Source organism: Lynx rufus, unplaced genomic scaffold (genome assembly GCF_022079265.1).
Source record: "Lynx rufus isolate CCGP_SWC_20201006 ecotype Redwood Valley unplaced genomic scaffold, mLynRuf1.p SCAF_6, whole genome shotgun sequence".
Classification (NCBI taxonomy): Eukaryota; Metazoa; Chordata; class Mammalia; order Carnivora; family Felidae; genus Lynx; species Lynx rufus.
In genome coordinates this window covers 69,219,384-69,363,562 of record NW_025814878.1, presented here as the reverse complement: position 1 = coordinate 69,363,562, position 144,179 = coordinate 69,219,384, and the positions used below count along the sequence as shown (strand labels likewise).

At 39.0% G+C, this 144,179-nt stretch overlaps 2 protein-coding genes across 10 annotated transcripts; one reads left to right on the top strand and one right to left on the bottom strand.

Annotated features, from left to right (window-relative positions):
- The first annotated feature begins 3,619 nt into the window (after nucleotides 1-3,619).
- On the top strand, nucleotides 3,620-51,245 carry NT5E (5'-nucleotidase ecto). 2 transcript variants are annotated; one of them, XM_047103255.1, is made up of 9 exons: nucleotides 3,620-3,958; nucleotides 23,964-24,186; nucleotides 29,300-29,488; nucleotides 40,817-41,014; nucleotides 41,952-42,106; nucleotides 45,619-45,724; nucleotides 46,620-46,769; nucleotides 48,143-48,343; nucleotides 51,082-51,245. In XM_047103255.1, the coding sequence occupies exons 1-9, from the start codon at nucleotides 3,620-3,622 to the stop codon at nucleotides 51,243-51,245; spliced, it is 1,725 nt and encodes a 574-aa protein (XP_046959211.1). The 2 variants fall into 2 exon arrangements, with proteins under 2 accessions (XP_046959211.1, XP_046959212.1); XM_047103256.1 differs by lacking the exon at nucleotides 46,620-46,769.
- A 3,529-nt stretch (nucleotides 51,246-54,774) lies between these two features.
- SNX14 (sorting nexin 14) lies at nucleotides 54,775-136,467 on the bottom strand. 8 transcript variants are annotated; one of them, XM_047103254.1, is made up of 29 exons: nucleotides 136,197-136,467; nucleotides 117,570-117,690; nucleotides 115,911-115,987; nucleotides 115,751-115,829; nucleotides 111,375-111,418; nucleotides 109,495-109,582; nucleotides 104,530-104,614; nucleotides 97,318-97,474; nucleotides 95,713-95,788; nucleotides 94,660-94,704; nucleotides 94,475-94,555; nucleotides 94,261-94,375; nucleotides 90,407-90,562; nucleotides 89,976-90,100; nucleotides 89,415-89,473; nucleotides 87,113-87,139; nucleotides 83,828-83,960; nucleotides 76,114-76,315; nucleotides 73,993-74,076; nucleotides 71,781-71,881; nucleotides 69,649-69,760; nucleotides 66,913-66,953; nucleotides 66,650-66,769; nucleotides 63,720-63,843; nucleotides 63,284-63,448; nucleotides 63,058-63,153; nucleotides 60,679-60,770; nucleotides 59,825-59,881; nucleotides 54,775-56,906 (listed from the first exon to the last, which is right to left on the bottom strand). In XM_047103254.1, the coding sequence occupies exons 1-29, from the start codon at nucleotides 136,394-136,396 to the stop codon at nucleotides 56,796-56,798; spliced, it is 2,973 nt and encodes a 990-aa protein (XP_046959210.1). In that variant the 5' UTR covers nucleotides 136,397-136,467; the 3' UTR covers nucleotides 54,775-56,795. The 8 variants fall into 8 exon arrangements, with proteins under 8 accessions (XP_046959210.1, XP_046959203.1, XP_046959204.1 ...); XM_047103247.1 differs by lacking the exon at nucleotides 54,775-56,906 and adding an exon at nucleotides 59,039-59,266; XM_047103248.1 differs by lacking the exon at nucleotides 54,775-56,906 and adding an exon at nucleotides 59,039-59,266 and having other exon boundaries at nucleotides 115,911-115,984.
- Nucleotides 136,468-144,179: the final 7,712 nt, after the last annotated feature.

Here is a 144,179-nt window from a genome sequence, read left to right as displayed (position 1 = left end):
CAGGGCTTGATTCTACGAACTTGGGATCATGATCTGAGCAGAAATCAAGAGCTGGATGCTCAACTGATTGAGCCACCTAAGGCACCCCTTAGATTCTTATTTTATGTGCAGATACACATAGCGTAGAACTGCAAGTTCTCAGAAATCATGGGATAAATGCAAATATCTACTACTTTAATATAATAAAAAGTCAGATTCCCCCCAGCCAACCTAAAATATTATAATATATAACGAGAGCACATGAAAGGGGAAAAAAGCCATTGATTGGAAACTGAATCTTATTCAGAATATTCAAGAGGGAACTTTTTATACTTTCATATTACTCCAGATTAACTGAGTCCTGCCAGAACTATTTCCTGAAACATTCCATTTTTCCCATTATAATACATTTTAATTGCAATTGAAATCCTATGCTTTATCATATTTTCATAGACTTAGCTTTTTTTGGTTTTAATGCAGAAATCCAAACTCTTGCCATGCCCCAAATTCCGAATTTTGCACTGTGTACTAACTGCATGTATCTGTACAGAATGAAACACAAAATTATATTCTTTAATACCAAGGTAAATTCATTGGCTCTCTGGCATTCAGGCCTTCAAACTACACTACCAGGCTTCAGGAGTCTCCAATGCAGACAGCGTCTTGTGAGACTTCTCAACATTCATAATCAAGTGAGCCAATATCTTATGATAAATCTCTCTCTATCCCTCGCCCTCTCTCCACATATATATTATACATTGGATATAAAACGGAGCAAAGACCTAAACCTAAAAACTAAAACAATAGGGGTGCCTGGGTGGCTCAGTTGGTTGAGCGTCCGACTTCAGCTCAGGTCATGATCTCGCGGTTTGTGAGTTTGGGCCCCATGTCAGGCTCTGTGCTGACAGCTCGGAGCCTGGGGCCTGCTTCAGATTCTGTGTCTCTCTCTCTGCCCCTCCCTCACTCACACTCTCTCTCTTCTTCAAAATAAATAAACATTGAAAAAAATTTTTTAATTAAAAAAAACTAAAACAATAAAACTCTTAGGAAAAAAACATAGGGGAAAAGCTTCATGACATCAGATATAGCAGTGTTTTTTCAGATATGCCACTAAAAGCATAGATAACAAAAGAAAAAGTAAATAAATCAGACTTTGTCAAAATATACAAGTTTGTGTCTCAAGGGGCACTATCAACAGAATGAAAAGGCATCCTATGGAATGGGAGAAAACAATTGCAAAACATATATATCTGATAAGGGATTATTATCCAGAATATATAGACTCCTCAACAACACTAACAAAAAACACACAAATAACCCTATTAAAACATGGGTAAACCATAGGACTTGAATAGACATTTCTCCAACTAAGATACACAAATGGCCAATAAGCACATGAAAAAATGCTCAACATCATTAAAGATTAGGGAAATGTAAATCAAAACACAGTGAAGTACTACTTCAAATCCCTTAGGATAGCTATTATCAAAAACAGAAAACACGTGTTAATAAGGATGTGGAGCAATCAGAACTCTTTTTTAAAATATTTATTTATTTTGAGAGAGAGAGAGCACGCACATGCATGGGGGGGGGCAGGTAGGAAGAGATGGGAGGCGGGGGGAGGGGAGAGAGAGAATCCCAGACAAGCTGTGTGCTCCGAGTTTGATCTCACAAACCGTGAGATTATGACCTGAGCCAAGATCAAGAGTCCAGACTTAACTCACTGAGCAAACCAGGTGCCCTGAAACTGAAGTCTTGAGCATTGCTGGTGGGAATATAAAATGATGCAGCCATTAAAGTATGGCATTTCCTCAAAAATTGAACATAGAAATACCATATGATCCAGCAATTCCACTTCCCAAAAAAACTGAAAGCAGAGATTTAAACAGATATTTGTATATCGTGTTCATAGCAGCATTATTCACAATAGCCAAAAGGCAGAAACAACCCAAGTGTCTCCATGGATGGATGGATAGACAAACAAGATATGGTATACACGTACAAACGATGGAACATTATTCAGCCTTAAAAGGGAAGGAAATTCTAACACATGCAACAACATGGACGAACCGTTAAGAGGACAAGTATGCTAAGTGAGATAAGGCAGCCACAAAAAGACAAATATTGTCTTATTGCACTTCTATGAGGTACCTAGAGTCTGCAAATTCATGAAGACGGAGCAGAATGATGGTTGCCAAGGGCTGGGGGGAGAGGACAGTTAGCAAGTTATTGTTTAATGGCTGCAAGAGTTTCCGTTTGGGAAGATGAAAAAGTCCTGCAGGTGGATGGTGGTGGTGATGGTTGCACAACAATGTGAGTGCAACTAATGCTACTAAACTGTACTCTTAAAAGTGGTTAGGATGGTCATTTTGACGTTATATATGTATTATCCCAAAAAGCTTAAAACAAAAACAAAAACAAGCCAACAGTGCTGACTTGATGCATTCCAGGAAGTGTGAGGACTACATATGCTGTTTAGTAAAGCATAAATCATAGGACACCTCATAGGGCCTCCAAACGAATTCCCTTCTTTCCTTCCCAAGGCGGCTAGATAATTGATTGCAGTCAGTAATCGGCTGGCTAAACAAAGGGAAATTCCCTATAAGGATGATTTATTGAATGCATTCCTATTATTGTTTTCCTTGCCCAAAGCTTTGCCTTTACACAAACACGCACGTGCGCGCGCACCCTCCCACACACACACACACACACACACACACACACACACACGCCACATCCTTAAAACATTAACACCTAAAAAACCAAGAAGTCCATAAAACATTACCATGTGAAACAACAAAAGTGCCTAAAAAAGCAACGGAAGGCAGCATCACGTCCACGTAGCTGCTGATTTTACTCCTATGGTCTGTTTTCGCTTCCAAGACCAGTTCCGGCACCAATGCCTTTTCGTCGCTAAGGCTTTAATTGTGAACAAACGTTGGACTGGATTGGGATGGTCTTCAATTGTCAGGTTCTACGTCTAAACTACATGCACTTGGTGCGTCCTCCAGCTGCAAAGAGAGCGGGCAGCCAAGTCTCACAGTCCGTTTTTGGCTTCCACAGCACAAAGGGCAAGCGCTCTGCTCTCCTGCCTCTCTGCACTCCTCTCCCCCTGTCCCCCAGGTACGTCATCTCGCCCATTTTTTTCTTCCTCCCTTTTCCCACTTTCGCTCTTTCAAGTGATGAGCTCGCGCAACCACAAGCCCAACACAAACCATGCTTTCCTCTTGAGAAAAACTCGTGCCTCAAATGAGGCTGGAAACTGCGAGGACCTAGACGCGGGGTGGCCCCTCCGGTTCCTCCCTCGCACCCCGGAAAGGCAGCACACCAGCTGTGGGGCTGCGGGCACCCCGGCATCGGGGCCGGCGGCCCGCTCCCCGCCGGGAACAACCTCCCTACTGTTCCTGCCGGCAGCGGGTGCCAGCCGCCAGCCCGGGCGCGCCCGGCCTCCCCGGGTGCCAGGGTCGGATCGGGTGACCGCGCGGGCGTGCGCCCGGCGGTGGGGCCGGCCTCCGGGCCGAGGGAAGCCCGCCCCCGCCCCGCCCAGCCCCGCCGGCAAGGGCGCCCAGCTCCAGCTCCCGCCGCCACTCGCCGCCGCTCGCCCGGCCAGTCCGCACTCCCCGCTCCCCGCGCCGCAGCCATGGGCCCCGGAGCCTCGCGGGCGCCGGCGCTGCGGCTCCTCGCGCTGGGCGCGCTGCTGTGGCCGGCGGCCGGCGCCTGGGAACTCACCATCCTGCACACCAACGACGTGCACAGCCGGCTGGAGCAGACGAGCGAGGACTCCAGCAAGTGCGTCAACGCCAGCCGCTGCGTGGGCGGCGTGGCGCGCCTCTTCACCAAGGTGCAGCAGATCCGGCGCGCCGAGCCGCACGTGCTGCTGCTCGACGCCGGCGACCAGTACCAGGGCACCATCTGGTTCACCGTGTACAAGGGCGCCGAGGTGGCGCACTTCATGAACGCCCTGCGCTACGACGCCATGGTAAGAGGGCGCCTTGTTAGCGGGGAGGCTGGGGAGCCCTGGGGTGGGAGTCCCGAACCGAGAGGGAACCCAGCGCGGAGGAGCAGCGGACGGCGGGGCATCGAGTGGCCGGCCCGGAACAGGACGCAGAGCGCTGTGGGGAGAAAGCGACGCTCCCGCGGGCGTGCCGGGTAGATACAGACATAAAAGTCCTTTGGAGGATTCTTTTTAAATGGATTGATGCGTTTGATTCCCCCGCCCCCCCCCCGCTGGGGGGGGGGCATTTAGAGGAGAGGGACACAGCCGTACCTCCCAGGAGAGTCAGCTGGGGTACATGGGAGCAGTGGCAGTTATCCAAAGCCAGGGTCAGGAGTAGAATGTTTTATTTCGTTTTTATTGGAAGGAAAACTCAACTCAAAGAGGTTGGGTACAGTGCCCTGGTCATGGGCTCCAAAAGGGAGACAAGATAAGAATGGATTGCAGATCCCTTTGATGTTGGAGCTTGAACCCGATTAAGCTCACAAGCTTGGGGTAGAGTCCTGGTGCAACTACCTTCTGTGTGCGAGTTATTTGCTGTCTCTCTGTGCCTCAGTTCCAGCCTTTATAAAATGGGGAGAATAATTGTATCTGCCTCAGAGGGTTGACTGGCACATAGTGTGGCCTCTGTAAATGTTACTTTTATTACCAGATACTACTCTATATTTTTTTTAACAAAAGAAAGAAACTTCCAGAGAGACCCAAAATGCTGGAACACTGGGGTTTCAGAGGATTTCAATAAAATCGTTTTGGCGGCAGAGATATAGGAAGGGAATCCAACTTAAGAGATGAGGCATTCTTAAAACATGTGCAAGAGTTTTAAATCCAAGCTCCCAAATGCTCTGTTAAAGGCAATGCCTTACTTCTTGGACTCAATTCTAGAAAATGAGCAGGGAGGGGTTTCACAGTAATAAATATGCCCAAAACATATATCTGGTTTATTTTTTTAATCAAACCACCACCCAACTTTAACCCTGTGTAAAATCCTAGACTAAAGGGATTCTGTGGAGTAACTGGTGATAAGAAATCTTAAGAGCTTTATAAGAGGAAGAACAAAGCAGGGAAATCTGTGGAGCCCACGTACAGGGAAAGGAAGGAGAGGTGTGGTCCAGGCTGGGATACAGAGGGCTAACAATACACTTGGTATGAGAAGAGCACAGAAGTTATTTTTTCCCTGGAAACGTGGAGAGAGGAAGATGGGAAAAGATGATAAGGTGGAGCTGTTTGGCTTTTTTCTGCCAAAAAGAAAGCTCATTTCAGAGAGGTGAGAGATGGACAGAGAGCTCCTCTCCATTCTGATTGTTGGTCATAAGGTTATCAGGGTCACTGAAAGCACAACAATTCAAACAGATCCCTAAACCCCGCAAGTCCACAGATGGAGTGGGGGCAGCTCACCAGCATCTGTCTGGACTCCACAGAAGAATGATGGGTCTCAAGAACCCTGTATGGTCTCTTAGCGTTGGTATTTCCACAGCCCAACCTACCTGGTGTTTTGTGTGCGATGCTGACAGAATAAATATTTATTGAATTGAATTGTTAACTAGTCTACGTCTTCATTTCCTCCCAGAAGTGAAAATAAACATGTGAGTTTGTTTTGATATCATGTGAACCACAACTCTCAACTTTTTTTCTTGTGGCATCCTTTTCTCCATGGCTATGTAAACTCCTTTAGGTGGAAAAAAAAAATGGAGAATTCCTAGTTTTCCCTAATACTAATGTTTTCCTCTTTAAGTCAAATTGATCCCATGATATTAATCACCATATCAAGTATTTATGATAGAACTCTGGCTGAGGCTGGAACCATTTTCTGCAAGTTACAGCAGTTCACCACTGGAAATTATTTAGAATGCTTTTTGTTGGATGCAATAATTTTAAGTTTTACTCAAAATCATTGGACTGAAGCCTGAGGAAAAATAAGCTACTATATGTTAACAGGAGATAAAATGGGGGAAGGCTAATGGCCATGTTCCTGATAGTATCTCATCAGGACTTACTCTGCAGTTGTGGGGTTTGACAAACATGATTTGACCTGCATAAAATTCTAGTCTTGTTATGCTTTAGTGTGTGATAAGGATATTTTTCACTGTCATTTTTTGTTTATATTATTCTACTCTCAGGGAATTTATTGCTGTTCTGTTATAAATGTTCCCTCACTCCACCCACTCACCCTCCACATGTTAAATCCCAGGAAGCTGGAGATTTAGGGTAGGATGGAAAAGAGTTGTTCAGGGGCATTTCCAGTTCTCTAGAAACTGGACTTGGTTAGAGGAGCCACGTCTAAGGACTCAAGAGTATAGAGGGCAAAGAGGAAGCTACTAGAATCTAGCTCAACCCCAGGAGTTCCCTAGAGCAGGAGCCTCTGAAGAGGTGTTGACTTTCTAGACCTGTGTGTCCCAGCCAGAGCTGCTGGAACAGTTTTCATACCTCTGGAGGGCCTGGGGCAAGCCTGGAAACCTCCTAAACCCAGCTGCTGGGCAGAAAGTTCTAGAGGGAGAATGTCAGAAGCCACTAGTTGGCTAGCTGTCTCCATGGAAGGATTAGTGCCCCTGAAGGCATGAGGAAGACCAAGTGGATGCAGTCACAGTGTGAGCTTGGCTGGGGTACTTTCTCTGAGCCCCCTGTTCCCTGACTGTAAAACAAGAGGGATAACTCCCACCCCCGTGTCGGATTTCTGTGAACAGTATGTAAGACAAGTGTAAAAATCCCTAGCACCCTGTTGGGTCATAGTAAGTCCTCAGTAAAGGTTACTTCTGGATGTGCTGCCAGGAAGCAAACAAAACAATGGAAGGTTTGGGTTTACAGTGTTAGTTTATCCGATTCCGACTGCCTGGCACACTCTACCATCCCTCCTCTGCCCCCTCCACTGTCTTTCCTAAGCCCCATTTTCTAAACTATTTTACTCGTCGAGTGGACTTTGAACCACCTCCCCCCAAAGCACACAATCTGAGGGGTTCATGCCCTGAGGTGGGCTTCCCGCCTTCAGAGTGGGCTGTGAGGAAATAGCTTCAGTGGAGAAGGGCAGCCTCCTTTGTAGCCGGCCTGCTTCTGAGGTGCTTGCCCCTGCATCCAACTTTCTGTCTGAAAGACTGCAGCTGAAGCCTTAGCAAACGGTCCCTTGGTGCCTGAGCCAGCAGGCAGGGTGGGGACTGGGGCCCCTGCTTTTAACTCTCCCAGCAGACCTCTAATCAAATCACTTCTCATCAACATTCCCCACCTCCTACATGGGCAGCCATTCTGTTTGATGTTCATGTTTTGTTCCTGTGTGTACTTCCAGAACCTTTATTATAGTTAAGGTTCTTTTCTTTTTTCAAGTATTTATTTGTTTTAGAGAGAGTACATGCGGGAGAGGGGCAGAGAGAGGGGGGACAGAGAGAGGATCTGAAGTGGGCTCTGTGCTGACAGGCTGACAGCAGAGATGCAGATGTGGGGCTCGACCTCACCAACCAGAGATCATGACCTGAGCCGATGTTGGACATTCAACCTACTGAGCCACCCATGTGCCCATATATATAGTTAGGGTTCTTAGTTTTAAATATATAACTATGTGTTATATATATAGTTTATATATAAATATGTAATTTATATAACTCCTCCTGTTGCTCAGCTCATTCTGTTTCTTGCTTTTGCCCTAAACTGGTTGTGTGGGTTTTTGTTTTAGTTTTATCTGAGTATCCTTGACACACAATGTTACATTAGTTTCAAGTTACAAGTTTATGCCATTCTGCTGTACTCACGAATGTAGCTACCATCTGTCATCATACAACCACGCAACACTGTTACAGTATCATTGACTGTAGCCCTTATGCTGTGCCTTGTATTCCTGTAACTTCATTCCATAACTGGAAGCCTGTTTTCCCACTCCCCCTTGCCCATTTTGCCCAACCCCATACTCCTTTCCTCTGGCAACCAATGGTTTGTTCTCTGTACTTATAGGTCTGATTTTGCTTTTTTAAACTGGTTGTTTTCACTTTGTTCATGTCATCCTGTGTCTGCTGTGTACTGTGCTCCACAGAGATCTCTGTACATTTTACTATCTGCTCTTTGGTGACGGTTTTGGAGATGGCACCAGTTATGCTGCAGTTACACAAATAGGCTGCTCTGAATAGCTTCCTCCACTTCCTGCCTAGGAGGATTTCTTTGGGATCCATACCCCACGGCAGAATTGCTGGTCCCAGGGATGTGTATCCTTACATCTAAAGACTGCCAGATTGCTTTCCTGTGGGACTGGCATGCTCTACTCTCCCTGACCTCTACACCCACACAGATGTGAATCCCCAAATCCTTACTCCTATCTTGCAGCATTATCCAGCTTTCCAGTAGGTATGAAATGTCATCTCATTATTCGATCTTGTATTTTTCCAATAACTGCGGACTTTGGTATATTCACTTTTGAGGTTTTCTCCTCCCTAATTGCATGTTCACTTCATTTGCTCTTTTTTAAACATTAGGTTTACTCTATTCTTCCTGATTTTCAGGAGTTCTAGGTATTGATCTGTGACCAATTTTATCTTCTGATTATGTGTGTTAACTCAATCCTTCATTGAACAGAAATCCTTCATTTGGTATAATCAAATTAATCTCTGTCTCTCTTTTTTTTTTTTTTTTGCCTTGTGATTTGTGCTTTTGAAAGTTTACATAAGAGTTTATTAATTTGGTGAGGCGCCTGGGTGGGTGGCTCAGAAGGTTAAGCGTCCAACTCTTGATCTCAGCTCAGGTCATGATCTCATGGTTCATGAGTTTGAGACCTGCATCAGGCTCTGCGCTGGCAATGCAGAGCCTGCTTGGGACTCTTTCTCTTTCTCCCTGTCTCTTTGCCCCTCCCCTGCTCATGTGCATACTCTCTCTCAAAAGAAATAAATAAACATTTTTTAAAAGAGTTTATTAATTTTATTAATTTTAAGCTTATCATCTCCAGCACTCATCACCAGAAATTCAGACATTGGTACTGTTCTCTCTACCTTTTAAGCAATAATAAATTTGTGACCTGGGGCTATGCCATTCACCTGTCCGGATCACCACTTCCTCATCTATAAAATAAGAGGTTTGATCCACCTCATCTCTGAGGTTCCACACAATTCTAAACACATTGATTCAATTTCAGTTCAGTGAAATGTTTTGATTCAATGAAGGGGCAGGCAGATGGGACAGAGGTGCAGAGGCAGGAATCGCAGGAATCTGCAAGATTCTGGACCAGAACTGAGGAGGCAGGAGTCATGGGAGATGAGCTTTTATACAGCTTAATGGCCATCTGAAAAGTTTGGGCTCTCCTCTTTTGTCACAGCTGGGTGGGGGCTGGGGGCATTGGAGGTTTCTGAGTAGAAGGCAACTGTGGTATAAAAAAAAAAAAAAAAAACCCAGATATTTCATCTTTATTCCAGTTCCTGGCATACAGCTCCCAAAACCTTTGGAATCCCCTGAGTGAGGAGAGCCTTTTGTATGCTAATGAGATGACTGATGGCTGGGGACTACTAGATAGCTTCAGAAAAAGCACTGGCAGTCAGAAAATCCAAGGCATGAATAGAGAATTGGAACTTTCAGTCTCCCCTCAACCTCGTGGGAGGGGAGACGGGTGAGAGGTTGAGTTAATCAGCAATGGCCAATAATTTAATCAATCACGCCTATGTGACAAACCCCCCTAAATGCTGGGGTTCAGAGAGCTCCTAGTTTGGTGAACACACTGAGGTACTGGGAGGGAGGTGTGCCCAGAGAGGGCATGGAAGCTCTACACACCCCCTGGCCCCCTGCATGCCTTGCCCTATGCATGTTGTCTGCTTGGCTGTCCCTCGGTTGTATCCTTTATAATATACCAGTAATAGTAACTAAAGCACTTCTCTGACTTCTTTGAGTTTTATCCAACCCGTGGAGGAGGTCTGTCAAATCCCCAGTTTATAGCTGGTTGGTCAGAAGTAGAGGTGCCCAGGACTGGCAGCTGGCACCTGAAGTGAGGGCCGTCCTGTAGCACTGAGCCCTTTTACTGGTGAGGTCTGGTGCTCATTCTAGGTAGATAGTGGCAGACTTGAACCGAATTGTTGGGCACCCAGTTTGTAAGCCCAGAGAACTGGAGAATTGGTTGATGTGAGGGAAAAAAACTGTCAGTGAGGGGCGCCTGGGTGGCGCAGTCGGTTAAGCGTCCGACTTCAGCCAGGTCACGATCTCGCGGTCCGTGAGTTCGAGCCCCGCGTCGGGCTCTGGGCTGATGGCTCAGAGCCTGGTGCCTGTTTCCGATTCTGTGTCTCCCTCTCTCTCTGCCCCTCTCCCATTCATGCTCTGTCTCTCTCTGTCCCAAAAATAAATAAACGTTGAAAAAAAAAATTAAAAAAAAAAACAAAACTGTCAGTGACATAGGGAAGTCACAGTTTTGGAAGATGAGCAGAAATGGATGGGAGACAGAAGACCCCCCCCCCCCAGGAAGAGGATGGAGAAGAGCCTGGGCAGCAGTCTAGGGTGAGGTGGTCACTAAACTGTGATGGGGGGAGAAAGGCTGAGTCCATGGGAAGGCTTCAGCGGGCAGGCAGGATGGCATGGGGCCAAGAGAGTAAACTCTGGGGTGACCACCTGGGATCAAGTCCCCTCTCTGTGGACTGACAGCAGGTTATTTCATCTCTTGAAGCCTCCATTTCCACATGCTTAAGATGGGTGTGATGATAGTCTTCACCACATGGGTTGTTGTGGGGTTGAAAGGACATGGTGGCACACGGGAGGCGCTTAGCACGACGTCGGCTCTCGGTAAGGTGTTAGGAAGTGCTGGTGGTGCTCACCTTCTGTTGGCAGGGGTGACTCAGGAGAGGGTGTAATCAAAAGATGACTAAGAGGGTTCAGGCCAGGGGCACCGGGAGTCAGCAGTTTGACACTACCATACGGGAGCACGGACTCTTCTACTGAACCTTACCCCCTGACAGCTGAAGCCTGCTATTTACCGCACAGAATTGCAGTCTAAAGGCTTCTCCTGAGCTGATTGGACAGGACTGGGCCCTGTGGCCTGTGGCAGACAGAGGCCGTGGAAAGAGATTTGGACGAGACATCACCACACCCAGGTTTTACTGCTTGTCTCTTCCCACTCATTAGCTATGTGAGTTTGGCCGCTGGATTCTTCATCTGTAGGATGGGGGACTGGAGGGGGTGGTCTGTTGCATGTCACTCCTCAGCAGCTCAGGCCCCGCCCAGACCTCCATCTTGCTTCAAATCTGCTAGTGTAACTTGGTTTGTCCCAGAACTTAATTTTACATACAAGTCTCAGTTTGAGTGACAACTCTCTTAGGTCTCTGTCACAGTTGCTGTTACGACAGCTATTTCCTTGTGGAGAGATGGATTGGGTCTTCTCCCAGGTACCTTGAGTTGGCCACTGTTTCCAGATAGAGGTTCACAGGATCTGGATGGAGCATTACTCTATATGTAATAGAAGGTGATGGCCTAAGGAATGGTAGGGTGATGAGCCCAGTTTCAAGCCTGTTGTCTTTGAGGCTCATTTATTCATTGACTCCACAAATACTCACTAAGAACTGCATGCGCCAGGCTTTCTGCTAAGTGCCAAGGACAGCAGATCAGACCTGCTAGGGAGAAACCTGCTATTCAGTGGATAGAGGGGCAGTGCCCTTTTGAGCCCTTGTTGACCACATAGGCTGAGCAAGACCTATGAAGGTGGGGCATAAGCAAAGCAAAGCAAAAATGACTGAAATTCTAACACCTGAGCATGGGAGTTCAGGAACCAAAATCTGGTCTGCAGAAGACACAACGTCAAGCCTTAATTTATGTGTCACAGATGCCCAAATGGATGATTGCCATGTTTCCTCTTCTCCACAGAAAACTAATCCCTAAGCAAGGGGAAGTCACCTTATATTCAGGTGCTTACAAAGTCTCTCACATCAAAGAAACTCTCATAATTACTTTATCTTCTATACCAAATCCATGTCCAGGAAAGACAAATTAACAATGCTAATTTGGAAAGTTTGAAAGAGGTATATTGATGACAATGGTTTTGTTGTTGTTGTTGTTGTTGTTTTTTAAGGCAAAGTAAGTTAGTAGCTATTCATAGAGCTCAGACCTCAGAAGTTTTGAGAGTCTGGGTGGTTGTTGATCCCCAAGCCTCAGTGATGTCAGTGGCCCCCACTCCATCCTGTGGCTGTGGTCATGGCCTTTCTACTTCCTCTCTTCCAGAGTGAGTTCTACACCAGAGCTAGGCGGGGTGAGACTGGCCTCAAACACAGAGGGAGGAAGCAAAGGCGGTTTCTTTGCTCATCTTGTCCTTGTTCTGGCCTCTGTGTTTACCCAACTGAAAATTGGAAAACAAACAAAAAGAAACAAATCACACAGTGAGCTGGAAGCTTTCTGCTCTTCAGTTACAGATACGTCTGAATACTGTGTGAACTCCTTCAGTGTCTTTTCTTCAACCACATAACTAGAATTTGAAAATTCTCTGACACCTCTTTTCCTTCACCTGAATAATCGATTCCATATATAATCCACACATTAGCTAGAGCCCTCTAGCCCCTCAGAGATATAGTTAAACCTGCATGGAAGTCCATCAGTCGAATAGATAATTCTAAATGTAATGCTGATATATGTATTTTGCACATAGAGAGTTTGTAAATTTTTCCATCTGATGTGGGAAATGGGAAATGGTGTCTGTTCAGTACCTGTTCATTCATTCGGTCAACAAACATTGAAGTGCACGTGAGCTGGGCTGTGCCCCAGGATCTTTTCTGTCATTTAGTCAGAGGCCACATTCACCTGCCAGGACCACCATGACCCGGCCCATGGCTAAGGGGCCAGGGAGAGCACAACCCAACACCAGAAATGGTCCACAACTCCAGAAATGTATCAACTAAACCAAACCGAATTTGTAGTCCTCTCCTCTTAAAGTCCTTGTTGAGTTTCCCTGAGTGATCGGCAACTGAGCCCCATTGTGTAATAGGTCAGGCTCTCCCCTCAATCCTTAGATGAGAGGGTGTGCTGCTGCCTCCAGTCCTTAATGAGATGAGCTAGTGTGTCAATGACTAGCTGAATACAGATGTTGTGGATTTCTGACAAATGGCTTTTTGACATTATTACAATTGATTTCTGTGGATTAAAACAATTTATTTTCTTCTGTGTCATGCATACTGCGCTGCCCTTAAATCAATTATTTCCTTCCTTTTTCTTCTAACATCATGTTTAAGCCTCTTGTCTTCACTTAGAAGATTTGACTACCTCAGCCCTCATGTTTTCATTGCCTCACTTGTGTATACAGTTGCAGCCACTTGCCTGTGAGCTTCCCCTAACTGGTGCCAGAGAGGTAAAGCTCCCACTCTGAGTGCCTTTGGTCCTGAGCGAGCAGCCTGTGCCCATGTCTTTGCTGGGCTGTTTCACAAACACCCCTGTCTGTGGTTCCCATATGTCTTATGTATGCACGGATGGATGCGTGGATGCATGCACTCATGTCTTGCCCTCTCCCTGTCTGTCTCTCAGCTTCCTGAGGACAAGGACTTCCTGGGGCCTTGTTACTTGACACTCTAGAACCCTGTAAGAAACCAGTTGAATGATACCCATCCCTTCCAGGTATTTACATTAGTGGCAGTTTGACAGAATGGTTAAGGCCCTGGATGCTTAAGCCTCGCTACCTTTGTTCATACCTCAGCTCTGTCACTTGCTAGTTGTGAGAGCCCTGTGCCTCCATTTCCCCATCTAGGAAAAGGGCAAATAATAGCACCTACCTAATAACATTATAAGAATTAAATAAGTTAATATGTGAATAGGGCTGGGCTACGTAGCATGAAGATCTTAACTATTAACATTTCTTTTTGTCGTATTTTTTGTGTTTAAAAAAAACTTTCTTGAAATTTCCCTTATGTCAAATCATTAGTAATTTTTACAGTCCTCTGTGAACAAAGCTGAGGCTCTGAAATGTCCCCTTACTAATTCAGACATAGGCATCCTTTGATAGTTGGGTATCCTCAGCAGATTTCCAATATAAAGAGACTCTAAAAAGTTCCATTTTCTCCCTAACTGCCATCATGAAATCTAAATAATGTTCTCATGTACATACATAAGACACAGAACAGTTCAACCAACTTTAAAAAAAAAAAAATCTTCATTCACAAAGGTCAGTAAGATATTAGTGGAAATCTAAATTTAAAATAGAAAATGAGGGGCGCTTGGGTGGCTCAGTCGGATGAGTGACCAGCTCAGGTCACGATCTTACGGTTTGTGAGTTAGAGCCCCATATTGGGCTCTGCGCTGACAGTGCGCAGAGATTCTGCCCTCTCTCTCTACCCCTCACCTGCTCGCTCTCTCTCTCTCTCCCAAAAATAAGTAAAAACAAACTAAAACACACACACACACACACACACACACACACACACACACACACACAGAATGAAAACAAGGGAACCAGGCTAATTGCCCTGAGAGGGTCAGCCAGGAATGGTAATGCAGTTGGCTAAGCTTCCAAGCAACTTGATTTCTCTCATTTCACAAAATATTGTGTAATAACTATTAACCGAGTTGTAAAAAATAAAATCCTGCCTTGCTCTGAAAAGTTTTAATGGCTCACTTACCAAATCAGAGAGTAAGGTGGAGCCCATTTAAATGGACAGGTGGAGTGGGTGGTTTTATCATTCATTCAGTAAACATCTGCTGGGCACTGATGCCAGGCATTCACCCGGTGTCACCAAGGATGCAGGGATAGTCAATGCCACTCTTGTCTGTGGGAGAAAGATGTGTGAGCAGACAGCCACAGCAAGGTCATGTATTGTCAGAGCTGTGCATGCAAGGTATGTCAGAGTGTGGTATCTACAGTGGAGGTGCCACGGAAGTCTTCACAGGGAGATCACACTTGAGCAGCATCTAAGGCATCTCATTGAGTGTGGGTGGTTTAGTGTTCCTGGAACTGAGCACATCTGAAGTTTGGCAGAAGAAATGAACCAGCTCAGGGAGATCAGGATTTCAGTGGGAGGTAGGAGGCCTTGGAGGGACCTTGGAGGGACTCAAAGCAGGGGCTAGAAGCAGTTGCACACGCGTTTTCAGAAATGCATTCTGATGGCCTGAGGTGGCAGGAGGTTTGTGAGCCTGGTGGCCAGGAGGCTGACTTGAAGACTCCAGAAAGGTGTGGGTGAGAAGTGAGGAGGCAGAGGGGGCAGTGGGAATGTGGTAGAGAAGACCACCTGAGAGAGGATGGTGTAGGAGCAGAAGCAACAGTCCTTCCTGGCTGGTTGGCCATGAGTGGGAAGCCAGGGGGACAAGGGGAGGGCTGCCCAGGCATCTCCCTGATTCTCTGGGTGTTCTTAGGAGTTGTAAAGGCTCTCTCCTAACCCTGGGACCATGTGCATCCTCACAGGTGTCTTACAGCCTAATGGCAAGAAGTGTCCTTCTCTGCTGGCCGTCCACCTGGAGGGGACTCCTCAATGGCCAGCAGACAGGCAGGAGTGGGGAAGCATGGGGAGGGTGAAGGAGAAAGGACAGTGACCACCAGACCACTGCCAGACAGTTCCATACAATGTCCCCTGAAATAAGAAACAGGAAAGGGGAACAGGCCTCTGGGCCACTGGCCCTGTCCCAGTGGGCACGTTTTCAGTGTCTGTTGCCCACCTTGCCTTGCTTCAAGCCAGGCAAGCCTGAAATGGAGAGGGGGAGGGGTCATTTCAAATCTTGGGAAAAATCTATATTTTCTTGTAGCGCTTGGAATAAAAACTCTGCTTCAGGTAGAGTCCGACCAAGGATGCTACACCAGGAGCTCGTCAGAACTGGGCCGCTGTGGCCTCTTCACAGCTTGATTTTGGGACATGCTGCCCAGTTGAGAATGCAGGCTTTGTGTGAGGTGACGCCTAACAGGTTCCTGGCCTGTGAGGCTTTCTCAACAACCAGGCATTTGCACCTTCCTTGCCTTCTATGGCCAAGTTTCCTGCTAAAATTACCACTCTGTGCCTGCTGTGACCATTCATCAGAGGCTTTCAAAACAGAACTCTTTGCCAGTTTGGTACTAGATGTCAGAGAGACTGCAGTTTCTCATTGCAGCACACACAAGACATGATGATGCTAGTACAGAATTCTAGGTTATGTGGAGGAGGCTGCTGGTGGCAACCAGCAACAAGTCCAGCCTTGGAAATTAGTTCTCTGTCACTTTCCTCCTCTCCTACCAGTTATTTATTTACTTGTTCATTTATTCAGTAAATATTTACCAAATATTACCCTGTGTTAGGGACATTAAAAAAAATTTTTTTAACGTTTATTTTTGAGACAGAGAGAGACAGAGCATGAACGGGGGAGGGTCAGAGAGGGGGAGACACACAATCTGAAACAGGCTCCAGGCTCCAAGCTGTCAGCACAGACCCCGACGCGGGGCTTGAACTCACGGACCGTGAGATCATGACCTGAGCCGAAGTCGGCCGCTTAACTGACTGAGCCACCCAGGCGCCCCTGGGGACATTTTAAATAAATTATGGGAGTCAATGCATATTGTTTAATAATGCATATTGTTTATCGCTTTGATCAATCAACTGTAAATGGACAGATCAGAAAGGGAAAATTTCTATCAAGACAGTATGGTATTGGTACATAGACAAATGTAATAGAATAGAGAACCCAGAATTGGACCCACAAATATATAGCCAACTAATCTTTGATGAAGCAGGAAAGAGTATCCAATGGAAAAAAGTCTCTTTACCAAATGGTGCTGGGAGACTGGACAGCAACATGCAGAAGAATGAAACTAGACCACTCTCTTACACCACACACAAAAATAAACTCAAAATGGATGAAAGACCTGAATGTGAGACAGGAAACCATCAAAATCCTAGAGGAGAAAACAGGCAACAACCTCTCTGACCTCGGCCGCAGCAACTTCTTACTCAACACGTCTCCAAAGGCAAGGGAAACAAAAGCAAAAATGAACTATTGGGACCTCATCAAGATAAAAATCTTCTGCACTGCAAAGGAAATAATCAAAACTAAAAGGCAACCGACAGAACAGGAAAGGATATTTGCAAGTGATATATCAGACAAAGAGTTAGTATCCAAAATCTGTAAAGAACTTACCAAACTCTACACCTGAAAAACAAATAATCCAGTGAAGAAAAGGGCAGAAGACATGAATAGACACTTTTCCAGAGAAGATGTCCAGATGGCCCACAGTCACATGAAAAGATGCTCAATATTACTCATCATCAGGGAAATACAAATCAAAACCACATTAAGATACCACCTCACACTGGTCAGAGTGGCTAAAATGAACAACTCAGGAAACAACAGATGTTGGCAAGGATGTGGAGAAACGGAAACCCTCTTGCACTGTTGGTGGGAATGCAAACTGGTGCAGCCACTCTGGAAAACAGAATGGAGGTTCCTCAAAAAATTAAAAATAGATCTACCCTATGACCCCGCAATAGCACTGCTAGGAATTTACCCAAGGGGTACAGGAGTGCTGATGCATAGGGGCATTTGTACCCCAAAGTTTATAGCAGTGTATCAACAATAGCCAAATTATGGAAAGAGTCTAAATGTCCATCAACTGATGAACGGATAAAGAAGATGTGGTTTATATATACTATGGAATACTGCTTGGCAATGAGAAAGAATGAAATCTTGCCATTTGCAACAATGTGGATGGAACTAGAGGGTATTATGCTAGGTGAAATAAGTCAGAGAAAGATATATGTTTTCGCTCATAAGTGGATCTTGAGAAACTTAACAGAAGACCATGGGGGAAGGGAAGGGAAGGGGAAAAAAGTTTCAAACAGAGAGGGAGGGAGGGAAACTACAAGAGACTCTTAAATACAGAGAGCAAACTGAGGGTTGATGGGGGAGGGTGGGGAAGCGGGGAAACTGGGTGATGGGCATTGAGGAGAGCACTTGGGATGAGCACTGGGTGTTGTATGTAAGCGATGAATCATGGGAATCTACTCCCAAAGCCAAGAACACACTAGCCAACTTGACAATAAATTATATTTTTTAAAAAAAGGGAAGATTCTCCATAAAAGTAAAATATTCCAGAATAATGAAACACCTTCATAGAAATCTGTCGGATGGCCACTGACTTCTGTGTCTCCTGCAGACGCTGAAGAAATCCTGGCATCAAGGCTCAGGCTGACACACTCCTACACCAAGGGCTTTCTTTCTCTCAATTTCACCCTGAGGAGTGTCCTCATTGTTTCTTCTGTTCATCCACTTACTCATACCAGTGCCTCAGTACCAATGGGCACATTTGTTTATGGGTGAAAGGAGGCAATGAATAAATAGCAGCACCTCCTAAGAAGAGCCTTAGGAAAGAAAAAACATGAAAGTTGGCACAGAGGACAGTGTGGTCAGGCAGCAGAGCATCAACGCTGAATTCAGTAGCAGATTCCAGCCACAATATACATGGAACAAACATGGGAAATAAAAGTCAGAAAGGATTCTTCCTTCTTTCTTTGAAAGCATTGCGTCTAACGTTTGTTACTCACTGAGGATATATTTTATTGTTGTTAGAAGTCAATAAATCAATTCTGCACATAATCATTAGGGCAAGCATGAAAAACAATTTCATCTCCAGTGCCAGCTGTAGTTGATTGACAGTAACTCCCTGTAGGGCTAAGGTAAGAAGGATTCTGAGGCTCAGTCCAAACCGAGTGGGAAAGATCAATTAATTAGCTGGCATCTTTCATGGACAGAGGAAGAGGTAGGGAAGAAGGGGAGAATGGTATTATGATATCATGCATTTGTTTGCAGTGTATCCAAGAGACAGTGATTGAATGTTAGCTTAAATTCTGTTTAGCACACAGTGCATTTGGAAATAAAATGATAAGAGATGTAGTCACCTCATAATCACCTGAAAATAAGGAAATTGTTTACCCACAAAGGGAAGGTAGATTTTGGCCTGTATTCAGAATTCATAAGAATGATAACCGAAGTGTAGACACAAGCTTTCCCTCGGTCCTCACTGCAGGGTATTTTTAATAATCCAGGGAGAAACTTGGAGTCAGAAGTCTTAGAATATCTTCATTCTTCCAGTACTGCTTCATATGACCTGAAAATCTCTCTGGGCTTTATCTTTAGTCAACAGAGTTTCTCCAAAGCCACTAGACTTTGACAAACTATCCACATCAAATGTAAATATTAACATACCCCTAAAGAAGATGTTAAACAAATCAGACTCTGTCCCTCAGAGTTAATTTAATAAGAGGATTTTGAATCAGATCTCTCTCTTCCTGTCCTTACATTTTCATTTGTTTTTAGCTTTAAATGGCAGCAGCATTTCAGGTGTTCAGGTGGTTGAACATGCTGGGCTGGGCTAGATGGAAAGTGAGGAAAGTTTTTTTCATAGAATAGTAATAGTTTTTTTTTTCTTTTTTGTCTTTTTAAATAGTGTTTTAGGCTTCTTCTGCATGAAGAGAGCAGTGAGGGTGGGGAGCCAGGGCTAAACCAGGTGCACGCATTAAATTTCTCTGATTTCAATGGTGGAGGTCATTTTGTTTGGTTCAGCTCTCTTAAGTTACAGAAAAGTGCATTTGGTGAAATTTAGTGTTTATGGTAAAAATATACAAGGTTGTCAGATCTAGAATCAGTGAATGAATAGGGCTTGTAGACAAAGGAACCCAATATTAGAAATGCAGTGTTTGGAAAGCAAAAATAAAAGAGAGAAGGAGAAAGCATAAGAATATGATTTAGGTCAGGGGCACCTGGGTGGCTTAGTCGGTTGAGCATCCGACTTCGCCTTAGGTCATGATCTCATGGTTCATGAGTTTGAGCCCCACATCAGGCTCTCTGCTGTCATTGCAGAGCCCACTTCAGATCCTCTGTACCACCCCCCCACCCCCACTCCTGCTGTCTGTCTCTGTCCCTCTCAAAAATAAACAAACATTAAAACACTTAAAAAAATATGATTTGGGTCAGAAAAAACACTTGCCTGATGTGAGGATTATAGCAATAAGAGCCGGTAACAGTTTAGCTCAGATCAGGATCTGTTGTTAAAGTCATGGGGGAGGCTGTGGACAGAACAGCAAAAAAAATGACAACCGCACTTAAGGAGAGGGGTGGGAATATTTAGATAGGACCCAGAAAAGTGGAACAACACTGCAGTATGAATTTGCATAAATTCTCTTATGTGTGTGTTACAAATGCTCTGTAAGATGTAAAGGGACATGGATGTCTTTCATTGCTCTGAGTGCTCTTGGGCAGACTCTTCCTAAGGTATTTTCATGTTAATAAAAATTATAGAAATGAATAAGAATTTTTTTCTGTATGGTTCATCTGTATTGTACTATAACATTGTGTGTTAGCTAACTGGAGTTAAAATTAAAACTTTAAAAAATCAGTTTATTTAACACATTTCTTGAGCACCTGCTGTTTGCCTGCAGGGAGCGTGGTGTTCTCAAGCAAGTGGTATGATATTCCTTCTGAAGAGCTTATGAATGATGAACTTGTAGTGAATGCAATGGAGGAGAAATGGGTCGGAGAAAGTCATGGTGGGGAAATGAAAATATGAGTTTATAGGAAAGTAAGTATTTACAAAGGCAGTTTTCTGCAAAGGAATACATTTTTGTAGGAAAAGTTAGCTGTGTATAGAAGAAAGAAATTTGTTAGAGATTCTTCTGCTCATTCATGTATTCATTCAGCGGTGCCTCCCTGCTCTTCTCCACAGTCTGTGCTAGGCGCTAGAGGGGTTCAGAAGGCAGGTGCAGGCGCTGCACAGAGGTGAGCAGTAGAGCAGAGAATGTGCACCTAACTCAGAGAGGGAGCTCAATGAAGGGTCCACGGGAAGTATCGCTTCTAGAAGGATCATCACACTTCAGGAGCTAAAGCCATTGATTGAATAAAGTAGTAAAGGCATGGTGTAAAAAAGAAATTTCTATTCTAGTCTATCCTATTCTATTCTATCGTTTCTACTCATCTACCTATCTATATTTAGATCTACCAATCATCATTTATCTGTTATATACAAAGGGACAAAGATAAGTCCAAGCATGGAAAACTGCAGGTACTTAGGATTTTATTTTGAGTAATCCCTATATATACCAGGCCTTATGCAGAGCTCTTTATATATAAGCATAGTGGTTAAGAAGGTTGCAGTCAAACATAAGTGGTTCTGATCCCAGCTCTACCACTCACTAATTGTGTGACCTTGAACAATTCATTATGTCTCTAGATCTCAGTTTTCCTCATCTGTAAAATGATAATAGTAATAATACCAATCTCACAGCACAAAATCAGTCTTTCTTAACAAAATCACTTTGCACGATGCTGGCGTGTGGCAAGTGCTTGGTAAATGCTGACTCATTTTCATTACAACCTTTGCTTTGTTCATTCGCTGCCCTTCCAGAGGAAGCTGTGATTTAGAAGTGTGCTCAGGTCAAGCTCATGATTGGTAGTGCTAACCTCGCATGGTAGTGCTAACCTCTATGTCCAACTGCCACATGGCCACTTCCCTCCAAGGACTCACAAGAACCGACATTTACTGTGTTCAAAGCCCCTTCCCCCAGAAATCCTCATGTTGGCCCAAGCTGCCATCACCATCCTGTCAATAAAGCCAGAAATCCCTGGGCAGCTGAATGCCCCCCACTCGCTCTTCCTTACCAACCACTGCCCCCCCCACCCCACCACAACCAGTATCCCACCTTTGCCTCAATGTTTTGGTTCCATCCATTCCCCGGCATGCAGTCCTCACTGTTCCCTCTTGGATCACTGCATCAGCTCCCACACTGGCTTTCCGCTGGTGCCATTCCCTTCTCTAAACCATTCAACATAGTGCTGCCAGAATAATCTTTCTAAAATGCAAAGCTTATCTTGTCAATCTCGACTTTAAGGTCCTACAGGGACTCTTCGCTGCTCTTGTGATAAAACTCAACATTCCTGAGCTCTTTGAGCCATAAGGTTCTCTGAGACCTGGTCTTGTCTTCAAGACTTTATTTCTGACACCCACCACCTGTTAAAGTGGGAGACAACCACGCGAGGTTGACAACCATGCAAGGAGACAACCACAAATAAATGAAAAAGGTAACTCCAACCATTGCCAAATGGTACCAATATATTGCTGTTGGTAAATTGCAAGGTGACTGACACATTGGATAATCCTCCATGAAGAATGATAGAAATATTCACTTTTTAAGACTTTACAATTAAGCAAGATAGTTAATTGTAATCTCATAAGAGAGACTGATTTCACCACAGGAAGAAATCATGGTGTTCTAAAGAGAAGATAAAAAGGGGGCACCTGGGTGGCTCGGTTGGTTAAGCATCTGACTTCGGCTCAGGTCATGATCTCGTGGTGGTTCGTGGGTTTGGGCCCCGCATCGACTCTGTGCTGACAGCTGAGAGTCTGGAGCCTACTTCAGATTCTGTGTGTCCCTCTCTCTGCCCCTCCCCTGCTCGCACTCTGTCTCTCTCTCAAAAATAAACAAACACTAAAAATAATAATCAGTAACAAAGAGATGATAAAAAGATGATTACCCAAGGCTGGGAAGTCCTTTAAGACTTAGGTCAGCCTTTAAGAGAGAAATCATTAGTTAAGAGGAAGGAAGTAAAGATGGATACTCAGAGGTGAGGGAGGAGGTGGGGGAGGAGGCAAATTCAGAAATTCTGACTTTCATTAGGGAGACAGGTGTGTGGGAATGTGAAGACATTGTATTGCTCTGTATAAACATATGCGTGAGGACATAAACACACAGTTCTTTGAGCCACAGATGTTCAGAGGGGCACCTGTGTGGGTGGAGAAGGGCTGCAGCGCCGAGCAGGGTGAGGACAGCAGGACATGGTGGCTCAGGGAGCACACAGTCTGGCGAGGACTCCACAGACATGCTGAACATGCCATTGGAGTATGCAATGTGCTAGGAAGGAAAGGAGTGGGGCCTGTAAGAGAATGCAGGAGGGCCCTAATCTGGGTTGAGAGGTCACTAGTCAGCACTTTCAGGTCTATTCCCAGATGAATGGCAAAGTGAAGCAAAATCAGGCGTGCTGTGGGAGAGTTTGAGAGTCACTAGTTTAAGTACTGAGTTAGCAAAACAGCCTTGCAGCCAGCACAGGAAGGTAGGTGCCTGGGGGACATGGGCTTATACTAGGGCCAAGGGAGAAAGGGGCGGAGGGTTTTTCAGAGGAGGTGGCTGGAATGCGTGTTTTGTCAGTATTACTCTGGGGGAAGCTGCCAGATGTCAAAGAGGTTGTTTTGCACCCAGTAGCCACTCCCAGAGCAGTGAGGAATGGGAGAGAGCAAAGAAGGTGGGAGGTGAGGCTGCCTGTAAACCATGCCAGCTCCCCACCAAGTCCTGTGTTCCGAGTGGGTTAACAATGCCCTGAAGGTCGGTGAACATTTCACCATCTTGATCTTCCTGGGACGCGAAGCTGCCGGGAATGAAACCCACGACGGCCCAGAGCTGCCCGAAGGAGGAAACCCGTGCCCCCCTCCAAAATGCAGAGAATGCCATCTCCTGTTACCTTGGGGGATCTTCATTTTCCCCAAAGAATTAGAGGACCACACAGCCCTTGGGAAGACATAGTTGTGGGAACATAAAGGAGAAATGACCAAGATGATGTGGACACCAGAGGAGGAGAGGTCACTGGCATCTCTACCAACAATACATTTCCAGTCGCCTTTTGCTAAAGTCCTGTTGACTTTAATGGTTCTCCCAGCAGATGGGATGTTGAAACAATTGCATTGGGGGGTTGAAATGTGGGTTTATGAGAGAAACCAACCTGCAAAGCCTGGGCAGAGCTTAGGAAATGGCAAACTCTCCAACTTGCCCCACATCTGAGGACAGCAGGGACAGCGTTGCAAGTGACTCTTACATGGACTGATGCCACCTTCAGTAGGTGCGGGATGTGGGAAGCAATTCTCAAATGAACCTGATGATCTGTGTGTCCATGGGCTCAGCGCCAGGGTCACTGAGTAAAATCTCCTGTTGTGAGGATGACAGAGGTCATGCCATCAGCCTCCTAGAACCCTATCAGGTTTGGGAGCCACTGGGCTAATGTAGTATTCTTTACAGTATATTTTTGTTTTTGCAGAAATTCCAGAGTACCTAATTCTTGTTCTCTTTTCCCTTTCTACTAGGCACTGGGAAATCACGAATTTGATAATGGCGTAGAAGGACTGATTGATCCACTCCTCAAAGAGGCCCGATTTCCAATTCTGAGTGCAAATATTAAAGCCAAGGGGCCACTAGCATCTCAAATATCAGGACTTTATTTGCCATATAAAATTCTTCCTGTTGGGGATGAAGTTGTGGGAATTGTTGGATATACTTCAAAAGAAACCCCTTATCTCTCAAATCCAGGTATTTTCTACTTTTATAGCACTTTTTGCTTGCAAATAGATGTATTAAATCAGAGCTTGGCATTATTTGTATGGGCTGTAGGCAAGAGTAGGAACAGCGTGCTGTGTTGGGCAAATGGTGTACTTAGGTTAACATTGATAAAACCAGTCTGGTGACTTCCACATTGTTCTAAATTACTTCTTATAGACATTGCTGTTTTGTTCACTGAACTTCTTTGTTGACATACACAGTATCTTTGTTTAATTCAGTGCATTCAAAATTGGATAAGAAAGCCATTTACATCCAGTACTAAACGTTACAGAGTTACTTACTGGAGAATAAAAGCTGTATAATTCACTGCCCTATTGCCTGCAGAGCCAGAGAGCCCAAAGCTAGGGCGTTACCTCAATTTACCTTACGTTTCCTTTTCTAGTATGATTATTATGTCTAGTTAACTCTCCTTGTTCCCTTTTTTGTTATTTTTTAATGACTTTGTTGTATCCAGCTTTTTGAGAAATACATATCCTTGAAAGGTCTCATGGTATACATATCCTAATATAAATATATTTTATATATGCTATATTTCATGTAGTATATATATCTGTATATGTACATACGTACACATATAACCCTAAAATCATTCAAGAAACATTTTGGGGGCACCTGGGTGGCTTGGTCAGTTAAGCGTCCAACTCTTGATTTCACTGAGGTCATGGTCTCATGGTTCTTGAGTTCAAGCCCTGCATCAGGCTCTGTGCTGACAATGGACCCTGCTTGGAATTCTCTCTCTCCCTCTCTCTGTCTTTCTCTCCCCACCCTGTTCATGTATTCTCTCTCTTTCTCTCAAGATGAATAAACTTTAAAAAATTGTTATTTTATAAAAAAGAAACATTTTGAGCCACTTTTACAGGAACACTTTCACCAAAACACTTTGGCAGTAAAAACAAAAATGATATTTTTTCTAAATTATGCAAACCAATTTTCTTCCCATATTTGGAGAAAAAAAGGGAAACTAACAGAAATAAAAGATACAGCATAGGGAAGTTAGTGGTATTATAGTAGCATTGTGTGGTGACAGGTGGTAGCTACCTTGTGGTGAACATAGTGTAAAAAAAAAAAAAAAAGAAAGGAATGAAGGAAGGGAGGGAGGAAGGGAGAAAAAGAAAGAAAAAGAGAGAGGGGCGCCTGGGTGGCGCAGTCGGTTAAACGACCGACTTCAGCCAGGTCACGATCTCGCGGTCCGTGAGTTCGAGCCCCGCGTCGGGCTCTGGGCTCGATGGCTCAGAGCCTGGAGCCTGTTTCCAATTCTGTGTCTCCCTCTCTCTCTGCCCCTTCCCCGTTCATGCTCTGTCTCTCTCTGTCCCAAAAATAAATAAACGTTGAAAAAAAAAATTTAAAAAAAAAAAAAAAAAAAAAGAAAGAAAAAGAGAGAGAAAGAGGAGAAGGAAAACTAGGAGCTGGTATTATCCAGAAATAAGGGTTTTCATTAAGAATTAACTTAGGGGCGCCTGGGTGGTGCAGTCGGTTAAGCGTCCGACTTCAGCCAGGTCACGATCTCGCAGTCCGGGAGTTCGAGCCCCCCGTCAGACTCTGGGCTGATGGCTCAGAGCCTGGAGCCTGTTTCCGATTCTGTGTCTCCCTCTCTCTCTGCCCCTCCCCCGTTCATGCTCTGTCTCTCTCTGTCCCCCAAAAAAAAAATAAACGTTGAAAAAAAAATTTTTTAAAAAGAATTAACTGATAAAGGGCTTACTATCATTTAACAATTAAAAAATGATATATTTATTATTGTTGTGACAATAGGTCCAAGCCATTGGAAACAGCAACAAGGTCAGCCCTGCTTGGCCCTGAGCAGCATGGCTCTGCTCTGAGGGAAAGGTTGTACAGCCAGCCTGGAGACAGGGCAGGCACAGGCCTTCTCTCCTCTCTGCTGGTAGGGGCGGTGGGGATTATCAGGCACTCCAGGTGGCAGGTAGGCATCTGTCCCACAGGTGACTAAGCCTTTGCATACTGTGTGACACACAGTCAATAAATAGCTGTTTTTGAGGTCATTATGGAGCCCGGGGGTAGTTGTGGACATGATGAGTCACCAGCTCTCAACATGTTTCAGAAGTGCTCTTCTAAAAAGTGTGTGGTCCCACCAGTGGGACCTGGACAGTCTTAGGCTGCTCTGAACCCCGCCCAGCTGACCATAGTCCTCTGCTTCATTCTGCACATGACAGGCCAGCAGGCCGCTGCCTCCCACTCTGGTTGGTGATCCGACCTCCCCCCAGTTTGAGGGGGTTGCTGTGGTTCGGGCCTTCCAGGGGTTTTCTGCAAAGAGGAGCATATGCAGATTGCAGAGTGAACCAGGCTGCATGACTGCTAACAGAACAATTGCCAATGTCAGTAGGCCTGGGGTGACATGGCCCGGTGTTTGCTGCCCTTGCCCCTGGTTCCCCTCAGGTTGGACGCTCCTGCTCTGGGTCCCCAGCTCCCACAGCAAACACCTCTCCCCCTCATTACACTTGTCTCTTACTGTCAGCTTCCTGTGCTGGCCTGAACAGAGCCTGGGTCTCTTCTCAGTGAACATCCAGAACCTAGTAGAGAGGCCAGCATAGGATCCTTGGATAAAGATGTGGCCTTGAATATTTGAATTAATTATGTGTCTCTATAATTTCTATTCTACCCGCTGGCTTTTGAGTTCATTTAAAATAGAATGTAATTAAATGCCATAAGAGAGCTAAGAACGAAGTCAGGGAGTGGGGCAACGTCTTTTAGGAGCAGAGGGTGAGTGACTAGCTTGGAGGTCCTGTAGACTTGAAGAACCTCCTTGGCCACCTCGAGGGCACACAAGCATCCTGGGGCAAAGGGCATTCCAGCGGTGAGATCACATGCTAGGACGCAAGCCTCACGAGGGCAGGGACCTTATTATCTGTCTCATTCACTGCTCCATGTTTTGTATCATACCCAGCAAGTGGGAAGTTCTCAATAAGTGTTGCTAGAATGAACACATGAGAGCAGGGAAGTGTGGGGGCCACAGTCACAAAGGAGCACATAGTTCAGTTCCTTGGAACACAGGTTCCAATCAGGGAAAGCAAAATGCTGGGTGAGGACTGGATTGTAGGGCGTCCTGAATGACTGATCAAGGAGTTCAGGCATGATGGGGAGAAAAGGTTATCTCTTCTTGAATAGTCGCCAGTAAGAAAGGAGAGGTTGTTGGTGGAGAGACATGGGGGCTCCAGAAATAAGTCCCCCTTTGCTGGGGTTCTGATAGCACCCCATATTAGCCCTTTACTAGGTTGTAACAGAAGGGGGATCTGAAGGGATGATGCTGTCATCGCAGCTCCCAGGAGAGAAAGGCTGAATTGTGTCGGGACTGATCCCAGCACTGGGATGGGGGGTGTGGGGGATAGAACAGTATTTCTAGGGACACTTTCTTTCTACCAAGACCACAGGCCCAGTGCATGGGTTCTTCCTACAGATCTCTGGCCCCTGATCCAACCCCATCCCTCCAGTCCTGCTGCCTACGTACCCACAGGTATAACTGGTATTTCTAGCACATTTAATTTATTTTAGCTAGGTAATGGAATTCCTACAACCCCCTTCAAGATATCCTGAAACATATCCCATGCTTTTGTATATGTGTGATGACTGATCCCAAGAGGCTCCTGACACGTTAGGAGAATACATTCCTTTGTTCTCAGAGGCATTTCTCTGAACTTTGTCCAAAGACTAGTTACAGCCAAACTAAAGCAGAGAATGGTAGTGTTCTCAGAAGGTCTCAATAGTTATTCTTTCTTTCTTTCTTTCTTTCTTTCTTTCTTTCTTTCTTTCTTTCTTTCCCTTCCTTCCTTCCTTCTCTTTCTTTCTTTCTTTCTTTCTTCCTTTCTTTCTTTCTTTCTCTGCCTTCCTTCTTTCTCTTTTCTTTTCTTTTCTTTTCTTTTCTTTTCTTTTCTTTTTCTTTTCTTTTCTCTCCTTTTCTTTTTCTTTCCTCTGAGTGCCTGTGTGTAGGCACCAGGGCTGCTGACAAAAAAAAAAAAAAAAAAAAAAATCCCTGCCTACTGGAGTTTACAGGTTTAGTGGGCAAATAAATGAGTAAGATATTTGGTGTGTCAGAAGGTGCTAAGTACTAAACAGTAGGGGAACAGCAAGTGAGGCATGGGGGAGGACATACCTTGTCAATTTAAAGGGAGGCTCGGGGAACTCACAGAGAAAGTGACATGGCACTGAGGAGTGACCAGGGAGCCCTGGACTTCTTGGAGTAATCAGCAAGAAGCAGATTATTCTTGATGTTTTCATGGCAGACAATGGTGGCAGAGCTGTTACAACTCCTGATGTTTAAATGTCACCTGTGCGTCAGTGACAGCACCACGAGTCCAACGGCACGTCTGTGAGTTGCTAATTTTCAGGGTGTGGGTCTGCACAGTCACACCCACTCACCAGTCTGTCCCATGGGCGCAAGCTCCCTTTACTACTACAAGGGGGAGTAAGTGGCCAGAGAAGAATGTCCACAGCCGAGTGCCAGCAATGTGTGACTGAGACCCTGTCTAATGCAGAGCTCAGTACTGCTCTAGTGTCGACCTTACCAAATGAACAAGACAGTTGTCAACTGGTGTGTTAAGCTTGGCATTCAAGGACTAGTTGCCAGCAGAGTTTTAAGTTTGAAGATGGATTATCCTGAACTTGCAAACAAAGCCTTAGAGGTACTCTAGGTTCCTCCCCACCCACCCCCCACTCAGTTTTATTGAGATAGAACCAACACACAGCACTGTATACATTTAAGCTGTGTCAACACCATAGTGACTTGACATGCATAGCACAACATGCTGATGTGCTCAGGCAAAAACAGATTTTTAAAAAATAGATAGGCTTCCAGATCTGAAGCCTCCTCATAGCTTGAGATTGAATTAGAGCAACATGGTATCATTCACAACCTTAAACTAATACAACATTAAGTGAATGTAACTGAAGATTACGATGCGAATTTTTATTGGCATTTTAGGGATTTTATATTTAACTTATAAATATGTTTTGGTTTCAGTAATTTAAGAGCTTCGGTAGATTAAGGTGATTTGACTCTATGTGTTAGTATGTGTAATAAGTAATATAATAAAAATTATTAATAAATGTGCATTTTACTTATCTTGTTCCTTAGGAGGGAATTTAGTATTTGAAGATGAAATCACCGCATTGCAACCTGAAGTAGATAAACTAAAAACTCTAAATGTGAACAAAATTATTGCACTGGGACACTCTGGTTTTGAAATGGATAAACTCATCGCTCAGAAAGTGAAGGGCGTGGACATCGTGGTAGGAGGACACTCCAATACATTTCTTTATACAGGTAATTGTTTCAGAAGGATTACACTGGCCACAATGTCCAGATAACTTACTTTGTGTCTTTGTCTTTGTAACTGTTATTATTTTTACTACAATTTAACATATATATTATGTATATTTCTATGATATGTAATAGATGTATAATTTTTTTTTTCAACGTTTATTTATTTTTGGGACAGAGAGAGACAGAACATGAACGGGGGAGGGGCAGAGAGAGAGGGAGACACAGAATCGGAAACAGGCTCCAGGCTCTGAGCCATCAGCCCAGAGCCTGACGCGGGGCTCGAACTCACGGACCGCGAGATCGTGACCTGGCTGAAGTCAGACGCTCAACCGACTGCGCCACCCAGGCGCCCCTGTAATAGATGTATAATACACATACATAGTAACTTGTAAATCTTATTCAGAGACATTCCTAACAATAATTTATTGGTTTAATGATTATGTCAGCTCCTATTTATTTATGTATATTATAAATATATATAAAATATATGCATAAAATATACAGGTAGGGGCGCCTGCGTGGCTCAGTCAGTTAACTGTCCAACTTCAGCTCCGGTAATGATCTCATGGTTCGTGGGTTCGAGCCCTGCATCTGGGCTCTGTGCCGACAGCTCAGAGCCTGGAGCCTGTTTTGGATTCTGTGTCTCCCTCTCTCTCTGCCCCTCCCCTGCTCACACTCTGTTTCTCTCTCTCTTTCAAAAACAAACATATAAAAAAATTAAAAAAATAAAGTATACATGTAAAATAAAAAGATTACTGTGAGGCCCCAGCCAAAAGTCAGTTTATATCAAAAAGCAACATGTCATATAAAAAATTTTAAGCATAAACAAAATAAATAAGGCCTTCATAGATCAAGGTGACAGGATTTGATTTGTAGGTTCACGAGCAGGAGCTGGAACTCTGGGTTCCAGTCCTAACTTTACTACTGTGTACCGGGACTTAGGACTATGAGCGTCCTGGAAGCAATAGGTACTGTTGCTCTTGAAGGCATGCACTCCCCCCGCCCTCCCCCCCCACTCCCTCCTTCTCTCTCTCCTTAGTGTTAGGTAGTTTTAGTTACAAAACCTCTTTTTTTTCCTTCTGTTTGGAACCTATAATGTCCCAAAACTTTTGAGTCTAGCTCAGTCAGTCTTTCCTACCATGCCCCCTGCCCACCACCACTACCTGGAGCATTGAAGTACTTTCAAGAATTAGGAAGGGAAGGAGGAGGGCTTGGCTGGTAACTGACTTTTATCAGCAGTGCAAAGGCAGGCTTTGGTGGGGCACAACCCTCTCCTTGAAGAGATTGCTGCTTTGGCTGTCTCTGTGTGGGCTATCTAAGGTGATCCTATTTTTAAAAGATTAAAAATAAAAAATACCCTGAACAGTACAAAAAAAAAAAGTACCAAAAAATGTTAAAAAAGGGGTTATCACTAAAAAGAGCATACAGGTAATTTTTACTTTCTTCTTCGCACTTCCAATTATTTTCAAACAACGAATGCATGTTGCTTTTGCAATCAGCCAAAGAAACACAAATTATGAAAAGAAAGAAACACAACATAGGGTCAGAAGTCTTCCTTCCTGACTCACGTCAGAGACCTTGAGCAGGTCACACCCTGTCTGAACCTGTTAGCTTTGTTTCAAAATGGAGATAATACTCAAAGTGCCACATTGTTGTGAAAATGATGTGAGGTGGTGTGTGTACTCCTGGGAAGGCACTTCATAAAGTGTAAATAGCTGTGTTCTGGCATGCAGTGGTATTGAGACTGCCCACCAGTGAAAATATACCAATCAAAATGGTGACACTGGGGACCTACTTCATGTAATGCTGAGGGTGCCTGGGTGGCTCAGTCAGTTGACTCTTGATTTTGGCTTAGATCCTGATCCCAAATCGTGGGATTAAGCCCCAAGATTAACAGTCTCTCTCTCACTTCCTCTGCCCGTCTCCCCTGCTTTTTCTCTCTCTCTCTCTCTCTCTCTCTCTCTCTAAAATAAAAGAAAAAGTAAAGAATGCTGGTATCTACATAATTGATTCCTTACTAATTCAGTTCCTTCGTAAGTATTTTATCTCTTGGTAGACATAGGCTAGAGAAAAATTTCAAACTGGATTACATCCATTAATGGTTGTGATATAAATTAGTGGGTTAAAAAATTTTTTAACAGACTAGACTAAAATAGGTTAGGCATTTAACATTATTCATATGAACATACATTGTTTCATGGGAAAAGATGTATGTGAGATGGTGAGGACAGCTAGCTCCCAAGTGCATAGCGCGCAGGACATAAGTGTGACAAGAACAGTGGCGGGCACTGGTGGTGATGTGAATTTCTTAGTGTGAGCAGTGTTGCGGTCAAACATCTGGGAGCCATTTAAGTAACTCCAGGGGAGTTAGATGGGCTGAGAGCACCAGACCAGAGAAAATCCCATCGGAGTAAGTCATGGGGCACCACTGGGTAGAAGTAAAGACTCTGGGGTCATGCTGGCTGTGCCACTGAGTGGTGGCGGGATCCTGTCTCTGTCTGATCTCATCTGCAGAGTGAGGATGGAAACAACCCTATTATAAAAGGTCATCATGACTTGACCTATGTCATGAACAGGTGGCTGAGGCCCCTCAGGACAAGGCCTAGTATTTGAGCTGTCCTTATTTCAGTTATGTCCCAATTCTGTGGATGAGATCTGTGAAAAACCCTCCCTTGGTGCCTTTTCTTAGCTTTTCTCTGAGGCAATGTCAAAAAAACACAAGACACACAGCTGGACCTAGATGTCTGCCTCCACCCCCTTCGTCCTGTGGGATAGTGTTTCAGACTGTTCCAGCTTCGAACCATACTAAGAAAGGCATTGTACATGATGCCACAAACACACACGCTCACAAACACACACACACACATATACACACACACACAAAAAGAAAACTGTCACGAAGAACCTGGAATGCACTCTGATATTTTCTGTACTACTGTTTCATTTTTTTTTTAAACGTTTATTTATTTTTGAGACAGAGAGAGACAGAGCATGAACGGGGAGGGGCAGAGAGAGAGGGAGACACAGAATCGGAAGCAGGCTCCAGGCTCTGAGCCATCAGCCCAGAGCCCGACGCGGGGCTCGAACTCACGGACCGCGAGATCGTGACCTGGCTGAAGTCGGACGCTTAACCGACTGCGCCACCCAGGCGCCCCACTGTTTCATTTTTTTTAAGTGTCAGTTACCACCCATTAAATTAATTTCCTCATATGGTAGCTGGCCCATATTTTGAAAAACTCAGCTCCAAATCAAGCATGACCAAAACAGTGCATAAACAAGCAAAGGAATCTACCCCTCCTTTCAGATGCTAAACTCATTTCCATGTTCCTCATGATTCGCCTTTACACCGTCTTACCCAGTGCCGTCCCACAGCACCAATTGATCATCCACAGCCTTGATGTGTGGCCATCGATTAGTGTGCCCTGATGGGCCTGAAAAGGCTCAGTGATCATGCCTGGCTTCCCATTAATGCTGCAGCCTGTGTCCTTTTGTCCCTGCAATTTCGTTCCAGCCAACAAAGTACTGCAAAACAGTATGTGCCTTTTGCTAAGTAGATGAATTTAGTTGCTGATGAATGACTGGATGAAAGAAAGATTTGGGCATAAATATCATAATTTGTTTATACATAAATCTTGAGGTAGATAATTACAGGCTCTGAAAGAAAACTGCCTCTGTAGTCTTAGTCATTTATTTCACATTTCATGATTGCTTAGCCAGATTAAATTTGTTCTCATGAAAACATTCAAGTTTAATACTCTTCATTTTGAGGGATGAATTTACAATTGAAGGTAATTCCAGGATGCAGTGGGGGATGAAGCATATTTGCTTGTTTAAATAAATTTGCACAGCCTTAAAAAAACAAACAAAAAAACAAACAAAAATTCCTCTAAATTGTTTTTGGAACTAGCATAACTTAAAGTTAAATATGATAAGCAAATAAAAATATAGTTAAAATAATACATCCCTTGGAATTTTACGTCTTGCCATGCACATAACCCAACACACACACACATACACACACACACACACACCTGAAAGAAAATTTCACAAAAAATCTGGATTGCACCTGATATTTTCTGTTCTGTTATTTAAATTAAAAAAAATTTTTTTTAACATTTATTCATCTTTGAGAGACAGAGAGAGACAGAGCATGAGTGGGGAAGGGGCAGAGAGAGGGAGACACAGAATCCGAAGCAGGCTCTAGGCTTTGAGCTGTCAGCACAGAGCCTGACGCGGGGCTCAAACTCACGAACTGTGAGATCATGACCTGAGCCGAAGTCGGAGGTTCAACCGACTGAGCCACCCAGGCGCCCCTGTTATTTAATTTTTTTTAATGCTGGTTACCACCTATTAAATTAACTTCATTGTACTGTAGCTAGCCCATATTTTTTAAAACTCAGCTTTAAATGAGGCATGACCAAAACAGTGCATGAACTGCTCCCTCTGCAATGTTGAACGTCATTCCAGGTTCTTGTGAGTACAATCATTGTGCACTTGGAGCTGACCCCAAGATTACCTGACTGCTCTCATGTCAGAATGAAGAGAAGGGGTGCAGCCTACTAGGCTTACAGAATCTGAAAGCTGCAAGGAAGAGAGCTATTCCCACATGTTTTCTCCAAAGGAACTAAATGCAAGATATAGTTATTACTTCTGAAAATAGCACTGTGAGTAAATGAAACTGCAAGAAGGTCGTGTTAAGATGAGAACCAGTCTCTCTCTCTCCCCATCCCATTCCTTTGGACTCTGCATTTTAACAGGCCATAGTGATAAGACAGGGTTATGATTTACTTTTAATTTGTTATATAAAACCCTGTTCTATAATGTAAAAAGTGAATGGGAAGTCTGGTACCTGGAAAGCTACTAGGCCATAGGTGTAGCTGGATCCTCTTGGGAAGAGAAGAGCATGGCAGACAGCTGGGGCATCACTCCTTCCCCTACTCTGTCTCCATCAAGCAGTGTCTCCTGACCTCATGGAGATAAAGCAAAGACATTGGGGCCTGACCCTGCAGAGCAGTAGAGATCCAAAACACTGGATACCTGTTGTAGCTTGGTAAATGTTGAATGAGTGAATGAATTTGTAGTGACTTCATGCCTACTGTACAGGACTCCCTTATTTGCTCCAACCAGCCAGAACTGGGTTCAGGCCAACAGCCTGGACTGGATTTCATGAGGGTTTTGTGCCCACTCTGGGTACGGCTCCATGACTCATCATCTCTTTCAGACCTCCCAGTCATCACTGAATGTCCAAGAGTGAGTATTTGAGCAGTAAATCTGGACACCATCCAGATATGGAGAATATTACGTGGCTCACTGAGTTCCCTTAAGGAAACATGACAGCTAAAGTGTCATGGTGTCACGGGTGGATACAGAGGTAGCCAAGGACACTGTGATTCACCCCTCTGGTTGCCAAAGACCTCTTGGCTGGGAAAACAGGAGAGAGCCTTTGGTCTTAGATGCTTGAAGCTGCTTGGTGTAGCTACACCAGAGGCCGGAGATGGAGCAGCAGGCCTGACTAGCTGGGCACCAAGGGCATGTCGGGCAGTAGTCTCCAAACTGTGCCCTGAAGAGCACCCATGGCCAGGAGCCTGAAGCTGGACTCGCCCAGCACACCTCAGCCTGCACTATGAGAAGTCTGTTTTATGGCTCGCATTGCCCCAAGATTTCCTGCATGCAGGAGATCTAGTTTCTAAAAAAAGAAAAAAAAAAAAAAGTTAAATCTCTTGTTTTATTTTTTTTAAATGTTTATTTATTTTGAGAGAAAGAGAGCATGAGTGGAGGAGGGGCAGAGAGAGGGAGACACAGAATCCTAAGCAGTCTGCAGGCTCTGGACTGTCAGCACAGAGCCCGACGTGGGGCTCGAACTCACGAACTGTGAGATCATGACCTGAGCCGAGGTCAACCGCTCAACCAAATTAGCCACTGAGACACCCCCAAATCTCTTGTTTTACACATTTAGGAGATAAATTTAGGCCCCCAATTTAAGCTGAATGTCTGCGTCAAGGTCATGAAACCACACTGAAAGAGAGCTAGCACCAAAACCCATTCTCTTGAATCCCAGCCCTGGTTCTGCTTTACAAGCCCCACCCAGCTCATTAGTTGAGAAAATTGAATTGAAAGGAGTTGGAAGAAGGGGTGGGCACTCAGACCCTGCCCCCTTGGGCATATGGATGTCACTACAGGGAAAGCATAGAAGTCTTGTCTGATCCATGGGAAAGTGTTGGCTAACCTACTTAAGCTTAGTCATTTAGCAAACATTTATTGAATGCCTGCTGTACGCTGGGCAAACCCAGGAGACACGGCAGCCCCTGTTTTCCTGGAACTTGTCTTTTAAGGGATATCGACCCTGATCAGATTTTTTTAAGTATGCAAACAAATCAACCTTATCATATATAATTACAAACATGCTATGAAGGGAGAAGTTCCAGATGCTGTGAGAGCATCTATAGGAAAACCTGACCAGCGCTGGGGGATCGTCACACAGTGTTCTCCTGAAAAGCTGACATTTGGGCTGAGATCAGAAAGACATCCAGGAGCTAAAGTTGGTAAATAATGATCACTCATCTTTATGGAGCATTTACCAACGTAGGCTTTCCTCACTGCATTAACTTCTGTAACCCACCCAGCAAGCATGGAGGCTGGTATTGTTATTTTCCCCATTTTACAGAAGACTAAACTGAAGCAAAATGTCACAAATGCACATGTAGGCCTTTGGCTTCAGGTGGCAACCCACAGTCCAAGGCTTTGGAGGCAGGTGTGGCTTGGGAGTGAGAGAAGCCGAGACTGCTGATGCACAGGGTGGTCAGTCTAGATGAAGCTGGCAAGGCAAGAAAGGGCCACATCACGTAGGTTATGATATTCTTGTCAAAAATTGTCCTGTTTTTCCTACGACAGTAGGAGATATTTTAAACCAGGGAACACATGATCATATTTATGTTTTAGAAACCTCACTCAGGCTGCTGTGTGGAAACTGGATTAGAAAGAGGCAAAGGGGCGCCTGGGTGACTCAGCTGGTTAAGCGTCTGACTTCGGCTCAGGTCAGGATCTCGTGGTCTGTGAGGTCAAGCCCTGCGTCGGGCTCTGTGCTGATGGCTGAGAGCTTGCAGCCTGCTTCAGATTGTGTCTCCCTCTCTCTCTGCCTCCCCCCCCCACTCACACTCTGTTTCTCTCTTCCTCAAAAATAAAGAAACATTAAATATTTTTTTTATTTTTTTATTTTTTTTAAATTTTTTTTTTTCAACGTTTATTTATTTTTGGGACAGAGAGAGACAGAGCATGAACAGGGGAGGGGCAGAGAGAGAGGGAGACACAGAATTGGAAACAGGCTCCAGGCTCTGAGCCATCAGCCCAGAGCCCGACGCGGGGCTCGAACTCCCGGACCGCGAGATCGTGACCTGGCTGAAGTCGGACGCTTAACCGACTGCGCCACCCAGGCGCCCCTAAATTTTTTTTTTTAAAAAAAGAGGCAAAGAAGAGGCATACAGACCAGTTAGGAGGCCATCGCAGTAACCCAGGCACAAGATAATGCTGACCAGGAGTGTGGCTTGCCTGAGGAGAGGTAGAGAAGTAGACAGACCAAGCACTTCCAAGTAAGTTAAAAAAGAGACTCTCCCTTAGAAGCAATGGTGTGAAATATGCTAATTACTAATTACTTTTATCTAGTCCTTTCATAGGAAGTATGGAAGCTCTTTTTTTTTTGAGTCTACTTAACACATAACATTGTGTTAATTTCAGTACACAGCATAGTGATTCAGCATCTCTATACATTATACTGTGCTCACCACAAGTTGTAGCTACCCTCTGTCACCATATGAGGCTATTATCATGTCATTGATTATATTCCTTATGCTTTGCGTTTTATTCCTGTGACTTATTCATGTCATAATCAGAAGCCTGTGTCTCCCACTCCCCATCACCTGTTTTGCCCAACCCCTGCACTCCTCCCCACTGGCAACCATCAGTTTTTTTCTCTATATTTATAGGTCCGATTTTGCTTTTTGTTAATTTATTTGTTTTGTTTTTTAGATTACACATGTGAGTGAAATCGTGGTATTTCTCAGTCCAACTTATTTTGCTTAGCACAATACCCTCTAGATTCATCCATGTTATTGCAAATGGCAAGAGCTCATCCTTTTTTTATGGCTAATATTGTGTTGCATATATGTACCACATAGGAAGCATGGAAGTTCTTAAACTGGTCCCATACACAATAAAATTGTAGCAAGGACTGCCTTGAAACATTCTATACTATATTTAACCAACTGAAAACCATGTCAAAGGCCTGCTTCTTGGCACCTCTGTCACATGATCCATCATCTTGGCCCCTTCTGCCTACTGGCAGGGCAGTTGCCCAGGCCTGTAATTAGAACTGTCACATTCCTGAGGAGCTGCTGTGGCCAAGGCCCCCAGGGCAGAACCCTGGTGGGTTCCGTCAGGCGTTCACGCTATTCTAGGAAATGCCCCATTTACCGACTCTAAATGTCAGCCCACAATTCCTTGGCTTCTCCATGTTTGGTTCCCAGATTATTTACTTACTAGATGGCTGGAATGGAGTTCTGGTGAATAATGTCTCTCCTGCCAAGATGACAAATTGGGTTTCTAAAGACAGACATGTGGCTCTGTGCGGAAATAATATTTTGGGCATGAGCATCTTTGGCTGAATAGAATGGTATGGAAAATGTGAAGCCCTGGATGGCTTCTCTGTTAGTGGTTTTCTAACAGAGCCACTAACTCTTCAGAGACGCAGAGAACATTCAGCTGTGGAGGAGGCAGAGACTAGCCAAACTGGACCAGCTATTTCCTCAGCCTCTGGGAAGCATCCTCCCTGTTCCTGATTAAGTCCCTTTAAGAAGCAGATGATATGTCTTATGTTCTAACAAAAGGAACATCAAGGCTTTTCAGAACCAGAGAATGTCCCCTGTCAGACTGGAGTTGGGGTTAGTAGCTCCTATTTGTAGAGTGCATGCTGATTTGATGAGGCATTTGACTGTGTCCTCGAAATCCTGTTACACTCATTTCAAGTTTGATTATGTCTTTGTGAGGCAGAATAAGAAAGGCTAAAAAAAAACAGGCTTGCCCTTCTCTGGGGTGTCCAGGAAACTGCCAGAGTCCTTTCTAAAACTGACAGTGCCTTTTCCTCCTGGACGAAGTGTTCTCTGCCATCTCGTGGACGTGTTGGGAACTGCACCTCCCAATTGCACTTGCATCTCTGGGTTCATAGGAGGAACTACTGTCTCTAACCTTCCCCAGGTGAGAAGGTGAGGAGGGGCTACCACACCAGCCCTGGTCCAGGCTCCAGGATTGCCCAAATAAGAACCAGTGCAGAGAAGAATGAGGATGATGACTGTGTTAACCTTCTCTGCTCCTCTGCAATGCGTGAGATCATCTATAACTGTTAGGGCTGACACCTGCCAGTCACCCATGAGATTGTACACCACAGGTGGAGATGGGGCAAGCCCTGCACGGGGCCTCCAGTCAGGTGCTTTTGTAAGAGTCAAGTTCCAAAACTTTGGTCTTTTTTCTTTTTTTTTTTTTTCCAGAGGGAGCAAGAAAATGGGAAACTAAAGTGGGCAACAGCTGTTTCCTGCTTCTGAGGTGCTGGTATTTGCTGCACTTCTGCTCTTTGGTATTAGGCTGGAATGGGGGCTGCTCTATAGGACCAGAGAAGGAGTGAGGTTTTCATGACATCCACCCCAGCTTGTCTTAGGTGAAAAGAGAAACCCAGAAACAGCTTGGGGTGGAAAGGTGCAGCACTGGATTTAGTGAGCGACCTTTGGCAACCGGCTCTTTCAGGCATTGTGAGACAAGCAAGCATAGGCTGTGTTGGGCAGTGGAGAGAACAGAAGCTCCAGTTTCACCCCCGCTTTCAGTCTGCTCTCCTTCATATACCAGCCATACTGCACATAACGCATGTACCAGTGTGACCTTGGGCACATTGCCTATGACAATCAACGTTCTCATCTGTAAAGTGGAGATAGTAATAGAACCTGCCTCATGGAATGCTTAGAAGATTAAATGAGATCTAGTGCACAGCCTGGCTCTGGGCCAGCTCTCATAACCAATCCATGTGAGTAACAAATGTGCTGAAGTTTTCCTGGGCCCTCTGTAAACCTCTAATAGGAAGGACTGGTCAGGGTGTTTGGAGGGTGAGTAGAAAGAGTAATGGGTCAAGGGTATCTGGGTTTTTTTTTTTATGTTTGTTTATTTTTGAGAGAGAGAGAGCATGAGAGAGAGCGGAGGAGGGGCAGAGGGGAGAGAGGATCCAAAGCAGACTCTGCACTGACAGCAGCAAGTCCAGTGCAGGGCTCAAACCCATGAACCCATGGGATCATAACCAGAGCCAAAGTCAGACGCTCAAGCGACTGAGCCACCTATAATCTGTGATTCAAAACAGCCAAACTGGGTCATTAGCTCTCTGGAGGTAAGACGTGAACTGCAGTGTGCCTGAAGGAGCGTTGCACTTACAGAAACATGCCAAATGCTTAGAAGCCAGGGCCTGTGCCCCATATGGCAGGGCTCCCCACCCTTGTGCAAGCGCGTGTCCAGGAGGCAGTGGTGGGGGGAGCCTCTTAGCCTCTGGGTCTGAGTTGGCTCCCAGGCTGTCCCCAGGGGACCCCTTTGAGACAGAAGTCGGCAGAATCTAGCCTGTATGAGGTCTGGCTGGATGAGTAGTGTGCGTGCCAGTTGACTGCCAGGGTGAACGTGGCTCTTCTGAAAAGCACCTAAAGGAATTCCAATTTTAGCAGCAAAACCTGAGGACAGGCTCAGTTGTTTCTACTCATGTTCCACTAAGGATCCTAAGCTCTAGATTGTACGTCTAGGGTTTCTAGAGGTTGTCATCACCTCATAAGGGAAGGAAATACACATTTATTATCTACTGTGTGCCAGGCACTATGCTAGGAAGTTTAGACCACCCTGTGAAGTAAGAATCATTATTTCGCCCATTTTACAGGTGAGGAAACTGAAATACAGGGAAGTGAAGTGGCTTGGCTATTCTACCCAGCTATTGAGAATTGAGCCTGAGTCAGGATAGAGGTAGAATAATCTTGGCCCCACCGCGTTTTGTGTCCCCCACTGTACCAGGCGCAGGACCATAGATGTGGGAAGAGCTTACCAAACACTTGCTGAGTTGAAAATGGAAGGATTCATGTGCCAAAAGGGCCTTCGGAAATGGGCAGATGTCCTAGCACAGCTCTGAAAGACAAGCTATGTGGGGCAGCAGCTAGCACATCATCAATTCAGAATTCCCTGTCATCTGGCCTGTGGCCTGCTGGCCTGCAGCCAAGCTGTGTACAAGGGCTGACTTGATCAGCTTTGGCTCTTCTGTTTTAGGCACTCCACCTTCCAAAGAGGTGCCAGCTGGGAAGTACCCATTCATAGTCACGTCCGATGATGGGCGGAAGGTTCCTGTGGTCCAGGCTTATGCTTTTGGCAAATACTTAGGCTATTTGAAGGTTGAGTTTGATGAAAAAGGAAATGTCATCGCTTCGCATGGAAATCCCATTCTTCTCAACAGCAGCATTGTGGAAGGTGGGTAAATGATGGCTGGACTTTGTTCTTGTTGTTAATGTTTCAGGGCAAGGCTGTAACACCTTTAAAGAATAGAATTCTCTCAAGTTTGCCCTCTTCATGGATAAGAAGATTGAAAATACACTCAAATGCCCAATATCCCATTTGCTTTCCCAGTTCCTCTCAGCATCAGACACCGTGTCACTGCCTCTTGTGTCTTTTCAAGCTTTGTCCAGGCATGGAAAAGCCACTCAGCTCATGTCCAGAGGAGAGCTGCAAAGGGGTTCAAAGCCCCACCACCAGCAGTGTGCCCACGGCAAGTTGCCCAGTCTCAGTGGGCTTTTGTTTCTTTATCACATGAGGGAGTGTCTTTTTTACTTTTTTGTCTGGGACTCAGAATAAAATACATCTTATGTCACCTGTTTACATGTGGTGTACATGACCACAGCCCTGGGCCTCTCTCACCATGATTGGACCAGGGAGAGATGGGCAGTGGGGTGCCCTGCAGAGCTTGTGCTCACAGCACAGACCATCTCAACAGCCAGAGGGAGAGGCCGGGACTGCACAGCAGAACCTCAGAAGGCCCTGTAGACCTGCCCTGGGGACCTTTCATCATCCCCACTCTTCCCCATGCCCCCCGCCCCCCAAGGCTATCCCAAGTGGGTCCACAGGTGCTCATTCAGGTGTGATGAGTTGATGTTAGGATAGATACTCAGTGCATCTTTAAGTTCAGATCCATTCCTAGTCTTATTACCAAGGAACAGAATTTTCTGAGGAAATTTTATAGTCAAAACGAAAATGTAGACAAATAGGGTAAAGAAATGTATAGTCACAACAGGTAAGCTAAATGATCTTTGATTCCTTCTCCAAAATTTAGGCCAGGGTGAGATCTGCCTTAATGGCAACCTGATTTTTTTGTTTTTTGTTTTTTGTTTTCTTCTGTTTTACTTTTTTCTAGATCCAAGCATAAAAGCAGACATTAACAAATGGAGGATAAAATTAGACAATTTTTCTACTCAGGAATTAGGGAAAACAATTGTCTATCTGGATGGCTCCACTCAGTCATGCCGCTTTAAGGAATGCAACATGGGCAACCTGATTTGTGATGCCATGGTGAGTGGTCCCCAGGAGTGCAGGGCCTGTGCTTAGAGGAAGAGGGGAGGGAGGAAGGTTGCAAGGAGGGACAGCCTGTTACAAAATTCAAGGTCTTTAAAAATTAATATGCAAACAATAGCTTGGGGTAGATTAATACTGAGTAGTAGTACCTTGGGAAGGGGCCTAAACTATACCAGTTGACCATCACTTTATTGCATAAGAACTGAAAGCTTTATTGATAGGTATTCACCTTGGATGTCTGAATTGTGGATGTTGCTTTCCTTTTGTAAGATGATCTGAATACGTGAAACTTCACTATTCTGAAGATGTAGACATAGTAGATAAAACACATTTGCTTGGGCCTAAATTGGCCAGAGTGTCTCACTGATCTGCCCTCTTGGATCCAGAGAACAAGATCTTGTGTGACTGGAAGCCTCCTTCACAAGCAGAGAATGATGACATGCAGTTATGATAAGGCCTGTGGCTGAATAGATCGCTCAAGAAAACACCCCACTGTCTACCTGTCTACAAGAGACTGGCTGTTGGCAGCCCCTGGGGAGCCATGCTGAACCAGGGTCCCCAGGCCAGACTTAACACTCCCACCAAAGTCCGCACCCAGAGGGCTGATTCTTTGTGCTTGGCACTGTGCTTGGTACCTGGAGCCCAGTGCCTGATATATGTACTCTCAATAACTGACTGCCAAGTAAATGACAATGTCCACACTTCCCAAGGTCAGACCAGTGCTGGCTCTTCAACATTATGCAGTCACACAAAAGAAGTAGCTAAAGACACTTTTCATAGATGCCATGATACTCTACATGGAAAACCTGAAGGACTCCACCAAAAGGCTGCTAGAACTGATACATGAATTCAGCATAGTTGCAGGGTACAAAATCAATGTACAGAAATTGGTTGCATTTCTATACACCAATAATGAAGCAACAGAGAAATCAAGAAATTGATCCCATTTACAATTGCACCAAGAACCATAAAATACCTAGGAATAAACCTAACCAAAGAATAAAAGATTTGTATGTTGGAAACTATAGAACACTTATGAAGGAAATTGAAAAAAACACAAATGGAAAAACATTCCATGCTCATGGATTGGAAGAACAAATATTGTTAAAATGTCAGTACTACCCAAAGCAATCTACATATTCAATGCAATCCCAATTAAAATTGCAACAGCATTCTTCTCAAAGCTATAACAAACAGTCCTAAAATTTGTATGGAACCACAAAAGACCCCAAATAGTCAAAGTAATATTGAAAAAGAAAACCAAAGCAGGAGGCATCACAATCTCAGACTTTAGCTTCTATTACAAAGCTGTAATCATCAAGACAGTACGGTATTGGCACAAAAATAGACACATAGACAAAAGGAATAGAATACCCAGAATTAGACCCACAAATGTATGGCCAACTAATCTTTGACAAAGCAGGAAAGAGCATCCAATGGAAAAAAGTCTCCGATGCTGGGAGAACTGGACATCAACATACAGAAGAATGAAACTAGACCACTTTCTTACACCATACACAAAAATAAACACAAAATGGATGAAAGACCTAAATGTGAGACAGGAAACCATCAAAACCCTACAGGAGAAAGCAGGAAAAAACCTCTCTGACCTCAGCTGCAGCAATTTCTTGCTCGACACATCTCCAAAGGCAAGGGAAACAAAAGCAAAAATGAACTACTGGGACCTCATCACGACAAAAAGCTTCTGCACTGCAAAGGAAACAATCAACAAAACTAAAAGGCAACTGACAGAATGGGAAAAGATATTTGCAAATGACATATCAGATAAAGGGCTAGGATGCAAAATCTATAAAGAACTTACCAAACTCAACACCTGAAAAACAAATGATCCAGTGAAGAAATGGGCAGAAGACATGAATAGACACTTTTCCAAAGAAGGCATTCAGATGGCCAATAGACACATGAAAAGATGCTGAATATCACTCATCATCAGGGAAATAAAAATCAAAACCACACTGAGATACCAGCTCACACTGGTCAGAGTGGCTAAAATGAACAACTCAGGAAACAACAGATGCTGGCAAAGATATGGAGAAACGGGAACCCTCTTGCACTGTTGCACTCGTGCGGCCGCTCTGGAAAACAGTGTGGAGGTTCCTCAAAAAATTAAAAATAGAACTACCCTACAACCCAGCAATAGCACTACTAGGAATTTATCCAAAGGATACAGGAGTGCTGATTCATAGGGGCACATGTACCCCAATGTTTATAGCCACACTTTCAACAACAGCCAAATTATGGAAAGAGCCTAAATGTCCATCAACTAATGAATGGATAAAGATGTATTTTATATCTATAATGGAATACTGCTTGGCAATGAGAAAGAATGAAATCATGCCATTTGTAGCAAAGTGGATGGAGCTGAAAGTTATTATGCGGGGTGAAATAAGTCAGAGGACAGATCATGTTTTCACTCATATGTGGATCTTGAGAAACTTAACAGAAGACCATGGGGGGAGGGAAAAGGAAAAAAAGTTACAAACAGGGAGGGAGAGAGGCAAACCATAAGGGACTCTTAAATACAACAATCTGAGGGTTGATGGGGGGGTGGGGGAGAGGGAAAAATGGGTGATGGGCATTGAGGAGGGCACTTGTTGAGATGAGCATTGGGTATTATATGTAAACAATGAACCATGGGAATCTACCCCAAAAACCAGGAGCACACTTTACACACTGTATGTTAGCCAGTTTGACAATACATTATACTTTAATATTATTAAAGAAGATGACATATCAGATACTTTAATATTATTAAATAATATTAAAGAAGAATCCTATTTTGAAAAAAAAAAAAAGTAGCTAAAGAGTAGCCAGTATGGGAATGTTTAGAGAAAAGTCTGAAGGAAACAAGCTGTTAGCAGTGCTTATCTCTCTTTTAAGAGGCAGAGGCAAGTGTTAAGAAAACACTTGCTTTTGCGCTATTTTTTTTTTCAAATGAGAATATATTTATTTCTTGTTACTAAACACATATTTTTGTAAAAGAAAAGAATGAAACGGATTCTCCCATTTCAGGAGGCCATCTCTGTGCCTCCAAAATTGCCAACTTGGAAATTTGACATGGAGGCCAGGGATCTTGTTGGCTTGAGGTCCTGAGTGGAAAGGTTTTCAGGTCACGCCTTCAGGAGCAAGTGTGGGGCCTGGAGGAGGTGGGGAAGGAGAGGTATGGTGGACCAATTTGCATGGAGGTCCTGTCCTGACACAAGAGCCAGTTTTGCTAATGCCCACTGGCCTGAGAGTACAAGGATCTTAGGAAAGGGGGCTCAGGGCTACTTGCTTCTAAGAGTCTGACACAGGACTGGTCACTATTTCTTACTTTTGCTTCTCAGAGCATAAAACTAGTTCTGACTGACTATACTTGAGAAATCTCTGGGAACACAGGAGCAGGAAGAAGCAGCTTTATTTCCATGGTAGAGATAACCAAATCCCTAAAACTGATACTGTGGAAGAAGGTCTAGAATAACTAATGTAAATTCATGCTACTGTTGCAGATTAACAACAACATTAGACACTCGGATGAAGTGTCCTGGAACCATGTGTCCATGTGCATTCTAAATGGAGGTGGCATTCGGTCACCTATTGACGAGCGGAACAACGGTATGCTTCCCAGGCTCAGGGTGTCAGCTCAGGTCTCTCTCTGACCGTGCCCCTGGGTGGCCTCAGCTCATCTGTCCTGTCAGCCATGTACCACAATGTCAGCCTCTCCAGTTTCGGTTAACTGCTACTCAAGTCAGTGCCTAAGCAGAAGGGCACACACATGCTTGTGTGTTCTCATATGTATTCACACACAGAGTGGAGAGCAAGGGTGAATGGAACCCAATCTTGATCTAAACTTCTGACACACAAAGCCAAATACTAATTATTGCTGATTACCAACAACCGCCTCCTTGATACCTGGAAAGAGAAAGGGACAAACTGTCCATGTTCTGTGCTGGAAAAAAACAAAAACAAAACAAAACAAAACAAACAACAACACCCTACTGGATTAAATTCTTTTAGTGCATTTACAGATATCCAGGATCTTGCATGGTAAAACAAACCAACTAGTCAGATATTCAAACCGTTCTTGGAGTCTTCCCTGATCTGCTGTCAAACCAGGTAGTCTCAGTGTAAAGCCCCAAGCTAATCTCATTGTCAAACAAGGACAGGTGGCAGGGACACACTGCCTGTCTGGAGGAACTGAGCAATGCTCAACACCCACTGAAGACCCAGCTATAAGCCAGAGATCCAGGGCAGAGCACTGGTGACTTTGGAGCCACAGCCATTTATGAGCACCTGCCATCTTGCCCAGTGGTTGAGAGCATGGCCAGAGGCCTCTTGAATCCATTCCCTCCCTGAGTGTCAGGAACCACTCACACAGCTGATGCTGTACTAATAGCCTTCCAATAGCCTCTTGTCTCCCTCATCTCCACCAACCCTAAAGGAAGCTGGTCTTGGGGTAATCTTATTCTCAAGCTGTTTTCCTTCTCACCCCATCTACAACTACCATCAGGCACAATTACCTGGGAGCACCTGGCTGCTGTGTTGCCCTTCGGAGGAACCTTTGACCTGGTCCAATTAAAAGGCTCCACCCTGAAGGCGGCCTTTGAGCACAGCGTGTACCGCTATGGCCAGTCTACTGGAGAGTTCCTGCAGGTGGGCGGTAAGTCACCCTTTGAAGTGAAGTGGGTTTGTCCTGCTGGTTGGCTTAGTTCCTCACTCCCCAGGACTTCCACTGCCAGATTTGTTTAGGTTTTCCCCCCACCCAACATGAATGCATAGTCTCTCAATGGTCATGGGCTCCCAGACCAACTGAGATTAGGTCAGGGTCAACGCCTCAATGCCTTGGCAATGAGCAGTAGTTGCTACGCCTGATTTGGATGTCAGATAGACTCACTATAGGAGCTGGCCCTCCAAACTCTAAGCAGGTCAGCGGCCTTGAGGTCTAGTTTCTATTAAAATCTTAGTTGTTTAAACACTCAGTATTCTTTTATAGAAAAAAAACAAAACCACCATTCTCTGTTCTATTCATAAGTGCCTGGTACCATGCAGAGGTTCAAAGGAATTCAATATCCAATCAGTATTAGCAAGGATGATGTCTGGGAGGGGCGGCCGACTACATAGACACATCGGAACACCTGGTTCTAGTTCCACTGTGACGTGGGACAGGTCTTCAACCTCTCTGAATGTTCTGAAAACATCTGCCCTGCTCATCTCATGGATCACAGTGAAAACTGAATGAAAATAAATGCTTCCCAAATTGCCAAGGACTTGTGAATGTGAAACACTTTTGTCAATAATAACTTCCACAGTCCAACGAATTAATCGTTAAATTTATAACCTTGATACTGATACCATAATTTGCCCCCCCCTTTTTTTTTACTGTAGATGGTGGGCCTCACTTGATAGTGTGATTGCTTTGTCAAGTCCTCCTTCTACAGAACCCCCAACTCTTTGGATTGAGGGGGGGAGCTGCAGATGGTGGTGGAGCCATGGCCTAATGCCTGTGGGGTAACCCACACATTCTGCACTTTTCCAGGAGAGACTTGGGAACAACAGGGTTTTGGTGCTCCATCACAGTGCTGGGTAGTTACATGTCTTGTGAAAGTCATCCAAACCCAAATTATTATCATTTAGTAGTCTTCAAAATTAGAACAAATATTCTGTACCTCTCATCTATTTCTCATTTTCCAAAGCCATTGAACCAAGTGGCTGACCAACTCATTTAGGATTTTAAAAAGATGTGGTTTCTCCCTGCACTGTTACCCCTTGCCCGTACTGAGGCAGAGCCAGTTTTCCTCCCAGTGGTTCTCAGACCTCCCAAGACTCAAGGATAAACCTAACCAAGAAATGCAAACGCAATCTAACCAAATGCTGCAATGTCACCTCAATTCTTGCTGAAATTTCACTCAAGCTCAAACTCAGTGAAAACCAAGCCCAGTGCCCCAATTCCATATTTTGGCCAAATCTCTTTCTTAGAAAACAGAAATTTCCCTCTGGATCCAGTGAAAACATACAGATTCGTTTCTTTTCTAGGAATTCATGTGGTGTATGATCTTTCCCGAAAACCTGGGGACAGAGTGGTCAAATTGGATGTTCTTTGCACCCAGTGTCGAGTGCCCAGTTATGAGCCTCTCAGAATGGATGAGATATATAAGGTTATCCTTCCAAGCTTCCTTGCCAATGGTGGAGATGGATTCCAGATGATAAAAGATGAAGCATTAAGACACGACTCTGGTAAGCACAAGTGTCTCTTCCTCTCCCTACTCCAAAGTACTCCAGAACAAAACTGGGCCAAAGAGGGAAGCTACTCAGGATGCCAGGACTGCAGTGCCAGAAATCAGATCCTGCCCCTTTGTTGCCGCCTCCCTCCTGCTTTGTTGGAAAATAGCAGTACTGCATTGGAGAATATATGCCCTACCCCTCTTCGGCACACGTAGCCACCCATCGAAGCCCAAAATGTTTTAAAATTCTGTTAAGTATGTATAAACAGCTATTTAAATTGTGAAATATCAATGGGTTTTGCACTTAACGAGAAACCTCATCTCTAGAACTTTAGATTGGATCTGGAAAATCCTATACGCTTTCTTGAAGCTTTTAGTGTGAATAGGTCAGGTAGGAGTAGATGGGCTGTGCTCCCCTCCCCCTTTGTAGCACATTGGGTTGGTGGAGTATTGAAAGGAACAACCACACCTGACCTCAGTATTTTTGGCAGCATTTAGGGTCATTATACTGCAACCTCACTTTTAAAAATCATATGGAAGTCGGCTGATGGTAGATTTGAGTCCCACAGAGGCCCAGAGGATACCACCAGCACAGGGCCATTAAAAAAAAAGAAAAAAAAAAGAACCACTTCACATGCATGAAGTCCATTGATCCATTGATAGAATATACTACCCCTTCCTCTTCTCTAGGGCAGAAGCCAGCATGCTTATAAAGCATGTGCACAACTTTGCATCTCCAGAAAAGAGCTCTGGTACTTCCTTGTCAGCTTTCCTGTGGTGGGCCTGCTGTTTCAGCCTCTTGTTTCAAGGAGGGTGGAGAGCGGAGCCAGGGCAAAGGAGGCAGCATTCCTGCCAGGAAAGATGCTAGCTACTTCAGTACATTCCATGAAAGACGATGGAAGCACAGGCTTTACAGAGGTTTCCTCTTGGGTCCCACATGAGACAGAGGCTGGTGGCTGTGCAGACTAAACCCAGACTGATAAGTTTGAGAGAGGAGCTCACATAGAAGGCTGAGGAAGCCTTGGCCCTAAGGGTTCTCAACCCTAGCTGTGTATCAGACTTAGTTGGAGAACATTTTAAATTAAATATCAATACTTTGGCCCCAGCTTTTAAGAGATTCCAATATAACTGTGTTGGGGAAAAGACTCTTCCAGCAATTCTAATGCAGGGATGCAGAGAGTTCTTTTTAAAAATACTAGTGTATTTTTTTTGTGGAGGTATAATTGCCATATAACACAATGTTTTAATTTCAGGTGTACATGGTTCAATATATGTATGTATTGCAAAATGATCATCACAATGTCTAGTTAACATCATACAGTCACTAATTTTTTTCTCTTGTAAGGTAAACTTTTAAGATCTGCCCTTGTAGCAACTTTCAATATGCAATACAGTATGGACTCTAGTCATCATGCTGTACATTACATCCCTATGACTTATTTGTGACTGGAAGTCTGGATTTTTAACCCCCTTCACCCATTTTTCCCACCCCCCTACCCCCACCTCTGGCAACCGCCAGTCTGTTCTCTATATATGCAAGTTTGGTTTTGTCGCTGTTGTTTAATTCCACATACAAGTGAGAGGAGATGGTATTCGTCTTTCTCTGATAGATTTCATTTAGCACAATGCTCTCAAGGTCTATCCGTGTTATCGCAAAAGGCAATATTTCATTCTTTTTATGGCTGAATAGTATTCCATTGTGTGGAATCACATTTTCTTTATCCATTCATCTACCACAGACACTTAGGTTTTTTCCCTATTTTGTCTATTATAAATAATGCTGCAGTGAACATGGGGGCGCATGTTACTTTTTGAATTAGTGTGTTTTCTTCAAATACTCTAAAGTGGAATTGCTGGATCATACAATGGTTCTATTTTTGATTTTTTGAGGGGCCTCCATACTGTTTCCCATAGTGACTACATCAAGTACATTCCCACCAATAGTGCACAAGGGTGCACTTTCCACATCCTTGCCAACACTTGTTATTTCTAGTCTTTTTGATAATAGCCATTCTAAACAGAGAAGGGATATCCCTGTGGTTTTGATTTGCATTTCCCCGATGATTAGTGATGTTCAGTATCTCTTCATGTATCTGTTGGGCATCTGTAGGTCTCCTTTGGAAAATCTATTCAGATCCTCTGCCCATTTTTTAATCAGATTTTTATTTTGTTTTTCTTTTGAGTTCTAGGAGTTCTTTACATATTTTGGGTATTAACTGCTTATCAGATATATGATCTGTTGAGTGGTATTTTTAAAACAAAATTTTGTCAGGTCCCTATGGGTTTGTTGTAGTTATAGGCAATTAGTATTTATCAGGTCTCCTCTCTTTTGGAAATGAAGTCTCCATTGTCTGTCAATTATGCGAAAATGACTTCTGACCAGGCAAGCAGAAGGAAGCCACTTTTATGTCTCAACTAATTGCTCTCAACCATTTCCCTAATGCCCTTGTTTTGGAGTGGTTCAAAAGCAATATTAAAGGTCAACAACCTTTTGAGATGACTATTCCCTCCAGTTGTCTAGTAGTCAACAGCGGGCACATTTCACATCTGGAACATGAAAAAGCAATCAAATTCTTTGCACCTGTAATCACTTTTCTTGTCTTTTGTGACATTTTATCCTTGCTTATGAAAGTAGTATCTTCCCTCTTACAATTACAAAAGACTTGAGAGAAATACGTTGGTTTTCCCACCTCTTACTCTTAACTGGTAATTACTTATTCTGTAGTTAAAATAATGTATATATTTTTCCAGGTGACCAAGATATCAACGTGGTTTCTGGATATATCTTAAAAATGAAAGTAATTTATCCAGCAGTTGAAGGTCGGATCAAGTTTTCTGCAGGAAGTCATTGTTGTGGAAGCTTTTCTCTAACATTTCTTTCCTTTTTGGCAGTGAGCATTGTTTTATACCAGTAGCCAAAAATTCCTCTTGCCATTAATGTGTGGAACTGCATTTTTTTTTTCAAGTGCGATTCAAGTCTGCATTTTAGGAACTGGCTTGGTGATGGCACAGACCATCTTTGCTGGCCCCCAGAAGCTGAGGCTGGAGGCTTGTAAATGAAGACACTGACATCATTACTCAGGATCAGCAAGTCACTGAACACACAGGAAAAAATGAAAATGAGCCCTTTGAGGGGAAAGCCAACCATCTTTAGTTTACATATGCAAATTTTAATAAAACTTTTATTAACAATTTTAAACCACAGAAATCATTTTTTTAATATCCATTTTAATCCACCAAACAATTTATGTTTACATAGAACTCTATCCTTTACAAGGCAGTTTTTATCTTATTTGATGCCTATAACTTTTTTTGGTGGGCAAGGCAGGCAGTGTTTTTCCCATTTGGCAGACAGGGAAACTGAAACTCAGAAAGAGCTGACTTGTTCAAAGCCATAGAGCTGAAAGTGACAAATCTAAGACCTGCACCCAGGTCTTCTGACCTCAAGTCCAGACTCTTTCAACTACATCCAGTTGCTGTTCAGAAAGATACTTAATGGTCTCCTCTGCTCATAACTGTCAATGGCATCAAGCTCCTGGATGACAAGTCTCTGCTTTATTTCATATCTCTAACTTTTCCCTTTTTAGATCTTGTTGTGACATTGAGTTTCATGGACTAAACACAGGCAGCATTCTCTCCTGTACCACCCATGTGCCTTTAACAAGTCAGGGAACAAACAGTGCAGCAGCAGATGATGGGAAAGGCCACAGCCTGCAAAAAATAGTCCAGGGGCAGGGAGAAAGGAAAAGGAAGAACAGGACACCGGGACATATTTACATTATGGAAGAAAAAGAGCTAAAGGGCATTTAGATTTGTTAAAGAGATATTTGCTAAGGAGTAGCAGAAGAGTGCCTGATACATAGTATTACCTGTGAATAATTTTATGAGATTCCATCAGTTCTGCCTCTGTGCTCTTTCCACCCTTCTTTCTAATGTGAGGGTATGAGAACCTTTTAAGATAAGGTGTGATTCTAAACTTGTACCTGTTCTCCCCAGCAAGATGCCAGCACTTACCCTAGTCTCTGTCTCTCTCTCTCTCTGTCCCTTCTCATCCCCCACCCCAGTCATGGAAAACTCAGAGGGGAGACAAGGATTGATTTTTAAGTGTTATACGTAATAAGTTTGAAGTCAGATCTGCCTGCAAATCTGGACACTCTTAAGTCATGCTCAAGTATGAATATGAGAACTCCTGCCTGGGAGTGAGCCCCTGAGTGGGTGTTCAGGAAAACACCCAGACTGATGAAATGATTTATAACCAAAAGAACAAATACTTGCTTAAGGTGGTCGTGAGACCATGTGAGCCTGCTCAGCATTGCATAAACTTCAGTGAGAAATGGGAGCCTTCACCTTAAAAAATGGTGAGCAGGGGCACCTGGGTGGCTTAGTCAGTTAAGCATCCAGCTTTGGTCCAGGTTATGGTTCATGGGTTGGAGCCCCGTGTCGTGCTCCCTGCTGTCAGCACAGAGCCTGCTTTAGATCCTCTCTCCCCTCTCTCTGTCCCTTCCCCTGTATATGCTTTCTCTCTCTCTCTCAAAAATAATAAATGAAAAAAAAAAATGGTGAGCAAACAGCAGCTAGAGGTTTCGAGAGGGAGTGTTTGTTAATGTTTACAAATATTAAGTACTCTTGATACAAAATATACTTTAAAAATTTTATAACATCTTTAAAAAGGCTGCTGCAGTAAAATAATGCCCTCAGTTCTATGCATATACAGATTAGCTATAAGCAAATGTCAATAGGATTGGAAGAGGAAAATTAGAGAAAGGTGCATTTGGAGTATATTTTTATGCTTGGCCAGTAAAATACAATGAATCCTATTAGAGCACAAATTTTTAAAGAACATTTTTGTAAGTTTTCTAAATATATGTGCACATATTGTGCAGTGGTTTAAGAAATGACCTCAAACACTTTACAGCTGTAGATTCAATTGTGCAATAAAACTGAAGATATGCTCCTTGTCTTTGGTAGTTATTTCTTCTCTCAAGCAAACATTATAACCTGGGACAATACAACTGAAGGAAAACTTTTGATGGTTTATCACTGGTATCATTTCTCTTGATCATAAGTCCCTTGCTATTTGATAACCTTCCCTAGCCCCCTTTTCAGCCAAAACAACAAGAAGAAAAATGCATGCAATTTTTAGATAAGAGAAAACAGTAAATAAAGGATATTTTAAATAATACTCATACATTTTCTGGCTTTCATATACAGAATCTAATGTAGAGATTGTTTTGAGGCTTGTAGTTGTTTACTAAAAATAAAAATGCCCAAGTTGGACAGTGTTGGGGATTTAATTAATTTGTCTGAACTAGCTGTGCATCTAAGAATCTTCTTCAAGCATACTGATAAATAAACCAATTGTTCTGTCTTGATCAAATGGATCCGTTAAATCCATTTGGTGCCAGAACCGCCTTCAGCAGTTCCTAACAAAGAATAAGCAGGGTTTCTTAGAAGAAAGTTGAGACTGCCAACAGTTGCCCATTAGGAAAAGTTGCTCCCTTGAGGAGTCTGTGGTCCATGGATAGATCCATGGCTACACTTCCCAAAATTAGGAAAGTTTCCTGATTAGTTATCTGGGCCTGCTGTAATAAACTGACATAAACTGGATGGCTTAAACAACAGAAATTTATAGTCTCACCCTTCTGGAGGTCAGAAGCCTGAGATCAAGTTGGCAAGGTTGTTTCCTTCTGAAGACTGTGGTGAAGCATCTACTCCAAGCCTCTCCTAGCTTCTGGTAGCATCAGGCATTCCTTGCCTTATAGCTGGTATTTTCCCTCTGGTTTTATATCCTTTTCCCTCTGTATGTCTGTCTCTATGTCCAAATTTCCCCTATTTATAAGAACAAAGTCATACTGTATTAGGCCCACTGTAATGACTTAATTTTAGTCACCTAAAAAAAACACTATTTCCAAATAAGGTCACATTCACAGGAAATGGGGATAAGGGCCCAAGCCCCACCATCTTTTCAGGGGACATAGGGGAGTCATCCTTGGCGGCTCCTGTTTTCTCAAACTCACATTATGTCCCTGGGTAAATCTTGCTTCCCAACACACACACACACACACACACACACACACACACACACACACAGAGGCACACAACACCCTTCACAAGTACTACCTTGCTTCGAATCACTGCCACTTTTGAATTGCTTCAGCAGCCTCCTAAATGAGTTGGTCTCCACTTCTGCTCCACTCTAGTCAGTTCCCAACATTCTCAATTCAGCAGCCAAGGTGAGGTCTTACAGTATTAAGCAAGACTGTGTTGCTCAATGGCTCAAACTCTTTTTACCACACTCCAAGTAAAAGCAACAATAAATTATCCCAATGGCCTACAAGGCCCTCTGTGATCTGGTTTCCCATTACTTCTCTGACATTATTTCTCTTCACTCTCCCTGATGTGGCCACACTGATCTCTGTGCTATTCTTCCTACAAAACAGACACTCTCCCACTCAAACCTTTGCATGTGCTATTTTCTCTACTTGGAACATGGACTCCTACATCCCTGCATTACCTGATTTCTCACTTCCTTCAAGTCTTTTCCAAGGTCCCAGACCCCGCCATTTAAAACTGCAACCCTCCCCCATATTCCCCTCCTCAGTTCAAAATGTTTCTTCTGAGCACTTATTTTCTAGGATACTACAATTTCCTTATTTATCTTATTGTCTGTCTCTTGGAGTTTGAATGTAGGCTTCTAAATGCACAAATAATATCCCTAGCTTATCTAAAACTGCCTGGCACATGGGTGAGTGTGCACTACACACTTGAATAAGCTGAATAAACTGTGTGTAATTCCTTCCCTTGTACCTTTCTACCACCCTCCTCCTCACTCAGTCCAAAAGCCACACATACAGTCCTTTTCTCTGGCCTCACCCCTCCAGAGAATACAGATAATTAAGATTTCTCTACCTACAGAAGACACCCTTTTCATTACGCAGAGTGTTTGACTCTTCTTTAACCTCTCTGCAACCAAAAGGCCAATTAAGTTACCCCTAAGGACAGCTGCCTTTCTCCAAAGATTTAATTCCCTTGTTCGTTAATATGAAGGTAATTATAACTTTTCTAACAGTATTCCTTTTTCTCCCTTGTTTTGTTCTTCAACATCAGGGATTAGCAAACTGCAGCCTGAGAGCCAAATCCTGCCTGCCACTGCTTTATGTAAATAGGGTGTCACTGGAATACAAATACATCCACTACATAGAGTGTTTGATAGGAAAAAAAAAATCATAAATATCAAATTAACAAAAGTGAAATTAAAAAAAAACAACAACAACTAGTTTTCACTGGAGCTCATAGGCCTCAGGTTAAAGATTTCTTCTCTGTGTACCCAGCACTGCCAAAGAGATAACTGGGTACATTACAGACAGCATACTCCTTGACACAGAAGTATAATGAACTGGCAAGAACTATTCATTTGCTCATTCATTCATTTAGTCAATCATTTTTATTCCAATGTTGACTATATCTGAAATTACAATTTGTGTATATATCATTACACACTCTGCTAAAAACAGAAGCAAATTAGATTTCTATTTATATTTCTACAATAAAATCAAATGATTTTTACTAAGTCAAAAATGATCATTTAAGTGGTTGCTTTCAATCATTTCTCAGGATCTTCTGATATCTATAACTAATTATACTTAAAACACAATTTTAATGTCCTTTAAATATCTGAAAATGTCTTCCCATCTATTTAATTTCATTTTATCCCCTCAACCAGAAACACTGATAGTTGTTTCTATTAAACACATTTCAAAATGTGAAGCTCATGCACAAGAGAACACACATAAAGATAGGAAGGAATGTACAAAGTAAAATATATGAAATGACTGGGGAACATACTTTTTAAAAGGATCCAAAGAGTGACTACTTTTGGAAATAAAAGCTCTTTTTATGGGGCAACACTAACAAGGACAAGATGAGAGACAAATCGAAGTTTGAATTCTAACTTCACTACTCTCTCTGGCTTCAATATCCTTACCTATAATATAGGAACAATACCATCTCACAGTTACTATGATGGATGATAAAACGTGATAGTGAATATAAAATGCCTTGCCAACAGAGATTGCATCTGGTTCCTTTTCCTTTGATAATATGAATAATTAATTTTGTATGTGTAGATTTTTATACACATTTTCTTTAAATAGAGCTCAGCCACTGCTATGGATGGAACTGTGCCTTCCTAAAATTCGTATGTTGAAGCCCAAAACCACCTTGTGACTGTCTTTGGAGATGGGGCTTTTAGGAAGTAATTAAGGTTAAATGAGGTCATAAGAGTGGGACCCTAACCAACTGGACTGATGCCCTTATAAGGATAGAGAGAGAGAGAGAGAGAGAGAAAGCAAGCTCTTTCCTTCTCTCCTCCCACAAAGGTACACAGAGAGGTCAGGAGCACATGTGAGAAGGCAGCTATCTGCAAGCCAAAGGAAGAGGCCTCACAATGAAACCTACCTTGGATTCTAGCCTCCAGAACTATGAGAAATAAATTTGTTGTTAGAGCCACGCAGTCTGTGGTATTTTGTTATAGAAGCCCAAGCAGAATGATACACTCCTAAGAACATTTTTCCCACCTAAATAAAGAGAATATGACGATTTATATGAGAGTAGGTGAGAATGGGATAAAAAGGGCTGTGAAATATTTTTTCCAGCTCACCATGACATTTTAAATAACAGTGCTTAAAATGCTATGGATTCAAATGTAAAGAGTTAACCTGATTAACTTTCCATCTGTCCCTGAGAAATCAGTAAATGTTTAAGGCTTTGTATTAAAGTACCAACTCACAGAAACTCATACATATACTAGAATCTTGAAACAATTAAAAATATAATAAAACTGGGGTGCCTGGGTGGCTCACTGGGTTAAGCGTCCAACTCTTGATTTCAGCTCAGGTCACTATCTCACAAACTGTGAAATCAAGCCCCAGGTCAGGCTCTGTGCTGACAGCAAGGAGCCTGCTTGGGATTCTCTCTCTGCCTCTCCCCCATTCACATGCATGAACATGCTCTCTCAAAATAAATAAACACTTTTTAAAAAATTTACAACACCAGGACACCTGAGTGGCTCAGTTGGTTAAGCGTCCAACTTCAGTTCAGGTCATGACCTCGTGGCTCCATAAGTTTGGGCCCCACATCAGACTATTGTCAGTGTGGAACCTGCTGCGGATCCTCTGTCTCCCTCTCTCAGCCCTTCCCTCACTCATGCATGTACTCTCTCTCAAAAATAAATAAACATTAAAAAAATTCCAACACCTAATAACCACTTTTTTTGGAAAAAAAAAAAAAGTAAACAGTATTAAACAGGTTAGATTTCCAAATTATATTTAGAGTTCCCTATTACCCAGCTTAGTATCTAATACATAGTTGAAACTCAATAAATATAGCCTGAATGAATGCTACGACCAATAAGCAAACACAAAATGCTCGATCTTGAAAGACAAACTTGTTATAAGGAGAAAAGTATAGCATGGGAGGGAACTATAAGTAGAATTCCGAACACTGACTCTAATCTTTTAATTTAACTTTCCTCAAGGGGAGCCTGGGTGGTTCAGTTGGTTAAGCATCTGACTTTGGCTCAGGTCATAATCTCACATTTCATGGGCTTGAGCCCCGTGTCTGACTCTGTGCTGTCAGACCAGAGCCTGGAGCCTGCTCTTGATTCACTATCTCCCTCTCCTTCTGCCCCTCCCCCTCTTTTGCTCAGTCTCCCTCTCAAAAATAAACAAACATTAAAAAAAAATTTTTAATTAGGGCGCCTGGGTGGCTTGGTTGGTTCAGCGCGGACTTCGGCTCAGGTCATGATCTCACATTTCATGAATTCAAGCCCCACATCGGGCTCTGTGCTGACAGCTCAGAGCCTGGAGCCTGCTTCAGATTCTCTATCTCCATCTCTCTGCCTGTCCCCCACTCGTCACTCACTCTCTCTCAAAATTAAATAAACATTTTAAAAATTAAAAAAAAATTAACTTCCCTCAAGAAATACAATTAATTCTGTATTTTCCTTTTGGAGAGATAATAGACAATATAATCCAAAAATCTACTTGACTAAATTGTTATATAAGATTTTGGAATATAGCTACATTCATTCAGTAAAATATAGCTGCAACCACACAATCAGAAATATCTGTTTGTAGTCAGTTTTCACACTTAAAAAGGGCAATAACCTGTCAATCCAGCAAGAGTAAGGAAAAGTGCTTTGTTTCTTAAGAAAAACTCATAAAGGATGTCTTCTTTATAAACACATAGTTACCTGTGTAGAAAATAGGGGCAAAAAAAAAGAAAAGATACATCTACTAAAATGTATTAACTCTAAATAAGAAAGCAAATCAGATCTTACTACAATTTCTCCACACTAAACATAATTATTTTCAAAGTGATACAATACAAAGATTATTGGTCCTATCTGTTTGCCCTACCTCTTTAAAAAATGGCAATAGTAGGGGTACCTGGGTGGCTCAGTCAGTTAAGCATCCGACTCTTGATTTTGGCTCTGATTGTGATCTCACAGTTCTTAAGGTCAGTCTCCACATCGTCAGCTTGGGATTCTCTCTCCCCCTCTCTCTCTCTCTCTGTCCCGCTGGCACTCACATGCTCTCTCTCTCTCAAAATAAATAAATAAAACATTTAAAAAAATGGCAACAGCAAATGACATACATTCTAATAAAATTTTGGTAACAGGTGTAAAATGAAAGACTATGAAATCCAATCACTTTTAATCATTATTAAGTTTGTGTTAGTCTTTATTAAAACAAAAAAAATCAAAAATTCAGACACTGGATTACATGATATATACAAGAATATACAAAAGTAAAAGAAAAAAGTACATATATACTACATTAATTAGCAAAGCAGAAATTTGTTATCTATCTGGTTATTGTATCTCAAATCCAAATGTTTACATCCAGGACGTCACAGAGGTAACTTCTTTTTGTACCTAAAGTAAAAATAAATCTATTTAATAGAAGACAATAAAACAGCGTTCATTTGTGAAGTGCCTAATAACAATTTCAGTGTATTAAAATTCTAACCTAAGACATAGAGAGAGAGAGAGACATTTTGCCATGCTCTAATTCCAATTCATTTTGTACTCTTGGGTTCATATAAGTTCAACCACCTCAAAAACACTCAAGACTGACTTACACAGCATTCAGTGTCACAGACAGATAACAGCCTGAAGAGTTTGGCCCATTCTAGTGCTAGCATTTAAATTCATACCTTTCTCTGGAAAGACTACAGGGTATATAACATTCCTATCTGCTTGTAATTAGGAAGCAGGGAAGTCAAAACACAGGCTATTCCTTTCCTGTCCACCCAAAACTGACTCTATGTTTAAGCATGTTGAAAAAAGAAAATATAAAGAGTCATTTGTTAAGGTTGTTCATTTTTAAAAGGATCATAGTAACAAGGGTTTCCTTAATTTTTGTGTCCCTTATTAAAATAAATGTCAGCATACCATCAAAAACAAAGAATAAAACTGCTGCTTTTCAGTTACCTTATTGAGCTCTGGAAATAGTTCTTGTATCACAATGTCCAATAAAACATAAGTCAGCTAAAGCACCAAAAAAAATTTTTTTAAGGCATTAGACAAAAAACCATAAAAATGATAAACACAAAATTCAGGACTGTGGTTATGTCTAAATGAGAAAGCAGGGAGCAGAACTCAAATATACATGTGGACATTTTATTATTATGCTGCATAATTCATTTTATCTTAACTATTTTATACATAACAAAATTTTGAAGAAGGAAGCAGGATACAAAATTTTAACTTATTAGGATCTCAACAAAATATGTACATACTGCACTATATATGTAGTGTTAACTGTGGTTATTCTAATGTAATCTGAATGATGGAATTCTTAATTTTTAAAATTTTACTTTATTTCATGAATTTTGTATAAATTCCAAATTTTCTACAATGAATCTATGTTTATTTTAAGTCAAAACTACTTATGTTATAAAGAAAAAAAAGTAAACTAGAGAACAAACTGATGGTTACCACAAGGCAAGGGGAAATGGGTGCTATAGGGGAAGGGGACTAAGAAAGAGTACACTTATCCTGATGAGGACTGAGTAATATATAGACTGGTTAAATCACATTATATACTTGAAACTAATATGACACTATATGTTAATTATACTGGAATTAAAATAGAAAACTTAATTAAAAAAATTAAAAAGTAGTCAGCCAAAAAAGAGTAACAAAGATGAAACATTTTTTTTCTGTCCGAATGTTTGAAGTGCACCACCTTGAGAGTGTCACTTCACAATAACATACCAGAATCCTACTGTGTGTCGTTCACAAAACCTAGCCAACACTAGTCAACCTCCTTTAATGATTTTTACCTGTTTATTGAGAACTGGCTGTTGTAAGCCATCAAATAGAAGTCTGATGCTTTCATACTTGGCTTCTTCACCAATACACTTGACTATCAGATCTAAACAAGAAAGCCAAATGTGAAACATTTCATATGACAAAGTGACTCATCATTTAGTGGACCATAAAGCAAAATCTTCACTCTGTTTCCCAGATATTACACAAAAACTGTAAATCAGCATTTCCTAAACCAGTGTTCTTGCAAGAGCCTCCTGGAAAAAACACTTCTATGGTCAAGAAACTCAGAACCATATATCCTCCTTCTGGAGATTCACAATGCACCAAGTATACTGCAAGTGCTGAGGAGTGTTGCAGTAAAAAAATTTATACTATTTATACTGTTATACTATTTACACTATTAAGTGATAAAAGACAGTTGTAAAGTAATACACACTGTGTTATTCCAGTCAGATAAAACAAATAAAATCCCAAAATTATGCATATGCATTTGTATACACATGTATAGAAATGCACAGAAAAATATTTGTGATGATTAACACCAAGCTGAGTACATGGCTACTTATGCACATTGGGGAGATGGCTTCTACTTTTTACTATATATTTTTTCATAATGTTTGAATATCTTAGTATCAGGAAAAAAAGTTAACTGTTTAATATAGACTTTCCTCAATGAATATGACCACTTTATTTTGTACTTTTTGCATAATTATTATTAACCATCTTACAGAACAATCTTTTTGGGAAATGTTTAAATACTAATTTAGGATCTAAAAAGTTCTGATTCATGTTTGACTGCACAGATGTCATGTATCACTTCTATTACCAAAGAGTCAGTCCTTACTAAAAACCTCAACTAAACATTTTCCCCAAGGCAAAAAGTAAAATTATCAAGTAAACCAAATGCCCAAATATGTGTCCTTTCCCCCCCAAACATAACAAAACTCTTAATGATGTTCTTGAAAAAGTTCTCACCTTATGTTTGCTTCTAGGAGATAAATCTAACCCTAAGTGGCAAAGGCCAAATTCAATTTATAACAAGCATAGTAGATCCTTGATCTTTTCAAGATTATGTGGCCCAATATGGATCTTTATGAATCTGCTAATTCACCAATACTATACAGAACTTCCCAATTAATATGTGTGAACCATAATGGACAAAAATAAGTGATCCTTTCAGATCCTTCAGAAATCCTAAGTAAGATTGAGGGGTAGAGGACAACAGAAAGACATGCTAAGTTTACTAAATTATTCCTTCCCAAAAGGAGTCTTGAAGTAGAGGTGATTCAAATTCATGCCTCAGCAAAATAACAAATTATTACATTCAGTGCTTTCCATGTTGTCCCTGAATATCAAACTAAGACTGTTAAAGCCATGAATGCTAAGGGTCACTATTACAAAACAGGTAAGAAATTATTTCATCATTTACCTACAGAAGACTTACCCCAGAATAGCTTTTATTCACTTTTATATTCAGACCAGGGATTTAACTTAACTGTCTTCACACAGAGCAACAGGACTATTCTGAGACTAATTTTTCAATGATGAGAATTCTCTAAGGTACAGTCCAAAGGCTTCTTTGGTTCTTACTCTGTATTTTCTCTCTGGGCATTATCTACTACACATAACCTCTATGTCTCTATCCTGTACTGTTCATTAATCCAATTTCAAAACCTGGGTATCTCACTACTTACTAGACATGTCTTCCTGAATACTGTATAGGAACTTCACACTCAAAATATTCTAAACTAAGTATCCTCTGCTTTGACTCCTTGCATCTTTTCCTTGTATTTCCCATCTCTGTAACAGGTTACTACTATTTATTTACCTTGTGGTCCAAGCTTACCTCCTTTACAGGAGAAATGATCATTCTCCTCCTCTGAGACACACTCTGTGACTTGAACATGCCTTCTCTCTTATCATATGTATGTTTTATCTGTATGTCTGTCTGTCCACTAGACTGAACTACTCAAGTACACTTTTTATATCCCTTGCACTCTGCATAGTGCCTGACATGTGGAAAGAGCTCAATAAATTTGAAATGAACGAATGAATTCTGACCTTTTACTCATAAACACGAGTGAAGCTCTTCTCATTGTAGAGTGGGCAGCAGGATTCCAACTGTCCCACAAACAGATCACTTTGATCAGTATGATTATAAGTTGTTGCTAAAAAAATCTGGCTGTTGCATAAGTAGAAAAAGCCTGTCTTAAATTTCATTGTGCTTATATCATAAAAACCAAATTTTATTTAACTAATGAGTTAATTTTACTTTGTCCTTAGTAACTATTACTAAAATGAAAACTCAAAATAAAAATTGGCCTCAATAATTACTATACATCGTGATCTCAAAGGGGTGCTAATCTGTATTTACTACTTAGATATTACACCTGGAATGTAATTCATCATTTCTTCAAAAGTCTGTTTTGCTCGTTTTTGCTTATCTTGGAGTGAACGAGGTTCAGTGTTTTCACAGAATACAGCATCTAAAATGAAACAAAAAGAAATATTTTCACCTATTATACACGAAGTACTTCTTCATAGCAGAAATACCAATAAACCAATGAAAAACAAGACACAATACACAAGACCTGAAACAAACACATGAGAAAATACCTCTGAGAAGTGTTATAAGTGAGACCAAACGGTGCTCCTGAAATAGTTGTTCTAGTTTACAATGAAGATAGTAGTCAGTATACATTTCCAAGGTATTTTTAAACAGGATTCGAGTTCCCATTAAGAGATGATGAAGCCAGTCAGGAACTTGGAAAACCACCCGTCCTGAGAGGGATCATATAGAATATTTTGTTAAGATAAACAGGTATTTCAAACATTCTCCAATGTGAAAACACAAAAATGGTAATATTTTATTTGTAAACACTAGTAACTTTAATATGTTCAGGACCATTTGTATCAAATTCTAATAAAAGAAGTATCTTTAATTTAAAAAGAAGTTACAATGGGGCAATAGTGAAGAGCATTAATTTGTATCACAGAAGATACAGGACACATGAACGAAAAATAGGTTTTAATATAACCAGACAGACCTTACCTACATACATCAGGTAATCATAGACTCCTTCTACAGTCATCATCTCCATAAAATAATTCTGATTTTGCTTTCTTTCTGTATTCTCAGCACGGTTTGCATTATTCTTAAATAGATCACTGAAAAGCTGAAGTAAAAATTGAAATAGTAAAGAGATGCATAGTTTATTACACCTGCTAATAAACAAACACTAAGTCTAAAGTGACAACAGAACACAGGCATTTAAACCTTTTTTAATCAAAACAGAGCATTAGATAGGTTAAGCTCTGTCTCCAAAATTCCACATTTATATCCAAAATTGAATTAAAAAATACATTCTCCCCAAAGTAGTACACAAAAGTCTCCATTCATTTAAGACAAAACAGATAATTACCCATAGGAAGAACCCCTTTGCTTTTTTATACCAAAATGAGCAAATAAACATATAAAGATGTATAAATATATTAATGACAGCTAATTTTAAAACTAACATGGCTTAAAGATTATAATTCACTAGTTAATTAAAGGGTGTTTAGAGGCGAACATTGAGCTCTAACCAAAGTTTGACAGTAACAGTCATAGTCTGAAAATGTGAAAAAAAAAAAGATGCAAAAAACTTCTTATAGTAAAAATGATGAAATGCAACGAAATCTCAGCCCTACTTACTCCCAACTATGCAAAAAAAGTCTATTCTTGATAATAATAATGAAACAGCAGAAATAAAGGAACTAAAAGTATGCTAGAAAAGATCAACAAAGCCAAGAGATTAAAAGGACAAAATCTTTGGCAAGATTGATCAAAAAAATAAAAAAGAAAATGACACAAATAATATAAAAAATAAAAGGGGATATAACTACAGATGTTAGAAAAAATTAAAAGGACATTATTGACAACTTCAGGACAAAAAATTTTCAAATTTAGATTGAATAAAAAATGCGTTGAAAAATATAACCTATCGGGGCGCCTGGTGGCTCAGTCAGTTAAGCGGCCGGCTTTGGCTCAGGTCATGATTTCACGGTCCGTGAGTTCGAGCCCCGCGTCGGGCTCTGTGCTGACAGCTCAGAGGCTGGAGCCGGTTTCAGATTCTGTGTCTCCCTCTCTCTCTGCCCCTCCCCTGTTCATGCTCTATCTCTATCTCAAAAATAAATAAATGTTAAAAAAAAATTTTTTTTAAAGAAAAATATAACCTATCAAAACGGACTCACAAAACAAATCTGAAGAATACTATAATCACTAAAGAAATTGTTTGTTTTAATGTTTATTTATTTTTGAGAGAGAATGAGCAGGGAAGGTGCAGGGCGAGAGGGGACAGAGAATCTGAAGTAGGTTCTGCTCTGACTCCGAGCTGACAGTAGTAGAGAGCTCAATTCAGGACTCGAACTCACGAACCACGAGATCATGACCTGAGCCAAAGTTGGACACTCGACTCAGCCACCTAAGCGTCCCGAAATTGGTTTTTAAAGAAAACCTTCCTATAAACAAGACTTGAGGCTTAGAGGACTTTAACAACCAATCATATAAATTATTTAAAGAACTAATAATTCCAATTATAATTTTACCAGCAAACAGAAAAAGGTTAATATAACTTTAATACCAAAACCTGACAAGGATTGGGGCACCTGGGTGGCTCAGTCAGTTAAGTGTCCGACTCTTGATTTCGGCCCAGGTCATAATCTCATGGTTTGTGAGTTCAAGTCCTGCATCCGGCTCTGTACTGAACATGGAACCTGCTTGAGATCCTCTCTCCCTCCCTCTCTGTCTGCTGCTCCCCTGCTTGTGCTCTTTCTCTCAAGATAAATAAATAAGTTTTTTTAAAAGATTGGCAAGGATAGAATGAGAAAGAAAAATTACAGTAAAAACCTTGGTTTGCAAGCATAATTCATTCCAGTATAGACCAACTCCACCCATAAAGATGGTACAAACTTCCTTAACCTTATAAAGAATATCTATGAAAAAAGCTACACTATACACTATTTAATGGTGAAATACTGAAATGATTCTCTTTGTACAACAGGTCCTAGCCATGAATGAAACAAAACCACCATTTGCAGATAATGTGTATTAAAGAATTAATAGATATATTACTAAAATTAGTACAAGTCTAGCAAAGTTACTGAATTTAAAAAAATCAACACATAAAAATTAACTGTATTTATCAAATGAAAGTGATAAAGTGAAAAAAATATTAAAGACACCTTTTATAGTAATAACAAAAAAGTGAGTTTTGGGGGTAAAGGGGGAAGGCTGTCCTTTGAGCTCACATAGCTCCTCATGCTGAGCACTATTCTGGCACTAAACCGAGCTTCCTGTGGACAGGAAATATATCTTTATATTCCAGTGTTGGCACAGGTTAAAATACTTGCTTAATGGATTAAATATTATATAAGCCATTAAGATTAGATAAAATAAGCATCAAATCAACATGACTACATTGTATCAATTTACTTCATGAGTATTAGAAGTTGGTGATTTACAACCTAAGAAAACCACCTTAAAAAATCCCCCAAGGGGCGCCTGGGTGGCTCTGTTGGTTAAGCATTGGACTTCAGCTCAGGTCATGATCTCATGCTTCATACGTTTAAGCCCCATATCAGGCTTTGCACTGACGGTGTGGAGCCTGCTTGGGATCCTCTCTCTCCCTCCCTCTCTGTCCCTTTGTCACTCTCTTTCTCCCTTTCTCAAAATAAAGAATAACCTTAAAATAAGAAATCCCCCAAATATGTAAATGTTAGAAATTTGCAAATGCAATTATATAAAGAAAAATTTACCTGTTAAAAGCAAAGATGCAAGCAACTACATAAAATACCCTACTTACACTGTACAACTGATTTACATATAAAGGAAATAAGTCCCATTCATTTCATTAACACATGATTCTCCCTACAATGGAAAAGCTGTTCCAAGTAGGGTAACTTCAAACCTTATGACTCTGTCAAACAATAAATATGCAGTACCTTCTTGTTGTTTTCTGAAGTAGGGCTGAGAATGGTCAGTTCCGGTTTACTTGGTTTAGGCTTTGGAGATTCACAAGAATTAATGAAATTCATGATGAAAGGTTCCAAATGCTGGCCTTTCTGTTGTGACATAGAAATCATGGTATGAAAATAAAAAATCAAGATTATGATTTTTAATAATCATATAATGCATTAAAATTCACTGATATTTAAATACGGTTGTAACTATCATGTTACAGAATATACGTAAATCAGTTATTCACCTCTTTCATTAGTTTTCCAGGAACAGACTTTATAATTTTACCTGCAATTAAAAGTAAAATATTAATTTTATGAAAGCATACTGCATAATTGCTCACATGAATACTTCACTAGGTAATTTTTTTTTCACTAGGTAATTTTAAATACTCAAAAGCCAAGTAAAAAAAGTAAAACAATAAAAAATATAACTTACTATTTCACACTCAACAGAAATTTACAATAAATATGGTATTCTTTTTTTTAATGTTTATTTTGAAGAGAGAGAGAGCACACACACACACACACACACACACACACACACACACACGTGCATGAGCAAGAGGGGGAGGGGCAGAGAGACAAGGGGACAGAGGATCTGAAGTGGGCTCTGTGATGACAGCAGGGAGCTGGATGCGGGGCTCAGGAACCTGTGGGGATTTACTTTAAAATAATCCAGTAGTGTTGGGGAGGGGGGGCGGTGCAGGAAGGACTGAACAAGGCAAGTGTTGATAACTGTTGCAATAGCGTGAGAAGTTTATTATACAAAATTCTCTACTTTTGTGTATATTTGCAATTTTCCATAAGAAATGTTTTCAAAAGATTTTAAACAATGATGAATATATAAAGATATCTAAAAGTATACAAAAGTCAAAAAAATTTTAAGAACTGCTACAACATTTAAATTGGTTAAATAGTTTATAATCTGAATTTTAGGTTAAGAATACATATTCTAATCCTGTTTGCCAAAATCTCTTCTTGATCTTATCTCCAGGTTCCCTTATTTTAAAATATCAAACACCTTGAGATTTTCTCAAACATTAGAAATGCCTTTAAAAATTAGTCAAAATTGATAAATGCGACTTAAATTTCTTTCAGTTCAATTTAGAAAAAAGTAGGCTTATGGCAATAGCAGAACACATATGAATAAGAAATTAAAATGGAGATTGTTGGGAGCACCTGGGTGGCTCAGTTGGGTGAGTGTCTGACTTTGGCTCAGGTCATGATCTCATGGTTTCTGAGTTCAAGCCCCACATCGGGCTCGCTGCTGTTAGCACAGAACCCGCTTGGGATCCTCTGTCCTCCTCTCTCTGCCCCTCCCCTGCTTGTGCTCTCCCTCTCAAAAATAAACATTTAAGAATAAAAATAAATAAAATAAAATGTAGATTATTTTATGACATGAAAACCACCTAACCCTCTCCCATCAGACTATTTCTCCTTTCTACCCCCGTTAACTACTCCTCTCTTAGACTTCTCCAAGTTCCTTAAATGATGAGCTTTATTCTCTTTGCTTCTCTGTCTCTTCTACATGCTCTTCCTGAGTCAAATTATGTGCTCAATCTGACTTCATATAACACTCAAATCTCTACTGCTTGCCTGTCTCCTGGCCTCTCCTACCTTACAAAACCTCTCACTGGATTCTATAAACTCAACAAGTTCAGAACTACCCTTAATTTATTCCTTATCTCAGCAAGTAACAGCATTCATCCAAATGTTTAAATAGAAAATCTGGGTCACATCTCTGATCATTTCTTCTTCTTTAGTCAATCCTAGTTGGCAACCAAGTCTACCCAATTCTGTCTTCTAAACATCATATATAACCAAATATAAAACGTTCTCCCATTTTCCCCTGATAAGAAAACCTCCACGTACAAATACCAAGTATTTTGGCTCTGACCAAATGTACTGATTTGAAGAGATACAGATGAAAGCCAAATGCCCACTTGCAACATTTAATTCATTTATTTACTTCTATATATACTTCAGATTATATTATATAAAATATATTTAGAAATATTGCTTTACTCCATTATTATCTCTTTTTTTTAATGTTTATTTATTTATTTTGAGAGAGAGAGCTGAGGAGGGGCTGGGAGAGACGGGGAGAGAGATCCCCAAGCAGTACCTGCACTGTCAGCACAGAGCCTGATGTGGGGCTCGAACTCACAAACCATGAGATCATGACCTGAGCCCAGATCAAGAGTCAGACGCTTAACCAACTGAGCTACCCAGGTGCCCCTACCTCCATTATTATCTTTAACAATCCAAATTTTTCCTGCCTTTATCTCTGTGGTCTATACTGAACTTTATGTAAAAGAAACCATGCTGCATATATTCTGTGTCTTGCTTGTCATTCATCATCACGTTTTTAAGATTAACAATGTTGTTGCAAATAGCTACACGTTATAGGTATTCATTTTATGAATCTACCACAATTTATCTGTCTACTCTATTGGTGATGAACATTTGTATTATTTCCAGTTTTAGTGACTGGTTATAAACAATAATGCTATGAACATTCTTTAATATGAATATAAGATTCTCTAGAGTATATATCTCAGAGAGGAACTACTGGGTCATTCAGTTCTATACCAAACTGTTTTCCCAATTAGTTTCCAATTTATATTCCTACTAACAGGAATGGTTTCACTATGGTTTCACTATATAAACTACTCTTCCTTCATTAATCTGAAAATGCTGATTATTTCAGTTTATCCACTTCTTAAAAATTTTTAAGTATGTTTATTTATTTTGAGAGACAGAGACAGAGCACACCCATGGGGAAGGGACAGAGAGAGAGGGAGAAAGAGACAATCCCAAGCAGGCTTCACACTGCCAGCATGGAGCCTGATGCAGGGCTCAAATTCATGAACCGTGAGATCATGACCTGAACCGAAATCAACAGTCAAACACTTAACTGACTGAGCCACCCAGGCACCTCTCAGTTTATCTCTCATACATGACTCTTTAAACTGACTTACCAAGATTTACATCTGGTAGTATCTTATCAAGAAATTGTGTTTCCCCGCCATTGGGGGAGAGAAAATCCGCCAGAAGTTGACTATTACTCAGTTCTGGGTGCTGCAGAAGTTTCTTAAATGAAAAAGGAAAAAAAAAAGGGAAAAAACAGCTTAATAACCAGAAGGGTGATCAAAACTATATTAAAATGATTAAAAAAAAATTATAAATCCTCAAAAGCTATTTTATCTGCAGAATAACAAAACTACATTTGTAGAAAGAATATATCACATAGCAGATAAGACTTCAACCTCTACAGTCAGACATGAAAGAATTTGAATTCTGGCTCTCTTCCATTTACCAGTGAGGTATCCCTAGAAAAGTTCCTAAACTACCTAAGAGTTTCCTCAAGTGTAAAATGAAGATAATACTACTCCTTACTTTATAACGTTATTATATAAAGCATTTAGCACAGTACCTGATACACAGGAAGATTAAACATTAGCTAATATTATTTCTGTGTCTCAACTATAAAACAAGTACTACAATATCTTGATAATTAAAAGAAGTTGGCACAAGGGTTTTGAAGAAAACTAAATGTAGAAATGTGAACTTGAAAAATTTGTTGTCTGTTCTTCTTGCAACACTATTTTCTTACAAGATAAACTGACTTTTTAAAGCCAAAATTAACCCAGTCTTACCTAATATTGTTTTGTAACTTGAAACAGTTGCAAAACTTTATAAGCAGAAATCTGTATAAATGAAATACCAGTAACAGCAACCTTTAGCTCCATATCACCAGAAAATACTCTTCTAGAATGCAGTACTTCCAATTCTTAGAAAGATTTAATCCATTCAAATAATGGGTTAATGGTATCAACAAAGGCAAAGGTTAACATTCCTATATGCTGCATTCAAATATCCTTGCAGACGTTAATAAAGTTAATAACATAATAATAATAAAATATTTCATATTTCAATTTTCACGCCACCAAAAACTTATATAATGAATATTTTCTGGGCTGAAGTATTCAACAGTTTAAACACAAGAAATAAAATGTAAATATTCCTTTATACTGTTGAGTATTTTTTTAACTTAAAATACTTACTTTGGCAAAGAGGCATCCAAATTTAACTGAATACTTAATAAAATCTAAAAAATTTCATGGCCAAATAAAGAAAAGGTTTTTTTAGGGGGCAGCTGGGTGGCTGAGTTGGTTTAGGCGTCTGACTTTGACTCAGGTCATGATCTCACCGCCCATGAGTTCAAGGCCCACATCGGACTCTGCTGTCAGCACAGAGCCTGCTTGGGGATCTTCTGTCTCCCTCTCTCTCTGATCCTCCCCCACACCTTCTCTCTCAAAAATAAACAAACATTAAAAAAAAAAGATTTTTTTAACAAAACAAAAAAAGTAAGAAGTATCCACTCTTTGGTCTTAGGCACTTGACTAAAGAAAGATGGTCATTAATTTTATATTAGTCTCAAGTAAGCAACTTTTTTTTTTTGAGAGAGAGCAAGCGAGCACACGAGCGAGCATCCACAAGAAGGAGAGGGATGGAGGGAGAAGAAGAAAGAGAATCCCAAGCAGGCTCTGGCTGTCAGTGCAGAGCCCAATGCAGGGCTCAATCTCACAACCGTAAGATCATGACCTGAGCCGACACCAATAGTCGGATGCTTAACTGACTGAGCCACCTAGGCGCCCCTCAAGTAAGTAACTTTTAAATTGACTGCATCAACAATGGAAAACACATACCAATTACATTGTTTATATAACACCATGTGCACACACTAAAAAATAAAATAAAATTCGGACACCTGGGTAGCTCAGGGGGACCCTGGGTGGTTCAGTCGGTTAAGCATCTGACTCTTGGTTTCAGCTCAGATCGTGATCTCACAGTTCGTGGGTTCGAGCCTGGCATCAGGCTCTGCACTGGCAGTGCAGTGCCTGCTTGGGATCCTCTGTCTCTCTCTCTCTCTGCCCTTCCCCTACTCACTCTCTCTGTCTCTTTCTCAAAAATAAATAAACTTAAAAAGAAAAGAATTTTAGAAGTCCACATTGACAGGTATTTATAAAGCAAAATATATATATACAAGAGACAAAAAGATTAGAGAATGCTAGGATTAGCAATGTTTTAAATTAAGTTACTACTATACCTGTAGATATTCCTGAAATTCTTCTCTCTTTGACTTTAAGAATTCATAATTTTTGGGGCCAATGATCCTCTTGGAAGGAAGCTGGGCGTCAGGAAATGTGCCTGAAATTTATATATATGTAAGTTATTACTATGTTCTGCTACCATCTTTAAAACCTAATTTATAATTCACTATGGCAAAATCAGATTCACAATGCTCTTACAGAGATGTGGCATTATCTTTTAAGTAATCTTGACAAAATCCATGAGCTTCACTTCAGAAGTCCAAACCAAAGAACCTGAATATACAGATATCCAAAATTTCACCAACTCTTCATTGACAAAGACTTATTTAGCCTTCGATACTAGTAAAAAAGCTTCAAAAACTTATCATGAGATTATCTTGAAGTTGGTGGGATTCTATTCAACAAAACCTTACAAAGAAATACCTACTCTATCATGGGAGAAAAGGTAGCATTCTGCTAATACTATACAAACTTAAAAAAACAAAATTTAAAAACCATGGACATTCAGGGCACCTGGGTGGCTCAGCTGATTGGGCATCTGACTTCGGCTCAGGTCGTGATCTCATGCTTCATGGGTTAGAGCCCCGTGCTGGGCTCTGTGCTAACAGCTCGGAGCCTAGAGCCTGCTTCAGATTCTGTCTCCCTCTCTCTCTGCCCTGCCCCCTCTTACTGTGTCTCTGTCTCTCAAAAATGAATAAATGTTAAAAAAAAAAAATTAAAAAAAAATAAAAGCAAAAAACATGGACTTGCTTTCTCAAATAGGGCTGACTGGAAATTTAAATACCAAAAAAGAAAAATATTGTTGGGAATCCAATCAACTTAGGTTGATCCAGGACTTTAAAGTATAGAATAAATTATCTTCTCTCAACTCTAAACCCAAAGGAAAATTTCTCAGAGAAAGAACGAGATAAGAATGACATTGCACAAAACTGGCAGAGAAAAAGAAAAACCATTTTTTAAATTTATTTATTCATTTATCTATCTATCTATCTATCTATCTATCTATCTATCTATCTATTTATGAGAGAGCAAGCGGAGGGGGGCAGAGGAAGAGAGAGAAGAGAATCTTAATTGTGTAGAGCCCGATGCAGGACTCAACCCCACGATCCTGGGATCATGACCTGAGCCAAAATCAAGGATCAGACGCTCAATCGAGTGAGCCACTCAGGTGCCCCAAGAGAAAACCATTTAAAGACAAGTACAAATTCAAAATCTAAGCAAAAAGATTGGAATGGGACCTTGTATTTTTTTTTTACCTTCCTGTAGTCTCTTTATCAAGTGTTTTACTTAGAGCACTTAGTAAAGAAGGGTAAAAAAGGTTCCTGTCCTCAATAGAGAACCAACCTGAATTTGGATCAGGGACACTCCACAAAGCTGGTCTAAAAGAAAAAGATTCAGAATACACAAATAGAACTCACCAATCTACATGCAAAATGACTGGAAATACTTTATAACTACATCCTTGATATTAACTAAAATAGATAAGACAGACTGAGAGGTGAAGAGAATACCTAAAAAAAGGAAAGTGCTCCCCTTTTCTGATTGATCTAACCTTAAAAGAAATATTACAAGTTTTGTCTTCATATCTAAATCAAAACATTTGTCATGATTCAGAGCAAACATGTTTATCAAGAAAGATGGTAGTAAAAGAGCAGAGCAACTCTAAAATGCCTGGTTTAAATTCTCTGCCACATGGAAATAAACAAAAATTAAACTGGAGAGAGAAACTTTTCTACAATACAATTAAACAATAGCTATCTTTTAAATTTTAATATTATTGAGGTGCCTGGGTGGCTCAGTCAGTTAAGTGTCCAACTTTAGCTCAGGTCATGATCTTGCAGTTCGTGAGTTCAAGCCCCCGGTGTTGGGTTTTCTGCTGACAGCTCAGAGTCTACAGCCTGCTTTGGATTCTGTCTCCCTCACTCCCTGCCCCTCTCCCGCTTGTGCTCTCTCTTTCCCTCTCTCTCTCATAAATATTTTTTAAAAAATTAATAAGTAATACATGTATACTGTAAAAACTTCAAAAATATTTGTAAGCAGAAATAAGATAAAAACAGTACATTCCTATATTAACAGCAGTGTACATAAGTGTTAAGTATTACACTTCTTTGCATAATTACTTAAAATAAAAAAGTGAATCTAGTTCAACAGCTTCTTCAAGAAAGCTAATACTAAAATGTAATGTTTTATACAAAAAGGACAACATACCATGAAACTCTGTTAGTTTTGATTCAAGTACATAGAATTCAAGATATCTTCTATAGACAGACCAATGTTCAGGCTCATGCCCAACTGTAAATTGAATGGATACACAGTAAGTAATAAATAATTTTATAAACTACTATCAGAAATTCTTCCAGTCTTAATGATTTATTATTCCTTAACATCACATTATTAACATATTTTATCCCATATCTTAATTTTAAATTTCTTAAGGGACTGATAAACTTCACCTATTTATGAAGTTATCTCAAAACACATTTTTCTAGAAAAGAATCATAGAGCTGACAGAAATTTAAAACAATTATACAGTCAAGATTTTTAAGTGTCACAGAAATAAATTATGTATCTCATAAAAACTTGCAATCAATTTTGGGTCCCTCAAATATTTACCAATTGTCCTGATCTAATACAGTATAGAACAGCACTATCAAACAGAACTATCTGCAATTCTGAAATGTTCTCTTATTATCTGCATTAAATACAGTAGATATTAGCCACATGTAGTTATTGATCACTTGAAATGTGACTATGGTAAGTAAGGAACTAAAATTTTAATATAATTTAATTTTAACTGGTACATGAGGCTAGTGGCTACCAAACTGAATAGCACAAAGTAATGGTTTACACAATGAGTTGAGTCAGACTGCCTATTCCAATCCCAGCTTCTCCATTTATTAAGTGAACTAGAACAAATAACCTCACTGTGCCTTAAGTTGCTTAGAATAAAAATAATTGGGGCGCTGGGGTGGCTCAGTCAGTTTAGCATCTGTCTCTTGATTTTGGCTCAAGTCATGATCTCAGGATCATGGGATTAAGCCCCGTGTCAGGCTCAGCACTGAGTATGGAGGCTGCTTGGGATTCTCTCTCTTCTTCTTTCTTTGCCCCTCTACCTCTCTCTCTCTCTCTCTCTGTCAAGAACAAATAAATAGGGGCGCCTAGGTGGCTCAATTGGTTAAGCGTCCAACTACAGCTCAGGTCATGATCTTGTGGTTTGTGGGTTCACACCCCACATCGGGCTCTGTGCTAACAGCTCAGAGCCTGTAGCCTCCTTCGGATTCTGTGTCTCCTCTCTCTGTCCCTCCCCTGCTCACACTCTGTCTCTCTCTCTCAAAAATAAATAAACATTAAAAAGTTTTTTTAAAAAGAACAAATAAATATTTTTAAATAAAAAGAAAAACAAATAAGGGGAATTATTAGCACTGACCTTCATGCTGTAATACTTCATCAGTCCTCTCTCAAAACCACTTCCTAACACTGCCATTTTCTTTCCTTCTTTCACCACAAACAGTTCCCTCTTCCTGAGCTCAATTTTATCTTTCTGTTCATCATTCCCAAAATGTGCACAAGTTTGATGTGCTTTTGTTTATACTGAACGCCCTACTTCTTGGGCAAAAGCCAGGGTGGTGTCTGTTATCTCATCATGGATACTATTTACACCTATATCTATTAGTCCACACCTGAAACAACCAAAAGAAGACAGGAAAACATGATGAAAACTTCTCACATTGTGTTTTATCACATTTTTATAAATTCTAATTAGCCCACAACAATGGAGGAGGAGAAATGCTGTCTTAATGAAATTGGTATAATACCCGATATAGTGCTATGTGGGTTACTAATAATAAGTATAATGGCTAATGATGGTAGCAAAACCATTAAAAGAACATTACATAAAATGCCCTGCTGCATTGTCAGGTGTCTCACAGGTGGCATATGCATTGGTTGAACAAACTAATTAGTTAAGTGGTACTAGAGATAACCTAGAAAAGCCTAAGTTTTCATTCAATTTTCTGTTCGGACACTTATCTTTTGAATGTTTGCTTATTTTTGAGAGAGAGAGGAGGAGAGGCAGAGAGAGAAGGAGACAGAAGATCCCAAGCAGGCTCTGCACTGACAGCAGATGCAGGGCTTGAAACCCACGAACCGTGAGATCATGACCTGAGCCAAAGACGAACGCTCAACCGACTGAACCAACCAGGCGCCCCCAGACACTTATCTTTTGGACATGCAGTCATACTCAATAGTTAGAAATGGCAAAATGTTTACCATTCCTGACAAATAGACTAACTGGCGCCTTTTAAGAAATGTATTCAGAGAACTTCCTACCTGCTCTTCTATCATTTCTTTCAACATCAATACAAAACACAGGTATTCTCTCCTTCTTCTCCTTCCTTTCAGAGGAGGGATCTTCAAAAAAGTCTACATATGGAATGCTAATTTTCCATGCAGCAAGGTTTCGGGGAGTATTAGGCGTGCTCACAGCTTCCACTGGAGAATCATCTTCCATTACAACAATACCTTCTTCAATCTAGAAAAAAAATCATCAGAAAAAAATTTAACATTTCCAGGTCCTCAGACCTATAGCATACAAGATACAACTATAAAGAATGTGCCCATATAAATTCCTAATTTTCTACTACTTCTGAAATTAAAAGATACTAAATTTTCTACTAAAAATATAAAGATAAATTAAAACTAACAAGTTACTAGCATCAACTCCAGGTTCTGTCGTATCACCTATATGTGCAAATTCCATAGAAAGGAGAAAATAGGCACTTCAGAGATTAACGATATTGAAAATACACAAGTATAAAAAAGTATTTAACTTTGGTAATAAGAAGAAAAAATTGGGGCGCCTGGGTGGCGCAGTCGGTTAAGTGTCCGACTTCAGCCAGGTCACGATCTCACGGTCTGTGAGTTTGAGCCCCGCGTCAGGCTCTGGGCTGATGGCTCAGAGCCTGGAGCCTGTTTCCGATTCTGTGTCTCCCTCTCTCTCTGCCCCTCCCCCGTTCATGCTCTGTCTCTCTCTGTCCCAAAAATAAATAAACGTTGAAAAAAAAAATTTTTTAAAAGAAGAAAAAATTAATGTACTGATATTTTTTCGTTTTGACAATATGTATTTAGAAAGAACCATAAAACAGTTTCAACTAAGTACAGGTGGTCACTGACTTAAGATAGTTAAACTTATGATTTTTCAAATTTACCAAGATGCAAAAGCGATATGCATTCAGCAGAAACTATACTTTGAATTTTTAAAAATTTTTTGACGTTTATTTATTTAATTTGAGAGACAGAAAGAGCACAAGCGGGGGAGGAAGAGGAACAGACAGAGAGGGAGAAAGAGAGAGTCCCAAGCAGGTCCTGAGCTGTCAGCATGGAGCATGATGTGGGACTTGCAAGGTAAACAACCAATACATTATACAACCATTGTTTTTACTTTCAGTACAGTATTCAATAAATCACAAAGGTAAACAACCAATACACTATACAACCATTGTTTTTACTTTCACAAAGGTAAACACTAAATCACAAAGGTAAACAACCAATACACTATACAACCATTGTTTTTACTTTCAGTATTCAATAAATTATGTAAGACAGTCAACACCTTATGATACAATGGGCCTTGAGTTAGAGGATTTTGCCCAACTGTAGGCTAATGTTAAGTGTTCAGAGCTTGTTTAAAGTAGGTTATTTTCAACTTATAATGGGTTTATCAGAATGTAATCCCATTGTAAGTTGAAGAAGATCTTTTAACTCCTTTCTGGGAATGCAGTCTAATGAAAGTATTTATTCCAAGTCAATCTTTTTAAAACTGTGGAAAAGATACAAGTATAAATATATCCACTACAGCTTAAGTAATGTCAAAAATGAAAAACGGCCTGAAAGGGATCCACCTTCATAGAATTAAGGTTATTTTTTCATCTCTTGGCTTCTAAAATTTTCATAATATAAATGTCTAAAATAATATTTTAAAATATTACATGAAGAACAATTATTTTTAGAAAGAAATTTTATTTTATTTATTTATTTATTTTTTAACATTTATTCATTTTTGAGACAGAGAGAGACAGAGCATGAACGGGGGAAGGTCAGAGAGAGAGGGAGACACAGAATCTGAAACAGGCTCCAGGCTCTGAGCTGTCAGCACAGAGCCTGACACGGGGCTCGAACTCACAGACCGCGAGATCATGACCTGAGCCGAAGTCGGACGTCCAACCGACTGAGCCACCCAGGCGCCCCTAGAAAGAAATTTTAAACATGTTCTAGAACTACACATACAGAAAGGAGGAAAAACTGTCCCAACTTAATTAAATTAGAAGAAATCCTCTAGAGAAGCCTGGATGCCTCAGTAGGTTATGTGTCTAACTCTCGATTTCGGCTCAGGTCATGATCCCACAGTTTGTGGGTTCGAGCACTGCACCGTGCTTACACTGTGAGTGCAGAGCCTGCTTAGGATTCTTCCTCTCCCTCTCTTTGCCCCTCCCCTGCTCATGCTCGCTCGCTCACTCTCTCTGTCTCAAGTAAACATTTTTAAAAAATTAGAAAAACTGGGATGCCTGGGTGGCTCAGTTGGTTAAGCGTCTGACTTTGGCTCAGGTCATGATCTCACAGTCTGTGAGTTTGAGCCCTGTGTCAGGCTCTGTGCTGGAGCCTGCTTTGGGTTCTGTGTCTCCGTCTTTTTCTGCCCCTCCCCCACTTGTGCTCTGTCTCTTTCTCTCTCAAAAATAAATAAAAATTTTAAAAAATTGGCAAAAAAAAAAAAAAAAAAAAAGGAAGAAGAAGAGAACCTCTGAATTGGCACATTAAAACACCTGGTCACTTATACATCTAAAATTCATGTTAAAGAAAGCCAAATATTACAGATAAAACACATCCATCTTGAATATACTTTTTTAAGGCAATGAGTCAAAGATTTCTCGTACTTAACAAGAAATCTGAAAAGTCTATTCAGAGCAAACCAGTAGTGGAGAGAGATTTATTTCCACACTTTTAGCACCCTAACTTTCACTCTCAATTCTACTTCTTCCCACACCTGGCAGTCACCTTTTTTTTTTTTTAAGTTTTATTCATGTTCTTAATGTTTATTTATTTTTGAGTGGGTGGAGGGACAGAGAGAGGGAGACAGAGGATCCAAAGCAGGTTCCACACTGACAGCAGAGCCAGACTTTGGGCTCGAACCCACGAACCATGACATCATGACCCGAGCCAAAGTCAGATAATTAACCAACTGAGTCACTCAGGTGCCCCAGTTTTATTTATTTTGAGAAAGAGAGAGAGAGAGAGAGGAAGGAGCACACACAAGTGGGGTAAGGGCAGAGAGAGAGAGAGAGAGAGAGAGAGAGAGAGAGAGAGAGAGAGACCCAAGCAGATTCTGCACTGTTAGGGCAGAGCCTGATGCAAGGCTTGAACTTATGAACCACAAGATTATGACCTGAGCCAAAGTCAGATGCTTAACTGAATGAGCCACCCAGGTGCCTCAGCCACCCTTCTTCTAAGTGAATTCTCCTCTCCCACAAAGTCCCTTAGCAATTATTCTTTTTTTTTTTATTTTTTTTTAATGTTTATTTATTTTTGAGAGAGAGAGACAGCACACGAGCAGGGGAGGAGCAGAGAGAGAAGGAGACACAGAATCCGAAGACAGGCTCCAGGCTCTGAGCAGTCAGCACAGAGCCCGACGCGGGGCTCGAACTCACAAACCATGAGACCATGACCTGAGCCGAAGCCAAACGCTCAACCAACTGAGCCACCCAGGCGCCCTGCAATTATTCTTTTCTTTCTTGTTCTAAAATGGCTTTCCATAATCCCTAATAAGCCTGTTGGTGATCTTAGGAGGACTTCTTAATACTCTATTGAAAACAAAGTCATCAATTCCTAAAAAGGAAGGAAAAGAAACCATAAAAACAGATAATATGTGTTGGGTTTTGCCTTTTTGGGATAAGGCTATCTCCTTACACACCTGACACAAAAACAGAATTTGTGAGTGAAATGCCCACTCCACCATTTGGAGCCTGAGGTACAGGGCAGCATTTTCCATGGCTATTACAACTGTATTTTTGTCAATGGATTCAGCTTCTGAGATATAAGAAGGGTAAATCAATAATAAAATGATAGATAATTTAACAAGTTGACTAAATGCCAAAAAATAGACATTCTTGGGGTACCTGGCTAGCCCAGTCGGTGGAGCATGTAACTCTTGATCTCAAGGTCATGAGTTCAAGCCCCACACTGGACTCCATGCTGACAGCTTAGAGCTTGGAACCTGCTTCAGATTCTGTGTCTCCCTAGCTCTCTGCCCCTCCCCCACTCACGCTGTCTGTCTCTCTCAAAAATAAATAAAAACATTTAAAATTAAAAAACAAATTTAAAAAATTTTTAAAAATAGACATTCTTTTTTTAAAAATTTTTTAATGTTTTATTTATTTTTAAGGCAGAGACAGAGCATGTGTGGGGATGGGGCAGAGAGAGAGGGAGACACAGAATCTGAAGCAGGCTCCAGGCTCTGAGCTGCCAGCACAGAGCCCGACGCGGGGCTTGAACTCATGAACTATGAGATCATGACCTGAGCCGAGTTGGACACTTAACCAACCGAGCCACCCAGGCACCCCCAAAAAATAGACATTCTTAAATAAAAAGAACTTCCCCAAAATCAATCTAAGAAAGAAAATGGGAGAACAAAATTCTTAGCAACATAAAAATATCAATGAAACAAAGGACGTTTTAAAATGTATTACTGTTACTGCTACCATTTAAAAGGTGTTTTTATCAAAAGAGGTTAATAAATAATCTCTAGATTATTCAGAGAATAATTATTCTAGTTAGAGAAATATTTATTTCTTCAAAGAATTTTGATGTTATATGATATTTTTTGAAAGTAAATAAATATTATAAACCAAAATTTTATGAAAAGGAAAACCAAGTACTTTCTTGTTTTCAAATAGATGTTCCCTCTACAAAGAGAATAGAGAATAAGGGCAGCAGAAGATAAAAGACAAAAAGATGTCCCCCTATTTCCTTGAGAAGTATTAACAGTCTCACTATTATATTTTCCTATGTGGAGATTAACTACCAATATACCATTGGGCATATTATATTCCAGAAGTCTATTTGCAAATCAGTTCTGAACTTGGGAAAGATACATATATTTTCATACAGATTCAATCTTATGCAGTGGACTTTGGTTCCCAGGCTAGTATACATATGTCTATCTCACAATTTACATTCATATATTTATGAAAACTAATTCTATTCTAATACTGTATACTGATTACTATGCTTACCATATGCTAGGCACTGTTCTAAGCACTTTATGCATACTACTTATTTAATCCTCACAACACCCTTAAGTAAGTTAGATACTATAATCCCATTTCACATGTGAGGAAACTAAATCACAATAAAATTAAGCAATTTACCCAAGGTCACATAGCAAGGCAATATTGCCACCAAATGATCACATCAATGTTTCTAAAAGAAAATGTCTTGGGGCGCCTGGGTAGCTCAGTTTGTTAAGTGTCCGACTTTGGTTCAGGTCATGATTTCACCAGTTCATGGGCTCAAGCCCCCCATCGCACTCTCAGAGCCTGGCACCTGTTTCAGATTCCGTGTCTCCCTCTCTCTCTGCCCCTCTCCTGCTTGTGCTCTGTCTCCATCTCTCTCAAAAATAAGTAATGAACACTAAAAAAATTATTTAAAAAAATAAAATAAGTAAAAGAAAATGTCTTCCAGTTCCCATATTTGAATCACAAAGTACTTTTTAGTTGCGGTAGTGAGAGTTTCCTCTAAACTTCCTAAACAAGACAAAAACAATTCTCTAAGGTCCCATAGCTAAAAACTAGCACAGTGCTGGGGAGCCTGGCTGGCTCAGTTGGAAGAATATGTGCCTCTGATCTCACGGTCATGAGTTGGAGCCCCACACTGAGGGTAGAGATTACTTAAAAAAATAAACTTGAAAAGAGAAGAGAAGAGAAGAGAAAAGAAAAACAATGAAACGAAACGGAACAAAACGAAACTAGCACAGTGCTCTCTAAATCCTAAGTAGTACTGTCTTGGTCTGGGCCAACAGCCTCTTCGCCCCTACCTTTTCTTTTCAGAATATTAGAGATTAGTTTGCTTTCTTTTCCTACTTTCCATTATCACTATCTTTGCTTCCAAATCAAGAATTTTCTTCTTCCTTGAACCACTACAAAACAGAACTCTCTCACCTTTTTGAAGATTATCCTATTCCTGAAGCAAAACAAAAAAACAAACAAAAAAACGAGCTTATATTGGGCAGAACAAGTAATTGGGCAGAACGAAAAAGTACATCTTCCTGAACAAAAATTATGTTTTAAAAAGTTCACAATAACGTGGGTAAATGCTTTTGTTGTAATGTTAAGAGGGGACAAAGCAGGATAGCAAACTATATACTATACATATACATTATATATAATGGTGTACCCTAATCCATGTGGATGAGAAAGGAAACGTACTTTTTAAAAAAGAAAACCACCAAAATGTTAATAGAGGTGAGTTATTGGGTGTTACAATTATGGGTGGTATTTTAAATTTGTTTCCACTTTTGCATATTATTAAAAAATTGACACTATAATATACTTAAAATTAAAAAATATATAAACATCATTTTGAAAAATGACTGCTTCCTCTGGTTTACTGTCTTTCTTCTACCCACACTTTTAAGAAAAAACAAGGGCAGGGGCACCTGCATGGCTCAGTCAGTTAAAGCATCTAACTCTTGATTTTGGCTTAGGTCATGATCTCACAGTTTGTGTGATCCAGCCCCATGTCGGGCTTGGAATTTTCTCGCTCGCGCTCTCTCTCTCTCTGCCCCTCCCCTATTCATGTTCACTCTCTCAAAATAAACAAACTTAAAAAAAAAGGGGGGGTATAAACAGAAAAAAAATGTTGTATTTAGATTACCTAAGAAGGAAAAAAAAAAGAATTAAATTTTTTTCCACTTAAACTATGAAAAAGCAATGAATGTCCTCGATAATTCATCACTGCAATGGGACAGAGGTCAAAAGGAAGAAGTACAGAGAAAAAAATGGGTTAATTTACTCCTCTCTTCCCCCATTCCTTCTTCTTGGTCACTGCCAATCCAATCACTATTATTCATCCCTTTTATATCCAGGTTAGTGAATCTCTTAAGGGGAAAGTCTCTGTCTTAATCATTTTATCTCCAGTGCTCAGAGTCATTAATGGGCAAAATAAGGATACAGGGACTCTATTTAATAAAGATTTATTAAACAAATAAAAAGCACAAATGAGACAGTATCTGTCTTTATAGAATTGGTATGGAAAACAATCATAAACATATCATTTCAAATACACTATATGGTACATGTTTTAACATAAGATCTAATAAGGGGCACAAAGGAGAGAATGTTCAATTCCACTGGGGGACCCAGATAAAGGTTTATGGGAGAGGCTGGATTCTGAAAGTTAAGTATGAACTTTCTAGGTACATATAAAGGTAGGGCATTTTAAGGGCAGCATGTGCAAAGATCACAAAAATAAAATAGTATGGTGGGTTAATGTGCATATAAATCAACTGGGAATCTTGTTAAAATGCGAACTGATTTAGTAGGTCTAGGATGGAAGCAGACATTCTACATTTTAATAAGCTCCCAGGTAATGCTGACGCTGCTGACGTACCAATCACAGTTTGAGTAGCAAGGGGTCATGGTTAGAGCCCCATCTTGCGGGTAGGACATTTATCAACAGTTCTGTTTGCCTGGACCATATGGCTGGAAAGCGATAAGATGAGGAAACAAAGTAAAAGCCTAACCAAAGGATGGTAAATTGTTTGACTTTTGTAACTATCACAGCTCAACAGAAACCATTCTGGCCTTAACAAGAAGTTAACTTAGTGCTCAGGAACATTACCAATTAGATTAGCATCATAAAACTATAATAACTAATGAAAAAAATAAGGCATTGAAGTCTGAAATAAGTAAAATAAAGGAGAGGGAAAATAGAAAGTAAGCATATCATTTTTTATGCCATTATACATACATCAAACTGAAAAATTTTTACTTACAAAGTCATCTTCACCTTCAGCTAACCCATAATTAGGCAACATAGCTCCCTCCATTGTGGTACTTTTGAATACTCCTTTAATTTTGCTACCTATTCTGCTGATTCCAAATGATTCTCCTCTCTTCTGTGTGCTCCTAAATATTAAACAAAAACGTATCAAGTACACAGCAAATTATCACGACATTCTAGTTTATTAACAATAATTAAAATATGTGTGAAAAGAGTAAACTGAAGGTACAGCTAACATAACTTTTTGGAGTTCTTAGCCATCTAGATCAAGTCCCAGGATATCAGAAGCCAAAAGTGACATTTAAAGTCTAAATTTGGGGGTATGAATAAATGGAACAATATTTATCAATAAACGTTTGGAATTGGGCGCCTGGGTGGCTCAGTCAGTTAAGCATCTGACTCTTGGTTTCAGCTCAGGTTATGATCTCATGATTTCGTGAATTCAAGCTGCACATCAGGCTCTGCACTGGCAGCAAGAGCCTGCTTGGAGTTCTCTCTCTCCCTCTCTCTCTGCCCCTTCCCAACTCATGCTGTCTTCTCTCAAAATAACAATAAATAAACTTTAAAAACATAATAAAAAAAATAAAAATTTGGAATTTACCTATTTAACTTTAAAACATTAACTGAACTAGAATGAAGATTAGAGCCCCCTAGTGGTATGTAGTTCTTATTGCCATACATATTTTGAACTAATGTGTTGAGCCAACATTCAAAACAATGTATCCGTTTAGAACTGTACCACTAAAATAACATAGTATATAACAGAAAAATATATAAAACTATGACCTTCTCAGTCCTTCATTTTTATTTTTTGAATTTTTTTAATGTTTGTTCATTTTTAATTTTTCTATTGCATTTATTTATTTTTGAGAAACAGAGAGAGACCAGAGCACAAGTAGGGGAGGGGCAGAGTGAGGAGACACAGAATCCGAAGCAGGCTTGAAGCAGCAGGCTTGACGCAGTGCTCGAACTCACAAACCGTGAGATCATCACCTGAGCCGAAGTCAAGACGCCTAACCGACTGAGTCACCCAGGTACCCCAATGTTTGTTCATTTTTGAGAGAAGAGAGAAAGACAGAGAGAGACAGAGACAGAGAGAGAGAGCTCAAATAGGGGAGGGGCAGAGAGAGAGGGAGACACAGAATCAGAAGCAAGGCTCCAGATTGAGCTGTCAGCACAGAGTTCAATGCCAGGCTCAAACTCACAGACCTCAAGATCATGACCTGAGCCCAAGTCGGACGCTTAACCAACAGCCACCCAGGTGCCCATGGGTGCCCCATTTTTAGAAATTAACAACAAAAAAATTCTGTCCTCTATGACTAAAAATTTTTAAGCAAATATCAACTTTATATTCCTATAAGGAATGAAGTACAAAGTGTATCTTACCTGACTTCAAAGTAACAAAAAGATAACATGCCCAAGGGATGGAAAAAACATGCCAAAGGGAAGGGTTAGCAATAAACATAAGGACAAAAGCAAATGTAGCCTAAGGAAGCAGCCTGCTCTGCCATATATACTAAATGTTGGTTTTGTAATTTTTTTCAAAAGTGAATTTCTAAAAGCAGAAATAGTTGGAAAGCAACAACAAAAAATAAGCCAAAAAGCAGCAAAAATTTCCTCCCTTACAGTCCACTGTCCCATGTTTCAATAAATAAAAACAGAACTTTTATTCAATTTAAAACTCACTCATGCTCTCCATGTAATGCTGCCCGTATAACTGATACCCAAATAAAAATTACTATTTTAAAATTCAAAAGTTTGTTTTGAATGCTTAATTTAATGGATAGCTACTATTCCTACAAGCAAAACTTATTTATTGAAATAATGCAACAATTACAAAAATAAAAATAATTTGATCAAGTTTTAAATATATCTGGTACATTAGTAACATGTGCATTTTATACACGTCCAAGGAGAAAATCAAACCTAATTTAAAACTGGAAAAACTCTAATAATAAATAGTAGTAAAATGGGTAAACTAGAAGATTATTTTATTTAAACAAGCATATGTTGTTTTTTAAAAAAAATCTAGGACTGTAAACACAATTCTCTGATAGAATGCTTCCAAAACCAATTATGAAAATGTTAACGAAGTATTACTAAAACCTCTAGAATCCAGATAGATTATTCTAGTTTCTAGAACCTAGACAGATTATAAAAAATTGGGCTTTTAAAATCTGAAATATTTTTTAAAGTATCTCATTTCTAATTATCCCCAGAAATACAGAAATATTATACTTCTTGCTTTGAAAAATAAAGTTCCTTAAACACAAGTAATTCTAAAAGTAATTTAGGGGGTGCCTGGGTGGCTCAGTCAGTTGAGCATCTGACTCTTGATTTCAGCTCAGGTCCTGATCCCAGTTGTGGGATCGAGCCCCCCATCAGGTTCCTTGCTGAGCATGGAGTCTGCCTAAGATTCTCTCTTCCTCTGTCCCTCTCCTCCACTCATGTTCTCTCTCTCTCTCTCTCAAATAATTAATAAGTCAATACAAGTAATTTAACAAAACCAATAACAAAAAACTGAGTCAAGGCACCTGGGTGGCTCAGTCGGTTAAGCAGCCAACTTCGGCTCAGGTCATGATCTCGCAATTTGTGAGTTCTAGCCCCATGTCAGGCTCTGTGCTGACAGCTCAGGGCCTGGAGTCTGCTTTGGATTCTGTGTCTCTTTCTCTCCTCCTCGTGCTCTGTGTCTGTCTGTCTATCTCTCTCTCTTTCTCTCTCAAAAATAAATAAACGTTAAAAAAAAATTTTTTTTAAATGAGTCAATAGCCTTGAACAGCTAGGTACTAACTTTTCATTTTATTTTAAACTGACATTTTATGACATATATCATGCTATTTCAAAAAAGAGATATCTAAAATCAAATTAGAGATTAATTTTATTATTTTTTTAAGTTTATTTATTTTGAGAGAGAGAGAGAGAGAGAGAGAGAGAGAGAGAGAGAGAGAGAGAAGCACATGCGCACAAGCCAGGGGTAGAGAGAGGACAGAGAGAATCCCAAGCAGGCCCCACAGTGCCAGCACGGAGCCTAATGCGGGGCTAGCACCACGAACCGTGATGTAGTGACCTGAGCAGAAGTCAAGACACTTAACCGACGGAGCCACCCAGGTGCCCCAGAGGTTAATTTTAAAAGGATATCCCAAATAGCTGATATAAAGGCAGTAGTAATAGCAGTGTTTCCTTTTTTCCTTTGTATTGTACTTTGTTTTGGGTATACTATCTGAACTTAAACAGACAAATTATACAGAAAAAAATCACATGCTGTCTCAAGACTTACCGAAAATCATCCAAACTTAGGCTACCTCTGCAGTAACAGATAGATGAAATTATATAAGGAAAGGAGAGAGAGAAAGCCCAGATATTAAACAAGTTTCACTTCAGAACACAAAACAAAATTTAAAAGCTTTAAAAGTTACACAGGTGGATAGCATTCATCTCTGCAAAGAGAAAGAATTTTTATAACATAATAAAGGAAAGAAAAAGCACAATGGCTCATTTGGGGGGTTTTGGGAGTATGAATTCTAGATCATTAAAAAAAAGTTCTTAAACAAGTATGTCAGGAAATAATTTTGTATTTTTTGCCTTCATTTAGGCATACCATTTGCTTGATAGCGTGGAAAGTATGCAGAGACTAAGCCACCAAAAACTTAGCACAAAAGACAAATTCAATGTTTTCCAACATGAAATCCAAGTTTGTATTAGATATAATTATGTGTCCTTCACACATCTTTAGTTTGAGTATTTTGAAAAGTAGGTTTTAGGCTAAGAAACAAAGCTAACAAAAGATCTCTAAATATAGTTTTTTAAGTTATTCTTTGAGTGTGGAAGAAACAGAACAATAGGTTAACATTAATGCATTAAAATTTTATTTTTAAAATACAATTAAATAGAACTCAGAGATAAAATACGTGAATAAATACTTTAGATTCTTTAAGTCACTTAGCAAATTAGCAATGTTACTCTAAATTTCAATGAGAGAATGTTAAGTAAATCTTTTACTTACTCTATATAGATAAATGAGTAAGTATCACAGAAGCAGAGGACTGACAAGACTCATAGTTAATATTAAAATCAGGTCAATATAAAGAAAAACATACTTTTAAAGACCATAATCAGTACCCAGAATGAAAAGAACCCATATTTTGTTCCTGTTTATTTTATATTTTAAAGACAGCAAAATTATGTAATAGGTTGAAGACAACTAGATGATCTCAAAGTGGCAAAGAAAGCTTTCCATCTCTGAAGTTAGGACTTAGCTATTCGGTAGGCTTGTGAGATCAAAGAACCGCTTCCCCTTAAATCGTCCTGTAGAGGAAGGCGATTAAGCTTAATATCCTACTGTGGCACTCCAAATATCCTATATCTATAAACAGCAATAAATTCCACCTGGTTCTCAAATGATACTGGAAAATTTGATAAAAGTCTTAAAAAAGTATTCAAATCAGTGTTTGGATTGGGTAAAGTATGCTATTTTAAATAACATGATGGAATTTTGTTAAATCAATGTTTCATGATTGTAATATATAAATTCAACAATCAAGAAATTCCAATCTGTTTCTACATCCCTTGGTTATATCAAAAAATGCAATACATTTTCTCCATAGCTAAGGCTTTCACATTCTTCCTTGTACTATCTAAAAAACTACTCTAGGGGCGCCTGGGTGGCGCAGTCGGTTAAGCGTCCGACTTCAGCCAGGTCACGATCTCGCGGTCCGGGAGTTCGAGCCCCACGTCGGGCTCTGGGCTGATGGCTCAGAGCCTGGAGCCTGTTTCCGATTCTGTGTCTCCCTCTCTCTCTGCCCCTCCCCCGTTCATGCTCTGTCTCTCTCTGTCCCAAAAATAAATAAACGTTGGAAAAAAAAAATTTTAAAAAAATAAAATAAAATAAAAAATAAAAAAAATAAAAAACTACTCTAGTTTCTAACCTATCTACCTCTATCTTTGTACCACATCTCCAACTTATTTATGTATTTAGTAGATTCTTGCTCAAACTGGAAGGTTTTGAGAACAATGTGAATATCTATTCTGTGGATTTATACATTTGATACCTGTATCAATTTTGTACATATAACAATGTAAGGAAAAACCAAGGTATTAATTATCCAGTTCATAAATGGATAAAGCACTCTCTTCTGTTATTTCTTTGGGTTATTTAACTGCACAGAAGGTGAGAAGGGAAAGAAAGAAAAAACCCTCCACATTTGTAACCCGTAAGTACTCTAACATAAAATATTCTCTGAGGAAAAAAAAACCTGTCTAAAATTGACTTATCTATAGATTTCTTTTATGCAAGTAGTTCACAGGATCTAATAAAGCAGGTGATCAAGCACTAATATGTATTAATTATGATATTAGCAAGGCAATGGTGTGTATCTTGTTAAGTTTTTCTAAAATAACTTCAGGCATTTTCAGGTTACTATATGTAGTACAATTATATAATTACTTAATAAAATGTCTGCTTATGTAGCAATGGAACCACACAAAGAAAAAGAGCTAATAAAGACAAAGATAGTATCACAAGAATGATTAGCATCAACAAGTACAAAAACCACACCACACAGATGACTTAGTATACTCACCTGTTCAATTTTGAATTGCGTGTTGGTGATTCTGCACCTCTTAAAAGTTGCCTGAAATACTTCAAAAAATTATGATTTATTAAACTATTTTATTTTTAAAAATGCTACTTTACCCTACTACTTTCCAGGTTAAAGAAAACAAAATTTAAATCAAATGAAAACAACCATAGACAAATAGAGTAAGAATTAAAATATTGCAAATAGAGATATTCAGGCCATTTAATTTCCACATGTCTGTAGTAATGTACGTAAAAGAAGAATGGAGTTTCTGCATCACCACAGCATTACACAGCCACTGAGGCATATGGCATATCAGGTAGATCTATTTGGCCATAGTCATCTACCTAATCATATATATACAAATACAGTTTTGGTATTGAGAATCATTTTTACAATAAACTTCTAATCTCCATTAATGTATGTAGTGAAACATAGTACTCACTTTTTTAGTTAATCATGTTTCATTTTTATTTTGCTTTTTGAATCACTCACCTACTGATATCAAAGCCATTATTAAATTTTGAAGGAAAATTCTCAAACAAGATTAATATTTTGACTTACCTCATCACTGTGGCAGAACATAGGTGTAAACACATTCTCTAAGAGAGACAGTACATGTTCATATGCTTCAAAAAGGCATCTCATAGTTTGAAGTTTCACAACATCTATATAAGGGCCTTCAGCAACTATTAAAAAAATTATATTGTAGAAATTGTTTATGAATACCATAAATACATTATATATTAGTTTAAAATGACAGTGAAAGAACATTCAAACAGTCCTAAAATTATGTTTTGCAGAAAATCCACTTATAAGGTACAGAAATCACACTAGGATGAGGAATCAGAACAAGTTCTGGCAAGTATTAGCTATGTGAATTGTGAGTAAATTTCTCATCAAAGCTTTTATCTTGTTAGATGAATACAGGAGAAAACTCTGAAAACATTAAAAGTGGTCAAAGGGCTATATTCTCATCAACATCTTTGACTTACTTTTTTGAATCTCTTCTACAATAAAGGGATCAAATCGAATTTTGTCAATACTTTCATCCAAACAATAGGTTTTATAAATCTTCTGTAACTCTTCATGAAGAGACAGCATTTCATCATTTGACAACTCTGGTCGCAAAATTCTATCATTGAATTCCTCTAGCAAATTAGGAAAAAGTAAGAAAAAATGAATTCTTTCAATATAACACAATACAATATAAAACATAATATATTATTCCCAGTCTAATTGTAATCAATATTAAAAACAGAAATTACAATCTATTCATTTTAAGCTTTTAAAATAATTTTAATTGGAAATAAAATAACTGCCCAGATGAAAGAAAAACTTTTAACCAAATATTTTCTATATTAACATAAAATATGTAAACACTTGCACAGCAATACAAATTTCTAAAATTCAGAATAGTAAACAGATTTCTAAAACTTTTATTTAAAGAACATATTTGATTGACTTCTTATACCAGTGGTCATTAATATTTTGAAATCTAATTCACTAAATAACAGTGAAACTTAAGGCTTTTTAAAGTTCCAATGTTTTTAAATAATATTTCCTTCCATCATGGAGACTACAGACTACTGATGGAGCTGAGCATGTAAACAAATGAATCATTTTTTTTCTAATGACAGATGACAGCAGGAGACAAAATATTAACTGCATTTTCTTATTAGAAGAGGTAGTAATATGGAGTTCACTCCCTAATTCTTAATTACCCAACTGAAACAGAGAGGAAAGAAAAGAGTTTTAAAAAAGGGAACACCACATATATGATCCTGGGATTTGAAGTGATAACAGCCAAGAATTTTCAAAAAGGATGAAAGACACCAACCCATTCTGATACCCATTTTTTAAAGTTTATTTACTTATTTTGAGAGAGAGAGAGAGCACACACAAGCAGGGATGGGGCAGAGAAGGAGAGTGAGAATCCCAAGGCAACATATCCAAGACTCTCAGTAAAACCCAAGAAGAACATATAAAAAGAAAACTACATAGTAGAGTCAAATTGCTGAGAAACAAAAATAAAGAGGAAATCGTAAAACCAGCTAGGGGATATCTACAAAAAAGCCCAGGGTAATACCATACTTAATGGTATAACACTAAGTGATTTCCCCATAAGATCAGGAACAAAACCAAGGATATCAACTTTCACCACTTCTATTCAACATTATTGTAAAGGGCCTAGCCATTGTAATAGGCAAGAGAAAGAAACATAAGGCATAAACACTACACAGCAAAAAGTAAAACTGTATTGCAGTTGACACAATTACATATGTAGAAAATCTTAAGGAAATATACGAAAAAGCTACCAGAACTAATAAATGAATGCAGCAATGGCACAGGATACAAAGTCAATATGCAAAATTGTTCTCTTTCTGTATATTAGCAACAATTTAAAATTTTTTTTTAATTTTTTTAATGTTTTGTTTACTTTTGAGAGAGACAGTGCGAGTGGGGGAGGGGCAGTGACAGAGGTAGACAGATAGAGGTAGAGGTCTCCCTCTATCTCTGCCCATCCCCTGATCACACTCTGTCTCTCTCTCTCAAAAATAAACATTAAAAAAAAAAATCCTATATAGTCAAAATAATCAACACTGTAGTACTGGCCAAAAAAACAGACATATGGATCAATGGAACAGAAGAGAATCCAGAAACACACATACATGATCAAATAATTTAACAATTCAAGATGGGAAAGAAATGACTCTTCAGAAAATGGGTATCAGGGGGTGCCTGAGTGGCTCAGTCGGTTAAGTGTCTAACTTTTGATTTCAGCTCAGGTCAGGATATCACAGTTCGCGAGATTGAGCCCCACATCAGGCTCCATGCTGATATAGCACAGAACCTGCTTGGGATTCTCGCTCTTCTTTTCTGCCCCATCCCTGCTTGTGCGCGCTCTCTCTCTCACTCAAAATAAATAAATAAACTTAAAAAACATGAGTATCAGAAAAACTGGATATCCATAACCATACGAGGGGAAAAAATGAAACTCCACTCCTATCTAATACCAAAACAAAAAGATTTCAAGGTCACAAACCTACATGTAAAATATAAAACTATAAAGCATGTAGAGAAAAACAGGCATCTAGAGATAATATCACCTTGACTTTGGGTAACAAACATTTCTTATGGAAGTCTCTGAAAGCACTACCCGTAAATATAGATCTACTGAATTATCATCAAAATTTTAAAATTCTACTCATCAAAACTATTCAGAAAATGAAAACACAAGTCATAGTCTGATATCTGACAAAAGAGTTGCATCTAGAATATATAAAGAACTTTGGGGCACATGGGTAGCTCAGTCAGGTAAGTGTCCAACTCTCAATTTCAGCTCAGGTCATGATCTCAGTTCGTGGGATCAAGCTCTGCATCAGGCTCCATGCTGACAGCACAGAGCCTGCCTGGGATTCTCTCTCTCCCCCTCCCCTGCTTCTCTCTCCATCCCTCTCAAAATAAGTAAATAAACTTAAAAAAAAATTCCTATAACTCAATGCCAAGAAAAACAATTCAATAAAAAATAGGGAAAAGACTTAAACACTTCCACATACCAAGATATTCGAATGACCAATAAGCATATGATAAAGTGTTCAACACTAGTCATTAGAGAAATGCAAGTTAAAAGCACAATAAGATACCACCACACACCCACTAAAATGGCTAAAATTAAAAAAATAAATAAATACCACCAAATTTTTGTAAAGATGTAAAGCAACCAGAATTCTCACATATTGCTAAGGAGGGTACAACCACTCAAAAATAGTACAACCACTTTGGAAAACAATTTGGTAATTTCTCATATAACAAAATATATATCTACCCTGTGACCCAGCAATTCTACTTCCAGTTATTAAACATATGCCCAACAGAAATCTTTAGACAAGAATATGCATAGCAATTTTTTCTTTATAATAGCTCAAAAGTGAAAGCAGTCCAGATACCCATCCACAAGAATGAATTAAAAAAAAAAAAAAGCCCACGCTGTGGTACACTCATATAAAAGAGTATTACTTAGCAATAAAAAAGAGCAAACTATTCCTCTACACAACAACCTGAATCAATCTTAAAAAGCATAATCTTAAATCAATGAAGCCAGGCACAAAAGAGTACACACGATGTACTCCACTTCTATCAGGAAACAGTACAAGCAAAAGTAATCTGTGGGGAAAGGAATGAGAGCTGTGTTGGCTCTGGCAGGAGTGGGAGCAGGGGTAGCTCGTCTGGGAAGGACCCCAACTTTCTGGAGTGATGGAAACGTTCTGTATCTTGATAAAGGAGTAGGTTACACAGATGTACAGATGTCTCCAAACTGACCAAACTGTACATTTAAGTTCTGTGAGTTTCACTGTAAATTACACCTCAATTTTTTTTAAGTTATATTTAAAAAGGAAGTCAGTTGGCATGCCTGGGTGGCTAAGTCGGTTGGGCGTCCAACTCTGGCTCTGGTCACGATTTCGCGGTTTGTGAGTTCGAGCCCTGTGTTGGGCTCTGTGCTGACAGCTCAGAGCCTGGAGCCTGCTTCGGACTCTGTGTCTCCTTCTCTCTCTGCCCCTCCCCCACTTGTGCTCTGTCTCTATCAAAAATAAGTATAAAAAAATTTTTAAAAAATAAAGAGGAAGTCAGTTGATCGAGGTCAGTTATAGATTATGTTACAATGTGGAAAGGAGTGGACACCAGAGACAACTCAAAGGTGATCTTAGAATACCTAGTAAAAAGAAATTTAGTACAATGACACACTACAACAACATCAAATCTGATCTAAATACTCAAATATATTTAAAATATTTAATGTATTAAAAAGCATAAAAATGACTTTGCTAAAGTGCACGGTAAGCCTCACCCACAGTCAGACATATCTGCAATACGTGCACTGCTCCTTCTTGTTTCAGAAAGTTCATAAAACGGAATAAGAGATCTTGCTGCTCTCTGATTTGCTTCAATTCTAACTTCAGCACCTTGATACAATATGAGAGAAGGGTAAGTTAAGGCCATATAAACACATGATAAAATTGTTTATATCAAAAATAATATATTTTATTGGTAAAAATACTTACAGATGGCTTTTTATTTCTAGGTTCTGCAAATTTCTGCAAGAATGGAACCAAAGGGGAAGGCAGTTCAGTTGCTTTTTCAGGCTTTGAAGAAAGAGAATTTATTAATTCAATACAAGTGCCATGTGACTGGACAGATATAAATCAAAAATTAAATGCAATCTGAATGTTTCTAATATAATACTCACTGGACTGTCATCTATGAAGATGATAAGCAAATGATTCACAGTATCCTAATAGAAAATAATACACATAGGTCAAAATAATTCCATTACTATCTTCTCCCAAAATTCTCAAAACTTTTTTCATATCGTGGAAGTTTCTAGAAAAATGAAGAAAATATGGAACAGTGGCAAAGCATCTACACATATGTAATATAGAGGGACTTTAAAAAATCTGTGATGCAGGGCCTCGCTTTTAGGAAAGTGGGCAAAGAAAAGTTATTCTGACTTTGGCATTCAAAATGTTTATATGGGTGCCTGGGTGGCTCAGTCGGTTAAATGTCTGACTTCAGCTCAGGTCATGATTTCACGGTTTGTGCATTCAAGCCCCATGCCAGGCTCTGAGCTGTCAGTGCAGAACCTACTTCAGATCTTCTGTCTCCCTCTCTTTCTCTGCCCCTCCCCTGCTTACACATGTGCTCACTCTCTCTCTCTCTCTCAAAAATAAATAAATAAAAAAAACTTTAAAACAACACCTGGCATAATGTAAATACTCCATACATGTAAAAATAAAGTGTTTATAAATTATTCCTGTTTCTTCAAAATCTTACTAGTTCAAGTAAGAGGAACTGAAGTGTCCATCAATGGATGAATAAACAGAAAAATGTGGTATATACCTACAATGGAATATTATTCATCCTTAATAAAGAATGAAATTCCAATATATGCTACAACATGGATAAATCTTGGGAGACATCACGCTAAGGGAAATAAGACTGTCACAAACACAAATACTGACTGGACCCACTTATATGAGGTACCCAGAGTAGTCAAATTCATAGAGATAGGAAGTGCAGTGATGGTTGCCAGGGGCTAGGAGGAAGGAAGAATAGAGAATTATTATCTAATGAGTACAGAGTTTCAGTTTTGTAAGATGAAAAGATTCTACAGATGAGTGGTAGTGACGGTTGCTCAACAATGAATGTATTTAATACCACTGAACTATACATATAAAAACATTTAAGATGATAAATTTTGTATATATTTTACCACAATTCAAAACCATTTTTTAAGCCTTACTGGATCAGCTAGGAAATCCAAAGATGGAAGGAACACTGAACCAGACAGGATCTCTCTTAAAAGTAAGGTCAGGGATCTGGAAAAATAAACAGTATTAGACATATTCAGTGATTTACATCAGTTCTTACCTGGGGATCTTGTTAAAATGCAGACTGATTCAATAAATATGTTCCAAGATTCTGCATTTCTAAAAAGTTCCCAAGTAATGCACATGCTAGTGGTTCACAGACCACACTTGGGAGTCCTGTACTGACCAGGAGAGAGTACTATTTAAGAGAAAACAGCATTTCCTTAACAGGAAGGATTTGGGTGAGCACTAGAAAATACTCATCTCGGAATATTTAAAATATTTAATTTATTTTGAAATTAATGTTTAAAACTAATAGGTTTTTAACAGTATAATTACTTTGTAATTATAATATTTAAATTAACATTATAGAGGAACCTGGGAGGCTCAGTCGGTTAAGCATCCGACTTCAGCTCAGGTCATGATCTCGCAGTTTGTGGGTTCGAGCCCCACATCAGGCTCTCTGCTGTCAACAAGGAGCCTGCTTGCTTCAGATCCTGTCCCCCTCTCTCTCTGCCCCTCCTCCGCTGGTTCTCTCTCTCTCTCTCTAATAAACTTTTTAAAAAAATAAGTAACATTATATATTAATTTCTTTAAAATAAAAATATTTTCATTAAAATGTTTAAAATTTAAAAAATGTTAATACAAATTTTAGGTCATAAATAAAGTAATATTTAAAGTACATCACTAGGGGCACCTGGATGACTCAGTTGGTAGAGCATACAACTCTTGATCTAGGGGTTATGAGTTCGAGTCTCATGTTGGGTGTGGAGATTACTTAAAAATAAAATCTAAAAAAAATAAAAAATAAAATTAAAAAAAAGTACATCACTAAAAATAAGCCATAATTTCTCTTCTAAGAATTATTAGGATAAGAGTAATGAGGTAACTTTATGCAATAATCTAAACATGTTCCTGCCAGAACAAGGAAGGACAGTCTAGATGAATTCTAATTATTCTTCTCAGGTATATATCTTAAAATACAAACATATCAGTTTAGTTTGTTCAAAGTATTTCTGCCACTAAGTCACAATGTGTATGTCTTTAAAATGGAACACCAAGAATGAACAAAGTATAATGATCTCAAAAAAAACTGATTTTATCTATATTTACCTTGGGAATTTCCAAAAAAAAAAAAAACCTTCTAAGCAACACAACATATCCAAATACTTAGTACCTAAAATGGCATTTTAAGACCGGACAAACCGTACTTCTTTAAAAATGAAAAGTTATTCACATCATTGCCTAATCTCAAGTTTTAGTGTACTCTTATTATGATCAATAATAGCAACATACAGGGGCGCCTGGTGGCTCTTGATTTCAGCCCAGGACATGATGTCATGATTCATGAGTTTGAACCCCACATCAGGCTCCAAGCTACCAGTGTGGGGTCTGTTTGGGATTCTCTCTCCCTCCTTCTCTGCCCCTCCCCTGCTCTCTGTCTCAAAATAAACTTTAAAAAAAAAAAAAAAAGAATATCAATACACATATGGCATGGTATGCAAATACCGCTATGACATTTTCCAGTCTATTTATACCTGCAGTCTGTTGCTTTAGGAGGCAAAATATAAGGAAAAAGTAGTTCAGTGAGTTTCCTTAAATAGTGTAATTCATCTCTTCGACTCCTCAAAGCCACATGAAGCTCTGGACCATATTCTTCTAAAGCAGCTTGCTGTAAAAACTCTGTATTTTCTACTACAGAGATTAAAAAATAAATATTGAAAGAAGTTAAGTAACATTAACTAACTCCACCCATTTCCACTCACAAACAGAAAATCATTTAACACAGTTATTCCTTTCATAACCCTCCTTTCTTTCCAATATGTATTTTACTGGGAAAATTTTCACAAATAGGATATAAAAAGAATAATTCCCTCCTTGCCAGTTTTCAATTTTGCAAAAATTTGACAAAAAGACCCTTTCACAATGCAAGCAAGAATTTTAACTTGTATCACTATTTTACACATTATATTAAACAGGGGTGCCTCGGTAGCTCAGCCGGTTAAGCGTCCGACTCTTGATTTCAGCTTAGGTTATGATCTCACAATTGAAGAGATGGACCCCTGCGTCAGTCTCTGTGCTGACAGTGCAGAGCCTGTTTAGGTTTCTCTCTCTCCCTCTCTCTCTCTCTCTTTAAAAATAAACTTAAAAAAAAACCCACAAATTATATTAACAAAAGCAAATATTTATTTTAAAAAGTGGAAAAACTACAGAAAATTTCTAGCACATACAAAGCTGTTGCTATCAAATGTTACATCTGTTCATCCTTGGCAAATACAAAAACAAAACAAAACAAAAACCCTGTTAAAATTCTTTATTGTCTCTGTTTCAACATCAAAATAATTCAGGTAATCTTTTAAAGCACTTATGGTATAGAAACTGGCTTTTTTGATTAAGTTCTGTACCTTCTGCCCAGCATATAGGACACAAGAGGTACAGAACTGTATAAGTCTATGAATAGATACATTACTTAATGAATATTAACTGATGACAAAACTTATATTAACAGAAAGTTTTCTTTAAAGGTCAAATACTAAATATTTTAACTTAAAGGTAATAGTATTGCCACTGTTTTTTACAGACCTCAAAAGAGTAGAAGAAAAACAAGTCATGTTTTCCCCTATTTGCATTCTGTGCCTAGTTTCAAAATCATGGCTTCTATGAAGGGAATCTTAATCTAATTCAATGGCATGTATTTTTCACTATTTTCTTCTAGTTTTATTAAAAGAGAATGCAAGCACATTTACCCAAAAAAGTCAATATATGCATACTACTAGTGTGAATACTAAGAAGATAAATGAAGGCCATCTGCGCCTGAGGTACAAAAGGACTGGCAAAGGCAGATGTAGTTTTTACAAGAAATGCATTTTATTTCATAATTATCCAATTATTTGCTAAGCATTTTCTCCAAGAATTTGGGACACAGGTTTTTAAAAATTTGTCATGAGCCGGAATTTAAAATAAGACTAAGCCATGCTAAATTACAACTCTACTTCGTTAACAAATTGATATGATCTTGAACAAATGATATAATCCCTGTAAGTCTCAGTTCCCACATCAGTAAATAGTTAAGTAATTATCAACACTGAAAAGTCATCATGCAAAATGTGTAAGTAATTATAATAGTCAATGTGATTAAGCATTTACACATAAAATATAAATTGAATCACTAGATTGAAATCTATTCAACATCTGTCAGACTTGAAAGTTTTTTGTAGTTCAAGATAATGAGAAAATAAATCATGCAAAACATTAAGAGAATACAGGGAGGAAAATCTTAATTGGGAATGTAAACAAAATATAGATGCTGGAAAACAGAGCATGGACTAATCCCTACTAATCATCAGTAGTTAGTAGTTTTCAGACCAAAGCAGGAAAGGTCTCCAGAATTCATGACAAAGGGATTATCTTTAGGATGAAAGACTAGAGAGTAAGGTCCTTTTGCACAGTTTATTACTGAATTTAAATTAAACCAGTGTTTCTAAATGTGTACACATTCAGTATTTCTAAGAGCCATAAAAGTACTTACATAGAAAACATCTATATAAACCCTCTTCTCAAAAGACAGATTATAGAGAAAACACCGAGAGTAAAAGGAATATGGATGAAGAGATGAACATTTAATTACTTTCTGAATTATGCACAATTGTGGGGCCAAAGAATTTAGAAAATAAATCCACGCATTAAAGAAATGAAAATTCAAAAATCTGAAAACCTTTTTTACAAGTCTATCTAATTCCCTGTCATAATATTTAGAATACCAGGACTTTTGAATAAAATGAAAGTCCTTCTAAGCTCTGGCCTTTTACTTCTATGGATCTCATTAACTACAATATTATTAATGAATCTAATCTAGCATTTTATGACAATTTTATAACTGGGAACCACTTTTTGCATTAATAGTAGCAAATTAACAACCCCTCTCTTGTAGTCTCAACAATAAATTTCAAATTATCACTCTCTTAGAGACAAAATAATTTGGGAATTTTATTAAACTGATTAGTTCAACTAAAAATAAAATGGGCACCTGGGTGGCTCAGTCAGGTAAGTGTCAGACTCCTGATTTTGATTCAGGTCATGATCTGACAGTTCTTGAGATCAAGCCCCATATCAGTGTGGAGCCTGCTTGGGATTCTCTCTCTCCCTTTCTCTGCCCCTCTCCCACTTGCGCTCTCTCTCTCAAAATAAATAAACATTAAAAAAAAAAAAAGATGCTGGCACAAGAACAGACACTCAGATCAATGGAATAGAATAGAGAACCCAGAAATGGACCCACAAACATATGGCCAACTAATCTTTGACAAAGCAGGAAAGAAAATCCAATGGAATAAAGACAGTCTCTTCAGCAAGTGGTGCTGGGAAAACTGGACAGCGACGTGCATAAGAATGAACCTGGACCACCTTCTTACATCACACACAAAAATAGACTCAAAATGGATGAAAGACCTCAATGTAAGACAGGAAGCCATCAAAATCCTAGAGGACAAAGCAGGCAAAAATCTCTTTGATCTTGCCCGCAGCAACTTCTTACTCAACACGTCTCTGGAGGCAAGGGAAACAAAAGCAAAAATGAACTACTGGGACCTCATCAAAATAAAAAGCTTCTGCACAGCAAAGGAAACAATCAGCAAAACTAAAAGGCAACCGACAGAATGGGAGAAGATATTTGCAAATGACATATCAGATAAAGGGTTAGTATCCAAAATCTATAAAGAACTTATCAACCTCAACACCCAAAAAACAAATAATCCAGTGAAGAAAGGGGCAAAAGATATGAATAGACACTTCTCCGAAGAAGACATCCAGATGGCCAACCGACACATGAGAAAATGCTCAACATCACTCATCACCAGGAAAATACAAATCAAAACCACAATGAGATACCACCTTACACCTGTCAGAATGGCCAACATTAACAACTCAGGCAACAACAGATGTTGGCGAGGATGCAGAGAAAGAGGATCTCTTTTGCACTGCTGGTGGCAATGCAAGCTGGTGCAGCCACTCTGGAAAACAGTATGGAGGTTCCTCAAAAAACCTCCAGCAATTGTACTACTAGGCATTTATCACAGGATACAGGTGTGCTGTTTCGAAGGGACACATGCACCCCCATGTTTATAGCAGCACTATCAACAATAGCCAAAGTATGGAAAGAGCTCAAATGTCCATCGGTGGATGAATGGATAAAGAAAATGTGATATATATATATACAATTAAGTATTACTTGGCAATCAAAAAGAATGAAATCTTGCCATTTGCAACTATGTGGATGGAACTGGAGGGTATTATGCTAAGTGAAATTAGTCACAGAAAGACAAAAAATGATATGACTTCACTCATATGAGGACTTTAAGACACAAAACAGATGAACATAAGGGAAGGGAAACAAAAATAATATAAAAGCAGTGAGGGGGACAAAACAAAAGAGACTCATATATATGGAGAACAAACTGAGGGTTGCTGAGGGGGTGGGAGGGGGGATGGGCTAAATGGGTAAGGGGCATTAAGGAATCTACTCTTGAAATCACTGCTTCACTATATGCTAACTAATTTGGATGTAAATTTTAAAAAATAAAAAATAAAGTTTAAAAAAAAAAGATACATCCATTTACTCAAAGCCTGAATTCAAAGTGTTTGTCTTTAAAACAAACACTATAGGGGCGCCTGGGTGGCGCAGTCGGTTAAGCGTCCGACTTCAGCCAGGTCACGATCTCGCGGTCCGTGAGTTCGAGCCCCGCGTCGGGCTCTGGGCTGATGGCTCGGAGCCTGGAGCCTGTTTCCGATTCTGTGTCTCCCTCTCTCTCTGCCCCTCCCCGTTCATGCTCTGTCTCTCTCTGTCCCAAAAATAAATAAACGTTAAAAAAATTAAAAAAATAAATAAATAAATAAATAAATAAATAAATAAATAAAACAAACACTATAATTAAAAAAAAAAATTTTTTTTTAAATGAAAAAAGAAAAAAAAGGGCGCCTGTGTAGCTCAGTTGGTTGGGCGTCTGACTTCAGCTCAGGTCATGATCTTACAACTCGTGGGTTCAAGCCCCACGTCGGGCTCTGCGCTGACAGCTCAGGGCCTGGAGCCTGCTTTAAGTTCTGCGTCTCCCTCTCTCTCTCTGCCCCTCCCCCACTCACACTCTGCCTCTCTCTCTAAGATAAATAGACATGAAAAAAAATTTTTTTAATGAAAAAATAGAACAAAGACTATATTAAAAATACCTTTCTCGGGGCGCCTGGGTGGCGCAGTCGGTTAAGCGTCCGACTTCAGCCAGGTCACGATCTTGCGGTCCGTGAGTTCGAGCCCTGCATCAGGCTCTGGGCTGATGGCTCAGAGCCTGGAGCCTGTTTCCGATTCTGTGTCTCCCTCTCTCTCTGCCCCTCCCCCATTCATGCTCTGTCTCTCTCTGTCCCAAAAATAAATAAACGTTGAAAAAAAAAAAGATTAAAAAAAAAATACCTTTCTCACATAAAAACCTGCAAACAAATGTTTGTAGCAGCTTTATTCATAACTGCCCAAACTTGGAAGCAAGCAAGATATCCTTCAATAGGTGAATGGATAAATAAACTGTGGTACACCCATACACTGGAATATACCTGAGCAATAAAAAGAAAAGAGCTATTCAGGGGCAACCTGGGTGGCTCAGTTGGTTGAACATCCGACTTTGGCTCAGGTCATGATCTCACGGTTCATGGGTTTGAGCCCCACTTTGGGCTCTATGCTGACAGACAGCTCAGAGCCTGGAGCTTGCTTTAGATTCTGTGTCTCCCTCTCTGCCCCTCCTCCACTCACATTCTGTATCTCTCTGTCTCTCAAAAATAAATAAATGTTAAAAAAAATTTTAAAAAAACAAAAAAAGAAATAAGCTATCAAGCCATGAAAAGACATGGAGGAGCCGTAAATACATTATTTTTAAATAAAAGAAGCTAGTCTGAAAAGGCCACATTATGATTCCAAGTATATCACATTCTGGAAAAGGCAAACTGTATGGACAGTAAAAAGATCAAGGGTTGCCAAAGGTTCATGAAGGAAAGAGGGAGAGATGATAGGTGAAACTAGTCAAAACCTACAGAATGTACAACACAAAGGGTAAACCCTAATGAAAACTATGGACTTTAATAATAATGTATCAATATTGGTATATCAATAGTAACAAATGTACCAATACAAGATGTTAATAGAGGAAAAGAAAGAGAGATGGGCACTCTCTATACTTTCTGTTCAATTTTCTGTAAACTTTAAACTGCTCTAAAAACTAAAATTTACTGGGGCACCTGGCTGGCTCAGTTGGTGGATCATGTGACTTTTGATCTCTGGGTTGTGAGTTCAAGCCCCACAATGGGTATAGAGATTACTTAAAAATAAAATGTTTAAAAAAATAATAAAGAAATTTACTAGTAAAAAAAACCACTTTTCCTATGCTTTTTCCTGACGGTTTGGCCTTGACAAAATGGCTAAAGACAATCAGTTTGTTTTTGCCAGTGACAGGATGATGATTTTTAAGTTAATTTTTTTATTCAATTAAATTCCACATATTCAAACTCTTCTACTTTTTGAACATGTTGAAGGTAAAACTATTTTAGTTCTTATGATATAAGATGAACATAGAAAACTAATTCAAATATAGAATTTAAAACGCTTCTCATACCTGAGGAATTACTCAGCAAAAAACAAACTAATGATTCGATTTAATTTTACTTCAACCCTGCTGAGAACATAATTTCCCCAAACAAACTGATTATATAACTGATATTATGAGAGACAGAAAATTGGTTCTGTGTTCAGATGAATTTGGGATGTGGTAAGTTAAAAACTAAGTAGTCAAAGCTATTTCTTTGCTGTAGGACTACTCAGAAATTTTGGTATGCTAGTATTTACTGGGAATTTCCAGAAGGGGAATATAATATATAGTAATTACCAGAAAATATGACCATGAAACCTCTTCCACATGGTTATCTACATGGAGTAGTATGTAGTATCGATAAAGAATACCAAAAGCATTAGGAAAGCACTGACAAAGAATACCAAATGCAAACACAAGGAAAATCAGTTTTGTAAAGAATCAACCCTAGAACACAGAAGTGATTTTGTTAAAGAAAAATTCCAGTTTGATCTAAGAGCAAGAAAAGTCCCAAATGAAGATTTCACTCATTAATCAGGAAACATTTACTATGTGCAAATCATGACAGTATAAAGAGGCCAGGACATACACAAAAAAACACAAATAGGTGATCCTAATCAAAGCATAATACACAGTTAAAGACAAAGGTAGATTAAAATATCTGACTAGACAAGAAAGTATTTAAGTATACAATTTAGCCTCTATAGCGGAGTCACTAATTTTAGTAGAGAGAGAACATGATAATTGTAGTACTATGAAATTAAATGGTAGTGATATATACAATGGGCTGGAATAGGTCAAAACTGTTGAAATCATTAGGAAAAAAAGAAAGGGGGAAGAGATTATGTGAGGTACCTCAGAGGAAGTAATGAAGGCAAGACTATTATTCAAAAAAAAGATGAAAGTCATCAATAATGTATCCAAAAGTTAACTGTATTTTAATTTTCACAGATTACTGCGTTTTTGCAATCACTTACATTGTAAAACAAAATACTGAAAAAGATTTCAGTTTAAAGGAATACTTTCACAGCATTTGTGAATATCAGTTAATGCATCAGTATTCATACTTAGGTATTTAAGGTGAAAGCTGGTATATAAAAATCACTCAAACTTTGTAGTAGAAAACTATATTACCTTTCTGACTGGCTTTAACTATCACTTCTATATGCTTCATTGCTGCTTTTAACAGTTTCTTGGTTATAATAGATGGAATATCCACCTGGAAAAATTTAACATTAAAATAATACTTTTTAACATTAAAAATAAAATGACATTAAAATAAAATAACAATTAAAATAAATAAAATAACATTAAAATAAAATAATTACCAGTGAGTTACAACGGCAGGAATATTATATTTAAGATGCTGGAACACATGATCTTAAAAGTTAGAGATATTATTTAGAAATCTTTCAAAAATAATTTTCTTGGATCATACTAACTGTAACTTTAGACAGTTTTCTACCATGGTAAAGAAAATGTATATTAAGGGTGCCTGGGTGGCTCAGTCAGTTAGGCGTCCGACTTCGGCCCAGGTCATGATCTCACGTTTTGTGGGTTCAAGCCCCGCATCAGGCTTTGTGCTGACAGCTTGGAGCCTGGAGCCTGCTTCACATTCTGTGTCTCCCTGTCTCTCTGGCCCTCCCCTCCTTGCACTCTGTCTCTCTGTCTCCCAAAAATAAATAAGTATTAAAAAAAATTTTTAAAGAAAATGTATATGAATGCATACGAATGCAAATGAAATGCATACACTATATACTATATTTTTCACAAAATATATCTTTATTCTTAGTTCTTTCATGTGTTTCTTTTAAACACAAAGAAAAATCTCAAGTAACATTATCCCTTTGAGACCATAAATTTCTGTTTATTAAGGTTACTTAAAAATGAAGTTTTCCATTCAGCTTACAAGATAAATCCTGGTTTTAGGCTATATGGAAGCATTCTATTTTGGAATAACACTAAATTTCATCATTCCCCACAGACATTTTTCAGCTTAAAGGCTGGAAACTGTGATTATTGCAGGTTAGCAATGAAAGGTTGAGGGCTTATATGCACGCACAGAAAAGAGATAAAAAAAATAAGACTGAACTGCAAATAAAATGAATCACCAAAAACATGTTTATTGACTTCAACAGGTTTATCCTCTACCACAATACTCAACACATTATATTTTTCCCTTTATCAAAGGCATGAAAATATTGCATTATAGTAAAGTTTTGTGTTAACCCTTCTTTTTAAATTCTACATTAAGGAAGGGGGGAAAATCCCAGGCTAATAAATCTAGTAACTGTGATGGATCATAAACCCCCAATTTTTAGTGATCTACCAGTAAAACCCAGAGCAGTTAACAGATATCTTTTGGCTGTATAAGATAAAACATATTCAATAAGAAGGGATATTTTTATTAGTTGCTTTTCTTGTTGCAAAATAACACGACTCTTCATTTCTCCCTCATTTCTTGCCCTCAGTGATTATAAATTGCTATAATATTTATCAAACAGGATGCTTGTTTTCAAATATTATATAAAATCTTCTAAGAATACTCATGAAAATTTTCATTTATAAGTTCCATTTTTAAAGACTTGAGGTCACAATCAAAATGGTAAAATAATGGGTTCGTCACTAAACTTTAATTTAAAAAAAAATACACCACTATTGTGTACCCTTAAATGATTCTTTGTTTTCATTACCCCCAAACTGCCAGTTTACATTATTTAAGCAATGGTATCAAGGACAGAACACTGTACTAGGAATAAGTTGACCCAGGCATAATCCTTGACCCATTAGCTACCTCTGACACTTCATCAAAGTTAGTTGCTATATAATGGGTATGATAATGACCCACTTATCTCCCCGGATAATGATGCAGATAAAATGAAAAGAAAGGATGGGGTGCCTGGATGGCTCAGTCGCATCTGACTGACTAAGCATCTGACTTTTCATGTCGGGCTCAGGTCATGATCTCATGGTCGTGAAATCAAGCCCCATGTTGGGCTCCGTGCTGAGGGTGGAGCCTGCTTGGGATTTTCTCCCTTTCTCTCTCTGCCCACCCCCTTCAAAAATAAACATTTAAAAAAAAGTGAAAAGGAAAGATAGCGTTAACAATCCAAAAAACAAAACATATTTGCAAATCATACGTATGAATTTTTATAACTCAATAATGAATAGACACCCGGGTTAAAAAATGGCAAAGAATCTGGATAGACATTTTTGAAAAAAAGATATACAAATGGCCAATAAGCATATGAAAAGATGCTCAATGCCACAAGTCATCAGGGAAATGTAAATCAAAGCCACAATGTTACTACTTCATATCCATTAGGCATGGTTAGAATCCAAAAATGAGATAATAACTAGTTCTGGCAAGGATGTAGAGAAATCAGAACCCTCATATACTACTGGTGGGAATGTAAAATGGTATAGCCACTTTGGAAAAGAGTCTGGTAGTTCCTCAAAAAATTAAACAGAGTCACTCGTTTGACCCAACAATTATATTGCTAAGTTTACACCCTAAAGAAATTAAAATATATATCCCCAAAACCATTAAAAACACTTGTACACAATGCTATGGCATTATCCAAAATAGCCAAAAAGTGGAAATTATCCAAATGTCCATCAACTGATGGATGGATAAACAAAATGTGGCATATCTACACAATGAAATATTATTCAGACCTAACAAAGAAGTCCTGATACATGCTACAACTATAACATGAATGAACTTTGAAAACTTTATGCCAAGTGAAAGTAACCAGTCACAACAGGCCACATATTACATGATTCCATTTATATGAAATATCCAGAATTAACAAATCTATAGAGCCAGAAAGTAGACTGGTTGTTGGCTAGAGCTAAGAGGATGAAAGAACAAGGATTAATGGCTAAAGAATGAGGTCTCTTTTTGGGTGATAGAAACGGTATAAAATTGCTGTGATGGTGCATAACTCCAGGAATATCTGAAAAAACACTGAACATTTAAATGAGTGAGCTATCTGGTATACAAAGTAGACCTCAATAAAGCTGTTACCAAAAAGTACATATAAAGCAATCCAAGTATGAGGTACTATGATTTTAAAATCACTAGGCTTGGGGCGCCTGGGTGGCTAGGTCGGTTAAGCGTCCGACTTCGGCTCAGGTCATGATCTCACGGTCCGTGAGGTCGAGCCCCGCGTTGGGCTCTGTGCTTACAGCTCAGAGCCTGGAGCCTGTTTCAGATTCTGTGTCTCCCTCTCTCTGACCCTCCCCTGTTCATGCTCTGTCTCTCTCTGTCTCAAAAATAAATAAACGTTAAAAAAATAAAAATTAAAAATAAATAAATAAATAAATAAATAAATAAATAAATAAATAAAATCACTAGGCTTTCTCAAAGCCTAACACAGCAGAGCTATTCTTCTAAATTAATACTTATAAATTTATTGTAATGAATCAGCTTTTTGATCAATTGATTTTATTTGACTTACTCTAAGTTGTAATTTAAGTGATTTACTATCAACCAATTGATATTTCTTACTAAATCTTTTATTCCAATTAAACTCTATATATGTGCCTTAGAATTTTTTCAACAATACGATTAAGGGGCACCTGGGTGGCTCAGTCAGTTAAGTGTCTGACTTCGGCTCAGGTCATGATCTCGCGGTCCATGGGATCGAGTACTACATCAAGCTCTGTGCTGACAGCTCAGAGCCTGGATCCTGCTATGGATTCTGTGTCTCCCTCCCTCTGCCCCTCCCCCACTCACATTTTCTCTTTCTCTCTCTTTCAAAAATAAACATTAAAAAAATTTAATTAAAAAGTAGACAATGTGTTTAATATTTATCAACTTTTTTCTATTTATAAAATGGCAGAAGTTCAATATGAAGAAAAATAAAGATGAACTGAAAGAAGTGCATGGTAAGAACCAAAAATCAGCATCAACCCATCATGTTGGTAAGAGTTAACAATAAGGATATATATGTACTTAATACACATATTAACAAGCTTTAATATGTAAGCTTTGTTTTCAATGTGGAAAAATACCACATATATTATTTTCCAGCCTCTTCCACTTGATTATATAAGGAAAATAATTTCTCATGTAAATAAGTACTATTCTACAAAACGATTTTTTCATGGATGTACAGGATTCTATAATTAGCATGTTCTATATTTTAATCAACAATTTTATCATTAGACATCAGATTTTCTTTTCAGTTTTCCTTTTCTTAAATTATACTACAATGAATCTTCGAGCATTCATTTTTACATACATCTCATGATTATTTAAAATATATTATCAAAAATATAATTAAATTTGGGAGTATAGACGTTTTTAAGTCTTTTGTTAAAGATTACCAAACTGCCCTCCAGTATATGAGTTATACCAATTTGGATTTGTACTTGTTCTGCCTGTTTCCCCACAATGACCATTACTAGACATTATCATTCTTTCCCAATCTGATAGGCAACAGAAGAGCATCTCATCAAAAAACTATTTATTTGATGTGAGACAACATAGTCTCAAGTGTTCATTGGCCAATTTTATTTTTCTTTTGTGAACTGCTTATTCATATTTTTGCATATCTTTTCTACAGTGATTGACTATTTTGTTAATTTCTCAAAAAAGTATAGAAACATTTAACAAGATTTACCTTTATTTAGTAATTGTAGAGAGATGATATATACCAGTTTATTGTCAATGTGCTCAATTCTATCAAACTGACAAGGCAGTATACAAGCATGTGTGTCTATAGCCAACATACTGTAACTACATACAAAGACCCAAACATATGACTTGAAACATTTTTTTAAAAAGTAGATCATAATCATCGCCATTTACTCAATAAATTCATCTAACTAGAACGAGACTTTTTTTCCTACAGTTGTCTTTAGTTGTCTTTTTATTCCTAATTACTACAAACCAAGGTGCATTAGCATTAAAGAAAGTAAAACTTATCAATAAATCAAAAATGACCCATTTACCTTTTAATCTAAAAAAATTAAAGTGAAGAAAAAAATACTTCTAGTATAGGATAAAGTAAAACTAAGATTTAAAAAAAAAACACCTTTTTAGGAATAATAAAACCCCAAATTCCCAAATTTCTCATTATAAATATATACCTTGTGAATCCTTCGAATTAAGACAGATGCAAAAAACCGTAATGTAATTCTCAGTTCATCAACAAAGGACTCATCATCTGTTACATCCCTTCAATTAAGGAGAAAAGCAAGCATTTAAGAGCTCAGAGAAATACACCATTACTCCTTCCACAAACCCGGGAAAGTTCAGAACTTCCTCTTTTTTTCCTTTTAATTATGCTATTTTCCTTTGCTTTTTAAACAATGCATTACATTACAGAATAAAAGATAAAAATGTACAATGAAAAAATAAGCATCTCCCATAATTCTAGTACCAAGACATAATCATTACTAAGTAAACTGTAGTATATATTTCCCTGTAGACAACCACATATACAAAGTTATATTTTTACAATACTACAATCATTTTCTAAACATCATTAAAGAAATTTCTAAGAAACAAAACAAAGAATAATATGAGAGGAGCAACAGAATTAAATTAATACAAAATTTTAATTTGGTTTAAAACATTTATAGATTAATATTATAAACTGATTGTAAAGGGTAAAAAATAATAATTCTATTTGAAAAAGAAAATAAAGTGAAACTCAAACATTTTTAAACGGAAATTTTAACAACTTTCTTCTGAGAAGCTACTTTTCATTTTCCTGAAGTCTTGAGGTCCCTAGAAGAATTAGGTCACTTCCCTAATCAAAGCAAGCGAGAAAGGTATGTATAATGGTGATATCCTGAACTTGGAGATGGTGCTATTTAGTCCCTTGGCAGAATAAAGAAGATAATTGTATTAACCATGCTTCCTACTATTAATCCCAGGAAAGTGGCTATTTCAGTATCAATAACTACACTGAAGAGAAAATACATACTTTAATATTTAGAAATACAGCCAGCTTTAATGAAGAGTCATAACACGGGCAGGAGTGAGGGGAATATTCAGGACAGGATTCATTATACAAAAAGACTTATCATCAACTTTACTTAAATGGCAAATGCCCCATATTTAAGACAGAATCCAACATAAAAATATTAATTTACATAGCTTTTCAGGAAAATATGGCATATAAATTGGATATTAAGTTTAATACATATAGAGCATCTCACCTACTAGCGGCTTTTAATTAGAAAATTCAAAATATATAAAATTAAGACAGATGTCATTGAATATTACACCTGTAAGTCATATAGGTGTAAGTGTTCAAATATGTAACTAAATACACGATGTTTTTGTAAGGAAACATTTATTAAGTATATAATTTGAATTTCTGATTCTCAAACTAGATTAATTTTTTAGATCTAGAGTATTTTCTATATCCTTCCAAGGCAGAGGGTGCTTGTACATCCATAGCAGATACTAAAAACAGTTACTTTGGAAAAAAACATTAATATTCTAGGAAAATACTATTAAAATTATATTTCAATTTAATGAAACATCTGAATATAAATTTGCCTCTAAATGTACAATTATTTCAAATGTAAAAAGCGCATACAAAATATTAAGTTACTACATTCAGGAGTGATAAGAAATTCTCTAAGTTGATTTTCCTTCAAAAAGCAGCCTAGGTTTTTCTTCTTTACTGTCACTAAACTGTTAATTGATTGCCTATGTCTATGGTTCTTATCTAGGGCCAATTATGCCTCCCAGGTAATATCTGGCAATCTCTGAAGACATTTTTGATGATCACAAATAAGAGGATGAGGGGGTATTACTGGTAGCTAATGGAAAAAGGCCAGGAGTTCTGCTAAACATCCTATAATACACAGGACAGCCCCTCCAAAAGAAGAATTACTTGGCCTAAAATGTCAATAGTGACAAAGTTGAGAAATCCCGGCCTACACTGAAAACATTTCATTAGCACACTTCATTGTATTCAGTAAAGAAAAAAGGTATTATAGAAAGAACATACCTGTACCACGGATAAACAAAGTTTTCCAACACTAATTCAAGAACCTGTATAAAAATTATTTTTTAAAGAAAAATCAAATTAATTAACTAATTCTAGGAAAATAAACCATACTACTAAATAATATATATTACCAAGAACCAATTTTATTATCCTAAATATTGACATCTAATATCATACTTTCACATGACAAAGTGTGTATGTCAACCTTACATGGTTGTTGTGATGATCAAAAACAAAATATGAGGGGCACCTGGGTGGCTCAGTTGGTTAAGTGTCCAACTCTTGATTTCAGCTCAGGTCATGATCTCACGGTTCCTGAGTCCAAGCCCCATGGTGGGCTCCATGCTGACAGCGAGGAGCCTGCTTGGAATTCTCTCTCTCCCCCTCTCTCTCTCTGCCCCTTTCCTGCTTGTATGCAAACATGCTCTATCTCTCAAAAATAAATAAACATTAAAAAAAAGAACATATGTGAAAGCCGTAAAACTCCATAAAAAGAAAAACTGCTATTAGAATGATATACACACATTTCTAAATATTCCTACAATTAAATAAAAAAAAAAAAAAACACTTAAATTTTTCCTGACTTCTCTGAAGAGTCACTGAACTACAAGTTCTATGGAAAGAAGAAAAATATAGGTTAGCCTTTTAGATTCCTAACTTTCTCTATAAATCAGTATTCCTTGAATAAAATGAAGAAACAAGTAGGTAAGACTTACATAAGGGGTCAAATTTAGGAATCAGTGATTACTTTTATAAGGGGTCAAATTTAGGTATAAGTGATTACTTCAGAAGGGAGAATTGTGACTAAAGAAACAATGAGGGGGACTTCTGGGGTGCTAATAATGCTTTGTTTCTTGATCTGGGTGCTAGTTATATGGATGTGTTTACTTTGTGAAAATTTTAGGCTGTAGATTTATAATCAGTATATAAATTATAAGTAAAAAGTAACAAAACTAAAGAAACCCTAGGTGTTAAACTTTACATTTCTTGGAGCACTTGGGTGGCTCAGTTGGTTGAGCATCTTTTTGATTTCAACTCAGGTCATGATCTCACAGTTTGGGAGTTTGAGCCCTGCATTGGGCTGTCTGGGCTGACAGTGTGGAACATACTTGGGATTCTCTCTCTCTGCCCCTTCCCTGCTCACTCTCTCTCTCTCCCAAAATAAATAAATAAACATTAAAACAAAAACAAAAACAAAAAAAACTTTCCATTTCTTGTGTCTGGGTGTAGCAGTATGTTAATTTTTAAAAAGACCTGCAACAGGGTGACTGGGTGGCTCAGTCAGTTGAGCATCCAACTTCAGCTCAGGTCATGATCATATGGTTCCTAAGTTTAAGCCCCACATTGGGCTCACTGCTAGTAGCACAGAGCCTGTTCCAGATCCTATGTCCCCCCCACCACCTGACCCTCCCCTGCTCATGCTCTCTCTCTCTCTCAAATAAACATTAAAAAAATGTGTCTATTGCAAATGTAGAACCAAAAGTTTTAAAAAATAATAAAAAATAAAGACTTGCAACAGTGGGCAGTAACTTTTAAAAGCAGTAAGGAGAGAATGAAACAATATATCTAATCTGACTATATGCCTATATTCCTTCTCTGGCAGCAATAAGAAAGGTTACAGATTCTCTAAATATTAAGGCAAGGTTTGATTTTTTTAATTAGAAAAACTAAGCATTGGTGATTATCAAGTGGGAAAATAAAATACATATAAGCAGGGATATGCCACAGAAACTAGAAAGTCTGCCATTAAACATCTGGTCTTATTTTATTTCCCAATTCCAATCACTAATTACTATTGATTTTACATCCTGAGTAGCTCTCTTCCACAGCTCCATTGATCCGTCCTTATTTTCTCACCCCTAAATTGTAGCAACAGCCTCTAAACTAGTCTCCTTCCAAGCTAGCTCCCTTCTACCCACCACAAAGCTGTTAGAGTAACCTAAAACATGTATTTGAACATATTATCCCCCCCCCACCCCGTATAAACCTTCAATTTCTCAAACCACAATATATCAAAGTAAGAAAAGTGGAGCTGCACTAATTTTAAAGGGGTGGGAGAAAGATGTCTGCCAGCAGCTGTGACCATTACTTTCTTTTCACCTCCCACTACATCCTATGAGTCACATCTGAAAACTCCAGTTACACAGTTCAAAAATCACTGGCTTCCATGATCAATTACACTCCTTCAGCAAAGTCCTTTTAGTCTTTTGATGATCTGATTTCTAAAGGGCCATATAAGAACTGGTTAAGGGGCGTCTGAGTGGCTCAGTTAAGCGTCCTACTTCGGCTCAGGTCATGATCTCATGGTTCGTGAGTTTGAGCCCCACGTCAGGCTCTGTGCTGACAGCTCAGAGCCTGGAGCCTGTTTCAGATTCTGTGTCTTCCTCTGTCTGCCCCTCCGCCGCTTGCACTCTGTCTCTCACATTGTCTCAAAAATAAATAAACATTAAAAAGAAAATTAAAAAATAAAGAAATAAATATAAACTGGTTAAGAACTAAGCCAGACTCGGGTTTTAGAGTGAGTCCTGCTACCAAGCAGCTATGAACTTGAGAAAATTATTAAAACCCTCTAAAGCCCAGTTCTGGTAAATTCATCAATAATAGCACCTATTTTATAGGTTGTGTGATTTCAGAAAATAATGTAAGTAATTAGTATTATGCCTAATACAGAGCAATAACCAATAAATATTAGCTGCTAGAATATAGTATCTTCACTGCCCACATCCTCCCTCACATTTTGCCCTCCAGCTTAATGAACACCTTGTTTCAAGGCCTCTCTTTCCTTTCAAAAGCTCTTCCTAAACCATGAAATACCTTTTTCCACACACTATCAGTTATAGAAGTATAGAAGTATAACTTCTAGTTATACTTTCTGATTGCCCCTCTCAACAGTTATTCATTTCTTCCTCTGTACTAATAATATACATTGCACATTTCTTCCATTATTGCCTGCATTTACATTATATTGTATGTACCTGTTTATATGCCTACCTCCCCTCCTAGATTGAAATTCCTAGAAGAAAGTGACCATATCTTATTTTTCCTTCTATTCCTGGAGCCAAGTCCAGTTCCTGCCTATAGTAAAATCTCAAAAAATGTTTTTAAATGTTGGAGCTTACATTTACTGAACACCAATAAGTGCCAGGCAGTCAGCCAGGAGCTTCCCTTAAGATCTTTCTTTCTTTTTTTTTTTTTTTTAAAGAAATTAATGAAGTGCCAAAGACACATAATACTCTTATTAGAGGTCTTATCTTCAGCAGACCTCATCAAATCAGCACTCTCCAATAAAAATGTAATGTGAGCCACATATGTAGTCTTAAATTTTCTAGTACCTACACTTTTTAAAAAGTAAAAAGAAACAGGTGAAATTAATTTTACAATATATTTTATTTAAACCAATATATATCTAAAATATTATCATTTCAACATGTAATCAATAAAATATATAATAGGATACTTTACCTTCCTTTTTTCTTACTAAATCCTCAAAATCACATCTCAATTTGGGCTAATACATTCCAAGTTGTTTATTAACAGCCACATGTGGCTAGTGGCGACCATACTAGACAGCATAGTCCTAAATCAAGGAATCTTGAAGATGAAAAAGGACTTACGGAATAAATGAAAAAGAAAAGTGCCAACAGTTTGGCATTTATGCAGCATACTTGTAGCCGAAGGATACAAATTGGAAAAGAAGATAAGTAGGTAGGATTCAGGAGCCTAATGCTATTCTTCAACTAATTAGCATTCAACTTAATTCAGTACATATCTATCAACTACCAACAAAATATCTGGCACTACAGTTAGTGCTGGGAACAAATGGGACCCTACTCTCTGCCTTCAAGGACTTGACTGTTTTCTCAGATCAATGGGGAAAAAAAGTCTCTAAAAGAAGTAACTAAAATATATATGTTACCCAAAAGGTACATATAAAATGTGACTGCAACAAAGAAAAGGGAGCATTTTATTCCTACATTATGTGGAAACCGTGACAAGTATCCTGTCCTCCACTTTACTCTTCAGCCAGTGTCAAAACTGGGATCATAATTCAGCAGGACAGACTTGCTCCTTATAGCTCATGTCTCCTTTTGGAATTACAAAATAGTATTGTCTTACCATAAAGATGGCTATTGTTATAAAGTTAAGCAATATCTAGGTAAAACAGTGCTTTCTTTGGCTAAAATGTCCATTTAAATTAGACATGGGATCCAAAAACATTTCTAACTTACCATTTGAGTTGCATATTTCATAATAACCAACTACCTAGTCAAGAATTGATTAGGTGGCATATATTAAGATGTTCCTTGACTAAAGTTTCCATAGTATTTAATATTTTCCGCCTGAGTATATTTGACAATATTAAATAAATCTGTTACCTCTGAGAGAGATGCATCAACCTTGGAAGAAATTTTCAAATCTAGCCATGGCTGGTAGTTTTCAAGTAGTAAGGAAGGCCTAAAGAAAATCATACAATTAAAATGCTTGAAATCCAAAAGGTAATTGGAAGGATCAACACATAAAAAATGTTTAACTTACCTATGTCGTTTACATTTCACTTTACCACAAACAGCACAGCTACGACCTTGAGGAAATAATTCTTGAAGTCCTAACTGCTAAAAAAGGGAAATGAGGAAGGGGAGAGATTTGCCTTTACTTTACACTTAATCTTTACTAAAGAGAATAATCTCTTCAAAAGCTTATCAATGTATAAAGTCAGCAAATTTTTAAAAAAATTATCACTTGTATGCTGTAACACTGAAATCATTCCTTGTAATAAATACTGCTGGCTAAATTAAACTGCCAAATCAAAGAGAAAAAATACCTGATGAAATGCATTATAATACCTAAGCCAAATTTCCAAGCTTAAAATTAAGGACAGTTGTTATGTTCACTTATTAAAAAAAGAAAAATCGGACTATATTTGAAAATGATACTCTACTGAAAAAAATGTAAGAAAAAACTATTTTTTATTTCTCTAAAACCTTAACTTCAATTAGGAGAAAGAGAAGTAATGTTCCTGACAAAATATGGGGCATCACTGGGGGCGTTTGGGTGGCTCAATCAGTTAAGCGTCCCATTCTTGGTTTCGGCTCAGGTCATGATCTCATGATCATGGGATCAAGCCTCGTGTCTAGCTCCACACTGAGCATGGGGAGCCTGCTTGAGATTACCTTTCTGACCCTCCCCCACTCGTGCACACATGTGCACATGCTGTCTTTTTCTCTCAAAATAAATAATCATTCAAATATGAGGCACCCCCTTCCTCTGTGTTTTTTTCTTAGTAGAAATACCAACAAATCTAAAAAGAGGGACTGAATTAACTTGAAGAATTATTAAGCAAGACTTCAAGATACCTACACACTAGTGACTGTGCCTACTCGACATAGATTCAGTATACTACCACCCTAATGAAATTTCAGATATACAAATTATTTTGGTTAAGCAAACTTCCTCATTATTTCTGTCTCTTTTTATGGAGCAAAAAGACATTTAGGAAATTAACAGAGTTAGATCATTTAATCCAGAGTTCCCTAATTGTGTCTGTGCCTCAGAATCACCTGGAAAGCCTTTAACAAATACTGATTATGAGGTCCTAACCAAGAACTATTCCATCAAAATCTGGTGGGAAGGCCTAGGAATCTCTATTTTAAAGATTCCTCAGGTGATTCTACTATACAACCAATCTGGGAACCTCTGTCTTAATTTATTGTCTTCATGGTTAATATGCAGTTAGAGGACACTCTAAAATTATAGATCTCAGGGCACCGGGGTTGCTCAGTAGGTTAAGTGTCCAACTTCAGCTCAGGTCATGATCTCACATTCATGAGTTCGTGAACTGTGCTGACAGCTCAGAGCTTGGAGCCTGCTTTGGTTTCTGTGTCTCCCTCTCTCTCTGCCCCTCTCCTGCTCACACTCTGTCTCTCACACTCTCAAAAATAAATAACATTAAAAAATAAAATAAAATTATGGATCTCAACTTTTTGAGAATTTTGTATTTTCTTTTCATAGCTCCCTGTAGAACTATATACCTTCAAAAATATACACATAAATTTCATTCTGAATATGTTCTTATGTCTTCCACTATTAAATAATAGCAGATGGATTTTTTAAATCACCGCTTTAACATGCTTTCAGTAATAATATTAAACAGCACAGATGCTGACTCTTTCAAAAATAAGAACACAAAAATTTTACCTTGGGTTTGTATTTTATTGTGAAGAATATATTTGGTAAGAGAGAATCTGGTCCCAATGAGCAATAGAAGGTAACAACTCCAGCAACAAATGACCAGAAGATCATTAAAACATGAAGATACCTTAGAAATAAATGAAAATAATTATTACAACCAAACAAAAGTATAAAATTTAAGTTATTCCTTCAATGATTCAATAAGTATTTATTAAGCACCTACCATATCAGACTGAAGACAGATCTCCAATTGTCATGTCTCTGATATATTTATTTAACTCTAAGGATCACAGAATGCATGCTATCAAATGTACATTTCATTTAAAGTATATGAAAGTATAAATTTTCAGTATTTTGTAATTTGGTACCTAGGTTTGACTAGTCTATATTTTTCCAAAAGACCTTCCAATAATATTGGTAGTATTAATACACCATCAAAATTCTGATTATTTTTCATTAAATAAAAAAAAAACTTCACTGACTGACTAATATTTTGTGCTACCCAGTACTACACTCTAGGGAGACAATTGGGAACAGCAATGCCATGATCTTTACATGCATGGAAAACATGATCTAGTAGATGTAACAGGTAAGTAAATGAGCACAATACAGTGTGATCATGTGTTCTATATTATGACAAGAGAAAGCATACATGATATGGGAACACCTCAGGCAGAATATATAACCCAAATTTAAAAGGACAAAAAAGCTTTTTTCAAAGAAAGCAGTATCTATGGAAAAGCTTAAAAGAGTGAGTAGCAGAAACCCAACAGAAAAGAATAGGGTAGAGAAATGAGGGACTTGGAAAGAGACAGGGGAATTCAAACTTGGGAAAACCACATGAACTAAGATTTGAGCATAGCTCCAAGGACGAAGTGGCTTTAAGATGAATCTTAAAACAAAACAAAACAAAACAAAACAAAACAGGGGTGTCTGGGTGGCTGTCAGTTTAGAGTCCCACTTCAGCTCAGGTCATGATCTCATGGTTCATGACTTCAAGCCCCATATCAGGCTTGCCGCTGTCAGCACAGAGTCCACTTAGGATCCTCCATCCCCCTCTCTCTCTGCCTCTCCCCTGCTCATGCTCTCTCTGTCTCAAAAATAAACATTAAAAAAAAAAAAAAAAGAAACAGAAGCCAGATGATATGGAGTCATAAAATAAGGCATCTTAACATGTCTCAATACAGGCAGTCCTCATACTGCACAGTCCTGATATGCACAAATTTTTGTTAGCACAATTTTGTGAAACACCAGTCCCCCAACAACACAGTTCAAATCCCAATTACCACATTATGTCTATTAATTGATAACTGTGTAAGGTACAAACTGTGGTGCTAGTTCTTCAGTCCACAAATCACTATGTAGTGGTGAGAGGAGAATGAAGCCAGGCCACAGAAAGAGAAAAAGGGAAGTGAAGAAAGTACTGGTTGCATTTTAAATTCCGGTTCTACGTGTCTCTGAAGCCTAGCTACTACAACTCCAGTTCTTTCTGCACTTACAAAAACTTCCAAGGATTCCACTCTTTGCCAAACCTAGTGTGAGTTTAGTTTCTGTCATCTACCACAAGTAATATCTAGGAGACAATGAAGAGTTTTAAGAAGATTTTAGGAATTTTCAAAGTTTTACGAAGGAGAGTGGTATCACTAGACTCTATAATCAAAAAACCACTCTGGCTGCAGTATAGAGATAGCAGCCTAAACTGGAAACATGCAGGCTAATTAGAAAGCTGCAGTAATCCACAGGAATAAAAGGATAGCCAATACAGAGATAAAAAGCTGATTGTTCTGCAACACCTAAAAGGAAGAATTAAGAGGACTGAGTTGTTGATTATGTGAGCTGAAGGAATAGGTAAAAAAATCAGTTCTCTTTGGACATGCTAAATTTCAAGTGTCTTAAAACATGGCAAGCCGAGATGCTTCACGAGCAGTTAAATATTGGGTAGTTTAAATCTCTGCAGAGAATATGGGCTAAGGAAAAGATTTTGGGGATTATCACATAAGGTCACTGAAGTCATGGGAATAAATGAAATGACCAAAGGAAAAGCTACAGAATGAAAAAAGAAGAGAAACGTTTAAGAAATAAGCAGAGCCAGATAAATTTATAAAGGAATTAGAAGAGCTGGGAAGAAAACCAAGGATCAAGTCATAAAAGCTGTCAAGGCAAAAAAATCAATCAATCAATCAATCAATCAATCAACAGGGACAAAGTAGTTAACATGATCAAATATTTGTAAAATTAAGTAAAAGACAGCTTAGCAACTGAGAAGTTTTAGCAACAAAAAAAGGCACTGATGAACTGGCAAAAGCAATCTTAGTAGAATGGCAAAGGACCACAGTGGATTACAGAGTGAAATGGAAGTAAAAAAGTAAAGTTGGTAAATGTGGTGAATTCACTTTTTAAAGGAACGACAGGCTAAGGTGGTGGCTGGAGGAAGATAATGAGTGAAAATGTTTAGTAAAACCTAATCATATTTAAATGTTGACAGGATAGCAGAAGAAAAGAGAAAAAAAGGAAGGAGAGAAGAACTAATTGAATAACATCCTAGTGAAGACAGCAGTAGTTGGGATTCAGAGCCTAAATAGAATAGTAATAAAAGGGGGAGATATCTCTTCCCAAATACCAGAGAGAAAGAACAGATGGATGGGAATGCAGTTAAACCTGTCAATTCAGTAGTGAGGATTAAAATATAGTGGCCTTCAAGTGAAATAGGAGATGCTCAGAGAAAAGGCAAAGGTTGCAAGATAAGTTCTAGCAGATTGGGGAAGTTCTGAAACAGCTGCTCAGGAAAAGTAAAGAAAAGGGTATTCTGAGGAACTGCTGGACAATACTGAAGTTGAAGAGTTAAATTTACAGATTTGGGACTTTCTCTTAGCATTCAGTGACCAAGATATAAGCACTAAAAAAGCAAGCAGCATCATTGATCCAAAATTTGAATTTTGTCAGGTGAGTGCATAGAAAGGAGTTAAGGATTCTGGTAAGAGAGTGGTTGAAGTGATGAACCACGGATTCTAAGCTAGACCAACTCTAAACTGCATAGGAAAGCAACAACAGAAGTGAAATAACAGATAGGAAGAAAACAAAGGAGTCAGGGGGCTGAGAAGTAAAGGAGCAGGTACAATGTGACTGACTGAATGAAAGAAGTAGACAATGGTCAGCAAGAAGGATACTTGTTTTTTAAGATTTTGGAGGTAAAGCTCTTTCTGGTGATAATAAGGGCCACTGTATGTTGATCCAAGTGGAAGGCTGAAAAGGAATCACCTCAAGAAAGACTATTTGGTTGGTTATTCACACAAGCACTGAAGTCACCTAGAATGATGATAAGATTTAAAATGGAGAGAAAGTTTATAACCCACAAATCAAAGTCATCTATAAATGAACACAAATGACCTGGAGATTGATATCAATGAGAAAACAGACAAATGGCATATGTTTCAAAGGAGTAAGAGACTGCTTCCTTGTCAGAATGATTGGTACCAGACTTACCTTCAAACCATAAACAACTATAAAATAGGACAAAACATATGCAGTAACTTTCAGGCACTGGACAACAGGTAGTAGAGGATTGTAATCTGATTGTAACCAAGCACACAATTGAGTTCCACATCCATCCCAGTTCTCTGACTGGGAACAATGTCCCAAGTACAGTATGGATACAAAAGATTACAGAAGACCTGGGAGCTCAGAACTGGGAAATATACAGCACCAAGTAGTAAGAAGTGAAGACGGATGATTAGATTGTGCTTACCTATTAACACACAGTGGCCAAGTAAATATAAAAGCTCTGAAACAAAGACTCAGCCACCAAACCAAATGAATTGCCTGGTCTTAATGTTGGCTGCAGAACAAAATAAAAACCCCTTAAACTTGTATGGTCCCTTTCAGTCTGGCCCCAGTTCACCTTTCTACTCTTACAGCTTCCCATTCCTTTTTTTTTTTTTTTTTTAAGGTTTATTTATTTTTGAGAGAGAGTGAGTTTGTGTATGTGAACGAACAGGGGAAGGGCAGAGAGAGAGGGAGACAGAGGACCCAAAGCGGGCTCTGTGCTGACAGTGGAGACCCCAATGCGGGGCTCAAATTCGTGAACAGTGAGATCATGACCTGAGCTGAAGTCGGACGCTTAATGAACTGAGCCACTCAGGTGCCCCCCCCCTTTTTTTTTTTAAAGTAATCTCTACACCCAACATGGAACTTGAACTCACAGCCCTGAGATCAAGACTCACATGCTCTACTGACTGAGCCAGCCAGGCACCCCTCTTCCCATTCCTTTATCCAAAGCTTCACTCTAACCAAAATAGCATACCTGACATCAAGCTTTAAAAAAACAAAAAACAAAAAAACCCTATGCTTGGAAACTAACCCAAATTATAGAGATATTTCTAAATTTTTTTTAAGTTTATTTATTTTTGAGAGACAGAGACAGAGAGATAGAGAGATGGAGGGGAGGGGCAGAAAGAGAGGGAGACACAGATCCAAAGCAGGCTCCAGGCTCTGAGCTGTCAGGGCAGAGCCCAATGCAGGGCTCAAACTCATGAACTGTGAGACCATGACCTGAGCTGAAGTTGGACACTTAACCCACTGAGCCACCCAAGGCACCCCTTAGAGGTATTTCAAAGAGGAAATTATGAAATTCTTGTCCACAGCTGCTTACCAAAAATCATTTTGACCAAGACAGACATGACTCAGAATTCAGAATTTTTAGGTTTTGAACAGTACATATTTCATATATAATTTAACACCTCCAGTGAGATCTAATGCAATACTCCATAACCACATATTAATACCTCTGCAGCAAAATATATGAACTATAAGAAATAAGTAAATCAGAAATAAATACTATAAATAGTCTCATGTCTATTCAGGTCAGGTTTTGTCATCAAATGTAATTGGTGTCAGTCAAATCTAGGAGAAAAGTTACTTCTTCAGAGCCTTCTGATTTCAAAATTACAGATTAGGAATTATAGACCCGTACTCAGACTGAAAGACAATGTATGGACTATAACTAAGGCAAGCAATAACTATGGTATTATTTAAGAAAAATATCTGTATCTTTATTTTTATTTTTTTGAGAAAGAGAGAGCATGAGCAGGGGAGAGGCAGAGAGAGAGGGAGACAGAGGATCCCAAGCGGGCTCTGCGCCAACAGCAGCAGGCCTGTTCAGGAACTCGAACTCACAAACTGAGAGATCATGACCAGAGCCAAAGTCAGACACTCAACCAATTGAGCCACCCAGGTGTCCCCAAAATCTGTATCTTTAAATGCATTACCCCTGTGGTTCTCAACGAAGAGTGTTTTGTCCTCCAGGGGACATTTGGCAGTATATTTCTGATAGTCACAACTGTGGGGAGAGGGGAAGGAAAGTACACTATTGACATCAAATGGCTAGAGGCCAACGCTCCAGCTAAATATCCTACAATGCACATGCCAGTCCCCCAACAACAAAAAATTATCTAACCCAAATTATCAAAAGTGCTCAGGTTGAGAAATCCTGCACTAATCAGAGACAAATGTTAAAACCAACAAGCTAAACACTCAGAAAGTTGGGGAAAAATCAGGATCCAAACACAGAAAAAGGAAGAAAATAATAAAGAAAGGAATCAAAATCAATAGACAACAATGACGAGACAAATAACAAAATACAAGCTAGGTTTTTGAAAAATTAATAAAATAAGTAAACCTCTAACTGGAAACTAGTGGAGATTACTAGGGCACCAATTATAACTTAAAATAGTGATAATTACGGGTTCCTGGGTGGCTCAGTTGGTTAAGCATCCGACTTCAGCTCAGGTCATGATCTCACAGTTGGTGAGTTCAGGCCCCACTTCGAGCTCTGGGGTGACAGCTCAAAGCCTGGAGCCTGCTTCAGAATCTGTGTGTGTGTGTGTGTGTGTGTGTGTGTGTGTGTGTGTGTGTCTGCCCCTCCCCCACTCATTCTGATTCTCTCTCTCTCTCTCAAAAATAAACATTAAAAAAGATTTTTAATTGATAATTAAACTAAAAGAGCAAGTATTTATTCTACTTTTCCAATTTGAGCTGTACTAAATTGTAACTAAATAAACCTAACAGATGAAGTAAAGCAATTCTAGACGGAAAAAAAAAAGAATTCAAATTTTAAAATATACACAGAATAAAAAATATGAGAAAATCATCATGTTGCAACCTATAATGAAGTAACTCATCATGTTGCAACCTATAATGAAGTAACTCATTCAGGGAATAAGTGATAAAAACCCAAAGAGAAGGTTTGTTGGGCAAAGTATTAGCTGTCACTACCCAATTCCACAAAAAGTGAGGCAACTCCATCTGATGTGGAATTATCCTCTCAGGTGACATAAGATGTACATAACATCACCAAAGCATTCTGCACACACACACACAAAAATCTAAATATGATTGAACTTATAAATCTAACACCTTGTCTCCAAAAAAAAAAAATTGCAGGTGAAGACATAAAACAAAAATCAAAACAAAAAAACAAACCAAGACACCATGAGGAAACTATTAGCAAAAGTGAAAAAATGACCCAGTTTCTTCAACAAGTCAATGGTGGGGAGAGGAGAAAGAAGTAGGTAATGAAGAGTATTCTATATCCAGGTTGACAAACTATGGCATGTGGGCCAAATGCCACCCACCTTGGTATGGCTCTCAAGCTAAGAGAAGTTTTTACATTTTTTTAAAGGTTCTTAAAAAAAAATGAATATGGGACAGAGACCTGATGCAGCCCAAAAGTCTAAAATATTTACTATCTGACACTTTACAGAAAAACTGTGCCAACTCTTGTTTTAAATTATAAGAGATTTATAAAAGCTTAAAAGATGTAGATGTAGATCTACAATGAGTGGATCTATTTTAGATCCTGATTTGTATAGTATACTATAAATTTTTATACAATTAGGAAAATTTGATTACAGACTTGTTATTAGATATTAACCACTATTAATTTTTTAAGGTTATGGTTTTGTGTGGAAGTGATTTTTTAAATGGGGAAAGTTCAGATTTTTTTTTTTAAAAATGCAAGATATTGCTGGTTATTGAACCTGTGTGATGAGTGCTTGGAAGTTCCTTGGACTCTCTTTTCTTTCTATGTATGCTTGGAAACTTTCAAAACCAAAGTCAATAAAAAAGACAGTTTTAGCAAGACCAAAAAATAAAAGAAAAAGAGAAAATACAAAATATATAAAGTATAGAATAAAAAAGAAATAATCACAGGTAAAACTGAAAAGAAAAATGAAACTATGAATAATTATGTTCATAACCTGGATAACCTGCAGGACATAAATTTCTAGAAAAAGACAAAAATGCTAGAAATTATTATGTGAAGAACTAGGTAACTTATATAGACCAATTATCATTACAGAAATTAAAACAGTAATCAGAGATCTGGCTGAAGGAAAAAAAAAAAAAAGGTCCTGACCCAAATGGTTTTACCAAACTTTAATGAGATAATCCCTATCCTATACAGATGGCTTCAGGAAAGAAAAAATTAGAAAAAGCTGGTAATTTAGAAGGATTAATATAATTTTAATTCCCAAATCAGATAAAGACAATATAAGATGAACATTAGGTCTATTTTAATTTATGAAGTATTAAGTAAAATATTAACTAAAACTAGCAGTGTATCATAATGAATAATAATACATCATAAGAAGGGCATGTTTTTAAATAGCTCATTACCTTTAAATCTATATCATCACAGACTAAAGGAGAAAAAAAAAATCTAAACAGTGATGCCTCTTGACCTAACCACTAGTTTACAGACAACAGAGAGGGAAAGGAATATACCCAACAACACTACAAGGATATAAACAACAAAAGCTAGACTATAAAAAACTCCAAAAACATATGGCCCAGTTTCTTAAACAAATAAATTGCAAGGTTAAAACAAAGTAGGCTGTGTGTGAAGGGGAGGTAGCTTTCAGATCAAAAGATCATACTTGGATCTTGATTTGACTAACTGTAAAAAGTTGTTTACAAATAAGATTCATTATGGATAGAGTAACAGACAAAAACATGGTAAAGTATGTGAAAATATAGTAAAATATTAATAATGGTAAAATCTAGGCAGTACATAACTGGTCATTTATTGTAAATTCCAACATTGCTGTATGCTTAAAGTTTTTTTTTTCATAAAATGTTGGAGGGAAATTCTAACAAATTCAGGGAAATCTGAACATTTAGTGGATATTTGATGACGTTAAGAAACTATTTTTTTTTTAATGTGATGTGGTCTTGTGGTTATGTAAGAAAAAAGGACTCTTGTCTATTAGAGATACATACTGAAATGTTTAATGTTTATAAATAAAATATGTGGGATTTGCTTTAAAATAATTGGGGGGGGAGATATTTGACTTTGAGCTCATAATTTTTTAAGCTGGGTGACAATGGTTTCTAAGAGGCTTCATTATATAATTCTATTTTTACTTATATATGTTTAAAATTATCCATAAGATTTTTAAAATGAAAAAAAAAAAGGCGATTAAAAAGAGCAGCGGCACTTAGGTAGCTCAGTTGGTTGGGTGACTGATTTAGGCTCAGGTCGTCATCTCAGGGTCCTAAGATGGAAATGGAGCCCCCACTCCATGTCAGGCTCAGAGCTGGGTGTGAAGCCTGTCAGCCTGCTTGAGATTCTCTCTCCCTCTTCCTCTGTCCCTCTCCCACTCATACTAGCTCTCTCTCTCTCTCAAAAAAAAAAAAAAAAAAAAGACATTAAGAGCAGATCTAAATGTAGAGATTATTGATGTTCATGGATGAAAACTTTAAAAACAGTAAAGATATCAATTCTATCCATATTAAGTTACAAATTAAGTAACACTGTGGTGGCATTAAATATGACTGCAAATTCTCTGACACTCTTCACATAAAAAAGCAGGAGTTTAGGGGCACCTGGTTGGCTTGGTCTGTAGAGCATGCAGCTCTTGATCTCACAGTTATGAGTTCAAACCCCACATTGGACATGGAACCTCCTTTAAAAAAAAAAAAAGCAGGAGTTTAATTTCTTTCCCCTTAAATAGGGGTTAGCCTTAATAATTCACCTCAACTAAAAGAATGGGGCAGAGATGCAACTACCTAACTTCCAAAGGTAGGTCATAAAATGGATATGGCTTCTGACAAGGTCTCTTTCTCAGGATGCTCACTTTTGTAAGCCAGCACCATGATGAGGAAAAAAGCCACATGTAAAGGTTGTATATACAAGTTCTGGGCTGTAGTACCACCAAGATCACACTCAACGATAAGCATCAACTGTCACACATGTGAATGAATAAGCCAACAAATTACTATTCTAGCCCCTTGCCTTCATATATCTAGCTGATGCACAGTGAACACAGACCAACTCCTGTCCAAATTACAGTTCTGTAAGCAAATTAGATGTTGTTGTTGATTTAAACCACAAATTTGAGGGATGGTTTATGTGACAATACATAAACAAAACAGAAACTACATTCAAAATTCCAGCTCAATCTTTTGAGAAATTTGACATATTCATTCTAAAATGAATAGGGAAAATAAACGTTTAAAAAGAGCTATGCCACATTTCTAGTGCTAATGGCAATAGGGAAAATAATAGCTGAGAGCTGAGATCAGACTGAAAAGAGAGAGGAAGCCATGTATCTGAGATATGCTTGTTTAAGTGAAAGATCTACACTGGTTCTTAAAATGGAAAACCATGTATCTGTTTTGTGGGTTTTTTTTTTAATTTATTTCAGTGATTTAGTTTTTATTCCTGTAATATTTGTTTTTCTTTGCAGATTGTTTTTAATTTAAATTGTGGAATTTTTACTTCTCTTGAAATGTATTATGTACTGTATTTTTAGAAATCTTATTTTTAAATAAATATTTTTCAAAAACAAAAAAACAAAAAAACAAAACAAAAAAAAAGAGCTATGCCAACTTTGGGAAAGAAGGGCCAAGAGTGAGAATTTGTCCTAGCAAATATAAAACCACACTGTAAAACTTAACAGTATTGTTTAAAAAAAGAAAAGGAAAGAAAAAATCTGTTACTGTTATAGGAAGAGAAAAATAAAAGAAACAGAACTTGGAGTGAAAGATCTATGAAGTTTGGTAACAAAATACATGACACTCTAGAGTCTATCTGTCTGGGTTAAAATCCTGGCTATGACACAATGCAAATTACATACCCTCTCTGACTTGTCTGGTCCTCTATAAAATGTGGCAATAATAATACCTAATCATAATGTTATTATGATGATTAAATAAGATCAAAAAAGTGCTTAGAATAGCCTGTCACATACTAAGTTAAGTGTATGTAAGCCAATTGTGGTAATTTAAAAAGTAATAAAAAACTATCAATGAAGTAAAAAGACAACCTATGGAATGCAAAAAAAATTTGCTACCCATATATCTGATGAGATTAATATCTAAAATAAATAAAGAATTCAGGGGCACCTTGGGTAGCTCAGTCGGTTGAGCGGCCGACTTTGGCTCAGGTCATGATCTCACCGTTCATGGGTTCAAGCCCCACATCAGGCTCTGTGCTGACAGCTCAGAGCCTGGAGCCTGCTTCGGATTCTGTGTCTCCCTCTCTCTCTGCACCTCCCCCACTCATACTCTCTTTCTCTCTCAAAAAATAAACACTAAAAAAAAAAAAAAATCATACAATTCAATAGCAAAACAACAAATAACCCAATTAAAAAAGTGCAGAGGACCTGTTGCATGTCAAAACTCTGTAGAAATGATATAGCCAGTAAAGTGATACTAGCTCAGTGCTTCAAGATGACTGTCTGTGTTTATAACCTTGAGAAAGTGTAGACTTTATATAACAAATGCGTGAGAGCTCTCCCTCCTAACTTTGTTACCCAAATGTGGCCTTAGATGGTTTTCAACTGTTACATATTTTCTCTCTGATGTGGAAGTTGAAAGGTCTTTTCTGGCACCAACAGGCAAAACCACTAAATATGGAAAACCTGACTCTTTATCAGCAATGTTGTCAGAGAAAGATCATAAAGGGGGGGAAATATGAAAGTGAATAAAGAAAACACCACTTCAAATGAAGCTGGGAGGTCAGAAAGGGGATCTCTCACAGCCTACCACTCATTAATTGCAGACCCCAACATGAAGAGAAATACCTCGCACTGCCAACAGGAAGAAGCCTACCTTACTACCCCAACAAGGGGGAGAAAGTTTCCATGTACAGCAAGTCCAGCCAGTGAGAATATACCACAACTCTATCAATGCAATCCCTACCAAAATAACCCCAACATTCTTCACAGAGCTAGAACAAACAATTCTAAAATTTGTATGGAACCAGAAAAGACCCCAAACAGCCAGAGTAGTGTTAAAAAAGAAAATCACAGCTGGAGGCATCACAATTCAACACTTCAAGTTGTATTACAAAGCTGTAATCATCAAGACAGTATGGTACTGGCACAAAAACAGATCAATGGAACAGAATAGAGAACCCAGAAACTGACCCACAAATGTATGGTCAACTCATTTTTGACAAAGCAGGAAAGATTATCCAATGGGAAAAAGACAGTCTCTTCAACAAATGGTGTTGGGAAAACTGGACAGAAACATGCAGGAGAATGAACCTGGACAACTTTCTTACACCATACACAAAAATAAACTCAAAATAGATGAAAGACCTAAATGTAAGACAGGAAACCATCAAAATCCTAGAGGAGAAAACAGGCAATAACCTCTTTGACTTCAGCTGTAGCAACTTCTTACTAGACATGTCTCCAGAGGGAAGGAAAACAAAAGCAAAAAATGAAGTATTGGGACCGCATCAAGATAAAAAGCTTCTGCACAGCGAAGGAAACAATCAACAAACTAAAAGGCAGCCTACAGAATGGGAGAAGACATTTGCAAATAACATATCAGATAAAAGGTTAGTATCCAAAATCTGTAAGGAACTTACTAAACTCAACACCCAAAAAACAAATAATCCTGTGAAGAAATGGACAGAAGACATGAACACACATTTCCAAAGAAGACATCCAGATGGCCAACTGACACATGAAAAAATGCTCAACATCACTCATCATCAGGGAAATACAAATCAAAAACACAATAAGATACCACCTCATATCTGTCAGAATGGCTAAAATTAACAACTCAGGCAACAACAGATGTTGGCCAAGATGCAGAAAAAGAGGAACCCTTTTGCACTACTGCTGGGAATGCAAACCAATGCAAACTGGGAGAGGTGCAGCCACTCTGGAAAACAATATGGAGGTTGCTCAAAAAATTTACAACCACTTTAAAAACCATTCAAAAATTAGAAACCATTAAAAATACAAAAATTCTGATTCAAAGGGGCACATACACCCCAAAGTTTATGGCAACACTATCAACAATAGCCAAATTATGGAAAGAGCCCAAATGTCCACTGACTGATGAATGGATAAAGAAGATGTGGTACATACATACAACGGAATATTATGCAGTGATCAAAAAGAATAAAATCTTGCTATTTGCAACAACGTGGGTGGAACTAGAGTGTATTATGCTAAGTGAATTAAGTCAAAGAAAGATAAGTATCATATGACTTCACTCAAATGTGGAATTTAAGAAACAAAACAGATGAACATAAGGGAAGAAAAGGAAAAAGAAGTTAAAAAGAGAGACGGAGGCAAACCATAAGAGACTCAAATACAGAGTTATGGTCATTAAGGAGGGCACCTTTTGGGATGAGTAGTGGGTGTTATATTTAAGTGATGAATCACTAAATTCTACTACTGAAATCATTATTACACTATATGCTAACTACCTTGGATTTAAACAAAACTTAAAAATTAAAAATAGTAAAACATTTGTATATTTTTTCAAAAAAAAAAAAAAAACATATGCCACCACTCAAGTTCTTCCAATGGACTTTTACTCAAAGAAGCCCCTGCCATCTTCTCCTTTTCTCTATTAACATTCCTCTCGTTTGATTTTCAGACTTGTCTTTGCTTTCCCATAGCAATTGCAATTGTTCTGCTATTCCTGAATAAACTCATTTTGCTGGTAAAAAAATAATTAATTAATTAGTTAATAAATAATAATGCAAGAGAACCTAAACAGACATTTCTCCAAAGAAGTTATAAGAAATACCAACAGGTACATGAAATGATTCTCAATATCACTACTCATCAGGGAAATGCAAATTAAAATCACAATGAGATATCCCCTCACACCTGTTAGAATGGCCATCATCACAAAAAGGAACTACTGGGACCACATCAAAATAAAAAGCTTCTGCACAGCGAAGGAAACAATCAGCAAAACTAAAAGGCAACTGACAGAATGGGAGAAGATATTTGCAAATGACATATCAGATAAAGGGTTGGTATCTGAAATCTCTAAGGAACTTATCAAACTCAACACCCAAAAAAAAAAAATAATAATCCAGTGAAGAAATGGGCAGAAGACATGAATAGACACTTCTCCAAGGAAGACATCCAGATGGCCAACCGACACATGAAAAAATGCTCAACATTTTTCATCATCAGGGAAATACAAATCAAAACCACAATGAGATACCACCTCACACCTATCAGAACGGCTAACATTAACAACTCAGGCAACAAAAGATGTTGGTGAGGATGCGGAGAAAGAGTTTGCATTGCTGGTGGGAATGCAAGGTGGTGCAGCCACTCTGGAAAACAGTGTGGAGGTTCCTCAAAAAATTAAAAATAGAACTGCCGTATAACCCAGCAATTGCACTACTAGGTATTTATCCAAGGGATACAGCTATGCTGTTTCAAAGGGACACATGCACCCCAATGTTTATAGCAGCACTATCAACAATAGCCAAAGTATGGAAAGAGCCCAAATGTCCATTGATGGATGAATGGATAAAGAAGATGTGGTGTACATATATACAATGGAGTATTACTTGGCAATCAAAAAGAATGAAATCTTGCCATGTGCAACTATGTGGATGGAACTAGAAGGTATTACGGTAAGTGAAATTAGAGAAAGACAAATATCATATGGCTTCACTCATATGAGGACTTTAAGATACAAAACAGATGAACATAGTAAAGGGAAGCAAAATAATATAAAAACAGAGAAGGGGACAAAACATAAGAGACTGTTAAATGTGGAGAACAAACAGAAGGTTACTGGAGGGGTTGGGGCGGGGGATGGGCTAAATGGGTAAGGGGCATTAAGGAATCTACTCCTGAAATCATTGTTGCACTATATGTTAACTAATTTGGAGGCAAATTAAAAAAATAAAATTTAAAAAAAAGAAAGAATGGCCATCATCAAAAAAACAAGAGATAAGAAATGTTAGTGAAGATGTGGAGAAAAGGAAACAAGGGTTTGGTGTACTGTTGGTGGGAATGTAAATGGATACAGCCACTATGAAAAACAGTTTGGAGGATTTTAAAAAAATTAATACAACTGTTTTATAATTCAGCAACTCCACTTCTGAGAATATACCCAAAGGAAACAAAAACACTAACTTAAAAAGATATCTGCACTTGCATGTTCACAGTAAAATTTTTACAACAGTCAAGATATGGAAACAACCTAAGTGTGCATCAATGGATGAATAGACAAAGAAGCTGTGGTATTTATACACAAAAAGAATATTATTCAACCATAAGAAATGAAGAAATCCTACCATTTGGGATAATATGGATGGACCTTAAAGGTATTATGCTAAGCAAAATAAGTCAAACAGAGAAAGAAAAATAGGGTATAATCTCACTTATATGTAAAATCATAAGGAAAAAAACCTCATACAGTAAGACATCAGACTGTGGTTACAAGAGGTGGAGCATAGGGGACAGGAAACTGGAGGGAGCTGGTCAAAAGGTACAAACTTTCAGGAATAAGATAAATAAGTACTAGGGATATAATGTACACCATGATGACTATAGCTAACAATTAAACTACAATTAACTAAAACTACAACGACCTACTAGTATACATTCACTAAAATGACTAAACTAAATCCACAGACAGTATCAGACAGAACAGTCAAATGTTTTTGGCAGGGGTGAAAATTAGTATAACTACTTTGTAAAGCTATCTGGCAGTATCTACTTAAGTCAAACAAACCCATACACTATAACTAAGCATTTCCATTCATGGGCATATACCCAAAATAAATAAGTCTACCAAAATAAATATATATGAGAATATTCATAGCATTAACAATAGCCAAAAACTATAAACAAGTCAAACGCCCTTCAACAGAAGAATGGATAAACAAAGTGTGTCATATTCCCAGTGGAATACTGCATAATAACAAAAGAGACTGAAGTACTGATATACACAACAGTATGGATAAATCTCAAACACAGAGTGAGAGAAAGAAACCAGATACAAGAGGACCACATAATTACATTCATATGAAATCCAAAAACAAGCAAAACTGATCCATGGTGACTGAGGTTACTCACAAAGGTGTCTGCTGGCATGCTAGAATAAATGAGATAAAAATAACTGCTAACATTTAATAAGAGTATGTTCTATATGCTGAGCACCAATTTAAACACTTTCCATGTATTAACCACTTAGTCATCAAAATAATCATATAATGTAGGTACTAATATTATCCCTATTTTACAGATAAGGGGACTGTGACACGTAAAAGATCACTTATCCAAAGTCACATAACTGATTAATGGAGGAGTCAGAATCAAATTCTTACAGTCACACTTAGGTTCAAAACTTTCACACACAACCATAAATTGCCTCAATAATTAATGAAAACTCTTAATACAATACCTGGGCCAAACAAAACACTCACAAAGTGTTAGTTAGCTATTACTACTATTACCATTATTATTAGTAGCATTAACTTAAAATATTCCTTAGTATAACACTCAAATACTCAATACTATGATTGCTAATTATATCTATGCTCCTACTTTTCCCTAACACTACCATAAAGGTGATATCACAAATAATTTGAAATATATGAAGTATGTTACTCTATTCCTCCCACAAATCACTTACAATAGCCAAAAGGTATATCTATTTATCTCTCCACAGATAACATTCATAGCCTTAATTGCTATCAAAAGAAAAATTTATATACTAAACAATACTTTGAATACTTTCAAGGCTATAAGAGAAAAAGTTAATTTTGAAAAAGAGTATTATTCTAAGTTTTACTACATAGAGGTAAAGTTCCAAATGTACATACTAACCATTAAAGATTTTAAACTGAAAATTTCTTTTTTAAGTTATTTCTATAAACTAACTGGTGAAATACCTGTGTAAAAATCACTTTTTGAAGGTATGCATTAAGTATATCTTCTCATTTCTTCTAATCCCATCATTACGCCCCTGGTATTTTTATATTTTACATACACACACACATTTTTTTTTTTAATTTCTGAATAGATGTGCCTAGTATTCCCCACTCCTAGAAGGGACCACATTTCCTTATGTAACAGTCTTCCAGAGATAGCCAAAGCATACATAAACACACGTTTATATGTAAATATGAATGTACACACATATATTTTTTCAGTTTTTTAAGTTTAATTATTTATTCTGAGAGAGACAGGGAGGAGCACAGAGAGAGAATCCCAAGCAGGCTCTGCACCATTAGCACTGTGCCCGACGTGGGGCTCGAACTCATGGACAATGAGATCAGGACCTGAGCAGAAACCAAGAGCCAGATGTTCAACCGACTGAGCCACCCAGGTGCTCCGTGAATGTGCACACGTACTTTAATGAAAATCACACAACACGCTGAAAAGCACCCTATATAAACTGTCTTGCACCTTCCAAAGGCTTCTTCCTGTTAAAAGGGTACCTAACCATTCTTTCATTTTATTTACTTATTTAAGTAAACTGTACCCCAATGTAGGGCGTGAACTCAAGACTCTGAGATCAAGATTCCATGCTCTATGGACTGAGCCAGCCAGGCACCACAGGGTACCTAACCATTCTTTTAGTAAAGACAGTTCTATGATGTTTAAGATCACTTTTGCTGGTTTCAACACTAACAAAGGAAAGTACCAAAAACAGTCTGAAAAAAAATTCTTTGTTTGAATAATACAAATAAAGATACAGGGTACAGATCAAATGGTATTCTATGACTTAACAACATAGAACACTAGACGCTATAATTAAGTAGACAACCTCAGAAATCTAGTTCAACCTGATCCTACATGTCCTACTTTGGACACCTAAACTGACCCATCTACTGAAGGAGACAGGTTAAAAATTCCTGGACAAAAGTAAAGCACAAAAAGTTAACCTTTCATATTAAAGCTGTTAATCTAGAATACCTTCCAGATGACAGAAAGCGAAGTACTTAATTAATTTCCACTCTGCTAAGGATTCTTAACAGAATTCCTTCAGGTATTCCTGAAATCAAACATCTTACTATCACAATCAAATCACATTAGATCTCAAATGATATTTTCCAGTAAAATATCAATCGTTATTTAAACCTAGTATTATATAAACCCAGAGTCCACTAACAAGAAAGCAAAATGGCTAGGGAAAAAAAATCTGATCCAACCGTCACACGCAATGGTTGCCTTAGAGCAAAATTAAATAACCAAATTCCTGGTGAACGCTTTCCCATTCCTCTCTTTAGGGATCAACTACCTCGGTAAAGGGTAAGGATGCTTTCATGTTCAAAACATCAGAAAAAACATCATGTAGATACTGTTGCTGACAAGTGTCTCAGACTTCTTTCCGCCAAGAGCAAATCCGTAAATAATTTGAAGTTCTCCTCCACTACCTACTTCATCATTTTTAGAAATAGCTAACTGAAGGAAATCAGTTTTATTTCAGGGGCAGAACTTTCCGATTTCAAAGTGTCAACTGAATTTACCAATTTTAAACTTTCAGTCTTCCCTTTTCGAATATTCTAGAGATGTCAAGACAGACCATTTTACTTTGACTTCGATTCAACAAATCTTTACAATTACCCGTTTTAACCAACCACACTTTGAGGAAAGCTTCAGCTACAAGGCTGTGTGTGGCGCGCGCGTGCTTCGGCTGCGTGACTATGTGTATGTGTGCACACGTACATGCTTATGCAAGCTGTGTGCGCACGCGCGCGCCTCAGCTGTTAAGACTACATATGTGTGTGCTTTGGCCGCAAGTCTGTGTGTGCGCGCACACTGGCTGCAAGGATGCGTGCACGACTGTGCGCGCTGCGGCTATTAAGACTGCGTGCATGTGTGCGCGTGTGTGCGCGCAGCGGCTGTAAAATCGTGTGCGAGTGTGCGCAGAGCGGCTCTATGACTGTGTGAGTGCGAGTGTACGCGCACGCGCGCGGTGAGAGCGAGGGGAGTCTGCCTAAGACTGTGGCTGCTACAACACCTAGAACCCTCTCGTCAGCTGACTGGACCGCCCCTGCAAGGTCTCTAATTGAGACGTACATATACATTTCACTCCTCTGAAAAACAACGATGATGGAGGGCCAGGTTACAAGAAACAGGTGAAAACTAGGTAAGAATCGGGGCCAGGTGTCTCAGAAGACCCGGCCTCAGGAAGGGGGGCACTGGAACGCACCCCACCCACGCTCGCACTTCCGGGCCCGGACGCTCCGCCCGGCGCCCCAAGGCCCCTCTTCCCAAGGCCTCGGAGCCGGCCGTAAGTCCCGCAGCTGCGCAGCCCGGGCGGTCTCCACACAGTGAAGCAACCCGGGCCTGCGCCTGCGGCCTCGCAGAACAGCCGCCCGCCAGCTCCCCGCTGCAGCGTTACCTGTTGAGAAGTAGGGAGGCGACGCTGAGGCAGAGCAACAGGAAGCAGAACAGCGGGTACTGGCGGCAGATCTCGCGTCCTACGTCGAGCCGGAGCCGCTGCTTCAGCTTCTCCCCCATCGTCCGCACCCAGGGCACCATCTCCGTTTGCGTGGCTGAAGCTGTGCTACAGGTTGAGGCCGAGGTTGAGGCGACCCCCATCAACCTCCCGCGTCTCCGCCCCCGCCGACCTGGCGGCTACCCACACAGCCGCCGACCGGCGGACCGACCGCCGGCTGCAATCGCCCAAAGCCCCGCCCAAGGCCCCGCCGCGCGTGCGCGGCCTCCTCCCCCCGTCCCCCCCCTCCCCCCCCACCACAGCCGGCCAAGGGGACTGCCGCACGACGTGCCCGAGATCGTCACCCCTTGGAGGCCCAGCGCGTTCCGCAGCTCCTCCCTCCAGGGCAGGGTCGCGCGCCGGCCTCCCAAGGAGGGCCCGACTTCACTGGCTACTGGCCTGTTTTGGAAATCGGGGGGTAAAGTTGCAGCACCCAGTAACCTTCGCCTGTATCGCGGAGGAGAGAGAGAAGGTTGTGCCGGAGCACGGGGTAAATTACAGCCCCGAGCAGCCGCCGGACCCTGCCTGCGGGACATCCTGAGCTCGCGGGGTCCTCTGGGGACTGTAGTTTTTGTGACGCGAGCGGGCGGGGGGATGGAGTGCGTGGTCCCGGCCCCCGCCTCTCGGTGGGGACCCGTCGAGCTTTACGTGACGCCCAACGGAGAGAATGGAGTCCTTATTTGGCTGGGGCTGGGTAGGGGAGGACGCGTGAGTAAACCCTGGAATTCGGGAGACAAACCCACCGGGCCGTCACCCCTTTGAATGTGCATTCTGCGCGCTCACAGGCAAGGTAGAGCTCAGGTCACCATGGCCTTGCCGGTCTAATCAAAATCCAAGTGTTTGGACAAGGCAGGTTGGCAGGTTAGGTTAAATCCCTCTGGTCTCGTGGAGCTTTCGATTTAGTTAAGTCATCACATTTCTAAATTTAATATATGATTTTCCGCCAGTCGGAGAGATGCAAGAAGACATAATCGTAACAAGTAAAATTTATTTAGACGGCGCGCTAAGCACTTTCATTTAACTTTCAAACATTTACCTCATGATGTAGATACTCCAGTTTTTCCCATTTTGCAGCTAGATTACGGAGGCTAGCAAAACCGGGATTTGGAGCAGTTTTAACCCCAGAGCCGGCGCTCTACTGCTGCCTGTCATTTTTTTCTTCCTTAGGATCTTATCGTCCAAAGTGCGGAAACAGATACGTTCAGAAAGTATATATTGTTTAAGTGGGGTATGTGCGGTTCATGAATATTTTTCCATTTTACTCCAAATACAAGGACCACCTTTAATGATGCATTATTTTCCTTCAGAATGTATCGTCCCTATTCTATTAATGCTAGTTTTATTGACATAATGATTACCATTTTCTATCCTAAATTTGTACACCTTTCTAATAAATTTTTAAGGATTAATATCAATACAATTGCGCAAGGGTAAGAACATGATACATCCTGTCAAGTTTCTTCCTAGAATGGTTTACCAATCCACAGTAGTATATAAAAGCATCCATATTTCACTGGTCCTCGTCATTAGGGATGGTTTAAACTAACATCACAATATACTCATACTGTACCATTTCTGATTAAATTATTAAAATGCCATGTAACATCACTGGAAAACTAATTGCTTTTTTTAATGTTTTGAAGTACAGGAGAAAACATTTAGTATATTAATTTCACTTCTGCAGCCTTTTAATGGTCTTTGAATTATCTAGAACCCCTTGTTTATATGAACATCCTAGGACTACACTGAAATATAAATAAAAGGTATATGTTGAATTAATCTACATGTATCCAAGGCCTACGGTGTAGTTGAGTACAGTACTTTAATACTTGTGCAAGTTACTTTATTAAACTTTTCTGGGAAGTTATATTGCCAATCTTATTCTTTATAAAGACTTGTTCTGAATTTACTGTTCAACTTTGTACTAAGAGCCAAAACATTTAAAAAGCAAAATGTTTGTTTTTTTGTTTTTTAGCGTTTATTTATTTTTGAGACACAGAGGGACAGAGCATGAATGGGGGAGGGTCAGAGAGGAAGACACAAAATCTGAAGCAGGCTCCAGGCTCCGAACTGTCAGCACAGAGCCTGACGCGGGGCTCCAGCTCATGGACCACGAGATCATGACCTAAGCTGAAGTCAAGACGCTTAACCGACTGAGCCACCCAGGCGCCCCTAAAAAGCAAAATGTTTGATTTTCAAGTTAGCCTTAACAACATCCAACTTAAAGGTGGCTTTTTCCCCATATGACGTTATTAGAGGAAATTTTGAAATAACCTAGACAATTTAAATCTTCATTTTATGTTCAGGAAAAGTAAAAACTAAAAATAAATTTCTGCTATAAGGAAAATCCACAGCTGGGGGCGCCTGGGTGGTTCATCCCTTTAAGTGTCTGACTCTTGATTTCACCTCAGGTCATGTTCTCACGGTTGTAGGATCCAGCCCCGCATCGGACTCTGGGCTGCCAGCTCGGAGCCTGCTTGGGATTTTCTCTCTCTCTCAGAAATAAATAAATGAGGGGCCCCTGGGTGGCTCAGTCGGTTAAGTGTCCGACTTAGGGTCAGGTCGTGATCTCATAGTTCATGAGTTTGAGCCCCGTGTCGGGCTCTGTGTGGACACCTCAGAGCCTGGAGCTTACTTCAGATTCTGTGTCTCCCTCTTTTTCTGCCCTCCCCCCCTCTCAAAAATAAACAAACGTTAAATAAATAACTTCAGAAATAAAATCCACGCCTAAAGCAAGAAAAAGAAATTTGGGGTGTCTGGGTGACTCGGTTGAGCATCCCACTCTTGATTTTGGCCTAGGTCATCAGCTCACAGTTCGTGAGATGGAGCCCTGAGTCGGGCTCTGCACCGACAGTGCAGAGTGGGCTTGGGATTCTCTCCTCCCCTCTTCAGCTCTTGCACATGTGCACTCTCTCTGAAAATAAACTTAAAAAAAAAAAAAATTATGGTTGATACAGACTTCATAAAATAAAATACTCTTATTTCATTAAATGTTTTTTCTTTAACCTTGTGGTCTGTTATCAACACACACAGAGCTTTAAACTTTTTTCCCAAACTTTTATTAGAAGTTTTGAACTTAAAGCAGGAATATGGAATATCCACAATCAATCCTAATTCTGAAACCAGCTCCACCTTCTACTAGCAGTATTTTATTGAGCAAGGTTAAGTTGATCTACCTCAACCTGTGCATCCACAACTCTAAAAGAGAGATCTCTTAAGAAGTTTTAGAGATTTAAATTGGGTGTAAAGTACCTACTAAGTGTCTTTATACAATGATTAATACAAAAATTTTCTTAAATTATTCTATCAATTGCTGAGTGTGACAAAAGCAGCCAATACCTTTATTTGGATAATAACCTAAAATCACAATGACCTAATAGGAAACAGGTCCAGAGAGGTTCTTTGCCTGCTCTTCTAGACCTGCACTGTTCAGTACAGTAGCCACTGGCCATTATCTGACTACTGAGCATTTAGAATGTGGCTAGTGCCACATTGAATAGACATGTGCTATAAGGGTAAAGTAGACATCAGACTGCACATGAAAACAAGAATGTAAACTGAATTTTTAAAACAAATGTTAAATATTCTCAAAATAATGAGCTAAAATATTAATCTCAAGTTTCTTATTTCTATAATGTGGCCACATTATTTGTAATTTTACTAAACTTCTAATGTAATTTTAAAATTACATTATGTGGCTTTCATTATATTTCTACTGGTCAGTGCTGCTCCAGACTAACATTAGCTAGGGAGAGCCAGTACAATTAAATGTGTAAATTTTTTGATAAATGCCACAATTACTATGTATGCCAGGGTACATTTTCAAACTATAAGAAGTAGAAAAAAATAATTGATTATGCTTTCATCTAAAGGGCTCAAATATCAAGCTACAATAATATCTCCCATTATTTTAATGAATATTTATTGAATTAGCAAATAAATATAAGGCACTGTACTAGATGTGGTGGCAGATACAATGATTTAGGTGCATTTTTCTGACCTCCAAAGGCTTACAATCTAGTGGAGACATATCACACATGAAAATGTAGAATACATGGCATGTTTATATATAAAGGCTGTAATAGTTTTTAAAAAATGACAAGTGATGGGAAAGAAAAATTTTCAACTAGTGGGGATCTGGGAAGACAATGATTTGAGCAAAGACTAGGATTTATCTCTTTGCTTTCACTTAATATTTAGAAGTCAGGCAGCAGTAGGCAAAGTTAAGTATTTAAAATGCATCTAATTAAACCTGATTCTCCCAACTCCACCAGCACTATACAAATTGTTTATGTTGGTACAGGAGATTTAAAGATGTTGAAATACCTGAATCCCAGTTGTTTGTGGCCTACTTAACTCTGACAACCCAGAATATACACCAAATTTTAACTGTTGAGGGCCATGATCTGCATGGCGTAAGCGGATCAGGAAGAGGATAGATGAATATAGACACATTACCCCTAGGAGCGATTTCAGTCTACCCCACTCACAGATGCCTACTATAATATGGAACGTATTCTCCTGTAACAGGATTGGCATTTCTAAACCCCAGTTTCAGCCTACTATGTCTCAAAGCATCAAGTTTCATATTTTAACTTTGTTGCATTCGTAATGTTATCTTTAATGTTACATTTCATAATACCCTCTTCTCCCCACAACTTATCCCTGTGCATCAACCTCAGGATATAACATCTGTTAAAGGAACTACAGAACTGCCTTCTTCACTTCAGGAAATGTTCCTTGCCTTCCTTTTCAAAAAAGGAACTACAATGGAGACTATGTAATTCAAGGAAGAACATTAAGGGATTTTAATGGGTGGGAATTTGAGATGTTCAAAATGCAGCTATTACTTTCCTATTTAACACCCCTTTTTTGAGTGACCATGAAGTAAAACCTCCAATGGGAAGATATGAAGGACTACAACTTTATACAACCAGTGGCTCAAATAGATCCTCTCTGGATACAAAAACTGTTTTGACCATGAAATTCTGGGAAGTCTCATGACCTTAGCACCAAACAATTTAAGCATTTACTGTTTGTCATCTTATTTCTAAACACAATGGAATAACCATTCTAACCTTTCATGGAAATGGGTCATAATTACAGAAAATGTCAATCATTTCATAACTGATTAGAAACTAAAAATATACTGGACATCTGGATGGCTCAGTCGGTTAGAAAGTGTCCAACTTTGGCTCAGGTCATGATCTCACAGTTCATGGGTTCGAGCCCAGAGCCTTGAGCCTGCTTCAGATTGTGTCTCCCTCTCTGCCCCACCTCTGCTCATACTCTGTCTCTCAACTGTTAAAAAAAAAGTTTTTAAAGAAACTGAAAATATACTCACCTGCCTGTTGGTAAATATTAAAGACTGGAAAAGGCACTTAAATTCTAACACCATCACTATCTTGTATAAGACAGCCAATGTTTCTCTTGTCTATCTTTTAAAGTTACCTCTTAAGTAAAACATTATGCCTTATGTCATATTAACTACACAGACAATGGCTTCCTTTCATAAAAAGAAAAATGCTACCTATATCCAGGTGTTTAAATATAGCTTTTAACTGACTTCAGTAACTTCTGAAAGTATTTTTGGAAAGGCTTTGCCATCCTTCCCCTTACCTCTAGGTAGGCTATTCACTAAAACAGAAAAACAAATTTTCATATGGTACTTATAAACCACTATGCAAGTATGCTTGGTTCAGAATGGTGAAAATCACTAATATTGGTACTTCAGTTCTAATTCTAAGGTTACTACCAAAGAAAATCAATTTTTATCTTTACTAAAAAAGAAGCTATTTTAGTAACCTGATTGTAGTTCTAAGAACATAGAGTTCACAGTGGATGGCTGGCTCAGGCTGTAAAGCACGTTTTTTTTTTTTTTTTTTTTTTTTTAGAGAGAGAGAGAGCACAAGCTGTGGGTAGACGGGCAGAGGGAGAGAGAGAACCCCAAGCAGGCTCCACACCCCATGGAGCCCAACATGGGGCTTGATCCCATGATCCCGGGATCATTATCCAAGCCAAAATCAAAGGTCAGACACTCAACTGACTGAGGAACCCAGGCGCTCTGAGCATATAACTCTTGATCTTAGGGTCATGAGTTCAAACCCCACCCTGGACATAGTTTACTTAAAATAAATGCTCTTTTAAAAATAGAAATCTTGACTAATAAGGTAATCTTGGAAATTTTTATTGGAAAATTTTCCCTATATATTGAAAGGCAGTTACCATTTAAATTTAGGTTTCCTTAAATTTACAGGTTTAACATGAACACAAGATTTTAAAACAATCTGAATTTCAAGCACTGCTTATACTCTTCAATTGTGTTAAGTTTGAGATATATCCTTACTTATTCAACGTAACTAAGAACTCTGTACCAGATGTCCTATTTACTTTACAGTTCTATTTACTTCTATTTTCAGTTAAAATAATAAAACAGATTAGCTCACTTTATTTCTTGGGGCTAAGATGAAATCTCCAAGAAATATCCCTATCTAAAATCCTTTTAATGTCCTAGGTTTTCACACATTGATAGCACATCACATATTATTCTTAAATTGGCTTAATCCTATTTATTGAATCAGCCCTGCCAAATTTCATAGCTTTGCTTTCTTCTAGTGTACACCATCATATGAAATTGTTACTGATCATGGTGGAGGATGGGAAATTGCAATTAACACATACACTGTTAACAGTGAATTTGAAGAGTAGCAGCAATACTGAATAGAAAATAATCCTGAAGATTCTTCCTGTAATTAGAGTATAGAAACATCAGATTTTCAAATGTGGTCAGATGTTTTAAAACCATGGTTTTGCTCCTTAAGTTACCTTTAAGCAGAGGTTGATAAATTTTGGTTTTTGACTTCTATAGCTAAGTTACAAACCCATAACACAAGGAAGAAAAATTAGCTAGTAGACTATTTATACCCCAGAAAAGCCACAGGCAGGACTTTTATCTTGGTGTTCTCTTGTTTATGTTCCTCAGGGGTACTTTGTTGATAGTTTTAAAGTACCTAGAGCAAGAAGACTTTACTCTTTTGGCCTAAGTGGATTTTTGAGGGGTTGGCTGGAGGTGGAACACAACGAAAAGGTGAAGTGAAGGGCACCTAGCTGGGTCAGTCGCTGGAATGTGCAACTCTTGATCTCAGGGTTGTGGGTTTGAGCCCCCACATAGGGTGTAGAGTACTTGGATCAAATGTAGCTGGATGTGAAAAGAGAAATTAACAGGACACATTAACTGACAGAGCAGAGCACTCTGTGTTGTTGCACATAACACAGAGAATCCAGCCTGGACAGTAAAACAGGAATCCACATAAGATGTGATATTAAGCCATGAATGTAGATGAGATCAAGAAGACAAGTACAGATGAAAAAAGGGAAATAAGGACAGATAAGAACGAGGTGGTCAGAGATTAGAGAACCAGCAAAGTGCCAAAAAAAGACTTTTCAAAGATTCAATGTAACAAATGACTTAGAGGGTAAAGTTTTAAGTGTATTTTGAGAGAGTAGGCATGTGAGTGGGGAACGGGGGGAAGGGGGAGACAGAGAGAGAGAGAGAGAGAGAGAGAGAGAGAGAGAGAGAGAGAGGGGCAGAGTCCTAAGCAGGCTCCGTGCCGACATGTTAGCGCAGAACTCGACGTGGGGCTCAATCTCACAACTGTGAGATCATGACCTGAGCTGAAACCAAAAGCCAGAGGCTTAACCTACCGAGCCACCCAGGCACCCCAAGGTTAAAGCTTTTTTAAAAAATGTTATTTACATATCAGGCTACTGGTGTCCTGTGAACAGCTCTTTAAAAGAGAGGAGAGAGGAAAATCAACCTAAAGGAGTATCATCCCAAAACTGCCAAGCTACCTAGGAAAATGTGGAATAAAATGCCTTTATCCTAAT

Coding starts and splice junctions, on each gene's coding strand:
- SNX14 (XM_047103254.1), bottom strand. CDS start 136,396: ATGGGGGTCGCCTCAACCTCGGCCTCAACCTGTAGCACAGCTTCAGCC. Junction 71,882..73,992: donor AAAACTAACAGAGTTTCATG/GTATGTTGTCCT, acceptor TATAAATTTCAG/GCACATTTCCTGACGCCCAG. Junction 66,954..69,648: donor ACTACCAGATGTAAATCTTG/GTAAGTCAGTTT, acceptor TTTTAATTGCAG/GTAAAATTATAAAGTCTGTT.
- NT5E (XM_047103255.1), top strand. CDS start 3,620: ATGGGCCCCGGAGCCTCGCGGGCGCCGGCGCTGCGGCTCCTCGCGCTG. Junction 41,015..41,951: donor CAACAGCAGCATTGTGGAAG/GTGGGTAAATGA, acceptor ACTTTTTTCTAG/ATCCAAGCATAAAAGCAGAC. Junction 48,344..51,081: donor AGCATTAAGACACGACTCTG/GTAAGCACAAGT, acceptor ATATTTTTCCAG/GTGACCAAGATATCAACGTG.